Source organism: Phodopus roborovskii, unplaced genomic scaffold, assembly GCF_943737965.1.
Source record: "Phodopus roborovskii unplaced genomic scaffold, PHOROB, whole genome shotgun sequence".
NCBI classification, from domain to species: domain Eukaryota; kingdom Metazoa; phylum Chordata; class Mammalia; order Rodentia; family Cricetidae; genus Phodopus; species Phodopus roborovskii.
In genome coordinates this window covers 1,318,815-1,462,993 of record NW_026126665.1, presented here as the reverse complement: position 1 = coordinate 1,462,993, position 144,179 = coordinate 1,318,815, and the positions used below count along the sequence as shown (strand labels likewise).

Sequence of the window (144,179 nt, the reverse complement as noted above, 5' to 3'; positions counted from 1 at the left end):
CCTTCCACGTAACTCTGGTCATAACCTCTTCCAGGCATCTTGTCTGGTCTGAAGTCTCTGCAGCATTTTTCTTCTTCTAGTCCTTGTAGCTCAGCTTATCTGAGAGTCTTCTTGGAGACTCGGCTGCCATCAGAGAGGAACTCCCAGATTTCAAAGTTTACTCTGGCATGGAGGGACCTAGTGAGTCTGGTCAATCCCAGGGACTTCCTGAAGCTATTTTTAGTTGTTTGCCTACTTGCTCAAGGAACTTCCCAACAGGATAAAATGTTTCAGTCTTAGGGGAAACTATTTTACAACAGTGTGACAGAAATTCGTCTGTAAAGTACCTGCTGCACAAACATGAAGACTCTAGTTCAGATCCCCAGCACTCATTAAAAAGAAGCAGTCAATCTTCATATACATCTGTAACTTCAGCACAAAGAGTCAGAGACAGGTGGATACCCAAAGCTGACTGGTCAGCCAGTCTAGCCAATCTGGAAGCACTGGATTCTTCAAGAGACCCAGTCTTTAAAGATAAAGTACAAAATAATCAGTGAAGACACTTGGCATCCACCTAGGTTTCGATATATACACATACATATGTACACACACACACACACACACACACACACACAAATATTTGACTAGCCTAGGGTGAGTAGGTGGGTACACTGAGTGCTTTCCAGGCTCATAGCAGCCCTTACAACAAAGGAGGCAGACAGTAGTGACAGAGAGAACTTCCCTAACACTGGAGGGCCTCCTTCCTTCCCCAGCACATGAATTGTGGCTTCCAGAGCCACACCACTGTCTAGAATCAGTCCTCCCTCTCTTGTTCCTGCCACTCCCTCTGACACTTTAGCAAAAGAGAGCAAGAGACCCCATGGCCCTTCCCAGAGCATCCCTACTGGATTGTCTTGAGCTCCTACAGGAATCAGGGATTCCATCAGGAGTGTGACCTTGATTCTCTCTGCATGATGAGTGAACTGAAGGGGACACTTGGAGTAGAACAGGAAACCAGCTGGACTCTTCCTGCCACGAAGCAGTCTGTGGTCTTCCAATGTGCCTTGGATACACAGATTTTCCCTTCTCTGGGGTCTGTCACATTGCAAAGTCTTAGCTACTTTTGTTTTTAAATGGAAAGAATGAAAACCTTAAGACATCTGCAGGAGGAAGATCCTGTTGTTGGCATTGTATCAAATTCTTTGCACTGGGGGAGGATGGCTGTGGAGACAGGGTGGGGTGAGTTCTAAACGTTTCTAACATGTTCTGGCTCTGGGCCCAACATTGTTGAAAACTACTCAGAGGAGAGACACAGAGCACTTTGATTTGGGGCTTCAAAACTATCTTTGTTTAGATGTTCAAATTTGTTTAAATAGTTTCTTAAACGGAAACAAAGAAAGAACTTGAAGAAAAATATTCCCCACAAAACAAAACCTTCCCCAACATGGTATTCTCATCTTTATCAAGTGTTTATCCAAAGAAGTTAAAGATGCAGGATTCAGCTGATATTGTATCCTCAGGTTTTTATTAATAACTAACAATTATTATTTTATTTGCTGTTACATTAAGTGTTTCATATATCTCATTCCTTTATCTTTTTGGTGACCCTTTTTGGGGAAGGAAGCAAGGCTCAGTATAAAGCCCAGGCTAGCTTCAGTCTTACTATCTTCCGAGTGCCTAGACTCCCATGCCTTCCTTGTGACTATCCTTACCTTATATATGTGTCCCAAATATGGGCAAGAAGCTGGAGGCCCAGCTGGCTAAGGGAGCTGATGTAGCACAGGGATTATTAAACTTTCCTACTTACCACTCTTTTCTTTGAAAAACTTTTATGTTGAAAGACCCCCACTATGCTTATTGCTTGTTTGAATTGTTCTTGCTAATTTGCCAAGGTCAAGAAAAGTACAGGAGGGAACCAGGTGCTGCTCTCATCCAACGCCAACCAGATATCTGTGGTCTGCAGCTTGGACTAAAGCAAGGTCAGCAGGACAGTGTCCAGTATGCTGAGATAGTCATAACTGAATTCTTTGTATTCTTTGTGCCCAACCGGAATAACCAACTGTCCTTGGTTAACTACAACTGCTACATTTAGATGAAACAATGAAGTTCCTGTAACCATGCTTCTGCTTCTGTAAGCTTGCTTCTTGCTACACCAACCTTATATAAACTGCATATGCTTTAACCAGGCACGCTCTCTCAGTCTCTCGAAAGACTAGGGCGTCCATAGGTACCTGTGTGTAAACAATAAATAACCTCTTGCACTTGCATCCAGTGGTCCGGTCTCGTCTCTTGGGGGCAAGGGCCTTCCCCCTGACAGGCTCCAAACTCTTGGGGTCTTTCATTGGAGGTTCCACCGAGATTGGAGACCCTTCCCCCTGGAGACTGACACTGACACCCACCGGGAGGTAAGCTGGCCAGTGCTTAATTTTTGTTCTTTGTTGTCTTGTTCATACATCTTTTACTTGTTGCTTGTTGTGCAGCGATCGGTAATCGGCTAGGCTAGTCAAGTCTATAGGCGGCTTGAGAAGGAGCTGATGAGCTTGGACTTCTACCCGCCACCCTGGGAGACGTCTCAGAGATCTGGGGCACCCGATTTTTCGGGGCCCACAACAAGTCCCAGGGATTCGTGGTTTTGGAGGGGCCAGGGGGCTTAAGACCCTCTGTGCCTCCAACTCAGTTTCTGGTTTCGGTTTTACGCCGAAGTCGCGCAGCGCGTCTCTGTGCCGGCTGTCTGTGTGTTCTGTTTGCCTTGTCTATTTACTTGCTTTTTTATTTTGAAAAAGACATGGGACAATCTGTAACTACCCCTTTGAGTCTGACCCTAGGTCACTGGAGCGAAGTCCAGGGCTGAGTGCACAACCAGTCAATGGACGTAAAGAAAAAGAGATGGCAAAACCTGTGTGCTTCCGAGTGGCCGACATTTAACGTCGGCTGGCCCCATGATGGGACTTTCGACCTTGGTATTATCTTGCAGGTGAAGGAACGAGTCTTCCATGCCGGGCCCCACGGATGTCCTGACCAGATGGCCTATATTGTCACCTGGGAAAATCTGGCCTCTGACCCACCCTCTTGGGTGGCTCCCTTTGTCACCCCCAAACCTCCTTCTAAATCTCTCCCCAAGACTGATGTGGCCCCACTTTCACAGGGACCCACTGCTCCTCCTTTGCCTTCTTCTCTACCACTCATTCCCTCTCAGGCACCTGCCAAATCTCAATTATATCCTGTCCTCAAGAAAGAGAAAACCCCTCACTCCAAATCTATTCTTCCTGCTGATGAGCCTGATCTTATAGATTTACTTTCAGAAAACGGAACCCCCCCTTATCAGCCCCCTACCCAGGGCACTGTAGGTGGCGGCGATGCCCGGCAAAGGGGTCCGGACAAACCAGACAGTACCAGTACCACTCCTGCCCTGGACTACAGACAAGAAGAGACTACTGCAGACTCCCCAGTAGCTGGCAGACTCCGCGGTCGAAGGGAGACAGCCACAGAAGGAACCTCCCGAGACTTTCCCCTGCGCCAGACTGCCAGACCAGGAGGCCAATTTCAATACTGGCCTTTCTCGGCGTCCGACCTCTATAATTGGAAATCTAACAACCCCTCCTTCTCCAAAGACCCTGTAGCTCTCTCTAATCTAATTGAATCCATCCTAATAACCGATCAACCCACTTGGGATGACTGCCAACAGCTTTTGCAGGTCCTTCTAACCTCAGAAGAAAAACAACGTGTCTTCCTGGAGGCTCAAAAGAATGTCTTAGGAGATGATGGGAGACCCACTCAGTTGCCTAATGAAATTGAGGAAGCTTTTCCCCTAAATCGTCCTGATTGGGACTTCAATACTGCTGCAGGTAGGGGACACCTGCGCCTTTATCGCCAGTTACTCATAGCGGGCCTCTGCGGCGCTGGACGCCGTCCCACGAATTTGGCTCAGGTAAGACAGATAACCCAGGGACCGGAGGAAACTCCGACTGCATTTTTGGAGAGGCTAAAAGAAGCCTACCGTATGTATACACCCTTTGATCCTGATAGTAACGAGCAAAGGGGCAATGTTTCTATGGCTTTCATTTGGCAGTCGGCTCCAGATATTAGGACTAAGTTGTAGAGACTAGATAATTTACAAGATTATAGCCTGCAGGATCTCGTAAAGGAAGCAGAAAAGATCTTTAATAAGAGAGAAACACCTGAGGAAAAAAAAATACTTAAAAAGTTGCAGGAAGAGAGGACAAGTTAAAAAAGGAGCTAAAAGAAAGAAAAAAAGAGAGGGATCGTAGAAACCAGAAAGAATTAAGCAAAATCCTGGCCACTGTAGCTCAGAATAATCATAGTGCAGGAAGTCAGGAAAGAAAAAAAAGGAGGCCCAGGGTAGATCAAGACCAGTGTGCCTACTGCAAAGAAAAAGGCCATTGGGTCAAAGATTGCCCTAAGAGACCTAAAACTCAGAGGCATGGAGACGGACCCCCAAGACCAACTCAGCTTCTAGCCCTAGATGAAGACTAGGGCAGTCGAGGCCAGGAGTCCCCCCCAGCCCAGGCTAACCTTAAGAGTCGGGGGGCAGCCAGTCACCTTCCTGGTGGACACTGGAGCCCAACATTCAATTCTCACTGAAACGAACGGGCCATTGAGTACCAAAACAGCTTGGGTACAAGGAGCCACCAGAGGAAAACAATATCGATGGACCATGGAGAGAAAAGTTCATCTCGCATCAGGTAAAGTCTCACATTCCTTTTTGCATGTACCGGACTGTCCATATCCATTACTGGATCGAGATCTACTGACTAAATTAAAAGCCCAGATCCATTTTGAAGGATCAGGAGCTAAAGTCTCTGGCCCACAAGGGGCTCCACTTCAAATATTGACTTTACAATTGGAAAATGAATATAGACTTTTTGAAAAGCCTCCTGAACAGCAGGAAGTAATGGACTTATGGTTAAAACAACACCCCCTGGCCTGGGCAGAAACAGGGGGCCTGGGCAGAAACAGGGGGCATGGGGCTGGCCATACAACAGTCACCCCTAATAATTCTCCTAAAGGCAACAGCCACCTCTGTCTCAATTAAACAGTATCCTATGTCAAATGAGACATATCAAGGAATCAAGCCTCACATTAAGAGACTATTAGACCAAGGGATCTTGATCCCCTGCCGATCCCCATGGAATACTCCACTTCTGCCTGTAAAGAAGCCAGGAACCGGGGATTACAAGCCAGTCCAAGATCTTAGGGAAGTCAATAAGCGAGTGGAGGACATTCACCCCACGGTGCCAAATCTTATAACCTACTAAGCACCCTGCCTCCTACTCATCCCTGGTACACTGTCCTGGACCTGAAAGATGCTTTCTTCTGCCTGAGGCTGAGCCCCCAGAGCCAGCCTTTATTTGCTTTTGAATGGAAGGATCCAGAACTGGGCATTTCAGGGCAATTGACCTGGACATGCCTACCCCAGGGGTTCAAGAATAGCCCCACTCTCTTTGATGAGGCCCTTCACCAAGACCTAGCAGATTTCCAGATCAGGCATCCATCTCTGATCCTGCTGCAATACGTGGATGACCTCCTCCTTGCAGCCACCACTGAACAGGACTGCAAAACAGGTACTGGGGTCCTATTACGAACACTGGGGAACCTGGGGTATCAAGCCTCTGACAAAAAGGCTCAAATATGTAGACAGGAAGTCACCTATTTGGGATACAAGCTAATGGATGGGCAAAGATGGTTGACACCTGCCCGCAAAGAAACTATATCTCGTATACCCATCCCCCAAACCCAACGTCAACTTAGGGAATTTTTGGGGACTGCAGGCTTCTGTAGACTCTGGATTCTGGGGTTCACAGATATAGCAGCCCCCCTTTACCCGCTAACCAAGCAAGACACACCTTTTAAATGGACTAAGGAACAACAGTAGGCTTTTGATGCTATCAAGCAGGCCCTGCTGTCCTCACCAGCCCTGGGCTTGCCAGATGTCACCAAGCCTTTTGAACTCTTTGTTGATGAAAAACAGGGCTATGCAAAAGGAGTCTTAACCCAAAAGTTAGGACCCTGGAGACGGCCCATTGCCTACTTGTCTAAGAAATTAGACCCAGTTGCATCAGGATGGCCTCCATGTCTCCGGATGGTGGCAGCGATTGCAGTCCTAATCAAGGACGCCACCAAATTGACTCTGGGACAGCCAATGACCATACTGGCACCACACGCAGTTGAGTCCCTCATCCATCAGCGACCAGATAGATGGCTTATCTAATGCCCGTCTAACTCACTATCAATCCCTGCTCCTGGATGTAGACAGGGTTCAGTTTGGGACAATAGTAACCCTGAACCCAGCCACCTTGTTACCGCTGCCAGAGGTAGCATGACTGTCAGCAGATCCTTGCAGAGATGCATGGAACACTGGAATACGGCCCTTGAAAGATGCAGACTACACCTGCACCTGGTTCATGGACAGCAGCAGCTACTTGCTAAATGGTGAGAGACGGGCAGGGGCTGCAGTGATGAATGCCTCAGAGGTCATATGGGCCACTGCACTCCCCGGAGGCACCTCTGCTCAGCAAGCTGAACTCATTGTTCTGACTCAGGCTCTCCAGATGGCAGCAGGTAAGAAACTTAATGTGTACACTGATAGCCGGTATGCCTTTGCCACTGCCCATGTCCATGGAGAAATTTATCAGAGAAGGGGCCTTTTAACATCAGAAAGCAAAGAAATCAAAAATAAAAATAAAATAAAATCTTGACATTATTAAAGGCCCTGTTCCTTCCTAAGAAATTGAGCATAATGCATTGCCCTGGACATCAAAAGGGGGAAAGCCTGGAGGCAAAAGGAAATCGCCTGGCTGATGAAGCAGCCAAACAAGCAGCCTTAGGCCCCCAATTATTGACTATAAGCATATTGACTGAAAAGGAAACAGCTAAGACTCCAGATTGGGACTATGATGAAACGGATTTGGACATTGTTCAGAAACTAGGTGCAGATTATGACCCCAATCGGCAATGCTGGGTCTACCAAGGAAAGACTATACTGCCTATAAAAATGGCAAAAATGTTAATAGACCACCTCCATAAACTGACTCATCTGAGCGCCAAAAAGATGAAAACTTCGCTAGATAGACAAGAAATTGGAACTTACCTTCCCAATCGGAATTTATTACTGGAACAAGTAACTGCTAACTGTCTGGCCTGTGCCCAGATCAACCAAGGAAAAACCAAACTGGATCCTGGGACCCGGCTTCGTGGCCATAGGCCTGGTGTCCATTGGGAAATAGATTTTACTGAAGTCAAACCTGGAATGTATGGTTATAAATATTTACTGGTTTTTATAGACATCTTTTCAGGATGGGTGGAAGTGTTTCCTACCAAACATGAGACTGCAAAAATGGTCACCAAGAAACTATTGGAAGAAATCTTTCCCAGATATGGGATGCCACAGGTAATAGGATCAGACAATGGGCCTGCCTTCGTCTCCCAGGTAAGACAGCTGGTGGCCAGGTTGCTGGGGATACATTGGAAATTACATTGTGCTTACATACCCCAGAGTTCAGGACAGGTAGAAAGAATGAATAGAACCATTAAGGAGGCTTTATCCAAATTAACACTTAAAACTGGCTCTAAGGACTGGGTACAACTCCTACCTCTGGCCCTCTATCAGGCCAGAAACACTCCAGGCCCTCATGGCCTAACTCCCTTTGAAATCCTATATGGCAGTCCACCACCAGCTGTATCATTCTTTGATGCTGACATTTCTGATTTAGCAAACACCCCCTCCATGCAGGCACATCTATGAGCCTTACAGATAGTCCAAAAAGAGGTCTGGAAACCTCTGGTGGCCGCATACTGGGAGGAACAAAGAACCTCTTGTCAGTCCCACTCTTTCCAGATTGGCGATTCTGTCTGGGTTCAGAGGCATCAGACTAAAAACTTAGAGCCCCGCTGGAAGGGCCCCTACACTGTGCTCCTGACAACTCCCACCGCCCTGAAAGTGGACGGGATTGCTGCCTGGATCCACGCATCCCACGTGAAGGCCACACAACCAGAACATCGGACCCAGGAACAATAAATAACCTCTTGCACTTGCATCCAGTGGTCCGGTCTCGTCTCTTGGGGGGCAATGACCTTCCCCCTGACAGGCTCCAAACTCTTGGGGTCTTTCAATGTGAGTCTGGACATTCAAGTATAAGACACTTATGCATATCAAACATTTACTGAGAATGAATCATAATTTATTTTAAAGCAATGCTTTGGTTTTATATATATATATTCACCATTTATTAAAGAAAAACAAATTTGCATGCTAATGAGATAATGTGCTTGTTTATTTTTACATAGAGAATTAAATGTTGGGTGAATATTTAATATTGTGGTGAAAGACCCCCACTATGCTTATTGCCTGTTTGAGCTGCTCTCACTAATTGCCAAGGTCAAGTTATGAGAAAAGTACAGGAGAGAACCAGGTGCTGCTCTCATCCAACGCCAACCAGATATCTGTGGTCTGCAGCTTGGACTAAAGCAAAGTCAGCAGGACGGTATCTGGGATGCTGAGTCGTAACTGAATTCTTTGTATTCTTTGTGCCCAACCCGAATAACCAGCTGTCCTTGGTTAACTACAACTGCTACATTTAGATGAAACAATGAAATCCCTGTAACCATGCTTCTGCTTCTGTAAGCCTGCTTCTTGCCACCACAACCCTATATAAACTGCCTGAGTTTTAACCTCGGCATGCTCAGTCCCCCGAAAGACTGAAGTGTCCACAGGTACCTGTGTAAACAATAAATAACCTCTTGCACTTGCATCCAGTGGTCTGGTCTCGTCTCTTGGGGGCAAAGGCATTCCCCCCTGACAGGCTCCAAACTCTTGGGGTCTGCTGGGGTCTTTCAGTGGAACATAGTATTTTTCATTATTTCTGCATTGTTCAGAATTGATGGGGTTTGACTTTATGATGTTAAGAATACTGAATTAAATACCTAGCTGACAATGACAAAAGTATATTTATAGCGGTTTCAGAAACTGTTGGAAACTCATTGAGTTGCCAAAACTCATTGCATGATTTTTCTTAAGAAAGTTAAGTCAACAATTTTTTGAAACCAAACATTTCAACATAATGAAACCCAGAGCTGTATGGATTTGACATTTACATGCTGAAGCACACAGTGATCGTATAATATTAAGTCTTTGTTTTCTGTAATGAGACCACTGTGTTTCCATGAGAACTATGGGGAAAGCTGTGCAGTTCCTAACACATAGTAGTCTTAGCTCTGAACCCAAGTGCTTTGCTGGGTGCTCTTTAGTCTTGCCAGCATGACACAATGTGCTATGCAAAGTACTCAAATCTTTTATTGTTGCTAGGTGACCTCCAGCTTAAGAAGCCTGAGTTTAGATTTAAGAGCTGGGGGAGGGGGGAGCAGTGCTGAGATGCAAATCTGTCTGCTTCCAGCCTTGGTTCTATCAGTGAGTTCTGATGAGTGTTTACCACTTGTGGCTCTGGTAGGAAAGATACTCATAGTGTTTGTGGTACCCATGATAAAAGTATCCCCACCATCGCTGATCTCAAGCTATTAACATAATTATACTAAACAGACTTTGTGAAGAAATACAGCAAATTTACTCTTCCTGACTCCAACTGTGGTCAGCACAGCAAGCTCACCTTGTGTGTTCTCATGTTATCAAATACCCCCAAGGAACCTGGCACAACTCCCATACACTCATTCCCACAGAGGTCCTTCCCAGAGCAATGCTAGTGAGAACTTCACCCAGCCAGGCACTATTTCCAGCTTGACTTGCCCATAATCATTTCAAGGAGACACTACAGAGGTCTAGAGAGTTTAAATGATTTGGTTAAGGTCACAGCACGTGCAAGAGAAGTGTGTCTAGACTAAGGATAGACAAGATTCTTGAACCTCGTACATGATGAACTTTAGAGAAGGCATTGAGAATACACGAAGGACTGGAGAGAAGCAATTTCAGTCAAATTTTATGGGCTAGATGTTGTTTTCCCTATATAATACCAACAAAAAGCACTAGTTACCTGTATTGGTCATAGCAAACATCAGGATATTTGGCTGTGCTTACATTTTTAAAAATCTGGACTGTGATCTACAATAGTGGTGTGGGGGGGTGCATTTAGCTTGAGAGGCTAAAGAAGGAAGATTAAGAGTTTGAGGCTAGGGTAGGCTATATATCAGGACCTTATTTGTTTGTTTAAAAACAAAAACAAAAGAACAAGGGGGGTTATACCAATTAGTTGTTCCCATGTCACTGAGAGGTCATGAGGTACAGAAGGGCCTGGCACTCCTGCCCTGCCACAGAGCTTGATCTAGTTGTTTCTACTTTTTCTTAGGCTTTTCTGACTTTTGTTGATTTTAAGATTTCAACAGATGAACTAAGGGGCTCAGGGGCTCAGGCCCCTTTGTGGGGTCCTTATGTAGCATGGATTTGGGTGCACCAGAAGCAGGCCTAGGGAAGTTTTTCTCCTTCATAGCTACACAGAAACCACAAGCACTCTTAGGTTAAGAACTGCTCTTCAAGAAATCAAATCCTCCTCATTCTCCTCTGACCAGAAGGAATGTTGAAAATGAAGAGCCTGGTTCTGCCTCCCTGTGGATGTGATAAAGTCTGAGACTTGCAAAAGAGCTTAAGTAGTACAACTTGTGTAAGAAGAATTCCTTGGGTGCATTACTATAAACAAAGGGTCCTTGGCACAAACAGAGAATTGAACAGCTGCAGCTGCAAGAGATTTGCTTAGACAACCAAAACGTTAAACATTAAATGCTCTTGAGACAGGAGGGAGAGAGAAAGAGGGAGGGAGGGGATGGAGGGAGAGAGAGAGAGAGAGAGAGAGAGAGAGAGAATGCTGCCAAGTCTGATATGTCCACCTTTTTTCCTTAGGCTTGTGTAGCCTTCTAGGATTAACTGTACCTATCTATGGCTAAAAGGACCTCTTTAAGTATGACTGGATTTTTCCTTTATTTCTTTCAAGTTAAGCAAACACAGGGGTCTAAGGTTAACCTACTAGACATAAATCAAAAAGAGGACACTGGTGAGACTTCAGCTCCCCTGGGAATATTATAGAAGTTGGTGGGAGTGACTGAAGCAAAAAGAATTGCCTTTAGATGAGGTTATTGTAGTTCTAAATTGGAATCAACTTGCTTAATGTGGAAATCCCAGGGAAGCAGTAACACAGTGTTATGATTTCTTGGTCATTTTTCTAACCCTCACGGTACTGCCACTATCCTGATCCTTCAGGGTCTTGAGACATCACCATGCAATCAAGTGGAACTTGCTTCATGTCGATGTAGAGTTCAGCTAATTGTGTTACTAAAATAAATGCCATATGTGCTCAAAACTTAAAATGTATAATTTCATCACTTAGTAGAACAACTCCCAGTTTTAATTAGAACATACTAGAAGTTACAGTTGCCATTCTTTTGAACCATGGAATTGTCAAAATGTGACTTTTCAACTTAAAAATAATAAATTTATGTTCTACCAGACAATACAATAAATAGATGACTGAATAAAACATGGGATTATCACAAAGTCACAGAAACACACACACACACACACACACACACACACACACACACATCATGTTATCATTGAGTTATTGTCTTGGTTTTTTGTTTGTTTTTTTATTTTGTTTGTTTATTTTTTCAGACAGAATTTCTCTGTGAAGCCCTGGCTGGCCTGGAACTCACTCTGTACACCAGGCTAGCCTTGAACTCACAGAGATCCACCTGCCTCTGTCTCCCAAACGATGAGATTAAAGGCATGCACTGCCCAGCTTTTATGTGCTTATTTAAGAAAGTGTCCCCAGAGCCAACAGGGAACTCACTGTGTAGCCCATGATGGACTCAAACTCCTAATCCTTGGACCTCAGCCTTCTGATTGCTAGTATTAAAGGCATGGATCCTGGCAATGCACTATCTTTTTTATTTTTAATAACAAGCATGTATCATCTTTGAAAAAAATCACTATTTTAAACATCTGGATATAGAGATAGCAAGTAGTCATAAGATAGAGTCTCAACACCAACTAATGATTAATTATTACAATTAGAATAATACAAGTTAAAATCATAATTCAACACTGCTGTCAATAATCATGACAGGAAGACAAACTAGTAAACACACTAAATGCTGGAGCAGATACAGCAAGAGCAAACCACTTGTACATTACTGGAAGCTGCAAAGGGGTACAGCCCCTCAGGGTTTTGACAAGTTTTGTTAATAAGTTAAACATACAGTTAGTAAATGACCCAACAATTCCATTTCTAGGAAAAGGGAGATATTTAGTTTTCATGAAAAAGCATATACAAATAGTTGTAGCTCATTTATTCACAAATATTGCCATCTGGAACCAGCTCATGCCCTTCAACTGGTGAACAGATAGCTGAGACAGACTCATGTAAAGTAAAATGAGTCACCCATATTTGCAACTCTGTGAATGAAGGCCAAAGGCATCATGCTAAGTGAAAGAAGCCAAATGTCAAAGACATCAATATATGATATTCTGGGGGGGAAGCACTGCTGACAGGTTGGAGAAGAACATCAGGATGGTGGGGTAAGAGGAAAGTGGACGCCTAGAGAAGGCTGTAGGGATAGAACAGCTAGTTGTGTATCTTGATTGTGGTGTTGCTCACACCTCTCCAACATCTGCTGTGCTCAGAGATCTGCACATCAAAATGAGCAGGGGAAAGGGGAAGGTGAGACCCCCCCCCCAGGTAACAATACAGAAGCAAGGAAAAGGGGGAAAGGGAAGGAGTACCTCTAGGTAACAATACAGAGGGATCTGCTGAGCCTGAGGCTGAAAGGCTAAACTTTTCTTTGTCACATCCATTTTTTCAGACCCTCTGTAGAAGAACCCTAGTCTGTTCACATGACTTATTAAAGATTCATGCCTTGTTTTATCTCATTCACATGTGCTACCTTGCATTTCAACTTGTCACCATGAGTTAAAGCAGCACAAAGCCATCACCAGAAGATAGGCAAGCACCTGCACCATATTCTACTTCCTAGCATCCAAAACTATGAGCTAAAACAAAATAAACTTCTTTTCTTTAAAAAATAAATACATAAATAAATAAAGATTCATACCTAAGAAATTAGACATTGCAAATAAAAGAGGCAGAGTCTAGCTGTTCCATGTAAATAAGTCTTCAAAACTAGATGTGATTATGGTATACCAGGTTTTCTTAATGAACTGGCCATTTCAAACAGTCACACACTCAAGGTTAAATTAATGGGGCTATGGTTCCCAAGTGCCTCCTACCATCATCTCCCCTTGTAATAGACCACCTCTACCTGCCAGAGGTGGAAGTTCATGTTCTGTGTTCCTTTGAGTCTGTAATTGCTTACCATGGTTGCCAAATGCTTCAAGGATCTGTTAAAAAGGAGGTATTTGTGATCTCAAAAAGAGCGTGGCTCCTAAGCATCAACTGCAGCCACTGACTAACCGGGTGACTCTGATTATATCACCAGACTTTCCACTAGGTTACTGATGTATATCTCTCTGCAATGCTGGGGTGAGTTATATGAAACAAAAAACATAAAAAAAAATCACTAAATCAGTGCTGAAAGATAATTCAGTAGTTAAGATCACGTACTGCTCTTGCAGAGGACTGGGGTTTGTTTCCCAGTACCTGCATGCATGGAAGCTCATGATTGTCTATTGTTATAGTTCCAGGAGATCCAATACTGTTGTCTGGCCTCTGTGGGCACCAGCAGTGCATGTGGTGCTCACACATATAGGCTAAACACTCATGCACATAAAATAAAAAGTAAATAAATTATAAACCACCAACTCCTCTGCCAATACAAGGATTGTCATAATTTCATAAGATCTCGAACCAAAATCTTTAGCAGGAATATTTCTAAAGTGAGAGTTTATTGCTGAATATTTGTTTACACAGCATCTTTGCCAAGGAACCTTCTGATTGGGTTAATAAAGAGATGGATGGCCAATAGTTACGCTAAAAGAGGTAAGGTAGGACTTCTGGAGACAGAGAAGACTCTGGAAAGAAAAAACAGAGTTGACAACCAGACATGGAGAGATGCAAGATGGATGAGAGGTAATGCCACATGGCAGAACATAGATTTAAAAATATGGGTTAATTTAAGTTATAAGAGCTTGTTGAGAAAAGCCTAAACTAAAGGCTAAGCTTTCATAATTAATAATAAGTCTCCTTCAACAGCAGCTGCCATGACATTCTGAAACATTTTGCCTCTTAGAAAATGACTTGTTGTCTTCATGAATATCTATTAAGTGTGCCCATCTGTGACATTTTGCCATTTTAACTTGCTTTCATGTACATAACCTACACTTCTTCATATACTCTTAAAAAAAAAAAAAAAAAAAAAAAAAAAAGCATAGGCCATCTGCCCCAACACTGCCCCTGCCCTTTGTTCTTAATAGCTGTCACAGGCTGGCCTCTGCCTTCTCTTCTCTCAGGCTGTGTAGTTATTATTCAAAACAGACACAAGGATGACATCAAACACTCATCCTAAATGCTCGAGCAAGGGCTCCCTTGAGCAAGGCAGAGGCTGAAGATCTGTAGAATAAGCCATTAAAAACACATGAACTTACCAAGACTGGGCCATGTGGACTTCATGAAGAGGGAAGGATTGGAATGAGGTACATAGACATTGTGCCTCTATGAAAGGAAAGGTGCTGAGGACTAACAGGTGTACAATGACAGTGAGATGGAGAGAGGTGAGAAACCCTGCAGGAAGTAAGTATCTGACCATCATTCATTCAACGTTTAGTGAGAGTTTTTGTGTTAGAACTGGGGATGCCTCAGTGAATAAAATAGGAAAAATCTGGGTCACTGTGTATTTAGGATCTGGAGCCCTTGCAAAGTTACTGGGCATCAATGAAATGGAAAATGGGAAGTCATAACACCATTTTTGGTGGGTGTTTGGGGGCATAGTGTTGCATCAGGGAAGGGCTGAAAAAGTAGCATGAACACATCAGTTTTCAACACAGTCAATGTGAAGTGTTAATATCCAGTCCAAGCTCTGTTCTCAAATGAAACAAGCTCTATAGTAAATACCTGGGTTTTGTGTTTTATGTAGTAGTCCAGTTTCTCAAAGCCTAACTGAAGGGACACCCATTTGATTGAAATGTTTACCTATTGTAATCCTTAATGTTTGTGAGATTTTTTTCAATTTACATTAATATGGGAAAATTCATCAAAATAATAATGTACTTGAATATATCTTTCCAAAAAGATTTGTAAAATCAGTTTTCCTCATGAAGACCAATTATAACAATTGAGAGCCAGTAAGAGGCCTCAGCAAATAAAGACATTTGCCACCAAGCCTGACAACTTAAGTTCAATGCCTGGACCGCACATGGTAGAAAGAGCCAACTCTTACAAGTTGTCCTCTCACCTCTGCATCCACACACACCCACACATAACATGAATAATGAATGTAATGAAAATATAAAATTGAAAGCCTAAAAAAATTAATCTTGACTCAGCCAAGCTATATTTCTGGAGGTGAAAAAATAGAGCAATCCAAGTGACTTACCTTTCACTGACCTACCAATACAGATGTAAATGGAAAGAAATGATGTGTTGTTTTGACTGTGTCTCATTAAGAATGCCAAGGAAACTAGGACTACTAGTTAGATTTTACTTAATTCCTAACCAAATTCTCCATTTGCTGCCTATACAGCCATGTTCAGTGTGGTGCTTGACATAGCAGGATAAAGTGTGGCACATCAGAGGTCACTCTGTAGGTCACAGATGTGTGCTAACAGAGTTGACATATTATTAGCAACATGGAGAAACTTTCCTTTTTTCTTGTTTTTTTTTTTTTTCAGTAATATTTTGGCTTGCTAGGGTTTATTTATTTATTTATTTATTTGTGAGTGTGTGTGTGTGTGTGTGTGTGTGTGTGTGTGTGTGTGTGTGTATGTGTGTGTGTTTACCTAGTAAGCATTGCTCAGAGAGCTGGAGGAGAAACTTTTCTTTGACTTCTACAGAATCAGGCCCAAATTGAAGATCATGACATTTTCCCACAGAAGTGATAAGATCATATTTTCTTTGATCATAAAAGTTCATCGTTCTGCTCAGATTCTTAAAAGAATTGATTTAAATCTTACTGCTTTGTGTCATAAACTTTTTTAAAGGGATATTTTATCTTGAAAAAGTGTTGAAATTATATTCTATCAATTAATACTTTGACCAAAGAAATCCTGTATATCAGGCATCAGTGGAACAGTGGCACTCAGGTTTGGCTGAATTTTAAATCAACTGATGTCTGAGGTTCTGATTGAAACAATTTGAGTTGTGGTCTTGGCTTTAGGATAAAAAGTTTCCTAAATGGTACTGATATACAACTCTTGTCCAAATGCAGCTGTTTCTGTTGCAGTGTCTTGGTGATGAGGTCATAAGGGAGCACCAACAACATGAGGCAGGGGAGATTCTTTCCCCTTCATATTGGCAGTGGGAAGTGCACCTTCTGTAATTCATAGTCTTTTTCAAGTGCGTAACTCTACTAGCTTCATTTCCCACCTCAATAACAACCAAAATAATTCCCTACAGATACAGACACAGGCCAACTTAATCTAGATAGTTCTTCATTAAGATTCCCCTTTGCAGCTGGATGGTGGTAGCGCACGCCTTTAGTCCCAGGACTCGGGAGGCAGAGGCAGGCAGATCTCTGTGAGTTCGAGACCAGCCTGGTCCAAGAGCTAATTCCAAGACAGACTCCAAAGCCACAGAGAAACCCTGTCTTGGAAAACCAAAAGAAAAAAAGATCCTAGTGGTAGTACATACCTTTAATCCCAGCAGGTGGATCTCTATGAGTTTGAGGCCAGCTTGATCTACAAAGAGAGTTCCAGGACAACAAGAACTATTACACAAAGAAACCCTGTCTCAAAACAAAAACTAAACAGCACAAGTTGGGTATGGGGGTGCATACCTTTAATCTCAGCACTCAGGAGGCAAGATAGGTAGATCTCTGTGAGTTCAAGGCCAGTCTTGTCTACAGAATGAGTTCCAGGTCAGCGCTGCTACACAGAGAAACTCTGTCTTGAAGTACAAACAAAACAAAACAAAACCCCCAAAACATAAGCAGTACTATCTACTCCTTGTCAACTTGACACATAAACATATCACCATAACTTTCCTAAATGTGTGTGTGTGTGTCCCAATTTCTAGTACCAATTTATTTTCTAGTTTCATTTATATTACTGTGTTAAAATATCCTTAAAGAAATCAACTTAGGGAAGAAGGGATTGTGACTGAGAAGGAGAAACTCACTACTGTCCAGGCTAATCTTGACAGTAGTGTTTCAGTAGGAAGAGACATAAAGAGTGTATGATGTGAATATTCCAATACTGTGGAATCCATCTGAATCAAAGGAATCAAGCACTGGGGAGTTTTTGAAGCCATATACACTTTTCATTTCTTTGGTGTAATGTCTGATGCTCATGCTTGGAAGAATTGTAAGAATTTTTAACTATTTACTCTGGGTGGCTTACAAATCAGATTTGGGCTTCCAAACTAATGAAGCATAGCTATGTTTATGTGTGATGTGGCTCTTTTGGGTCATTCAGATCCTCTTTCAGCTACTGCTATGTAGAGAGCTGCGAAGTGCAGCGCCTTAAAGATGGCGCTGGCTTCCGCCTTCCACCTTCCCAATGGTGAGCGCTCTCTGTCATAAACAAGTCCTTATTTGGCTAAGCATGTTCAGCTTGCTTGCTTCCATATAAGAGCAGCCTATCTGCAGGATCCACATGGCTCACTAGGGTTGGTCAGCGCAAGGGGATTTAAGCCTGTGCTGGCGTTTCCCAGGAATTAGAAGAAGCTCGTTCAAGGATCCTGATTAAACTGCTAGAAGAAGATCTCCCCGAGTTGCATCTTCCTTGCTGGTCGAGGTTGGGCGAGACACTGCTAGCTGTTGGAGCCTCAGAAAAACACTTAAAATTTTAGTCAAGATGTAGAGACTTGAGAGAGAAGATGTCTGGACCCTCTCTCCAGTAAGATAAGACCCAGTGGAAACACTTAGATTAATAGAAATGGGTTAATGTTTAAGACAGACCTAACTAATAAGAAACTAGTAAAAGGCCAACAGGTTTATATCTAATACAGTGTCTCTGTGTTATTTGCGGGCTGACACGGCTGTGGGATCAGGCTGGCAGGAAACTGCTCGTAACATTTTAGAATTTCAATTTCATTATCTCATAGGTTGTGGTAAGGATTGCAAATGCATTGCAGTGTCTATTGTATAATAAATTTTCAATAAATTATGATATCAACAAATCTAATCTTTTAGATTTTTAGGCTTTTAAAGGGCACAGTGTTACACTTCCTCAGTCTATCGAAACTTTAACTTAAATTGTAACTTTAGATAGTTACAGTTCTCTAATATTTATGAGATATATCCAGTCATGAGAGCACAATTTTAACTTCATGAGTCATAAGAAACACAAGAACATTCCTTTACAGGCTGGCAAAATGACAGGTTTTGCTGATAGCCATGTTTTTGAGGAAGGTCACTGGCTGATCACAATATCAGAGCAAGTTTTAAGAAGCTTAAAAGTCTGGATCCTAGATGCAGATAGCTTGGGCTTGAATTTCACTTTTCACTCTTGCTTTTCTTGGTAAAGCCACTTAATCCCTCTCCACTCCATTTCTTTATCCGAAAATTGGGCATGTCCACTGAATGAATAAAACTGAAGAGCCCTCAGACCAAGCCCTGGATTTTACTGAAACTTCAGTTAGGACTTGTTATTGTTATTGTTGGCTTCAGGAGCATTGTTCTGACTCAGGCACCAACTTCTAAAGGAAGTGCTGGTGGTCTTCAGGTCACATGTAACAGAAATGAGATGATCTGATTTAGTGAGAAGTGCATATCTAGGAAAGCAGCATAGAGGAAGCCAAAGGCAATGGAAAATATGGCTGCTCTCTCACTACCCAATGCAGACAGCTCACACTGACATCACTTTTGGGCCATCAACCAACTCATCAGAAGTTGACCAGTCCTTATTTACAAAAAGGTTCACAACACAAGGCAGCTGTGAAGGTCTTAAAGGAAGTGAAAAGTAGAACCTCTGAGGAACATAGAGTCTGGGACTGGACATGAAATTTGCATGAAGGACATAGAGGCTGAGGTGATATGACTAAGTATAACTTGTGTGGATTTGCCTGTTTCTCATTTTTTTTCTCTTTTCCTCAAGTCCTACTTTTTCCCCTAGTAACAAGCAAGAATGCAACAAGAATGCAAAGAATCAGGGAGTGGATTATCCAGGAAAAACTGTGGGAGTTAGGAAAGCCTTCTTAGTAGTATTTTTCCTATTCATTCCAGCAGGGTTTACTGAACAGGTTCTGTGCTAAGTCTGTGAAACATAAGACAAAAAGATAACTATGTGTCTTTGACTGTATTCTAATGACTAAGCGGACCATCAAGGAATACATTTGTAAGGCTCTTGTTCTATGATCAAAGGAAGAGGCTTTCTGAAGTGAAGGTACAAGGTAGATAAGAGCATGGGGGGGCATTGTGTGAAAACTATAAGAGAGAGAGAGAAGGGGGAGCATGGGTGATCTGGAGGTGGGAATGGAAAGGAGTATCATTCACAGGCACACAAAGACCCAGCTGTTTTTGTGGAAAGGGTACTAGATATAGCTCAGTGTTCTGAAGATGTAAGGCTGGAAAGAACAGGATATGACAGATAAGATAAATCTCTTCCTAGGACATCAGCTTTCCCTAAAGATGAGGAAGCTCTACCCAGCATGTAAGACAAAGATACATGGTAGTCAGAGTGTTTAAAATTCATGGAGAACACAGCTTTAGGGGTAGAATGTGTTAGTAAGTAGTGGGAATTGTTACATGTAAGACAGGAATGTGTTTTCTCACATAGCAAAGGGATGGTGACATGTAGTCAGTGCCTGGTTCAGATACTCTGCTTTTTCCATTTTGACTTTGTCATGCTTTATTCTCATAGTGCCCATTTCACCATTGGAAGATGGTTGGTTGAGCTCAACACATTATGCTTTGTTTGAGGCTACAAGAATAGGGAAAGAGCCAATGGTTCCTTCATTATCAATTACAAAGGCCCTTCTGGAGACCAACAGACTCTCAGCAGATTTTTGGCAGTTAGGTAGATGCAATCCTAGATGACCTCTTCTGTATGTAAGAGAAGCTAAGCAAGCAATAATTCTCCTTCTATGAAAGGTGTAGTCTCTGATCTCCTGCCTATGCATGGAGTGTGCTCATCTGACTATGCATGGAGCATGTTCTTGAGTACTTGATTCTATACACTAAGAAGCAAATGTGCTTTTATTTTCCTGATCAAAATAACAAGAAGTATCATCATTCTTGAAGTCTTGGTATTCATAACAGAAATGTAACCAAATAAATAAATATAGATAAATAGAGAGATAGACAGACAGACCGAATTGTGAAGAGTCACTAGAGATGTATTGGGAAAGCATGTTGTTTTGTACCATCCCTAACTTGAGGTGGATAAAATAATCTCCATTCTCAAACAGTGTTCAGTCTACTATAAGAACCCAACACAAGAGGGCTAAACACTTGGACAGGAGTCCTTTATAACTTCAGCTTGAAGAGGCTTCTGCCTCTTTAGTCAGCTGGGCAGGTCATGGAAATTCTACCCTTGCAGAGGGAGCTGTGGGCACAAGAGAAGCATTTCTTTCCCATTCACTCTGATTAGCCAAAAAGCTATGACAGTTTTTCTTTTCCCTGTAAGAGTATGGTTTTTTCAGCCCGCTGCCCGGTCTTGTCCCGCCGCCGTGCCAGCCCCAAATAACGCACTGAGACTCTGTATTAGATATTATACTGTTGGCCGGGTTACTTGTTTCTTATCGGCTAGCTCTGCCTTAATTATTAACCCATTTCTGCTGATCTATGTATTTCTCTTACCGGGGAGCTGGCCAGCATACTGCTTTCTCCCGTCTCTCCATCTTGGTTCTTCCTATTTCCTCCTTGTCTCCTAGTCCCTCCTATCTTCCTTTCCTATTGGCCAACAGTGCTTTATTATTAACCAGTATGAGAAACATATACAGAATGTTATCTCCCATCATTTCCCCAAGACACAAAGTGACTTTTTTTTTTTTTTTTTAAGAGAAGCATCTCTTTTGGTACCAGACTTATTTAAAAATAAAGTAGAAGCTCTAAGGAATGTCTGTTTAAGCACAGCTGCCCAAAGCCTCATATTTGGATAATTTAGGAAATCAGGGCTGCTTGTTTCAGCCATTTCTGTCCTGGACTCACTTCTTGGTACTAAGATTGCACCAGGCTCAAATCTAGTGCTATCTTTCGTTTCCAAGGCCAGCTTTGCCCATTTTACTGGTGAATGCATAGAATGTTACAACCTTGTATTTATGCTGTTTTCTGAACCTGATCATGATCATGAACTTCTAGGGTCAAGGGCCAGGTCCTGAGAGCCTTCATTAGTAGAAAAGGTGGCAAAGAGGAAAGAAAGTTCTAAGTCAGCAGACCTAGGTCCTAGTCCCAGGATGCCTTGCTTGGCTTCACTCACTCAACAAACACTTCTTGAATTTCTAGGCATCTGTGACAAGCTCTGACAAAATTCCTGTTCCCAAAACACACTGATAGGGATTATAAGAGATGTATGGGAGGAGATATGACCATGGTTAAGTCCAGGGCAGGTGCTAAGCAAGACAGGGCTTCTAATCAGGCTGTGTTCTCCAGGAACTCTTCTTGAAGGATGCAAAGTGTTATTTGATGACTAATTAGGAAAACTCACCATAGGGAAGGAGCCTAGCATGTGATTATTCTGCACCATGAAATATAGGAGGCGACACTTGAGAGGTGGTGGCAATAGCCAGAGGTAAAAGAAATAACTTAAGCTACTTTGCAAAGTAAAAATGCCATTGCATCCATATGATTGGAGGTTGAGGGTAGACGTTTATAGAGTAGATAAAACTGGGTTCAAATCTAAGCTCTGATACACACCAATCACAACACAATAATTACTTAAAAAAAAATATTTACTATGTATACAGTGTTGTACCTGCACACCAGAAGAGGGCACCAGATCTCATTACAGATGGTTGTGAGCTACCATGTGGTTGTTGGGAACTGAACTCAGGCCCTCTGGAAAAGCAGCCAGTGCTTTTAACCTCTTAGCCATTTCTCCAGCCCCAATAATCACTGTTGTTCTTTTGCTGCAGCTAATGCCTAAGAAACACAAACACGAGACTCAGTGCCCACATGGAGTTTATTGAGAGAGGGGAGAGAAAAGGGGGAGGTAGCTGGTGGCCAACTGAAAGCAGGAGAGAGAGAAAGAGCAAGAGAGAGGGAGCAAGAGAAAGAGCAAGAAAGAGAAGCCAGAGAGAGAGAGACCAGAGAGGGTGGTGCGCTTGGCGCGCTTGCTTTAAAAGGGGGGCTTGTGCATGCATAACTGAGTCCTCTGGCAGCCAGAGGTAGCTGGTGGCCAACCGAAAGCAGGAGAGAGAGAGAAAGAGCAAGGGGGGGGGGCAAGAGAGAGAAGCCAGAGAGAGAGAGTGAGAGGGAGCAAGAGAGAACAAGAGAGAGAGGCATGCTTGGCATGCTTTCTTTAAAAGGGGGGCTTGTGCATGCATAACTGAGTCCTCTGGCAGCCAGGTAAAGCTTGAGCCACCAGGTAAGGCTGACATAGAGATGACATGGCCATGAGCGTCCGGCCCATCGTCGGGGGTGGGGGTCAGCTGGCTGCTAGTTCCTAACATTCCCACCTCTTATTGTTATTAAAAAGGTGGGGTTGGGCGTGGCAGGTTAGGGAATAAGGACGTTGAGTTCTAGAGAGACTACTTCCTGCAGACTTGGGGGTATAGATTGTCTTTGGGTGATCCGGGAAAGCTAGGGTGCTGCCACATCCTGGTAGCTGGTTGTTTCATAGCAGTCCTGACAGTATGGAGCTCTGGCATCTCTTTGAGACCTGGCAAGATGTCAGCAGAGCAGAGGACGTTAGGTTTTTGTCTCTTAGGTCGAAGTACTTAATGGGAGAAGTGTGAGGTGGGGAAGGGGCTCCCGAGAGGGTCCCAGGACAAGGTTAGGAAGTCCCAAGGCCAGGGAAAACAATAAGAGGTGGGAATGTTAGGAACTAGCAGCCAGCTGACCCCCACCCCCGACGATGGGCCGGACGCTCATGGCCATGTCATCTCTATGTCAGCCTTACCTGGTGGCTCAAGCTTTACCTGGCTGCCAGAGGACTCAGTTATGCATGCACAAGCCCCCCTTTTAAAGAAAGCATGCCAAGCATGCCTCTCTCTCTTGTTCTCTCTTGCTCCCTCTCACTCCCCTCTCTCTGGCTTCTCTCTCTTGCCCCCCCCTCTTGCTCTTTCTCTCTCTCTCCTGCTTTCGGTTGGCCACCAGCTACCTCCCCCTTTCTCTCCCCTCTCTCAATAAACTCCACGTGGGCGCTGAGTCTCATGTTTGTATTTTATAGGCATTAGCTGCATCAAAAGAACAACAATCACCGTTTAAAACAACTCTCCAAGCTTAGTTTCCTTAGCACAGTGCACAGTGTCCATTTAATTCTGTTATCCATTGCTGTGCAGCAACCCTTCTTAAATGTAATGGTTAAGACAGCATATATCTAGTAAGTTTCAGGATTCTTATGGATCAGGAATCTAGATCAGCTTAATTGAGGTCTCTGCTTCAGGGTCTCTCCAAGGCTGCACCCAAAGTCAGCCAGGACTGTGGTTCTTGGCAGAATTTAGTTTCTTGCTGGCTGGTGGCCAGAGGCTGCCAGCAGTTCTTTGCTATACATTGCCTTCTGAATATAATATCTGGCTTCCTCATAATCAGTGAAGACATTGGTGTTGATTGGTAGGACAGTAGGGTCGCTGAAGTGAATTCTCATCACTTTGGCAGTGTTTTGTTGATTAGAATACACTGTTCCAAAGGCTTATACAAAGAAGTGAACACTACAAAATCAGCATGTGTGGATTCCTTCTTTGAGTTTGCCTTACCACTAATTTGTAGGACAGACCACCAGTCAGTGTTAGCTTTTATTATGCTGAATGGAAAGATCACCTGGCCAGTGGAGGAATCTATGTATGTGTGTGTGTGTGTGTGTGTGTGTGTGTGTGTGTGTGTTGGGGGGGAATGGGAGAGTAACTGAAGGTGACTTTGAACAAGTAAAATCACCTCAAGTCCATCATTTTGTCCTCAGCAAAATGTAACCATTTGGTGTCCCCCCCAAAAGAGAGAAACTTGTGCAAGCATAAGTTTTTTTTTGTTTGTTTGTTTTGTTTTGTTTTATTTTATAAGAGCAACATACCCCTCTCCAGCTTGGGGAAGCAAACTGCTTTTGGGCCTTTTTTGTTGTGTTGATTCTGAGTCCTACAGTCCACTGTCTTAAAGGATTTTTGTATTTGGCCCCTTGGGTTTTAAAGAATTACATTGCTGGGGTAAACACAAAGAGCTATTTTTAAAGAGTTCCTTAAAGTATTTCTACGCCTTTTCTCTTTTAAATTACCTTTGCTTCTAAGCGGGGGGGGGGGGGCTGAAAGAGAAAACAGACTATTTGGGAAATTTCAAGCTCCTGATAATAAAATGGTAATAAAATCTCATCCTGCTCCCGAGGCTTCAAGGAGATATTTATGGTGGAGGGGGTTCCACCACACCAGCGCAGCTGCTTTCCAGGTTGTGAGGTTTCCAGTCCTGCAGGGCAGCTCAGGTTACCTACTCTTCAGGCCTCCTGCTAGGGCAATTCCTATACTCACAGGCTTGGATGGGGGTGGGGTAGGCACTTGACCCGCCCTGGCGCCTGGCCGCTTTACTCAGGAACCAATTCGAGGAGATTCGTGGGTTTCACTGTCTGCCTGGGGCAGTTTTCCCCAGGGAAGGCAGATAAACAGGGAGGACATTTCAAAGTGTGGCAGAGTCATCCCAGCGTAAGCCAACGCTTGGATGGAATTTAGGAGTCAGCCTTTTACAAGCTGCGCTTCTCAGCAGGAAGTTTGGGTGGAGCGGAACAGTCCCGGGATAAAGACAAAGCTCCTTTGAATCTTTATCTAAGAGCCTGGCTTCTAGCTAGAGGGGTATCCCGGGCCCTGGGGCGGAGCACGAACCCCTGAGTGTAACCCCATCACCCTCGTTCTGCCAGCCCAGCGCTCACAGTCGCTCCAGCTTGCAGATGCACAGATGTCGGGACCCCCACCAGGGCGTGAGATCACCTCCTCCAGCCTGGTAGCCCATATAAGGGGAGGGGTGTTAGCCTAGGAGCAAAGGGCCAGCAGCCTCACCTCCCCAACATCGCTGCTCCAGCGAACTACCGCAGTCTTACAAAACTTAATGAGAATCAGATGTAGTGGCTGATGGCGAACTTTTCTCAGAGTTTCTGATTGGTCAATGTCCAAGAGCCGTAGCCAATCGGCGAACTGGGCGGGCACGCAGTACAGACAAGAGGTCCAGGTTGGATATTAGGCAGTGCAGCAGGCCGAGACGCGCTGAGTGAAGGGTTGAGCCAGGGAGAGGCAATCATGTCGCGGGACCCGACAGCAGGGAGGCTAGCACCGCCATCGTCGCTGTCGCTGCTGCTGCTACTGCTATTGTCGATGTCGGGAGTCGGGGCTCTGCGTCCTGATGAGCTCTTCCCTTACGGAGAGTCGCGGGGAGACCAGCTTCTGCCGGAGGGCGACGACGAAAGCTCAGCCGCCGTGAAGCTGGCAATACCCTTACGCTTCTACGATGCCCAGTACAGCGACCTCTATGTAAGTTTAGGACCCGGAGGTGCGTGGCTGGGTGAGGGTCTCATAGTTTCTCCCCAGGGTGTTCATGGAGTAGAACAACTAACTCCTTTGCCCAGCTGTTGTCCCTCTGGGGACTATGGTGCTGCAGCTTCGTATCCCCTGCTGTGCAGGAATAAGGATCATCTCTTTAAGGGTGTGCAAAGACTATACCTTCTACTTTGGAATCCTAGGCAGGAAGGAAAATGGGCCATGATGAGGCTGCCAGGGGCGGTTGCGTTTAGGGCGGTGGGAGGCTGTGCACATCGATGGAGCTGTCTTCTCATGGACCCGGCGCCCAGGGCTCGTAGTAGTGGACGGATGCGTGCAGATGGACGGGTTCCAGGGCGGCCGCACCTGCGGGTCACATTACGCTGGAGAGGTGGGGTAGGAACACGACCGCCGCTGAGCTGGTTGTCCTAGATGTGTCTCCAAATCATCAAGGAGAGGCTCGAGCCGAGGGACGGTAGGCGTGTACGACTGGAGCATGGTGGCTGCCCTTTGGGCTTGCTTGGGCGACAGCCACTGTTTCTTTTCTTTTTTAAAAAAATATGTTTTATTTTGGGGGGCACGTGCCACCTCCTGCGTGTGAAGGTTAGAGAACAACCATTTTTCCCCCCTTTCACCATGTGGATCCTGGTCCTGGAGGTAAGTGCCCTTACCCGCAGAACCATCTCACCCTTCTCTTGGTCCTTGCAGGTGGGCACCAATGGCATCATCTCCACCCAGGATTTCCCTAGGGAGACTCAATATGTGGATGATGATTTTCCTACTGACTTCCCAGCCATCGCCCCCTTCCTGGCTGATATCGACACTAGTCACGGCAGGGGCCGGATCCTGTACCGTGAGGACACCTCCCTGGCTGTGCTGGATCTGACGGCTCACTACGTGCGCATAGGCTTCCCAAGGTCAAGCTCCAGCTTCACTCCCACCCACGCTTTCCTGGCCACCTGGGAACACGTGGGCGCCTATGAGGAGGTTAGGACCGGGGCTGAGCCTTCAGGAGAGGTAAGTGAGGGATGCCCTGCAGCTGAGCAAATTGAAGAAGGGTAAGTTTGAATTTTGAGTGGGAACTAAAGGTTGGCTTGGAGTTTCTTCCCCAGCCCACCCTTTGAACCGGATGAAACCAGTGCTTAGGGGAGCTTGGGAGTGAAGTCTGTTGTGTCTGGGCGTGTTCTAATGTAACTAAATCGGCAAAGAAAGCTGCTTTAGTGAAATGAAGGACTGAGGTGCAGATGTCAAAGATCCTGGGGACCTAAGACACTTTACAGTTTATTTCTGGAGTCATCAGTAAGTACACAAGTACTTCAAAAGATATGTTCATTGAAGGGAACATTGGAAAATTCACGAAATTAAAAAAGTAACAACCACCGTTAAACATTTTTTTTTTAATGTAGAGATCCAGCTTTTTACAGCTTTTTTTTTTTTTTTTTTTTTTTTTTTTTTTGTGGTGTGTGTGTGTGTGTGTGTGTGTGTGTGTGTGTGTTTGTTTTTTTCTTTGTTTTTTCCAAACAGGTTTTCTCTGTAGCTCTGGCTACCCTGGAACTTGTTCTGTAAACCAAGTTGACCTTGAACTCAGGAGATCTGCCTGCCTCTGCCACCTAAGTACTGAGATTAAAGGTGTGCGCCACCACCACTCAGCTAGATGTCCAGCTATTTCATAGGAGTAGCATTGTTGCCATTGACTATAGTGGGTTCACAGTAGGCATATTGCTGTTTCAGTGCTTTTTGTGCCAGATGGTACATCCTCAGTCACCGTATTTACCTAACATAATGACTGTATAAGCTCTCATCCAGTGCATTTATGACAGTCCCCTGTTTTGTTTCTGTGTTTTTTATTATAATTAATACTATGGAGTGCTTTTTAAAATTTTTATTTTATTTTTCATGTGTATGTCTCTGTGTCTGCTGGGGTCAGTAGGGCCAGAAGACTGCATGGACTCCCTGAACCTGGAGCTAACAGCCAGTTGTGAGCTGCTTAACTATAGGCACAGGGACTTGAACTAGCACCCTGAAAGGACAGGTGCTCTGTTGCCACCTGAAACACTGTTTTAAGAGTCAAATCACTTCGCAGATTTAGTTGAAATCCCAAGAACAGCAGAAAGGTTACACTTTTTAATAAGCTCTTTGTAGACTTTGCCACGTTGCCCTTGAGGTAACAGTGAGCATACTTCCACTCTGCAGGAGACTGTGTTATGTAGTCTAGCTGGAGAAAGCACCAACAGCTCTACCCCTAGGCTTGGGTCTTGGCAATATGTGAAATTGGCATGGGGTGAGGTCGGGGTAGGTTGTCTCATTCCTGGTGTAGGTAGACACAGATTCCTGTGAAATTCCACCTGGGTGTAAAATAGCAAAGACCAGGAGCAAAGCAATGTTTACTTTAACTCTTAGTGTTTCTTAGCTATAGAAATAGCCCTGTCTTCTGAGGAGGAGGTTGCCCACTATTGCCCATTATCCTCACCAATGGTGCCTGTGTTTGTTCCATGCTCTATAAAGGAAGAGACCTGTTTCCTAAAGTTCAGCAAAGGTCTAGAAATAAGCATCATTTGAAATTATGGTTTCTCACTTTACAGGTGACATCTCGTTTTTGTTTACTGACTAACCTTGTAATTTATGGCTTTGACATCTTAATTACAATTCAACAGAGTACAGCGGAATTCAACTCAACTCAAACACTGCTTTCTTTGTGCCTACTGTGCCCTGAACCAGCTAGAGGGCTAGAGAAGATAGGCTCTACCTAAAATCATGTATAACAAGCTTATAATAGAAAACAAAATAAACACTTTTAATACAAGTAACTAGGTCACCAATTCTTACATTTCATTACATTTTCTTGCAGTTTTTAAAAATTTCATTTTGAGTGAGGTGTGCGTGCATATGTAGAGGCCAGAGATCATCTCAAGATGTCCTTGCTGTGGAGCTGCCACCTTGTTTTGTAACTCAGGTCTCTTTCAGGGACCTGGGGCTCTCCAATTAGGATAGGCTTACTGGCTAGTGAGCCCTAAGGATCTACTTGTTTCTCTCTCTACATCTGAGATTACGAGTGTTCTGCTATGCCATGTTCTTTATGAGGATACTGTGGATTAAAGTCAGGTCCTCATGCTTGTATAGCAAGCACTTCAGTGATTCTATTTAGATTTCCCAGCTTCTCTTGTAACCTTGAAAAAAAAAAGCAATGTGTCACATAGTCATATATGTATATGTATATATGTATATATGTATGTATATATGTGTGTATGTATGTATATGGGTATATATATAGAGAGAGAGACTTATCTATTTATGTGTACATACATACATGTATATACATAATTTCTATTTAAACATAGTTGATATTTATTAATTCAGATTTATATAATCTCCTTATGTCAGCACTGAGGTAAACGCTGAGTAGACTGCTTTTATCCCAAAGAGCCTTACACTTAATATGGACATCACTGATAACCTTTTATTATGGTAAATGTAGTAGGCCTTAGAGAGCTTCTTCCAAAACATTCCTGTTTCAGGGGACCATCTGGGTAGGTTTCAGTGAGCAAGCAAGGTTAATTCCTTCAGGATAGAAGGCAGAATATGTGTTCTGGTTTAATGCATTGGGGGCATGGCAGGCACCCTGTCTTTCAGAAGAGAAAGGGTGATAGGACTTAAGGCTAGAGGGCCCAGGTAAAGAGAGATTGTCCCCTCTGAAGAGTGTAGATTTGGTTCCTGGACAGAAGGCAGCCTTTGAAAGATTTTTTTAAGTGGAGGATTATTCCTTTTGTTGTTTGTTTTGCTTTTGGCAAGCTCCTCCTTTTCCCTGTCTCTTCCTTTTAAGTTATGATCTCATGCATATTGGGAGTGGGGGGGCAGTGAGTGGAGAGGGAGCTAGGAGAAAGAGGAGAGGAGAGGAAAGCATGTGGGACAAGGATGATTGAGGCAGGGGAGGAATAGATGAGAGGGGAAAAAAAGAGAGAGATGCCATAAAAGAGGGAGCCATTGTAGGTTTGAAGAGAAAACTAACTCTAGAGAAATGTCCAGAGACCTACCTACAAGGATGACTGACCCCAACTAACAATCTGAGCAACAGTGGAAAGGCTACCTGGAATGACCTTCCCTGATAACGAGATTGATGGCCAACTTATCTACCATCATGGAGCCCTCATCTAGTAGCTGATAGAAACAGAAGCAGATACCCACAGCTAAACACTGAGCCGAACACCTGGAATTCATTTGCAGAGAGGGAGGAATGATAAGAAAATGGGGTCAAGGCCTGGCTGCAAAAACCCACAGGGACAGCTGACCTGAACAAGGAGGAGCTAATGGACTCCCAGACTGATAGCTGGGAATCCAGCATTGGACTGACTCAGACCCCCTGAACATGGGTCTTAGTTAGAAGGCTTGGACAGTCCAAGGGACCTCTGACAGTGGAAATAGGCTGTATCCCTGGTGCACAAAAGGACTTTGGGAGCACATTCCCCTTGGAGGAATACTCCCTTAACCTAGAGGCAGGAGGGAGGGCCTAGTCCCTACTTCAAATGACTTGACAGATTTTGATAATCCCTCCTGGAAGGATTCACACACACACACACACACACACACACACACACACACACACACCCCGGAGTGTGGGGGGGGGAGGAGAATGGGAGGGTAGTCAGGGGACATGGGAGGGAGGGAGGGAAAGAGAGGGAGGGAGAGGGAGGGAGGGAATTGGGATCGATGTAAAATAAGAAAAAAAAAGTTATGGTCTCATGTATCCCAGGTTAGCCATAATGGAGGATGACCTTGAATTTCTGATCCTTTTGTCTTCACCTCTGACTGTGTGTTGAGATAATAGGTGTGCTGTATCATACCTTACCCAGTGAATGCTGTGCTGGGAATTGAATCCAGAGTTCTGTGCATGCTGGGTAGGCACTGTACCAGCTGAGGCAGGACCCCAGCCTGAGAGCTCTTTCTGGTGACATTAGTTAGTAAGGGCCAAAGGGTAAACTCTTTAGACACTTGTTCAGTAGTCTGTTTATCTAATCTATTATGTTTTCTCTCTTTATTTAGTTTTTTGAAATTTTTATTTTACATGTATAGGTCTTACGTCTACATGTATGTCTATGCACCATGTACATAAGTGCCCTTGGAGTTCAGAAGAGGGCATCAGATCTCCCTGAAACTGGAATTGCAGTTGGTTATGAGCTACCATGTGGGTGCTACTGGGAATTGAACACGGGTCCTCTGGAATAAGAGCCAGGGAACCATCTTTCTGCCCCCTCTAATTACCTTTTTGCAGCAGTGTTTTATACTGTCTTCTAGATACAGTCCTACAGGATAACAGAAGAGAAAATGATTTCCAAATTTGCCTTAGGTGAGAGAAAGGCAAGCTTTTGGACTCTTGGTGTTTTCCCTTTCTTCAACTTTTCATATGAGACCTATTATCTGTGCATGAATCTCGTAAGAATCATGTTAAGTAGTTAGAATACCAGTTGTGCTTTTTTTTTCCCCTGAAGCCTGCCAGTAAGTAAGGTTTGCATTTTATTGTTCTTTATGGCTTTAGGACTTGAGCAGTTCTTTGAGCCTTATTTCCTTCAAAGGAAGTGTGAACTGGGGTGAAGTTGCTGGGACACTTGTGATGGCACTGTCACTTTTTTTTTTACTATTAATCTGTTGGCCAGTGACTAGCGCTTCTTATTGGCTAGCTCTGTCTAAATTATTAACCCATAATTACTAATATATGTATTTCTACATGGTCTTATCTTACCAAGAATGCCAGACTCAGGCATCATCTCTTCCCGAGAGCACATCACAACTCTCTCCTACGTTTCCCAGAATCCTCCACCTCTCCTAGTCCTACCTATCTTGTTTCCCTGTTGGTCAACAGGCACTGTCACTTTCAATTAGGATTTTGCTGCTCCTGCAGAGAGTAAAGCTGATTTGGCCTTTTTCAACAAGGGGGAAAAAAAGATGAAGAAGAATTAATAGCAAGAAGCATTTGCACAAGGCTCTGGAGTCTTGAGACAGCTGTGGGTCCCAGGTGTATTAGAGCTTACTTGACATTAGAGTTGCCGCACCTGGGGATGGATTTAGTTTGTTAATTTTCTCATTTCATCAACTGCTTTCTTTGACTATTTCTCCGTGTGTGTGTGTGTGTGTGTGTGTGTGTGTGTGTGTGTGTGTGTGTGTGTAGGATCTGGGAGTTGAACTCAGGTTATCAGGCTTGCATGGTAAGTGCCTTTAATCTGGTGAGCAATCTAGGATAGCTGGCTGGTGAGCTCCCCAGGGCTATCTTTCGGGCTGTGGGATTACAGACCTGTGACAACATGACTTGTTTTTTAGTGTGTGTTCTAGGGATCCAACTCAGGTCCTCATGCTTGTCCAGCAAGCACTCGGCACCATTTCCCTACTCCTTCAGTTTTCAGTTCTGGGGCTAATGCAGGGTTAGATGAATCCTTTATGACTGAGCCACATGCAAAGGTCCAATACTTCTTATCTCATTATGCCTTCCAGGTGGTTGTGAAATCAGTGACAAGGTAGGAAACACTTCTAGAAGTGGTCTTGGAAGAAGTGGCCCCTCAGTCTTCATTTTCTAAGCTATAGAATGAGGTGACAGTACTGACTTTATAGGATTGCCATAAGAATGAACTGAGGTGAATTTTTAAGTAGGCGCTGTCACTTATGAAATCTGAGATGTTCAGGTGCTCAGCCAGGTACTTGCCCATGTGGGCTTGATAAAATAGGTGCTGGTTCTTTTACTCCTGCCATGTAACAGTGCCTTGGTGTCCTTTATGTAAAGATTGGTTGTTTTATTTCTCTGTCTCTGTGTGTGTGTGTATGTGTGTGTATTATACATGTGTCTGTGTGTGATTTGATGTGTGTCTGCATGATGTTTGTGGTCTGTATTTGTGTGTACATGGTGTGTATATGATGTATGCCTGTTTATGATGTGTGTGAATGATGTGTGTGTGTATCTGTGAGTGTGCATTATGTATGTTTGTATGTATGAATATGTATATCTATGTGATGTGTGTGTATATGTGTGTCTGTATGGTATGTAAATGATGTATGTATATGTGAATACGGTGTGTGTATGATCTGTATGTGTATCTATATGTTTGGTGTATATGTATGGTATGTGGATGGTGTGTTTATTCACTGCATGATGTATGTGGATGGTGTGTGTGTGTTAATGTATGTCTGTGTACAGTGTTTTTGCATGGTATGTATGTGTGATGTGTGTGTAGTATATGTGCATGGTATGTATGTGGATGGGTGTATGTGATATGTATGGTACATATGTTAGTATGATGTGTACGGTATGTGTGTTTGTATGCTATATATGGTGTGTGTATTTGTATGATATGTGTGTACAGACAACGTGGTACACATGAAGAACTTGGGAGAAGAATCTCCTGGTCCCAGTTCTCCTCTTCTACATGGGTTGCTGGAATTGAACTCAGATTTCTAGGCAAGGGCTTAACACCACCCTGTGGCCTTCTGTAAGGACTCCTCTACTTGGAGGGTTTTCTGAATCACTGTTTTTTTTTTTTTTTTTTTTTTTTTTTTTTGCCCTGGGCTGAGTGAACTTTGGGATTTATTCTTTTTGATGGGGGCTGTGTGGCTGTGTGCACAGGATGTGTTTTCAATTACTCCTGTGGAAAGCACTTTTGAATACTTGAAAGCCCTGGGGTTGAGCTCTTGGTTTGATAGTTTTTTTTCATTAGGTAGATTTTGGCACACACAAATCTCCTTTGCCTGGAGGAGCCTGTGATTTCTACATAGTTTTCTTACATCTGGTATAGTAATCTTAATGTTATAGTTATTGGAAACTTGACATCAGAGGAATGCTATCTTCACAGTATAAAGTGATTTTGTTCATGTTCATTCTCTGCATAGATGTTCACATTGAGTGTGATGGAATGTTCTACCTGGCATGCAGGAATGTCATGGTATAATTGCATAAAATACATGAACAAATAAAAAGTGTTTTATCTACTCAGTTAATTTGAGATTTCTTGAACCTCCATAGAGCAAAGAAGTTATGGCTTCAAGAGCTGAGTACTGATGTGGACTCATTTGTTCTGTTTGTTTTTGCTTTCAAGAGAGGGTTATTATATTCTCATTTGGGGGAGGGTGTTGTTGAGAACTGAGTTATGCGGTATGTGGAATGTTTTTGTTCCATAGGGATTTTGTTTGGGTTGGAAGGACCACAAGAATGGGAATTGAGGACAAGGTGCTGAAGAGTTTATATACTGAGCTAGGCTGTGTCCTGGGAGAAAGATGGGGGTGCTGACACTTGGGAAGAGGATGATGGGGTACAAGACAGTAACTTGGAGATGAGTGGAAGGATGCTGCTGTGTTAGTCATTTTCCTCTTACTGTGATACCTGGAAAAGCAGATTAAGCATAGAAGGGTTCACTTGGCTGTAGTTGGAGTCATGGTGGCCAGAGCTTGGGGCTTCTGGTCATGTTGTAGCTGCAGGAAGCAGAGAAAGGTGAATGCTCATCCTAGGCTTTTCCCTTTGTATGCAGTTTTGGGTTCAGGGAAATGGTGCTATCTATATTTAGGGTGGGTCTTCCCACCATAATTAACCAAGATGATTTCTCAGAGACATGTCCAGTGGCTGTTTCCTTGACAATTCTAGATACTGTTAGATTGACAATCAGTGGTACCTATCACAGTTGGCCAATGGAGGCTTTAATAGGGGGATGGTTCGTGTTTCATTGGTGCAAAGATAACAATCATTGATCAAGAACTTTGGATTTAGTTGGAACTTTTTAACTTCTAGAGCTCTGGGCTAGGAAAAGTAAGTGTGTGTGTGTGTGTTGTGTGTGTGTGTGTGTGTGTGTGTGTGTGTGTGTAAACAGAGAATAGAGAATGGCTAGATATATGAAAATGGGATAAGAAGCTGAAAATGTCATCCTGAAGCTTACCTACGAGGGAAGACATGCTATTGGGAACTTGAAAGTCTTGGGCATTTTTCTTAACTCTGCAATACAGAGATGAATAGGGAACACCCTGAGAATGCCAGTATGCCTCAGGAACGGGGAAAGAAGAGCTCAGTGAGTGGAGCTTGGTGTTCACACCAAGTATGGAAGGCTAGAATATAGTGGTCTGACAACTCAGAGAACACGTGCCATTACAAAGACAGAACTGTGAACTTTGTCCCCACGAAGGGACCATTTCATTTCTAATTTTGTTATCATTTTGATAAGGTGGGAGAAGAACCTCCCTTGTGGGAAAGGTGACACTCTGCTGGCAGATGCTTTATCTCCATCAGCCTGACTCTGCCAGTGTCAGATCAACATTGAAAGGCCATATTCTGTATCGGGAAAGGACATGCCAGCTCCTGCATGGTTTCTGTCTCAACAGGAAATTGGAGACACTGCAGCTAGGCAGCCTTCTCTCTCTGCTGACTCTCACCCTGTGGAGAGAGAGAGCCCCTCTCCTCTCTGGGATTCCAGGGAAGTTGAGAGCCAGTGACCCTCGTGTAGCTTTTGGCAGTCCATCTGAGGGTTTCCCTTCAGAGCCTTAGAGCCCCTTGGGGCTCTTAGAAAGCTTGTCTCTGAGAAGTCAAGGACCTTGCCCTTTGGAAACCACTCAAAGGTTATCTATGAGGAGGAACCAGCCCTTCAGGGCCTGTGAAATGGCCTCTTAATGGTTCTGTGTGGAAGTCTGTAGCCTGACAAGGGGACTGTTCATGTGTGGGTATTTTTCAAGCAACTCAACTCCTTTGGAGTGTACTTTGGGATCATAAATTATATTAAAAGGAAGTTCTGTTGCTTTTTTCCTATGGTATTTGCCTATTTTAGTGGCAACAAGAAAATTAAGCACTTGTTGAAGTGCTTGTTGAAAAGGTGACATAGAAAAGACACTGAAGCCATTTTAGTTGACACGAATAAACAAAGCACTAGATGTACAGATTCTTTAGTTAAAAGCCAGACTGTCCTCCCATCACAGCCCTCCTTACTTCTCCCAGGGCCACCTCTCTCCCCCTTCAGTTCTCCAAATGTAGACAGCCCTTATCTTATAGAATTTCTCTAAATTTAGAACCTGGGTTCTCACTTATCTTGCAATGTTGACTGTAGCCACCATGCTAGGAACCTCCACAGTTGGTTATTTAAGGCTGGGGTTCTCAGCCCCACTTCTTTTATCTCCCTAGTTGAACTTTGTTGTGATGGAAATAAAACTCTTGCCATAACTGGCCCCACCCTGACTGGTGATGTGTGTGAGGCATGTACCTGAGATGGAAATTTTGAGAGATTCTGACCTTTTGAGGAAGAGTCAAACTTTGCTGATGAGATAATGACAACTACAACTGTTAATATAGTAGGTGGGAACTGAGTAAATGAACCTTTTCTTTTTAAACAGGAGGGCAAGCAGACTCTTCCAGTTAGAGAACACAGGAATGTATAGATTCTTCTTGAAAACCACGCTAATATCTGCATTTCTTTGTCCAATCAGTCCAACTTCAGTCTAATCAATAGTATTAGATGGTGGAAAGGTAAAATTAATTTGAGAAGTTCTAGAATAAGACAGAAAAACCAAAAGGACACATTCCATCCTTGAATTCAAATTTGAGGTCCTTACCTGTTCCCAGTTTTGTCTTGTTTAGCAAAATGGGGAGGTATGGTACCAATAAATGGTTTTCCCTGTCATTCATCTTCTTTCTTTATTTATTTTGCTTATTTTACATATTGATCCCAGTTCCCTCTCCCTTCCTCTCTCCCACCCTCCCATGTCCCCGACCACCCTCCCATCCCACCGCCCACCCCCTACTCCACTGTTAGGGTGATGCCTTCCAGGAAGGGTCAACAAAATCTGTCAAGTCATTTGGAGTAAGAACTGGCTCCTGTCTCTAGGTTAAGGGACTATCCCTCCATGGGGAATGTGCTCCCTAAGTCCTTTTGTGCACCAGGGATACAGCCTGTTTCCACTGTCAGAGATCCCTTAGACTGTCCAGGCCTTCTAACTGAGACCCATGTTCAGGGGGTCTGAGTCAGTCCAATGCTGGATTCCCAGCTATCATTCTGGGGGCCCATTAGCTCCTCCTTGCTCAGGTCAGCGCTGTCTCTGTGGGTTTCTGTAGCCTGATCTCTGCGTGTGTTTTTTAAAAAAATCCCTGCCCAGTTTCCCTATTGTAAAACAAATAGGATCTATGAGAGAAGAAGACTGTAGCACCTAAGACAACCAAGTATCCCTTAACTAATTCTTTGGTGAAAGAAGGTGCTAAAGGCAGGGAGGTCCTGTTGAAACTGAGTAAATGAAATATCCAGGAGTGATTTCAGAGTCACCTGGGTGTTAATTCAACTCCATCACTCCTGGCTCCTGCAGTGTTTATCTACATTCACTGGCTGCCACTGTGTCCCCACTAAACCCCACTCTGATGTCCTGAACACCCTCTTTTCTCTTGTGGCCTCTGCCACCATCCCTGTCCCAAGTAACACTCAATTCTGGCTGTTGCCCTCTTCACCAAGCCTTTCAGGGAGGGAACAGTGCTGAAAGGTTAGGATTTTCTAGGTGCAGGGAAATAAGAACACAGCATCAAAACACATAGTAGGAGTGAGAACTGTTAAACACTGTTTTGAGGGTGTAGTGAAGCCAAACCTGGGAGGTGAGTTTGGATCAGAGCACATGCCCTTGAATGGCTTAGTAGAGTTATGATGGCTGACTGTTGCAGGCTGCCACCACTACTCGTTGCCCAACCTTAAGCACATTTACAAGTTCTGAGGTCTGTTTCCTCATCTACAGTTTGACAAGTTAAAAAGAGAATTTGGTGTGAGAGCAGTAAGGAGGACTTTTGTTTACTCAGTTTCTGACTGAGGCTTGGCCTGCAGTGGGCATTGAGTGGATGGATGGATAGATGGTGGGTGGGTGTATGGGATGGATGGTGAATGGAAGATGGATAGATGAATGATCCAATTGAGAGATGCTGAGACACAGGATTACAAACTAGGTCTCAGGTTATGGGAATGAATAAGTTAATTTTGCTCCTTGTTCAGCCAAAAGAGTTTGGATTGGAGAAGCTTGAAACCTTAAAAATTTTTAAATATACTATTTCCAAGTTATTTATTGAGAATTCATACATTCATACAGTATATTTCACCTCCCTCTTCCTCTCTTTCTGTCCACTCACAACTTTGTGTCCTTTTGTTCTAATAACCCACTGAGTACAAGGTAGTGCAGCCCATTTGGGCATGGGTGAGGGGCCACCCACCAGGGACCACACCCTACAGTATACCAACTCTTCCTCCCCTGGCAGTCATCAACTGTCTGTACCTGCTCAGCTACAGGTGGGGACTTCCCTACATCCATGCTGAAATTTTGAGCGGTTTGATTTTATATGGATCACAACAGCTGCTGTGTATTCATGAGTACTATAGTACTGTCATGACCACGAGACTTTGTTTTGACCCTGATTCTTAAACTCCTTCTACCTCTTTTTCTATGATGTTCTCTGAGCTTTGAGGGAAATAGATGTAGCTGGGACCAGGCCCACCTGTGACTGAGCACCTCCACAGATAGTGTGTTTTCTGTGCTTTGACTAGTTGTGAGCCTATACATACCGTACACTAAACAAGGCGCTTCCCCTCTTAGGGCTGAGAGCTGCACTAATCAATGGGTTTAAAGGCCTAGGTATTTAGAGGCAGTTTGATATTATATCCATTTAACAAAACAATAGCTGTAGGTTCACTCCAAGGGCTTATGAGCTCCCCAGCATGACTTCTTGCCCTGATTTACAATACTAGGCAGAAGTTTCATCTTGTCTAGCAGGCCTTAAATCCACCCAGAAAGTGGTTGATTATCCTCATAACATTCATGCCACTGTAAGGTGTACTGTTTTTCCGTCTGCCGCCGCTGGTCTTGTCCTTCTGCCACACCAGCCCCAAATAATACACAGAGACTCTGTATTTGATATTATACTGTTGGCCCGGTTACTTGTTTCTTATTGGCTAGCTCTGCCTTTAATTATTAACCCATTTCTGCTGATCTATGTATTTTCACATGGCCTTCTCTTACCGGGGAGGCGGCTGGCGTCCAGCTCTCTCCAGACTCTCCATCTTGACTCCTCCTTCCTACTTCCTATTTCCTCCTTGTCTCCTAGTCCCTCCTATCTTCCTTTCCTATTGGCCAACAGTGCTTTATTATTAACCAGTATGAGAAACATGCAGAATGACATTTCCCATCATCTCCTCTTTTCTGTCTAAATAAAAAGAAGGGTTTTAACCTTAACATAGCAAAATATATTATACAACAGTTATCAAGTAAGAATCACAGTTAACAATATTTAGTCCATTAACATTTAGCAAGATTTGAAGAAAATATTTCATCATCTATTTTATCTTTGTGTGTCTAAAGTCTAAGTAACTTATCTTTAATCCTAACTAATGAAAACTATAACCATAACTACCTGTCTTCAACTCCTTCAAAGACCACAGAAGGATAATATATAAGCTCTAGAAATGACAGAGACAACTCACTGCCTGGTCACCCGAAGTTCTTTTATAATCTTCCATCTTCAGCCCATAGGCCATAGTGTGTCTGGCAGACTCTTCAGCAAAGCAGAAAACTTTAACCTGTCTTCTTGTATTGGCAATTTGTCAGTCACTTTTCTCTCTGTCCTGCAGACTGTCTGGCAGACTCTTCCATGAAGCAGAACTCTGTAGCAATGTCCATCTTGAATCAGCAGTCACTTTTCTGTGGGTCCTGCATGTCCAGTTTATATAGCACAAAGTCAAACAGTCCAGACAAGAGCAGTATCTTGTCTAAATGGCTAGTCTTGCCATATTGGAAGCAAACTCCATAACGAGTTTCTTCAATGTCCATCTTCCTTTCTGGTGCAGGTGGTATTGCCAAGAGCAATTATGTCTCACTGTCACGAAAACCCTAAACCATTTTAAATGCCATATTCTGTAGGTCTTTGAAAGGTTTGAAGAATGCCTATCCATCTCAAATACATGTCTGTATATCTAGAAATCCTAACTAACTTAACTATAAGTTCTGACTATCATAGGTAACTATCTATAATCTGTATATTCTCCCTGAATAAACATCTATTCGGCCTATTTGTTTATCCTGATCCTTATTTACCGCGATATGCCACTTATTGCAATCATGTGTATATCCCTCCCCGGGACAGAGTTTCATTGTGTAACAGTCTTGGCTGTCCTGAAACTCACTCTGTAGACCAGGTTGGCCTCAAACTCACTGCAATCCACTTGCCTCTGCCTCCGTAGTGCTGGGACCATGAGTACATTCTTGCCAGAGCTTTTGTTTGTAGCTCTCTCAGCCATCTCACTATGGTGAGATTGTTGGTGACTTATCCCTCAGCTCCTGTCAGAGCTGGGAGCTTCCAGTTAGCACCTGGTTGATTTCTCCAAATCCTTTGATCTACATATGTAGTGTTAACAGCTCTAGGAGTAGAGCCAGCATTGATATGGGTGGCTCTGTGACACCCTTGACCAACAACTTGTGTGGGAGGTATCCTACACCTGGCACTGAGCTCTTTTTGTGTGTGTTTATTTTGTTTTGTCTTTGTATTTGGAGACAGGGTTTCTCTGTATATCCCTGGCTGTCCTAGAACTAGCTTTGTAGACTGATTTGGCCTTGAACTCAGAGCTCAGCTTGCCTCTGCCTCCTGAGTGCTGGGATTAAAGGTTTATGCCTCCATTGCCCAGACTGCACTGGGCTTTTTAGTTGGACAGCTGAAAGCTGTGCATTATGACAGGTAGGGTTCCATATGGCTTTTTTAGTCATCCTTAGTGTTTGTTATCTTCCTCATCCCCTCTTCCCTACAATCCTGAGATTTCTTAACCAGTGTTTTACTTGTGCATAATCCAACTGTTGATCTCAATTGGTAGAAGAGGTTTAGAATAAATAGTAACTGGTGTAGCTTCAATAGTTTTATTTGTAATTTGGAGAGAAAATTCTAAAAGTGACTGTACTTAAAAGCAATGTGGAGAAATCCTAAAAAGGATTTTGGACTCTGGCACCTTGCCTACATTCTGCTTTTTCTCCTTTTGTTTATTTGTTTATTTAAGGATGTTTGCAATTCCTATTTGTCCACAGCGGAACACTTTCCAGGCAGTTTTGGCATCTGACGGATCTGATACCTACGCCCTCTTTCTCTATCCTGGCAACGGCCTTCAGTTCTTTGGAACCCGCCCCAAAGAATCCTATAATGTTCAGCTGCAGCTTCCTGCTAGGGTGGGCTTCTGCCGAGGGGAGGTGGATGACTTGAAGAGAGAAGTGCCATATTTCAGCCTGACTAACACTGAGCAGTCTGTGAAAAATCTCTACCAGTAAGTTATATGGAGTGTGTGCCTGTGCTATTTCATTGGAAGGACATTTAGGAGGGACATGATCTTAAATGGCCAGAGACCATTTAATAATAAGCTTGGAGCAAATCCAGTAGCTAAGCTTGACCTTGGAGCTTCAGGCTCTCCAAGATATAAAAGATTCTTTATTTTCCCTGTGCTGTTAGGCATAGGAACCAGAACCAACAGTGATTATGTGTGTGTTTGCAGAACCACTGGGGCTTGCTAGGAAAAACATTATTCTTGGAGCCACATAACAATATCCAGTAATAACTGTCTCAATACAGGCTTTTCAGGTTAATTATTACTCAGGAGGAGGCATTGTGACTTAGTGTTTCAAACAGGTATTATTGAAGATTAGATGACAAGTAATAATAATTTGCAGAGAGAATGGATGGGGCTTTTAGAAATCTCATGATTTCTCCTCAGGCTTCATCACTTGAAGTCATGCTGATAGTTTTGCCCACAGCAATGCCAGAGACAATGGCTTTTTCTGCTAGTGCAGCACTAGGCCATTCTGCATTTTTCTGTCCAATTAGTGCTCGTACAAGATTTATTGACTTCTGGTTGCACTGAATAATCATTTACAAAAAAACCTTACCCTTGTACATTCATCTACCCTTGTGCTTAGCAGCTAGATGGTAGGCATATGGGGTAACTCAGCAGAAATTCATTGGTCATTTATTATCTGCTAAGCATTGTGACAGAACATTTGCAGATGTTATCTTAATTAAAACTCATTCCACTTATAGAGTAATCCTTGTTATTGTCTCAACTTTTTAATCACCTCATGGAAATTCAGTAAGATGCCTGTGTCAGAGTTAAATGGCCAAGCCATAGTCCAGCACAGATCTGAATGAAGCACTGAATCATGAACTATATTTTATACGGAGCCTCTGTGCCCTTTCTTGTTGTTTAATCCATGTGGGGTATCTTCAGGTCTCCTCGCCTACTGTGTAGTCGAGACTTTCATTTTAGCTACTCACCTTTTGTCCTCTCTCATCTCCTACCCAGGAGCTTAAAGACTCTCACTCCCAGGGTTGCATATAGAGCCCTTGGAAAGAGGGCTTCATACTTGAAATAACTACAATTCTTAAGGCACAGGCCCTGCACAACAACACTTGGGAAGGAGGGCCAGGAATCACAAAATCCTAGAAAGAGAGTTGGCATCTGCATGGCAACAGGAAGTGGGTGCATGTTTGTGTTGTAAGTGCATGTGTGCAAAGAGCCTGTGAAGAACAGTTGTGTTTACCTACCAGAGCCATAAAGATCCTCACAGGCATCCACCCACATCCATTCTTTCATTTCTTTCCTTGATGCTTTCTAAAAATAATCAGAATTGCCAGAGAACAGTTTTGAGATACGACCAGAATGATTTGCTGTACTCCATGCTTAATAAAATGAAACAAAATACAAACAACAGAATAGCATGAAATTAAAATGAGAATTGCCTATGACTTCTTTGAGTGACAACAGTGCTACCTGCCCTTCCAGAATGGGGTTTGCCTCCTCTTCAGCATTTTTGTGCTGGACACTGCCTTCTAGACCTCTTTCCTCCAGAGTCTGTCAATATTATCAGTGTGTGGGTTTAAACATTGTAACATATGCCCAACATTGTGGGGACAACATTTGTGATCTAAAGAAGGTCACAACCATGGTCCTGGTTCTCTCTGGGGACTCTGCTATGAATCTCAAAGAGGAGACCCTTGTCTCTTCTGGAATCTCCTTCTCAATGAATAATGCCATACATTATTGATGTTTTCAGTGCTTCTCTGAATATTCAAATATGCACATTCAGGAAGGGAAGAGAGTGGTTATTAAGTGTTGCCCACAGGGTCTGTGCTAGACCTTTAATGTGGGTTTTCTCACATGTTCCTAAGAACTTGGGCAGGAAGGCAAGGCCATCTATTTTACGATCCAGTTTTTCTTTCTAGGAGACAAGTTCTTTCTATCAGGAAGCATTCCAAATGACCTCAGAGTGTAAGATCAAGCACTGGGAAACTAACTTATGTCTCATTAGAAGGCATTTATTTAGCTTTCCTCTTCCATATTTTGTACTCCTTGAAGCTTTTATAGCTTTCCATTTCCAAATTTAATAGGCTTCCCAGCTGTAGCACCCCTGTTGTGTGGATAAACAAAGGTTCTTAGGATTTTTTTAAAATTACACTTTGTGTGTGTGGAGGGGCAGGGATTGGGTGAGTCTAGGTGAGTGGGTAGTTTGTGGGAGTTTTGCTGCCCTTCCACCATGTGGAGTCTGGGTATGGCTCTCAGCTCTTGTTGATAAGCAAGTTTCCCAGCTGAGCCATTTTTCGAGCCTGGACTTTTGTCTTCTTTAGTGTTGTTTATTTACAACATTGATTACCATTAGCCTACCAAGTGAGGGCAGGAGGAAGCCTTGCTGGTAGAGTGCTTGCCTTGTGGGCATAAAGCCCTGGTTTGATCCTCAGTACCACATAAACTGGCACAGTGGCTCCCACCTAGTATCCCAGTATTTGGGAGGTGTACGCAGAAAGAAGAGAAGCTCAGGGTTATCCTCTGCTACATGATGGTTTGAAGGCCAGCCTGAGCCACATGAGACCATGAAAGAGAAGCTGTAGCAAGTAAATATAGCAAAGCACAGAAAGGATGGCAGTTTGCTTTCTGTATTTAAGTGAACTATAGCAGCTGCTGCTGTCTGCTTTCTGTTGCTGTGATAAAACCCTGACCAAAAGCAACTTGGGGAGGAAAGGGTATATTTGGCTTATATATCCTGGGTCACAGTGCATTGAGGGAAGCCAAGCCAGGAACTCAGGCAGGTCAGGAACCTGCAGGGAGACAGAACTGAAGCAGAAACTATGGAGAAACATCACTATTGGCTTGGATCCCATGTCTTGTTCAGCATGCTTTCTTATATGGCCCAAGTGAACTGCCCTTCCCCCATCAGTCACTAACCAAGGAAATGTCCCACAAACCTCCCTACAAGCCAGTGTGCTTGAGGGAATTCCTTAATCTAAGTCCCCTCTTCCCAGATGTGTCTAAATTTGCATCAAGTTGGCAATGAACAACCTGTACAGCAACAACAATGCATGTGCACTTGAGCACAGGTTGAGAAGACACAGAAATACAGAGAATTTCAAGATGTACTAAACATTACTGCTATAGAAATCTAGACTAGAATGATGAATGCCTGCACAAAAGAACAAAGATGTCTTGAATGGTTCAGTGAATTTTTAATTTTCCTATAAGCCATTCACTCTTACTCCTCATTCTTTAAGGACATTCAGTAGAACGGGAGGATTTGCACATAGTATTTAGTGCAAACATTGGATTGGTATAATTGGCTAGTTCAAGCTTCCCAGAGCCTTATTAACTCCAGCTTTCTCTTAGGGTTAGGAGTCTCACACATAGCTGTCCTCTTTGCCATGTCTCCATGAGCTGGCAAGGATACCAAAAAATAAATGAGAGGGTTTCATGGTCCTCTATACTGGAGAAAATGAGTATCTGTTTCCAGATACTGTGACTCATTTTGATTAATACATTTGTATTTTACCTGTGTTGAGCATTAGACTCAGACATTAAAAAATACTCATGTATCATTTTCCTCTATAGATTAGTCCTTGTGAATAACAGTGTAGTGTTTTTAACTTCTTGTCCATTATGTGTTGGTTTTGCAGTGTAATTTAATGCAGATGTTTGAAACAAAGGCACTGCTCTGGCTCTGCCAGCTATTAGATGTTTGATTTAAGATTAGTTATCCTCTCTAAAGCTACTATTTCCTCAGTAAAATTGAGCATAGCTACCACCCCTACCTTGCAGAATACAGGGAAGACTTACACAGTACAGTGTTAAGTACTTGGCACAGGCTGGGCCAGACCAAAACATATAGGAATTGATTTGTTTATGTGGTTGAAGAAGTTTAGGCTTAAGTGGTTTGGGGTATGTTTTAAATTTTCACTCAAGAAGAGAAAGCATAAAAGATTCTTGCTTTTCCTGTTTGTGTTCAGATAGCCTGGCTTTAGATAAAATATTTGGTTTTGGGTTATAGAGCAGATTTATGACATGGTTTAGAGTTGTATGCATGATGCTAAACAAAAGGCAGTTTATATTTAAAATTCCAGTATGATATTTTAGTTACTTGCCTAGGTTTGCTTCTGTTTGACGTACATCAGGGAAAATCTGACTTTGTCTTGGTTCAAAATGAATTGTGGAGGAGGGTGAGCAGATATGTCATAATCTCCTTTGTTCTTAGATGGAGCAACCTGGGGATTCCTGGAGCATGGGCTTTTCATATCGGCAGCAGGGTTCCCCTGGACAATGTCAGGCCAGCGACAGTTGGAGGCCACCTTTCCACTGCCCGGCACTCTTCAGCTGCTCTCAACCCCTCCTTCAGCCATGACGCAGCCCTGGAGAGCTATTCTGAGGACAATTTGGATTACTATGATGAGAATGAAGAGGACCTTGAATACCCACCAGTTGGACCAGGGAAGGCCTTGGAAGGCCACAGCAGAATTGATGTATCATTCAATTCAAAGGCCAATCCAGGTCCTGTGGAAAGTAGGACCTTGTCTCCATATCCTGATCAGGCTTCTCCTTTGCCACACCCTGGTGACTGGCGACCCTATCGGGCAACAGAATTGGTTTCCTTGAACCCTCAGAACAAACAGGGGACATCTGTGGGAGAGGTAGAGGTCCTAGATTTCAAGGACGCAGTGAAGACTTTGGCCCTGGCCCCTCCAGAGGCAAATGCAGCTTTCCTGACTCTAGGCAAGGAAGACCTTGGGAACAGAAGCACCCAGCCCTACCCTAATGCAGGGCCAGAGCTCTCAGAACCCAATGTTCCTGTCCCTCCTCTGGCAGCAGCAGTCCTTCCAGATTACCCAGTGCCTGGTCATGTGCCCCTTCCGAGTGGAGGGAGGTATGTGATAGGAGTGGGGGACCGTGTCAGTTCTAATGATCAAGGTAAGTACATTGGAAAACCAGGTGTTTGAGGTTCAATTTTTAAAATGTGGTACAATTGTCAAGCGAGGTGCCACACCTGCACAGCGGGGGACCAAAATGCTGCGCAGGGTATAGAGATTAGTAACACAGGACTCTTGCTTGATGTTAAGAAGGTTCTCCCTTATTTTACTCTGGATACTGGCTTATATACTCCAGCACCAGATGGGGGAGGGGACAGCAGAGGGGGGCGGTTAGTCATCTCAGGTTCCAAGGACCAGGTTCCAAGGCACTTTCAGGGTTGCTTTCAGGGTTGTGGAAACCAAAGGAGCATTTTGCATTAGAAAACATGTCTTTTGTTTTCCTGAGGGTAGCAGGGGGAAGTGAATTCTTAGCCAAGGTCTTAATTCCTACAATTCCCCCTTTTTTATTTTCTATGAGAGAACACTGGCTTAGGTCATGTAGGGTGCCACCCCTTACCCGTCCTCAGGGGACCTTAGGCAGGAGGTTTCCCTACAACAAGTTGCCTGTCATGGGGGAACCCTCATTTCTGCAGCATCTGTAACCAGACCTCATGACTGTTGGGAGAGCCATGGGCCAGACTGAGTTCCTTTTTGTGAAAAGGACTGTCCGATCTTGCATAACACAAGAATCCCTGCCCAGGCTGCTACCGGCCACAAGTCCCCTAGAGACAATGTGCCACCTCAAAGCTGTATCCAACCTCCAATCTGGGCCATGGCATTCCACCAGCCCTCTGCTGAAATAGGAGTAATTTAGGTCTTATTGACCTCTACTATCTGGTGAGCCAAAACATTGGTAAAGTTCACAAAAGACAAGGCCCCACCAAGTACTCATTGAAGTGGTTGACCACTACAGAGACATTTGCATTTTAAACAAGGTGATATAAGAGGAATGACAAAGTGTGAGCAGGAGGCCTGCTACACCAACCATAATACCCCAACGTGTTCCTGAAGTAAGGCAGTTTGCTGCTTTAAGGAGTCCATACTGAATATGAGCATTCAGGCAGGGCATTCTGCTTAGCTAGAGCTTCACTGATTCTGTCTGCTAGCTGGTTAACAGTTTCTGCATTGGTGGCAGACTGAGCGACAGCAATCCCTGCAACAGCGGCACCAGTCGCCGACACAGCATTGGCAGAAGTGATGGCAGCAATAATATCAAAGACCTTCTTGGTGGTTGTAAGGAGTATAATTTTTCCGCCTGCCACTGGTTTTGTCCCACCGCCGCCACAGCCCCAAATAATGCACTGAGACTCTGTATTTGATATAATGTTGTTGGTCAGTTACTTGTTTCTTATCGACTAGCTCTGTCTTAATTAGTAACCCATTTCTATGTATTTCCACGTGGTCTTACCAGAGAGTGGGGGCCGGCGGTTCTGTTCTCTCCCTTCTCCCCATCCTGACTCCTCCTTACTACTTCCTCTTTCCTCCTTGTCTCCTAGTCCCACATGTCTTGCTTTCCTATTGGCCAACAATACTTTATTCATTAACCAGTATAAGAAACATATATACAGAATGACATCTCCCAGCATCTCCTCTTTTCTGTCTAAATAAAAAGAAGGGTTTTAACCTTAACATAGCAAAATATATAACACAACAGTTATCAAGTAAGAAGCACAGTTAACAATTAGTCCATTAACATTTAACAAGATTAAAAGAAATATTCTATCATCTATCTTTTATGTGTGAGTCTAAAGTCCTATATGTAACTTATCTTTAATCCTAACCAAGGAAAACTATAACCATAACTATCTGTCTTCAACTCCTTCAAAGACCACAGAAGGATAGTATATAAACTCTAGAAATGGCAGAGACATCTTGCCTTGTCAGTCACCTGAAGTTCTTCTGTAATCTTCCATCTTCAGCCCATAGGCCATAGTGTGTCTGGCAGACTCTTCAGCAAAGCAGGAAACTTTAACCTGTCTTCTTGTATTGGCAATTTGTCAGTCACTTTTCTCTCTGTCCTGCAGACTGTCTGGCAGACTCTTCCATGAAGCAGAACTCTGTAGCAATGTCCATCTTGAATCAGCAGTCACTTTTCTGTGAGTCCTGCATTTCCAGTTTATACAGCATAAAGTCAAACAGTCCAGACAAGAGCAGTATCTTGTCCAAATGGTTAGTCTTGCCATATTGGAAGTAAACTTCATAATGTGCTTCTTCGATGTCCATCTTCCTTTCTGACATAGGTGGTGTTGCCGGAGCATCTGTGTCTCACTGTCAAGAAAAACCCTAAACCATTTTAAATGTCATATATTGTAGGTCTTTGAAAGGTTTGAAGAATTCCTATCCATCTCAAATACATCTCTATATATCTAGAAAACCTAACACTATAAATTTGGGACTATTATAGGGCTATAATCTATAATCTGTACTAAATTATACATTACATTTCTAAATGAGCTATATAAACACAATACCTAAACAAGAGAAATATACATATCACAAAATTGACCTTAAATTGTATCAGTAAATGAAAATCCATTCCAAAACAAAGTATTCATATCTATACCATAATTTCCTTTTTACCTTTAAAAAGAGATTGGTTGTTGTCATTAACCATTTATAACCAACCCCATTTAAATGAAAACAAATATTTATAAACAATATTTGGGAATTTTGGCGTCGTTCTTTCCAAACTACTTCCTGCTGATAGAGGGCACTGTCATGGGGATCCTAAGAAGATGCAGAATTCCTGGCTGTTGTCTGCAAGGCTGCTATGTCCCAACTGTTTTGAATGTTGGGTCACCTGCGACTCTGTTTCATGGGGTCTGGCTTGATCAAACCACATCATTTTCTGTGGAAACAAAAATAGAATCCTTTTCCTCAGTAACTTGTCCTTAGACTTAAATTTTGGAGTCAACGCATTTTTTATATATATAAATTGAATTGACCCAACAGCATTTGTTTTAATAGTTGTTGTTTCCTCAGCAGTGAAACAATACAAAGACAATATAATACAGTATATACAGAATGACTTCTCCCATCATGTGGTAGAGGTTAATTTCTTCTCCCCCATGGCCTTCTTCCATCACCATGGGGGGCAGGGCAGGAACTTGAATTACCAGGGCACTGGTGTCCGTTAGGGACCAGCAGTTGCTCAGGAAGCAGGTTCTGGAAGAACAATTGAGATTCTCCCTCCCCCAAGGACCCATTAAAGGTGGAGCACAGTGTCCCCAAGGCAAGGCCTATGCAAGTCATAATTTTTTGGGAAGCTTCCAGCATAAGGGCCTGGATCTAGGGGGCCATATAGTAGCATTTTCCTGATCCCACTGGAAGTTTATGGTATAGGACCTCTCTAAGTCCCAAGCAATTGCTCATACTAGCATTGGAATGAAAATCAGCACAGGAAGCATTACTCAAAACTATGCATGACACCGAGAATGACCCATTGGGCAATTGAGAAACATTAAGCACTCTCTGGAAGCAAAGGCTCCCCTGTGTCAGGAAGGCCAAATTTCTTAGTAATGAAGTTTCCAGCAGCACATTGGCAGCCAGTAGTCCCAGGGAATGATTGGTGGAAAAGAGAGAGGGAAACTCTCCTGACTAACTGGTATTAAGACTGGGGGTGGGGAGTTGGGGGTAGGAAAGGTGTGTGTGTGGGGGGGGGGGGGTGTTTTCCTCACCAAGGCCCAAACCATCTGTGGGTCAGAGGTTCTAGTAAAGAAGGACTAGATTCCTGATCAGGATCCACAGGGCGAACATGTCCAAATAGGTTTCTCTGTTCCTGGGGGAAAAACACAAACAGCCCCTCAGACCCTAGCTAATAAGGGGGTGGGCAGTTGCCATTGTCTTTCCATCTGACCCATCCCAATGTTTGAGAGGGTTTATTCCAATGTCTCTCCATGGCAGACAAGTTATTTTTATCTAGTCAAAAAATTTTAAATATAAAGTATGGTAGATGGTTGAAAATTGGGGGAGGTCCTATATTCCCCCTTTTTTATTTTATTAAAATATTGTTTAAGGGTGGCATGAGTGTGTTCCACAATGGCTTGTCCCATAGAGTTGTGCGGGATGTCAAATGAGTGATTAATAGTGATGTTCCTTGCAGAAGGCCACAAGTAATGACTAGCATATGCAGGGCCATTATCTGTTTTTTTTTGTTTTTGTTTTTGTTTTTTTATTTAATTTATTATTTTACATGTCGATCCCAGTTCCCTCTTCCTCCCTTTTACCCTCTCTGCCCCCTCACATGCACCTTGACCACCTTCCCCTCCCATCCCCCACCCCAATTCCACATGTAGGACAATGCCATCCAGGTGGGGTCATCTAGATCTGTCAGGTCATTTGAAGTAGGGACTAGGACTTCTCTCCTGTCTCTAGGTTAAGGAAGTATCCCTCCATGGGGGATGTGTTCGCAAGGTTCTTTTGTGTACCAGGGATACACCCTGGCTCCACTGTCTGAGGTCCCTTAGACTGCTCAGTCCTTCTGGCTGAGACCCATGTTCAGGGGGGCCTGAGTCAGTCCCATGCTGGATTCCCAGCTATCAGTCTGAGGGCCCGTCAGCTCCTCCTTGTTCAGGTCAGCTGTCTCTATGTCTTTGTGCAACCTGTTTTTTCTTGGCTTTCTGTACTTTCTTTACTTTCCTTAAGAGATTTATTCATTTCTTCCACTTTTTTGTTTTTTCTTCTATTTCTTTAAGGGATTTCCTCACATCTTCTTTGAGGGCCTCTATCATTTTTATGACAATAAGTTTTAAGTCGTTCCCTTCTGCTTCATCTGCTTTTTTGTTGTGTTCCGGTCTAGTTGGTGTAGATTCCCTAGATTCTGGTGGTGTCAAGCTTGTCTTTCTGTTGTTAGGTGTTTTCTTGTATTTTCATCTTCCCATAGCTTCTTCCAGTAGGTGTTGGTGGGGTCTCTCCCTCTCTCTATGGTACTTCCCCGGTGGGCTTATGTGGGTCAGAGTTTTGATATCTGTAGCTCCAAGAGCACTCTCGATGGGGACAGGACACAGGAGCAGGGGGATCCAGGGCCAACCCAGGGAGTTCCCGGGGGAGGGTGTAGGGGAGAGGCCACCCGAATTGGGCCCAGATTTACCTCTAGCCAAGGGCTGGCGGAAGAGCACCATTATCTGTTTTTAAGATATCAGGAACACCCATATAGGCAAAGGCCTGTAAACAATGAGAGATGACATCTTTATTTTTTTTCCAGAGTATAAAGACACAAAAACCACCTTAGAATATGTATCCGCAGAAACATGCATATATTTTAATTTTTCTGCTTGAGGCAGGTGGGTGGCATCCATTTGCCAAAGATTGTTAGCCCTTAGTGCCCGGGGATACACCCCCTCATTGGGGGAATTATGATAAGGGGCACAATCAGGGCACAATCGAGAAGTAATCTGAGTGGCAACAGGTAAGGAGCAGTTAGTATGAAACTAACTGCATTTAGGTGATACCGCTCACGAAGCTGGCGAGTGTGTTGCTTCTCTGTGAACATGACTATTGGGGGCCGAGTTAAAGAATCTGCAAGTTGATTACCCTGGGCAAGAGGTCCTGGGAGGCCTATATGGTCATGTATGTACCCCACAAATGCAGGGTGTATTGGCTGCCAGATAAGATGTTGAAGCTTAACTAGAAGAGAATGAACTTGAAAGGTGGGAAGGACATATGGAGAAGTTTCTAATGGCTTTACAATATTAGCAACATAAATGCTATCAGTATATAGATTAAAAGGTTCTTTATAAAACAACTGAAAAGCCATTATGTAAACAGCCAATTCGGCAGCCTGGGTGGACATTTGCCCTGTAGGTGTCCTCTTTTACATTTGACTAGAAACTACTACAGTAAAACCCTTAGAGGAGCTATCTGTAAACACTGAGCATGCTGCTTGAAGGGGGGGGGGTTCCTTTATAATCTTAGGAAAAATTACAGGGTGCTGCCTAAAGAAAGACAGCAAGGGGCTATGTGGGTAGTGGTTATCAAATTTAGCTCCTGTAGATGTGATAAAGAGTGTCCATCCATCATGAGAGGCCTGTAAATGCTCAACCTCTTCCTTGTCATAGGGGAGAATGATCTTATCAGGGGGCTTTCCAAAGGTTTGGATGCTAAATTTATGCGCTTTCCATTAACAACTGTAATATCAAATCATAATAAGGGGACAACCTACTTAGGGGAGGCTGATAAATGAATCCAATATATAGGACCATTTTGCCAAAAAACAGCGGTGGGTGAAAAACTGGGGGAAAGTTCAACCACAACAAGGGGTTGTTCATAATCTAGGCAGCAAAGATGGGCTTTTCCAATCCTTTTTAATAACAATTGGGTGGCCTCCGTGGCCTCTGGTGTAATTTGTCTGGGAGAGGTCGGAACTGGATCCCCCAGAAGAATATCATAAAGTGGTCTAAGCTCTCCTGTTTTAATGGAAAGAGAGGGGTGGATCCATTGAACATCTCCCAAAAACTTTTGCCAATCATGAAGAGTTTTTAAAGTTGAACAATCAATTTGGAGCCTTTGAGGCCGAAGGCTTGTCTGTTGTATTTGATGGCCTAGATAGTTATAAGGAAGTTTCTTTTGAACCTTCTCTGGGGCCAAAATAAATCCACGAGCCTCCAGGAGCTCCTGCAATTTAGCAAACGTTCAAGACATCTCTCCTCAGCCGGTGCTGCCAGCTTCTGCTGGCATCCATATAATCCATATAATGGTTAATGTAAAGACCAGAAAACTTATGCCTGATAGGATCCAGGCAGGCAGCCACATAAGTCTGGCATATTGTAGCCATCACCTGGGGGAGCACCATCTATTGAAACCGAAGGGTCAATTCCCAAAAATTAATGGAAGGAAAGCTAAATGCAAACCTGGGGCTATCTTGGGAGTGCAGCGGAATGAAAAAGAAACAATCCTTTAAAATCAATAACAATTAGATGCCAATCTTTAGGAATAGCCACAAGTGAGGGCAAGCTGGGCTGAAGGGTTCCCATAGGCTGCATTGTTGCTTTAATGGCCCTCAAATCCTGGAGCGTTCTCCATTTTCCTGAAGTCTTTTTAATTACAAATAAAGGGGAATTCCAGGGGGAGATGGAGGGGATCACATGTCCTGCCTCCAATTGTTCTTGAACTAGCTGGGAAGCCGCCAGAAGTTTTTCTGCAGTTAAGGGCCACTGTCCCGGATTGTCAGAAATCCATGTAATGGGTATGGGGGGCTGGCAGCTCAACAGTGACCCTCATTAAAAATGGCCAAATCCTGGAGCCCGGGTGTCTAATGGGAGAGTGGCCATAGACTACTTCTCCTTGCTCCAGCTTACCTAGCCCTCGTCCGTTGTCCCAGCCCATTTTACACATCATCCAGAGAGCTTTGTTTCTTGGCAGAGTGCCTTGGGTGAGGGTTTGGGTAGTAAGGACAACTCCCATCTCTTGTAAGAAATCTCATCCCCACAAATTAGTGGGGAGGCCAGCCAGGATATAGGGCTGGAAGTAACCTGAATGGCCCTCAGCGTCTCTCTAGTTAAATCAAACTGTTTTATTAAACTATTAATTATTTTGATGATGAAAGCTGTGTGACTGCTGAACTAATTTTACCTGAGATAAAGCGACCATTTTTGTCAGTCTATCAGCTAACTCATTACCTTCAGTCAGTGGTCCGAGGTTTGAATGACCCCGAAAGCACTGTGCCTTTCTTTGATGAATGGCACTTTGAATTTGTTCAAACAGTAATTTAACCTGATTATTTCTAGTTCCGATGTATAAAACCGTCTCTATAACTTGAAGAGTTCTGAAAACATAATGACCATCAGTTAAATGAATCATTCATTAGAAGCTGTAAAACTATTGCAACAGCTCGTAATTTAACTATCTGAGCTGAAGCTGGATCTATCTGTACTACATATTCCTTTTCATCAATAACATAAGCTGCTTTTCCATTAAAAGAACCATCACTAAAAACTAACATAGCATTTTTAACAGGATTACGCCTTACAATTTTGGGAATACAAAAGGGGCATTAACACAAATTGCAACTGTCTATGAGCTAGAAACTGATTACCAATTTTTCCCAAAAACTGAGTAAAAGCAATTGTCCATGAATCACTGTTTTGGAATAACCAATCAACTTGCTGCTTGGTATAGGGAACATGAGTTACATTTGGTTTCCTGCCAAAACATTTCCTAGACTCCATATGGCATTTTTGTACCACATAAGCTACTGCTTCAAGATAAGGATTTAACAATTTTGCTGGGGAAACAAGTAAGTGCAACCATAACTATGGTCCCCTTTGCCTTAAGACAGAAGTCAGACTATTCTGTGTGGGAAGCACATAAGCCTTCCATGGTTTTGCATAGTCAGTATAGCATATCTGTTGATTTTGGATTGCATTCTCCTATTGTAGGAGAACTTGTCTGCTCTCTTCAGTTAGCTGTCTAGGTGAATTGGGATCACTATCTCCTTTTAGGATATCGCTTAAAGTTTTCAAATCACTAGTAGGTGCTTTTAAAACAGGACATAACCATTGGAATATTTCTTAATAACTCCTGAAAATCATTCAATGATCATAAGCTATTTTTTCTAATTTCTAATTTTTGAGGCCTAATTTCTTTAGGATGAAGTCCCAAATAGTTTTGAAAACTTTTTCTACTCTGACTTCTAAAGCATTCATTAGCTGACATGGTTTCATTTGCATCTTCACTGACACCTTTTTTAGGTGGGACCTAACAGGGCTGCAGTTCCCTGAGGCTTTTTCTCAATAGCTTTTCTCAAATATTAACCCCCATTCTTTTAATTTCTTTTTTAACCACAAAAATGTAGGGAGATTTCTGTATTCTCTCCTCTGCTAAACTCCTTTGAAGCATCCATATAGATTTCTCTGGCTCTCAGGCCATTCTGGCTTTGACCATTTCTTGCTGTTTCACTCTGCAAGACAGCCAGGGGAGATGCAGATCTCCAACCCTTTTAATTAAGACAGTGACCTGATGTCTCTCTCTCTCTCTCTCTCTCTCTCTCTCTCTCTCTCTCTCTCTCTCTCTATCCCAAGCAATTCAAGTAGTACCTATTGTTGGGATTCACATATTCACAATCACACTTCAGACACTCAAACACTCACATGTGTGGCCACACCATACGTACAGAACATACATACATCTTTCAGCTCTCCTTTTCTTTAGACCAAGATTAGTTTGTTGGAATAGAACATCTTTAATTGAAATCTCTTGTAATGCAGCTGTTAGCTAAACCTTGAATTATGAACATCCAAAATCTGAACAAATCCCAATATGTGTCACCTCTCTCTCTCTCTCTGTCTGTCTGTCTGTCTGTCTGTCTGTCTCTCTTTATGAGGCCTTAAAACACTTTCTGACAGGCTGCATTAATTTTTTCATACTCTTGGCTGGGTGTTAGCCATGGCAGCAGCTCCTAAAGCTGCAGGCATCTAGGTCCCATCCTGCCTTTCCTCTCTAGGCCTGGTCTGGCCCACTGCAACTCATCTGTGACTGCAGCTGTTTGAAAAGCAAGCAATCACCATTGTAGCAACTCTTGAGTTCCTGCTGATCTAGTACGGAAGCAGGGCCACATCTTTGCTTCCCCAAGCCCTGGTGCAGCTCTGAGACAGCTATGGTGGCAGCTTTAGGGAGGGCGCCTTTCCTTGGGCCATGCTCCAGGGTCCTTATGAAAGACCTGTCTTTGTAAGGATGGAAAAATTTAGCCTAACTCTCCCTAGACTCTGCCTCCTAGCAGTGAGTAGGCAAAAGAACACATTCTTGACTGTTTACGACAGCACCTGTGAGTGAATGAACAGGAAATGAGCCTTGTCACACTACCCAGAAGCCCTAGCGAAAGCAGACTTCCTGGGCTAAGCTCGGGCTTGGATAGTTCAAATTAATTGGTCTACACTGGATGCTATGAGATGATTGGTTTATGATGCGCTGGCTTTGTTGTAACCCTATAAATGCTGTCTGAACCCTGTACCTAGGGTTCCCAGTCCTCTACCCCACGTGGAGTATGGCTGTGGACCCCACTGCACTGGAATATCAAAGACCTCATGCTTTTTCATCAAGACAGCTTCTCGTGAGTGATTTGGGGGAGGCCACCTTTCCTGAGTTGGGGCATGAGGTTTCCAAGCAAGCCCTCTGCAGGTCTTTCATCTTTACCTGAAGATATGGTCTATCTCTGATCTGCAGGGGCATCCAGTGGCTTCTTGGATAGCCTCTTAAGCTCATCTTTCTCACTTTTATTACCCTGTTACATGGATTTTAAAAAGCCTTCGAGAGGTTTTGTCTTTACTGCAATTTCCTGTTCTTCTTAGAAGTTCCTTTAATTGAAATTCTAATTAAACCTTTCCAGGTGAATTCCCCATCTCTCTTTTTTCTTTCTCATTTATTTACCTATTTACCCTAATACGTTCTGGCCGGCACAAGGGACAACCCCATCCACTTACCTCCCTTTCAGAATCTTTGTGGGGATCTTCAATTGCTGAGCCTGCACAGTGGGGAGCCAAAATTCTGGGGAAGATGTCTATATTAATAACACAGGACTCTTGCTTGATGTTAAGAAGGCTCTTTCTTTATTTTACTCGGGGTGGGGGGTGGGGGAAGGACTGGCTTATATACCCAGCACCAGATGAGGGAGGGGGAAGCGGAGGGGGGTGGTTAGTCATCTCAGCTTCCAAGGACCAGTTAGGGTGCTTTCAGGGTTGCAGAAGCCAAAGGAGCATTTTGCATTAGAAAACATGTCTTTTGTTTTCCTGTGGTTATAGCTGCCTGCCCTGAGGGTAGCAGGGGTAAGTGAATTTTTAGCCAAGGTCTTAATTCCTACACTGGACTTGTCACTCACATATGGTAATCCCAGAGGTTGAAGCCCTGCCTAGGCTATATAGGGAATTGTAGGCCACTCTGGATTATAGAGTGAGACCTTTTCCAAAACAAAATGAAGAATTGTGATTGATTTCTCCTAAGTGAGTGGGTGAAAAGTTTAGAGTAGCATTGTGATTTTCTTCTATGTGAATAGGTGAAAAGTTTAGCAAAAAGACTTGAACTGATTTTTTTTTTTCCTCCTTGTGTTTAAGGAGATAAATTTCCTTTGCCAAGGAAATCTTGGCAGGAGAGTTTTTGGAGTGTTCTAATGTGTTCTAAAAATTGAGTGGGGAAAGAACCGAGCCACTTTAGCCAGCTCTCCTCTCAAGTGTAATGAAATATTTCAGTTTGCAAGTTCAGAGAGGGTGAGCCATTTGGAGGCTTCATAGGCATTACAGGGTGGAGGGCTAAGCTGTCTGGCTTTGACTATGGTGAGTTGTGCAGGCTTAGGCAAACATGCTGAAAAGCTCAGGGAAAGGACATGGTAGACACCTGTGTTTGCTATTTTTTTCTGGTTCCGGTCCCCCTGCAGCTGTGGCCTTCACCTCCTAGAGCCTTATCCTCATTGTATGACTCACTGACCAGAGCTGGAAGGATGTGGGAAATGTCCAGAGGGAACAGCATTTCATCCACACTGATGGATAGGGAAACTGGCCCTAGGTCAACCCCCTACCCCCCCTTATTCCAGGGCCTGCTCACTGATCTCTGCCAGGAGGAAAGGGTCAGAGGTGACAGCCTTCTCCATTATATTTCACCTTTTCAGTTTTTCCAGCCATGTCTTGATAAAAACATACTAACCTAACAGAGAGGACCTTCTAGGGGCTGCTGTGACAATTTTATTTATTTATTTATTTATTTATTTATTTATTTATTTATTTATTTGCAGGATGTTGTTTGGAGAAATATTTCAGCAGGAAAGATTTGTGTAAGAGCATTAAGTAATAATTAGTGAAGGAGCATTGATGTCAAATTTGACTATATCAAGGCAACTTATTTCACCTCCAAGTCTCTTGAGTTCTCATAGATGTATTGGCAGATTTTTATGTGAATATATGTGACGTTCTCAGCACCTACACCAGTCTTTAAAAGAAAATAGTGACAGTCATTACTGATTTTTTTTTAGAGGGTTTAAGCATTGGAAGTTTGGTGGAGGATATATGGAGAATGAACAACCAAGATGGAAAACAGAAAAAAAATAAAAACAAAAGAACTCATTAAAAAGATTTTTCCCTGATCCCTTCTGCCTGATTTAGTCAGATGAGCAGTGGTTTCTGTAAATGCAAAGGCATGGACCTCTCTTTGTTCTAATACTTTCAGATTCTTCTAACGGTTTCCAAAAGTTTCAGTGTGACTTCTTTCTATGTAAGAGATTTACAAGTGTTAATGAATCAAAGGGTTTCTCAAAGGGATTTTGTTGCACAGGTGTGTCTCTGAATGGCCTTTTGTTGGGGGCTGTGTTCTCCTGGACCAAGAAGAACCCACAGTTATAGAAAAGCAGATTTGTATGGGGTTGCCTGCACCTGACTTTGCTGTGGATATTGCCCAGTACAAAACTGTAAACTTAAAACATGAGATTTTTTTTTCTTTTGTAACTCAGTTGTGGTTCTCAAATAGAGATCTGGGTACAGTTTTGAAGGTTGAACATGGCTGTTTAAGAGCCTAGAAGGGACTTCAACGGAAATGTCTGTTGTGAACTAAGGTAATGGCATAACCCGGGAGGGGCATGAATCATGATATTCATCAGCTGCCAAATGTAACCAACTATTGATATATTAAATGGCAGAATGCTTATGAAAAATACATTCAGGGGGAGAATGTCTAATTAGAAGTTTTTAAGTCTTAGAGAAAAATATTTTAAATTTTATTTTGAAAATATTGTGGATGTGTGCAGAAGCCTAGCACTTAAAAAAAATGCTGTGAGCTGTCTGAAGCATAGCAGCATGTAATTTGTTATTGTTTATGTTAAAGGAAACAGTGGCATCCCAGAGGTTTATCTGGCAACTGTGGGACTCATTCTGGGTGGCTGGTGACATGAGTGTCACTGAGACCTGGCAAGAACCAGCTGTATAGTGGAAAGTCTATGGCTTCGGGTGGTGGATGAACTCCCCCAAAGCTTTGTTACGTAGTTGAAGGAAAGACACTGTTTGAACCTTGTTTTATGAGTAGAAAATACCATTCCAAATAAACTTTAGCTTTCTGTTTAAGTGTATAGCATTTAGTTTGCTAATCCAAGGAATTAGGATTTTGTTAAAAGGCCCAGAAAATCTTTCTTAGTATTGCTTTCATTAGGACACGTGCATGTGTGCAAGTGCACATATTTGTAATTGTGTGGAGGGTGGAGGACAACTGTAAATGAGTGTCTTTCTTGTGAGTGCCATCGAAACTGTCTCTTACTGGCCTAGAACTTGCCACTTGTCTGGACTGATGGCCGGGAAGCCTAGGGAACTGTCTCTCTGTTTTGTTTTTCTTAAACATGGGTTCTGGGAATCAACCTTGAGTCTTAATGCTTGCAAGGTAAGTACTGTCCTGATGGAGCCATCTTCCCAGTCCTATAGATGATCTATCTATCTATCTATCTATCTATCTATCTATCTATCTATCTATCTATCCATTTATTTATTTGATTTTTTTTGTTTGTTGTTGTTGTTGTTTTGTTTTTTGAGACAGGGTCTCTCTGTATAATAGCCTAACTGTCCTGAAACTCTGTAGACCAAGCTGGCCTGGAACTCACAGAGATCCACCTGCCTTTATCTCCTGAGTTCTGGGATGTTGGTATGCACCAACATGCTTGACTACCTACAGACTTTTTTTTTTTTCAAATTCAGAATTCTAGATTCTTAACATATTATGTCTGCATCAGGCATGTCTGGGTTCTGGCCTTGTATCATTTGCTTTACTCTACTTTCATAGCTCATAAAACCAGCAATACTGGGGATGTGTGAGCATCCCTTCTCTAAGAAAACAGTAGTTTGCTGTCAAGCCAACTTTTCTTTGAGGGAACTATGGAGGGAGGTTTCTTGAGGTGCATCAAGTCTGCCACTTCTCTAAGAACAGACTTTACTTTAGATTGTTAGCCTTCTTGTTTTGAAGACTGGAAATGGGTAGTGTCTCACTGAGTAAGAAGCAGACATAGCAGCAGGGTTAGGGGCTATGCTTGTGGTTTCAGTCAGAAAAGTTTTACTGGAGGAGGGGATGCTTGAAGGAGGCCTTGGGGATCCAAGTCTGAGGCAAGAGAAGGGGAGAGTGTGGGGACATTCTGGAGAAGTGGGTACAGAGGTTGAAATGGAGTTCAGGGTTGAGGTAAGCTGAGGAGTTGCCAGAGAAGCTTCAGCTGGTGGGGACCAGAGATTGCCTGTATTGTGAAGGACTGGCAGTGAGGATGACTAAGGGATTTGGTGCTGAGGCTCTTCTGTAAGAACCCTAATATGATTTCAGTCAATGATATGAACTAGAAGGAAGGGCACCTGTGTGTACTGCCCTGTAGAGGGATCCTGTTCTTTGTTTGAAGTCATTCATCTTGACAAAGCCTGAATTCCTCTCCTCCTGGCTTTCATGGGGTTATGTAAGTGTTCTGCTCACTGGACGCCTGTCAACTTTTAGAGTAATTCTAGCAGGCTCTGCACTCAGAGGGTTCTCTAGGCCCCAAAGCCTCACACTTGTGGCAACCTCCAGGTTGCCAAGACAGTCTGTGAATAGAAGCTCCCATGCCTGTGAGGACACCTGTGTGCAGAGATTCTTTGATGGGTACTGTCCCTTGTTCAGAAGGTGATAGATAGGAAGGGAGCTTCTTAGTGTCCTGACAGCTGACATAAGCTGCCACAATAAAGTCTGATAGTTTGCCACCAGCATCATCACACACCCTGTTGATACACAAAAAATGGCTATGGAAACTGAAAGGGAAGGCATGTCACTGCTGTTAACAAAAGAGGATGTGGTATTCCTATGTAGTCTGTTATTCTGGGCGGTGAGGAAATTAGGGGAGGAGGATCTGCTATGCAATGAAAGCATTGATTCTTATTCTTTTTGGTTTGTTTGTTTTTTGTTTGTTTGGTTGGTTGGTTTGGTTTGGTTTTTCGAGACAGGGTTTCTCTGTGTAGTTTTTGGAGCCTGTCCTGTAACTCACTCTGTAGATCAGGCTGGTCTCAACTCAGAAAGAACTTCCTGCCTCTGCGTTTCAAGTGCTGAGATTAAAGGCTTTCACCACCACCACCCAACTGATTCTTATTGTTAAAGGCATAAGTCTGCCCATCTGCTATGGGATAGCTTCAGAAAACCTGTGTCCTCTGTGATGTGCGCTATGGGACCTTCTCTCCTGAGGCTGCCCTCTATGAGGATTGGGTAATCCACTGGCTGAAGACAAGTGCTTAGGCCTTTCTGGAAAAACAAACAAAACAAAACAAAAAACAAAACTAAGATTGAAGGATAGGTCAAAACAAGTACAGAGGAGAATTTTCTATTTTCATTAAAACCCCTAATTAGGATAAGACTCAAATACTCTGCCAGTGTCCTTTTCGTTTTCATATATATACCCACCCCCATTTTTCCTTCAATAAAGGATACAAGAAAGCTTTAAAAAAATTATATGGAAAATAAAAGAAGTGAGATTTTTAAAACTCTAACACTGAGATACCCTGTGCAGTTATCCAAACTGAAATGACAATTTGAGCTCATTTAAACCTGGCACTCTCTGCCTACAGCCCGCCCAAACTCAGCTGTGTAGCATTCTGACCATGTATAGTTTGAAGAGGCTGAAGCACCAATTCCTGGTATTCTCATAGAGTTGGGAAGGAATTGGTGGGGTTAAGGTAGGCCTTGGAATTAGTCTTTTTAACAATTATCTCAGTGTTCCTAATGTACTAACCCTCCCTGTGAAGGGTGGATGGTGCCATGCTGAGGGTGGGTGTTGCTGTCAAGATGGGAAGTGCAGCTCCTCCTGGTTTCCCACATTGTCTGGTGTTACACTCTTCCCTTTCTCACACTCAGCATCCAGGGGCAAAACCCTCTTTGCCTCCTGAATCTCCTAGACGACTTCTTCTCATGCTCTTTATTAGCAAGTTTTTACTACCAAGGCCCCAGCTCACTGAAGTCAGCCATATTTGCTTATTGGCTGCTGCCCAGGAGAATGCAAGCTTCAGAGCAGCTGTTTGCCTGACTCCTGGACCCATGGCTCAGAGAGAATGTTTAGTAAATGGTGAATGAATGAAAGAAAGAAAATGCATGAAATGTTTGCTTTTACTAACACATTTCCATTTTAGGTGTTTAAGTGTGCAAATGTATGTGCAGGTGGGTGTGGAAGAGGGTATAAGGGAAGTAAACCTCCCTGAGTTTGGGGGCTGCCACGTGACTGAAAAGGGTGTGTACTTGGTTCAAGTTCTGTTCTTAAAATAACAAATTTCCTGAGAAGGGTGTCAGGTTAGCTTACTAATAAGTATTTGATTCATCATAGTTATGGTTCAAGTCTTAAAGTTTTTACAAGGAAACCTTTTATCATCTTTCATTCTGATTTCTTATTAACTTTAGAACCCTTTTCTGGAACCTAAGAGATGGTCACCACACATGATGACCTGAGTGTGACCTCTAGGACCCGTATGATAGAAAGTTGATTTCCATGGGTTGTCTTCTGACCTACCTACACACACACACACACACACACACACACACACACACACACACACACACACAGAGAGAGAGAGAGAGAGAGAGAGAGAGAGAGAGAGAGAGAGAATCTCTCAATAAACAAACAAATATTGAAAACAACCCTTTTGTATGTGTAGTTTCCTATGAGTTACTGGGCAGGCTTCGTGACTCACACTATGGTCACGTCTAGTGTTTTAGTTGAATTAACCTAACTCTCCCATCTCTATTCCCCTCTTCATCCCACTCTTCATTTCCTGATGAGGCTTAGAGTAACTGGGGCAGTAAGTGAGTTTTCACAAAATAACAAACAGCAGAAATACAGCACAAACCTATCCACCACTCCCTTAATTTGCAAGCCAAACCGTGTGTGGAAGCTTTTCTTTTGATCAGAACGGAAAATGACTCCCCAGTCTATCTGTACTGGATTGCCTTTGCCCCTTAGTGCCAGAGGAGGATAAGGAAGCTGATCTTCAGTTGCATATGTATGTTGGGGAATTCTGGGGTGAGGGAGTACTGGTGGTGTTTGCTTGTGGGTCTCCCAGAGGGACTGAAGATGGTACAGCTTGTGACCCTCCAAAGCTCTATCCAGTGCTGACTGAGCTGGGGAAACCTTATACTTTAACACACTCAAGGTACACTCACATCTTTTTGTTCACCTTATTTAATGTTGAGATAAGGGATACAACATAGTAAGAAAGTTCATGCTCACTGTATGCGTGAGGCCCTGGGACCCATTCCCCAAACCACACACACACACACACACACTCACACTCCCCATCCCTATACCAGTGATAACAACAAGTAGTTTTCTACATAGAAAAGGATAGAAAAGGCCATGCTATTCTTGTCATGATCCATTCTGCCTTTTTGTTTCCTGCAACAAATTTTGTAACTTTCTATTTTTTTTTAAGTTATGCTTGTCACTTTCTTGATTTTTTAGAAGTTGAGTTATGCCTAATTTTCTGTTTTTATCAAGCTGGAATTTCTCGGGCAAGTCACACTGACTCCTTACCAGCTTTTCTGACCCACTTGCTTCTTTTCAGTGATGCTGTAACTGTGAAAACTGTGAAAAGAATGCTTGTGGTGCTCTCAGTACTTCTCAAAAAGTATTTAAGTGTTAATGCCTGTCTACACTTGGGAGAATGTGCACATGGGTGTAGATGCCCAAAGAGTTCAGAAGAGGGCATTAGATTCCATGGGGCTGGAGTTACTGGTGATTATGATGCCACCCATATGAGTGCTGGGAACTGAACTGGGATCCTTACTATTCTTTACTGCTGAGCCATCTGCAGTCCCTTTCTCAACATGCTGCAACACCTGATCCCATCCTTAGCTTTAGTGGGTACCACTGGGGAATAGTAAGGATCCAGAGCCTTCAGAGTTCAATCCCAGCTGTCCATAGCCCTCATGACTCCAGGTGAGTCATCTTAATCGTCTTTGCTTCCCTTTATCTGGAAAACAGATTAAAAGTGGCACTTGCTACCCAGGGCTCTAGTGCAAATGGAGGATTAATGTTAAAGCTGGAGAAAGAGTGCCTGCTCTATGTCAAGCAAACTTAAATGCTATCTCAATTATACTTGTGTTTGCTGATGCAAGTGTTTGTGCCAGGTACATTGTTACATGCAGGAAGTACATCTTCTCATTGTCTTGGTTTTTGTTCTCACCTTGAATACTCTAAATAAATAATGAATTTTTTACTTCTTCCACCCACTTCTGTTTCCTTGTTTTCAGACTTGGCCCTGGAAGGTCACCACAACTGGTAGTCATGTGAGCACCAGTGGTTAGAATGTACTAAAACTCTTTGCCCCTTCCTGCTTGATCCAATACTCTTGGTGTTTCTAGGCTACTCTGGCTCCTGGGGGCTGGGAGGCAGAAGCACAAACAGCCTCCCTGTCTCCTGGTGGATGTGTTGGGATGTATTGCTCAGCATCCTGGTATAAAGCACGACACACTTTGGCCATCTCTTTTATAGACAATGACACGATGGCATTGACTCCAGGCTCCTCTCCCTTTCTTTATCTTCTTTCCTCCCTCCCTTCTCTCTGTTGCACAAATACCTCTCTTTACTGAACAGTAATCCCTGGGGCATCAAGTTTACTCTGGTTCACTGTAGCTTCGTAGAACATCTGTGACTATAGCCTAGGTTGTTTCTATTGCATAGAAATCATACTTGCACTGGAAAAGACAAAGCTTACAAGGACTGAGAGCCCCTTAACTCTGTTATTTATTTTCTCTTTCCTCCCCAACCTTTCTGGATTTGAAGGCAATATGTATGCATCCTTAAGTTTGGGTTCCTTAAGAGTTAGCTGTGGTCCCTGGATCTTAGCTCCCTCCTTTGCCTTGCTCTCTGAAGGTCAATGCTCCTGTGTTGAATCATACAAAATTGCTAGTGTTTGACCATTTTTTTTTTAACACCAAATGGTGATTTCATAAAGCACACTCTAATCTGCAAGAATGGTTTGCCTTCGAGACTGCTCTCAGACCACAGTGGTGCGGCTGCAGCCCAGCTCACTAGTGTTGTAATAAGATCCAGTTGACAGCAGTGATCTGAGCTCTTACCAGAAAATATAAAGCAAGTTAATCCCCCAGGCTGAATTTTATTCCTATCTCTTCAGCATCAAAACCTATTTGTTTATTACAGTTCACGCTGACTGTGGAGCAGATGGGGGTCTGATGAAGTTTAGAAGTGATAATGCTGGGATCCTTTGGCCTTTCTAATGTTTGCTTTATCTTGCAGTCTTCTCCTATAATGATGCCAACGGGGAAACCTGTGGACACAGCCATGACCAGTGCTCCCAGCATGCCTTCTGCACCAATTACACCACCGGCTTCTGCTGCCACTGCCAGACAAGGTTTTATGGAAATGGGAAGCACTGTCTGCCAGAAGGTGATTGACAGGCTGGGCCTGCTGTGCATATAGGGTCATGGCTTGCCTGTTTCTGGTTACAATGTAGCTTCTGATAGGTGGTCCTTACATCTCTGCTGTGTGACTCACAGCACTAGTGACTGGATGCCTGAGTAATAAATAGGTTTGTGCTGATTTCCCATTTGAGAATTAACTAAAAATGTTTCCACTTTGCCTATTCCTAACTCTGTAGAACCAAAGGGTAGGGAAAAGAAGGAGGATGGGAGAGATTACAGATAGGGCTGAGTCATAAGTGAGCAGTTGGTTGGCTGGAGCATCATCGAAGTGACTTAAGCTACATGTGGTGGTACATGTGTACAATCCTAACAGTCAAGAGTGAGGCTGAGGCAGGAGGGTTGAGAGTTGAAGGCTAACCTAGATTTCATAGTGAGTTTTTTTTTTTTTTTTTTTTAGATTTATTAATTTGCTATGTATACAGGATTCTGTATGTATGTTTGAAGAGGGCATCAGCTCTCATTAGACATGGTTATGAGCCACCATGTAGTTGCTGGGAACTGAACTCAGGACTCTGGAAGAGCAGCCAGTGCTCTTTATATCTGAGTCATCTCTCCAGCCCTCATAGTGAGCTTTAAGCTGGCATCCATAGAGATCTTATTTCAAGAAAACCCAACAGCAATAATGATAATAATATTAAAGTGATTTTTCCAAAGAGTGATCATTAGGAGTAGTTAGGGGCATCTTTCATTTGTGTACACCTATTCCCAGCCTGCTGGGGACCAAAACTGAGAGGATTGTTTTTATCTTTCAGGGGTACCTCACCGAGTTAATGGGAAAGTGAGTGGCCGACTCCAAGTGGGTCACACTCCTGTGCACTTCAGTGATGTGGATCTTCACGCTTACATTGTGGGCAATGATGGCAGAGCCTATACTGCTATCAGCCACATCCCACAGCCAGCAGCCCAGGCCCTTCTCCCTGTCATCCCAATTGGAGGCCTGTTTGGCTGGCTCTTTGCTTTGGAGAAGCCAGGATCTGAGAATGGCTTCAGCCTCACAGGTAGGTAGAGCTCAGATTTGACAAACAGGGATTCAAAAGTAGTAGCTTCAGAGCACTTAAGAGCGGATTTTTTTCTGGAGAAGAAGGTATCTCTCCCCTCACTCTATCTGCACATCTTTGACATACATAGGTCTTAGCTTTTTAAGCTGAGTCATGGCTATAGAAGAGGTCATGGAACTTAATTCAGGGTTTGATAAAAAGGTTTCTAGCTTCTCAAAAAAAAATTATGAGCATACATTGAATATGTGTGATTCTGGGAGCACTTGTTTGTGCTGTACCGTGTGACTCCAATGCTGCCTTGGCTGTGAGCATGCTTTGTAAAACATTGCTTGGGACACCTGTGCTCAGATTTCAGTCTATTATAGGTTTCCAATTGCAGTGTTCTTGCTGTCCATACAAATCTCTGGGCTCTTACAGAAACATGTCATTACTCAGCACACAGGTATCAAGTTAGCTTTGGATTATTGTCTGTTAACGTTAGAGTTTAAAAACTATTTTCTGAGTTTTAGACTTTAATTTCTTGAAAATTGTTCAGTGAATTGTAGGTTGGGATTAGGGCATATTTTCCAGTAATTTCTCCCATTAAGAGATCAGGGCAGGGGAAATTGAGCTCTTTGAGAACTTCAGGAGAGCAGGGCTAGGACTGAGCCTGGACATGGCAAACTCTCCTTAGGAACCATCTCTAACAGAGACTGGGAGGAGGACATACACACTGGTGACAAGCTACTTGAAGCCATGCCTCCTATGACAGGCAAGCAGTCTACCACTCGAGCCCCAGCCTCAAAATGATTTAAGCAAAACTTCTTGTCACACACTTGCTGAGTTTTGCTTCTTGCAGGTGCCACTTTTGTCCATGATGTGGAAGTTACTTTTTACCCTGGAGAAGGGAGGGTTCGTATCACTCAAACTGCTGAGGGGCTTGACCCAGAGAACTACCTGAGCATTAAGACCAACATTGAGGGCCAGGTGCCCTTCATCCCGGCAAATTTCACAGCCCACATTGCTCCGTACAAGGAGCTTTATCGTCATGCGGACTCAGGTATGTGTGAGTTTCCACAACTATAAAATGGATATGGTGTCTGCCTCACAGCATAGTGACAAGGCTTAAATCATGGAATATCCTGGAACACAAAATGAAGCTGTTATAATTTTTTTCTTGTTTTTTTAGGAAGAATACACTGTAGGTGAGTGGAGTAATAACTCCTATACACAAGAATGTCTATCTTTGCACATTATTTTCTGGTAGTAATAACAGATAAGATGCTACTCCCTTGGGCATGGGCTGTATTGACGATTAGGATGTATGATTCTGCTGTAACTGTTTCAGCTGATGACTTCAGTTTACTTTGAAAGTCATACAAAGGTGCTTTGTGGTGTTGTGAAACAAATCTGGATTTGGAGACAATGTATAAATTCATTCATATCCTGGATTTTCCATTTAAAGTCTATGGAGGCAAAATCACTTAAACCTATTTTCTCATCTTTTAACATGAGAATAAAATCATCTTTTTCTGACTGCCTAATATAGTTGATAAATTTCATAAGGTATGGTAAGTTGTATAGTATATCCAGCCTGCAGCCTGGGGCTGCATCCATCCCAGGGTAACTATAAATACAGCCCAACACATTTGTAGAAGATAGTGTCATGTCACAATGTCAAAAAGCTGGACTCAGTACTAGCCACTTGCAAGATACTCCAATGGCCACGGTTGTCATTTTACAGTTGGTGGGTCTAGCTTGAGTGGCACCTGTTCTGTGGCTGTAGCTTCCAGTACGAGAGCTGGATACAGGGAAAAAACTGAAACACAGACTATAACTGTGACTGGAATATACCATAGCCAATCCTAGCACAACTTCCAGCCAGAGAGGAACAACCATTTCCTCTGCTGGTGCCTTGCCAGCTTACCAAAGTGCAGAGCATTGGGGGGCATTCCCTTTTTGGAATGTGTCTCAGATCTTGAGATACAATAAGTTCCAGTCACAACTCCATCATATCCCATTCCTTCGACTTGGGCTATTCACCTCTGCACACATAGTCAGTGCCTGTCTTACAGGGCTATGAGGAGCAAACCAGATAGTGTGTAGACAGCTCTCAGCATGCCAGTAACTCATGGCACATCACACTGCTTGTTTTTAGTGTGTGATGACAGTAGCAGTTTGTTCGTAATGCTTGTTCTTAGGGTAGCAGTTACAGTTCCTCCTTCTTAGCAGTATGGCTTTGTACATACTCGGGTTCTAGATCTTTCCTTGCAAGCCTCCTGTAGAATCTCAGGGAGTTATTAAGGGAAACTACTCTAGGAATGGGGTGAAAAACTGTGGGGAAAAAATCTAACATTAACATTTTTTATTTTGGTATTTTAAAATTTACCTGTTTGCCTGTATTCATTACAGCTGTAACCTCCTCCAGTTTCAGAAGTTTCTCTCTCACTTCTGGTTCTATCAACCAAACATGGTTCTACCACATAGACCAGAACATCACTTACAAGGTGTGCAGGCATGCCCTTAGACACTTGGATTTTCCTGCCACCCAGCAGCTGACTGTGGACCGGGCTTTTGCTTTGTATAGTGAGGATGAGGGTGTGCTGAGGTTTGCTGTGACCAATCAGATTGGCCCAGTTGAAGGTATGTATGTATGTTATTTTGTTGGGCAAAATCACATCATTTCTTAGAATCTGCCAAACAATTCTGGTATGAGTAAAGTTCGGTGAGTGCCAGATATGAAAGTCAATAAAGTTGGGCCCCAGGCAGATGTAGAACTTCAAGAACATAGTCTCTGCCAAAGGTTAGAAACTAGAGAATGGCACTTGGGGGGTTGGGTTCTGCTGTGGGCAGAAGCCCACATGTGCAGACTTGATACCTCAGGTTCCAACCATGGATCTCAATGTAGCAGGAGAGATCCCACTCTCGTGTTTTCCTCTGAGCTCTACATGTGCAGGTGGCATGCACATGCCTGTCATGGCATGTTTGTGTCTGTATATATACACATAGTAAATTTTTGAAAATTAAGGTAGATATTAACAATCGAGAAAGATACCTGGTGTTGACCTTTGGCCTCCACATGCATGTGTGTGACATACATACACACACACACACACACACACACACACACACACACACACACACCACACCCATTGAGTGAGAATATGTTCCAGGTTCATTAAAAGATATAATATTGATTTGGTAATACTTCCTAAATTGTCCTATTGATTCAACCTAATCTCTATCAGAATCAAGCTGGCCCATTTGCAGAAACAGGCAAATTGATTCTAAAACATAGTCATTCAAGGAACTCATAGTAGCTAAGATCATCTTGGAGAAATAGACATATTTTTTGGTTTCAAAACTTAATCAAGACCCAAGACCGTATAATCCTGATATGTGAATCAGTGAAATTCAAGTGAGAATCTAAAAGTCACATGCCCATTTTTATAGTCAGTTTAACACAAATTGTAGTTACTGCTATGTATGATGGATTGGTATATATGTGTTGTGTCATGTATGCATGTGCAGCCCAGAGAACAACTTTGTGGAATCAGTTCTTTCCTGGTCTTACATTAGTTCTTGGGGTTGAATTCCGGTTGCCAGGCTTTCTCAGCACAGATTTTACCCACTGAGCTAATCTCTCAGATTGCTTTTTTAGAACAAAGTTATCAAAATAGTTCAACAGAAAAGTAAGTCTTTTAAACAGGTGATGTTGGGACATCTGTCCAAATTCAAAAGGATGACATTGGACCCCTATCTCCCCTCACACATAAATAAAACCCAACTGCAAGTGGGCAAAAGACCTAAATGTAAAGGCTAAACTTAAATGTACTAAATACTTTGTCTTCAGATGGCTGTGGCATTGTAGGAGGTTCCATGAACTTTAGCACTAGCTGGAGAAAATAATGATGGAGTCATAACCTCATGAGTTATATCTTATCCTGCCTTCCCCACTCACAAGCGGCTTCTGCCACATGTTACTGCTGTCAAGGTCTGCTTTACCCACATCAAAAGCAACAGAGTCAGACTATAAACTGAAACCTGAGCTAGAATAAATCTGTTCCTTCTGTATCTTGTGACAGTGATGATAGTACTAACACAGCAGCAATATTCAAAATAGGCAACAGATAGAAGCAACCTAGATGACCATCAACTGATAAGCACATACAGAATAATATTAAAGCCACACAATAGAATATTATTCAGTCATTGAAAGGAATAAAGTAATCATCTATTCTACAGGATGGTTGACATTGGACAGCATCATGCTAAGAGAAAGAAACCAGTGACCAAGAACACCACAATGTATGATGTATAAAGAGTGTCCAAATAGGCAATCTAGAGAGTTACTAAGTAGAATAATGGTTGCTTATAGACAAGAGGGGATAGACAAAGGGATAGTCACTTAAGGGTGCAGTGTTTCTTCTAGAAGTGACAAATGTTCTAGTAATCATCATGATAGTTGTGCAGCTCTGGCTTTTGCGTAGTGTGCTTAGTTTTAACCTTTAAGTGGGTGGATTGGGTGTCACAGGCATTGCATCTCAGCTGAAGAAAATTAGTGTTTTACATTTCACTGAGCCTTAATAGCCTTAACCTGTGTGATAGGAACGTTCTATACCCATCAAAGCAGTAGAACACAGCAGAACCTTATATGTCTCAATGGCAGCAGATTGGATGATTCCAACTCTGATATACTGGAGAAGGTAGAATTGTAGAGACAGCAAAAAGAGCAGTGATTGCCAGGCATTCAGGTGGAGAGAAAAGTGGATGGACCTTTTTAGGATGGCGAAGCCCTGTTGCACCAAGCTCTGATGGTGGGTTATATGTTCTTATGCATGTGCTCTTGCAAGCAGAGTGAGCCCTGGTATGTGTGTATGTGTGCTTCTGTGTGTGTGCTCTCTCTCCAGTCTAAGTCCTATTATTTTAAAATTTTACTCATTTTTATTTGTTTTTAAAAATAATATACAAAGTAGTAGGTTTCATTATGAAATTTTCATACAGATTTTTGTTTTTGTTGATCTTTTTTCCTTTTTCCTTTTACTGTCTCCATACTTTGCCATCCTTCACTTAACCTCTCCTCCACCCCCAAGAGTGGAGCCAATTTTTCCATGAATATGTATTGTTACTCTCCCCTCCTGTTTTTATGTCCTATATCCGCAACCATTTACACACCTACTCAATGTGGTGATCTATTTTTCTGCATATATAACAATTTCTGTTTTCTTGATGACTAAACAAAAGTCCATGTGTATATGAACCACATATTCTTTATTCACTCATCTGTTAATCTAGGCAGATTCCATTTTCTTGATGTTCCGAATAGTGCAGAACTGAATGTGGTACGCAAGCCGTCTGTAGTGGGACTTTCTCTGTTCTTTGGAGTGAGTCCCATGAAATCCAGGGACATTAGTTAGTGGCTACTGCTACAGTAGTGCACGTTAATTATAGGGCATCTGTGTGACTGAGGTAGGAGAGAGATATGGATATGGAAACCATTCTTAGCAATTTCTCTGTAAACTTGCCTGTTCCTCAAAAGCTGTCTATCTTCAAACATGTCCTGAGCAAGCTGGGATGGGCCTGCAGAGTCAAGGAAGTTGACCAAAAAAAATCAAGGTGACTTTGAATTCTCTAAACCCTCTAGGGAAAGAGGCATGTGACAAGAAAGGGACTGGCTTCCACATTCTATTGCTGTTAACAGTGTAAGCCCAGAGTCAGCATCTTTGAGAGGTGACTGAACAAATCTGTGCTCTATTGCTAGAGCTAGATGCCTCCGTAGATACAGTATGGGCATTGGCTCACCCACATATTAGCAATGAAGGAAGTTGACAGGACCTTGCTTGAAAAGAGAAACCTGAGTTTGTTAGTTTGGTTGCTTTTGATACAGGAAACTGGTTTAAATATAAAGGTTGATATAGGATGCAGACCTAAGCATTTGGCAGCCAAAGATGACATTACAATGTAGTAAGTTAAGATGCCACTTAATTTTATTTGTGGAATATTACTTTAACTATATAAAGATGTGTTAAATTTGTTTATGCTGCATTTGTTAGATTATGAAAAGATGTTTTGCTGTTTCACCTTGCCTGTCTAAGGCACTTGATTGATCTAATAAAAGCTGAACAACTGCAGGGAGTCCTCGTGGTGGTGGCATATACCTTTAATCTTAGTACTCAGGAGACAAAGGCAGCTGGATCTCTGAGTTTGAGGCCAGCCTGATCAACAGAGTGAGTTTTAAGAAAGCTAGAAATCCTGTATCAAAAATTAAAACAACAATAAAAGCTGAACAGCCAGTAGCTAGGCAATAAAAGAATAGGCGGGTCTGGAAGGCAGAGAGAATAAGTAGAAGGAATCTAGGATTGAGAGAGGAGAAGGAGAGAACAAAGGAGAAAGAGGGAGATGCCCAGGGCCAGCCAGTCAAATAAGAAGTAAGACTTACTGAATAAAAGAAAGTTAAAAAGACCCAAGAAAACGTAGATGAAGAGAAACAGGTTAATATAAGTTATAAGAGCTAGCAAGAAATGAGCATAAGACCAACTATTCATAACTAATAATAAGTCTCCACATCATGATTTGGCAGCTGGTTGGTGGCCTGAAAGAAAGCCTGCTTCGATTTTTAGGGCAGCATGTAAATCAAGAAGGAAGAGTCCAATTTTATTTCATAAAGAGAGAGAGAGAAGCCACCATGGAATACACTCCCTCCAAATGTCCAGTTCTACCTTTAGCAGATGGAGGCATCAGATTTGTAAGAAGAGCCATTAGAGTAACATCTCTCTATCTGTGGGTCACGACCCCACAGGGATCACATAACAAATATCCTGAATATCAGGTATTTACAGTATGATTCATAACAGTAGCAAAATTATAACTATAATTATAACTATAATTCATAACTATGAAGTGATAACATAATAATTTTATGGTTGGAGATCACCATGCCATAAGGAACTTTAACAGCTTTAGCAAGGTTGAGAGCCACTGTATTAGAGGATGAACCACAGTGCCATAGAGCCCCATGGAAGAAAACAGTTTATCTTTGGGTCTCTTCTTCCCAAATGAGAGCAAGTAGCAAAAAGTACCAGTTGCTAATTAGTTTTATGAGCTTCATTCCCACTCAAATAATATTTAATAAATAGCAAGGCATATTACAAGCCTGAGTACCTTACATGAATTAACTCATCTAATCCCTGTAGCAACATGTATTCAACAGGGTTGTATCGTTATCCCTTTATAGATGAAAAACTTGAGATGTTGAGGTAAAACTGTCAAAAATACAGCTGGTAAGTGGCAGGCTGGTACTCAAACCCTAGCACTGGGAACAGAGCCCACATTTGTCCCACATAGTACAACTGCACCACATGGGCTCTGTCAGCTTCAAAACAACCTCTTAGTATAGACCCAGATTTCATGTGAGTATAAATTTTAACCTTTTGTGATTGAACCAAGCTTCACCCACAGAGGTACTATTCATTGTTCTTGAATCAGAACAGTAGATAAACATACACAAGACACCAGAAGTAAATGCTTTGTCACTGCACAGGAGCATGAGAAGTCTTAGGCTTTTCCAGAGGGTCATGCTAAGCTACATAACCTTGCAGCAATGTGAGCACTGTGCAGATACAGTTAGTGTGATTTCCCAGCGAGAAAGAGAAGCCTGTGGCCTTTGCTGTCCTCCAGCCACAGTCGTCTGTCCCTTGTATGTTTGTGGTGGTGTCACAGTATAGGCCCCAGGCATGCTGCCACCCTTCCTCTCCAGGGCCCCTTAGGGAGATGTGTGGGCAAAGGGCCATTGAATCTGCATCATTGAATAGCTATTCATTCTTCTCTTCCTGAGCAGAGCCAATGGGTTCCAACTCCTCTGTCACTAGTGTTTAAGTGGGTGAAATATGAAATGGCTTAAGAATATTGGCATCCTTGACTTACTAAAAGAGGAGAGAGCTAGTAGGCTTAGAATTTAGGAATAGTGAAGAGGTTTTTAGGAATGTTTTCTCAAGATGTTACTAGAAGATACATTTAGTGGTGGTGTGCAAAATGGCTCACTGAAATAGCTGATTATTAAGTTGTCTAAATTTTTGTCATTTTTCTTAACGGTGGGCTCTGCATTTTCCCCTTGCACTGGATTCTGAATTATATTACTAGCTATAGCTACATTGCTTGTTAAGTCAGTATCATGTAATTATGGAAGTATTTATGTAGTGAAAGAGCAGGTCTCCTCTGGTCTGCTTCAAAAATTCTTTTATTTTAATGTCTAGCAGGGAGATAAGCTCTGATATACATGCACACTTATTAATCTTTCCTGGAATGTACTGTAGTGAAAGTTTGATGTTGGAAAGGGCTACATAAGAATGTTAAAATTATTATTTATAAATTAAGCATTTTAAAGATGAGTATTCCCTTTGGAAATTATTCTAAAATGAGGAGTAAATAATTTTAGGGAGAGTGGGGTCCTTGTCTTACATGGGGCCTTTAGTGAGGATGTGACCCTGTGCTTAGTTAAAATCTGGCTGGAAACTGTTTTCAGGGGCTCTGTCTACATGCCCAAGTTAACTGAGTGCCACTTCCCCGAGCTTGGATTTTCCTCCCTCGGCTAAGAGGTCCAGAAGGAAGCATTCTCAGAATGACTGTCCCAATATTTTGTTTTGCAGAGATTCCCTTACCTCTGTCAACATTGAGGTAAACTGAGGACAAACCCATAGGCGGCTTCATATTCAGACCCTGGTGGGGGAAATGATAATGAATGTTCTGCCATAGAAATGCATAGTGCTATTTGTTATAGAGTGGATGGGGAAGAGTTTACCAGAGAGTGGAGATATCTCAGTCAATGCACCTCAGTTTACAACAGACTGTTCCAGAAAATAAGAGGAATCTAACTTGGGCAGCAGGAAAGTGAAACTGCTGGGAAGACAATCTCAAAGACCTACCAGGAGGAAGTTCAGCCCTGAAATAGGTAGCAAAAACAAGTACTCAGGTGTAACTGGCAACAAGTCCCAGCTACAAAAGATGGCTGGGGAGTCATGAGTGAGATAGAAGTGACAAGAAATCCTGGTGCTAAGTGCCAGGGTATGTCTGCAGATCCTAGAATTCTGGCTTCTGCGAGAACTGACGAGCAGGTTACACTTAGTGTATGATGGGGAATACCAACCTGCCTACCAAGAAGGATTCTGACATAGACTTAAGAGGCAGAGGCCCCAGTTGCTATGTTTTGCATGGAGTATTGTGATAGCCAAAGTGGCTCAGTGTAACCAGACAGGTGTAGATGGGGCTCTTGAAGTCATCTGTGTCTAAGATTACAATTCCACAGACTGAGGCAAAGTAAACACTTCAAATGAGGACAAAGAGCTGTCCCATTGAGGGGGAAACTGTTCCTTGGGACAACTAATCCTACCATTGGGAGCACCAACCTTGAAATATATGTTGTATTTTAAAAAGCAAATCCACAGATATCAAACCATTTTATTTGTATTTTGCACTGAAGAATCAAAAAGGAATCATTGGGCATCTGAACTTCATCCCTGGTACCTATGCTTTTGGCTTAGAAAGGTAATTTATGAGGTTCCTCTAGCTGGGCCCCTAATGGGGCTGTTCGAAATTGTATCATATTCTGAGTCTACTTACTTCTCCTAGCTGTAAATGTGAGCAAGTTGTTTGGCTTTCATAGGCTGCAGTCAGCATGTGTAATCTAGTGGATGCAAACAGTTGGATATAAAGGGTTCAGAGCACTTCCTGGGAGGGGATGCTCAAAGAGTGTCAACCACAAACTGTAGGACACATTCTACAAGTCATTTAGAAGTACATCCAAGAGATTAAGATATGTCAAGAAAATGCTTCACAGACTTCCCTACAGGCCAGTCTGATGGAAGCATTTTCTCAATTGAGGTTCCCTTTTCCTAGATGACCTTGGAATGTGTCAATCTCCAGTGAAATAATGAAGTAGCAATGGTAGTGTGTGTTGTTGTTGTTGTGGGGGGGTGCATGCAATAATCTGGGCCACTAAAAGCTTTTTCCGAGGTCCGTTTGGATGACTTGCTGTCTTGCCTAATATTTTTAAGCACCAACACACGACCATTTCTCAAATATGACACACATATGAACCCTTGAGCAAGGAATCATGGTAAAATTGAGATTGACAGAGACTGAGACCCTGTAAGGCCTTAAGATTTAACCCACAGAAATGGTGAGTTTGAAGTGGGAGGTTGAGTCTTTGCCAACACACTTGCTGACTCTGGATTCAAGTAATTTATCCCATGTCTCTCCCTTACCTTTCTTATGGGAACAGCAGTGTGGCTCAGAGTTATCTTGAGAGTCCTAGGAGATGCTAGACGATTTCTTACCCTGGAGGCAAACCTACTGAAAGCCAGAACCCTGTTCTACAGAGTAGGCACAGGAAGCTGTTGAAATTAACCTTGGGGTGGATGTAGTCCACCTTAGCTTTGCATTGGTAACAAAGACTCCTGTCTCCTTTCCTTTTCCTCATATTCTCCTGTGGCAGTCACTCTGTGCCCTCTTCTGTTTCCCATACATGCACAGTGGACTCAGCCCCCGCACCAGTGAACCCTTGCTATGATGGGAGCCATACCTGTGACACAACAGCAAGGTGCCGCCCGGGTACAGGTGTAAACTACACCTGTGAGTGCACCCCTGGGTTCCAGGAAGATGGACGAAGCTGTGAGGGTAAGAGACATGCTGTCTGTTTCTGTCATGTAGCCCTTGTTTTCACCTTGCTGTCTCTGCACTACAGTCTATGGGAGATAACTACTTGTGGTGTTTGTGGTTTAGCCTCTGGATATCTGGACTCAGTTATATGAAAACTGAGGCAAAGTTTGGCTAGGTTTGAGAAAACAGATTGGAGATGGGTATTTGGGGTTAGGGCTACAGAAAGAAACTGTCTTTGAAAAATCAAATTGTTTACTTTTTAAAGAATTCCTGAAGTATTCAAAGTATCTTCCTATGGCTTAACGAAAGATTTGAAAATGTTTTTCCTTATTTCTGATGAACTGCAACTTGGTATTTTGCCCAGTGTTCAAGACTCTCTTATTTCCACTAGCCAGCCATTAGTCGCACCGAAGCATCTTAATGCTGGGAAAATTGAGTTGTTAGATCTTCGGTTTCCCGAACCCAGTTTCATCAGTACTTTTCTGTTCTCATTTTTTGCTTAGATGTCAATGAATGTGCCACAGGCTTCCATCACTGTGGCCCCAATTCTGTGTGCATCAATGTGCCAGGAAGTTACAGATGTGGATGCCGCCATGGCTATGAATTTGCAGATGACCAGCACACTTGTATCTGTGAGCATTAAAATCTTTTTTCCCTTCAGCTAGAAGGATGCTGAATCCTACCTTGGAATTCATTTTTTATCTCTATACCTGCTATATAGAAAGCTCTAACATGTGTCTGGCGTCCTTCCTGTTTTGTTTTTTGAGACAGGGTTTCTCTGTAGCTTTGGATCCTGTTCTGGAACTAGCTTTGTAGGCCAGGCTGCCTTCGAACTCAGAGATCTTCCCGTCTCTGCCTTCCTAGCACTGGGATCAAAGGTGTGTGCCACTACCGCCAACTGTGTGCCTTTCTTAAAGTATACTGATGTAACTCTCTGCTGTAGTTCAGTTCAGTCCTGTCCTGATAGTTTTTCCCACCTAGATGTTGAGTTACTGGGGGTTGGGGGGTGTTCTCAACTGAGATTCCTGGCCTTGTCTTATAACCAGACAGTAACTTGTAATACCCCAGCTCTGTAAGGAATTCATATTGAAAGGTGCCTGTCTCATTCCAGGATCCATAGACCCATCCATAATAAATAAATCCTTTAGGGTTCTAAAACACACTAACTTCAGACTGAAGAATGGTTCCAAAAGACCTAGAATTCCAAATTTATCTCACTGATGGAGCTAGCTCATAATAGAGAATTACACATTTCAATCTCCAGTAAGATGACAAAGTAGCAATGGTAGTAAGAACTGTGTGTGTGTGTGTGTGTGTGTGTGTGTGTGTGTGTGTGTGTGTGTGTGCTTATTGTCTGTCTGTAGTGTGTACACAGTACTCTGGGGAATTACAAGCTGCAACCAGGATCTGTTGTAATGACTTAATGTCATGCCTAATATTTTAAGCATACACACACACACACACACACACCCCTACCTCAACTCTAATATGGGTATGAATCCTGAGCTACGAATCTTGCTAAAATTGAGATTCTAACTAGGACAAGGCCTGAGACCCCCCCAAGACCCTGCATTCCTTAAGTTCCAAAGGATGATATTAGTCTGTGGATGGGGCTCTGAAGAGAAAGGCTCACCCATACACTGACACTGAAGAGGTGTCAACTCTTCAGACACTTTTCCCTTTTTTTTCAGTGATCGGCCCGCCTTCCAACCCTTGCCTTGATGGCAGTCACACCTGTGCTCCTGAGGAGCAGGCCCAGTGTTTTCACCATGGAGGCAGCTCATTCAGCTGTGCTTGCCTGCCAGGCTTTGTTGGCACAGGGCATCATTGTTCTGGTGAGTACCTCTCTTGGGGAATCCGCCTGGCCCCTTTTGGTATATATCCTCATAGAGACACAGCCTTTTGGTTGCCAAAAGAGAGTGGGCATCTTTAGAGTCAGAAAGAGCCCAAGGGTGATTCCCTGGTACTGGACTGCTGAACACCCATGGTTGTCCTGGAGTGTTGGTGTCAGCTTGAGACCTTGTGTTCCTTGGTTCTAGTATAGGCTAGAGGGACTCAGAGCTATGTTTTTTGTTTTTTCTAAATTCAATCCTCATCAAACACCTGGTGAGACAGGATCTGGTCTCCCTGTGTATCCCTGGCTGGCCTTGAACTCAGAGACCCACCTGCCTCTGCCTCAGGGATCTAGGGTGTCACCATATGTGACAGTTTTTTGTTTTTTGTTTTTTTATTATTTTATTTTATATAACAAAGTCCAATTAAATGAAAACAAACATTTATACACAACATTTGGGAATTTGGGCGTCGTTCTTTCCAAACTACTTCCTGCTGGTAAGGGGCGCTGTCATGGAGGATTCGAAGAGAATTCAGATATCTGGCTGTAGTCTGTAGGGCTGTTTTGTCCAGCTGTTTTGAATGTAGGATCAGCTTGTACTCAGTTTCAGGCGGTCTGGTGTGATCAAACCACATTAGTCTGGAAGGAATCCACATCTTTTCATTTTCTGTGGAAACAAAAATAGAAATCCTTTTCCCCAGTAACTTGTCCTTGAACTTAAATTTTGGAGTCAAAGCATTTTTTTTAAATTTAATTTATTATTTTACATGTCGATCCCAGTTCCCTCTCCCTCCCTCCATCCCTCCCTCCCTTCTTCCCTCCCTTTTACCCTCTCTGCCCTCTCACATGCACTCTAAACCACGCTCTCCTCCCATCCCCCACCCTCCCCTCCCATCCCCCCCACCCCAATTCCATATGTAGAGGAATGCCATCCAGTTGGGGTCATGTAGATCTGACAGGTCATGTGAAATAGGGACAAGGACTTCTCTCCTGTCTCTAGATTAAGGCAGTTATCCCTCCATGGGGGATATGTTCGCAAAGTCCTTTTGTGCACCAGGGATACATCCTGGCTCCACTGTCTGAGGTCTCTTAGACTGCTCAGTCCTTCTGGCTGAGACCCATATTCAGGGGGGCCCGAGTCAGTCCCATGCTGGCTTCCCAGGTATCAGTCTAGTGGCCGATAGCTCCTCCTTGTTCAGGTAAGCTGTCTCTATGTGTTTCTGCCGCATGGTCTTTTCCTCTCCATCTGCATCTGGGTTCTAGTTCAACTCAGTGTTTATGTATGGGTGTTTGATCCTGTTTTCAACAGGCATTAGTTGAGGGCTCCATGGAGAAGTTAGTTGTTGATCTCACTCTCCAGGAAGGGCATTTATGATAGCCTTTTCATGGAAGCTGAGATTGTTAGTTGGGAGCAGTCTTGTAGTTCGCTAGACCTTTCTTTGTGTTCAACTTTATCTTCAAACCAATATTGGCTCCCTCTTTTATGTTCTATCTCTCTGTCTCTGTCTGTGTGTCTCTCTCTCTCTTTCTGTCCTATCTTCTATTCCTAACCAGGCTCAGTCCTCCTGGTCGCACATGTTTTCCTTTCCTCCCCCTCATTTTCTCCTACTTCTCTCTCCATTCGTTGCCCCCCCCCCCACTTCACCTGAGCTCTGGGGGACTTGTCCCTTCCCAGTTCTGTGAGGGACTTTATATGAATCTCTTAGAATACACCTTGTATTCTAGTTAGTCTGGTGATGTGAATTATAGGCTGGTGATCATTTGATCTAGATCTAAAATCCATATATGAGTGAGTACATACTGTGTTCCTCTTTTTGTGACTGGGTTACCTCATTCAGGATGGTTTCTTCAAGTGCCATCCACTTGCCTGCGAATTTCAAGATACCATTATTTTTTTCTGCAGAGTAGTATTCCATTGTGTAGATATGCCACATCTTCATTAACCATTCTTCAATTGAGGGGCATCTAGGTTGCTTCCAGGATCTTGCTATTACAAATAGTGCTGCTATGAGCATAGTTGAACAGATGTCTTTGTTGCATGGATGTGAATCCTTTGGGTATATGCCTAAGAGGGGGATTGCCAGGTCCTGTGGTAAACTAATTCCCATTTTCCTGAGGAACTACCGTACTGATCTCCAAAATGGCTGTATGAGTTTCCACTCTCACCAGCAGTGGAGGAGTGTTCCACTTTCTCCACATCCTCTCCAACATAAGTCATCACTGGTGTTTCTAATTTTAGCCATTCTGGCAGGGGTAAGATGGTATCTCAAAGTTGTTTTGATTTGCATTTCCCTGATAGCTAAGGATGTGGAGCATTTTCTTAAGTGTCTTTCAGCATTTTTGATTTCCTCTATTGAGAATTCTTTCTTCAGTTCTGTACCCCATTTTTTCATAGGGTTATTTGGTGTTTTGTTGACTAGTTTCTTGAGTTCTTTGTATATTTTGGAGATCAGCCCTTTGTCGGATATAGGATTGGTGAAAATCTTTTCCCAGTCTGTGGGCTGCCGTTTGGTCTTGTAGAGGTTTGAAGGGGTCCCATTTATTAATTGTTTCTTTCAGTGTCTGTGCCCTTGGAGTTATGTTCAAGAAGCGGTCTCCTATATCAATTTGTTCAAGGGTACCTCCTACTTTCTCTTCTAAGAGGTTCAATGTGGCTGGATTGATGTTGAGATCTTTGATCCATTTGAACTTAAGTTTTGTGCATGGCGACAGACATGGGTCTATCTGCAGTCTTCTACACACCCTCATCCAATTGTGCCAGCACCATTTGTTGAAGATGCTGTCCTTGCCCCATTGTATACTTTTAGCTATTTTGTCGAAAATCAGGTGTTCATAGGTGCGTGGCTTAATATCAGGATTTTCAATTCGATTCCATTGGTCTACCTGTCTATTTTTATGCCAATACCAGGCTGTTTTCAGAACTATAGCTCTGTAGTAGAGCTTAAAGTCAGGAATGGTGATGCCTCCTGAAGTTCTTTTATTGTATAGGGTTGTTTTGGCTATCCTGGGTCTTTTGTTTTGCCATATAAAGTTGATTATTATCCTTTCAAGGTCGGTGAAGAATTGTGGTGGGATTTTAATGGGGATTGCATTGAATCTGTAGATTGCTTTTGGTAAGATTGCCATTTTTACTATGTTAATCCTACCTAACCAAGAGCATGGGAGATCTTTCCATTTTCTGGTATCTTCTTTAATTTCTTTCTTTAGAGCCTCAAAGTTCTTATTATATAGGTCTTTTACTTGTTTGGTAAGCATTACCCCAAGATACTTTATGTTGCTTGTGGCTATTGTAAAGGGTGATGTTTCTCTGATTTCTTTCTCTGTCTCTTTGTCGTCTGAAAAAAGTAGGGCTACTGATTTTTTTGAGTTTATCTTGTATCCTGCTAGTTTGCTGAAGGTGTTTATCAGCTGTAGGAGTTCCCTGGTAGAGTTTATTGGGTCACTTATGTAAACTATCATATCATCTGCAAATAGAGACAGTTTGACTTCTTCCTTTCCAATTTGGATCCCCTTGATCTCCTTTTGTTGTCTTATAGCATTAGCTAGAACTTCTAGTATGATATTGAAGAGATATGGAGAGAGAGGACAGCCTTGTCTTGTTCCTGATTTTAGAGGAATTGGCTTAAGTTTCTCTCCATTCAGTTTGATGTGGCAGTTGGTTTGCTGTATATTGCTCTTATTATGTTTAGGTATGTTCCTGTTATCCCTGACCTCTCCAAGACCTTTATCATGAAAGGGTGTTGAATTTTGTCGAAGGTTTTTTCCGCATCTAGGGAGATAATCATATGGTTTTTCTTTTTCTGTTTGTTTATATGGTGGATCACATTGATAGATTTTCGTATGTTAAACCATCCCTGCATTCAAGGTATGAAGCCTACTTGTCGTGGTGGATGATTTCTGTGATGTATTCTTGAATTCGGTTTGCCAGTATTTTATTGAGTATTTTTGCATCGATGTTCATCAGGGATATTGGTCTGTAGTTTTCTTTCTTAGTTGTGTCTTTGTGAAGTTTGGGTACCAAAGTTATTGTGGCCTCATAAAAAGAGTTTGTCAATGAACCTTCTGTTTCTATCTTGTGGAACAGTTTGAGGAGTAGTGGTATTAGTTCTTCCTTGAATGTCTGGTAGAATTCTGCGCTGAATCCATCTGGCCCTGGACTTTTTTTGGTTGGAAGGGTTTTTATGACTGTTTCTATTTCATTGCAGGTTATAGGTCTATTTAAGTTGTTTGTCTGTTCTTGATTTAATTTTGGTAAGTGATAGTTATCCAGAAACTTGTCCATTTCCTTTGAATTTTCAATTTTTGTGGAATACAGATTTTCAAAGTATGACCTGAAGATTGTCTGGATTTCTCTGTGTCTGTTGTTATGTTCCCCGTTTCGTTTCTGATTTTGTTAATTTGCATGTTCTGTCTCTGTTTTTTCATTAATTTGGATAAAGGTTTGTCTATCTTGTTGATTTTCTCAAAAAATCAACTCTTTGCCGCATTGATTTTTTTTTTTTTTTTTTTTTTTTTTTTGTATTGTTTTCCTGGTTTCTATTTTGTTGATTTCAGCCCTCAAGTTGATTATTTCCTGGCGTCTACTCCTGTGGGCTGAATTCGCTTCTCTCTGTTCTAAGGCTTTCAGTTGCGCTGTTAATTCTCTTATGTGACTATCCTGTTTTCTTCATATGGGCACTTAGTGCAATGAACTTCCCTCGTAGCACTGCTTTCAAGGTGTTCCATAAGTTCGGGTATGTTGTATCCTCATTCTCGTTGAATATTAGAAAGTCTTTAATTTCTTTTTTTATTTCTTCTTTGACCCAGGAGTGGTGCAATTGCACATTGTTCAGTTTCCATGAGTTTGCAGGTTTTCTGCTATTTGTGTTGTTGTTGAATTCCAATTTTAAAGCATGGTGGTCCAATAAGATACAGGGGACTATTCCTATTCTCTTGTATCTGTTGAGGTTTGTTATGTCACCTAGTATGTGGTCTATTTTAGAGAAGGTTCCATGAGGAGCAGAGAAGAAGGTATATTCTTTTGTGTTTGGATGGAATGTTCTATAGATGTCTGTTAACCCCAGTTGAGACATAACTTCTGTTAATTCTTTTGTTTCTTTGTTGAGTTTCTGATTTGTGGTCCTGTCTAGTGTTGAGAGTGGTGTATTGAAGTCTCCCACTATAAGTGTGTGAGGTTTTATATGAGCTTTGAGTTTTAGTAGTATTTCTTTTACGAATATGGGTGCCTTTGTATTAGGGGCATAGATGTTCAGAACTGAGACTTTGTGTTGATGGATTTCTCCTGATATGAATATGAAATGACCGTCTTCATCTCCTTTGACTAATTTTGGTTTGAAGTCTAACTTGTTAGATATTAGGATAGCTACGCCTGCTTGCTTCTTATTCCCATTTGATTGGAAAATCTTTTCCCAACCCTTTACCCTGAGGTAATGTCTATCTTTGAAGCTAAGATGTGTTTCTTGTATGCAGCAGAAGGATGGATTCTGTCTTCGTATCCATTCTGTTAGCCTGTTATAGGTGAGTTAAGACCATTAATGTTGAGGGTGAGTAAGGACCATTGATTGTTGATGCTTGTTTGATTTAGGTTTGATGTTGGCAGTGGTATTGTGAATATATTAGTTCTGCTTCACCCTTGGTTTCTGGTGTAGTTGTATTATCTGTTGCCTACATTTTTGTGGGTGTAATTACCTTCGTTGGGTTGGAGTTTTCCTTCCAATACTTTCTGTAGGGCTGGATTTGTAGATACGTATTGGGAAAATCTGGTTTTGTCATTAAATATCTTGTTCTCTCCGTCTATATTGATTGAGAGTTTTGCTGGATATAGTAGCCTAGGCTGGCATCCGTGTTCTCTTAATACTTTTAGAACATCTATCTAGGACCTTCTGGCCTTGAGGGTTTCCATGGAGAAGTCAGGTGTAATTTTGATAAGTCTGCCTTTATATGTTACCTGACCTTTTTCCTTCGCTGCTCTTAATATTCTTTCTTTATTCTGTATGCTAGGTGTTTTGATTATTATATGTCGAGGGGTCTTTTTTCTTTGGTCCAGCCTATTTGGCGTTCGGTATGCTTCTTGTACTTTCATGGGCATGTTCCTCTTCAGATTTGGAAAGTTTTCCTCGATGATTTTGTTGAATATGTTTTCGGCACCTTTGATCTGGGCTTCCTCACCTTCGTCTATGCCTATTATTCTTAGGTTTGGCCTTTTCATGGTCCCACATTTCCTGGATGTTTTGTGTTAAGGATTTGTTGGATTTATGATTTTCTTTGGTTGATGAATCTATTTCTTGTAGTTTATCTTCTGCGCCTGAGATTCTCTCTTCCATCTCTTGAATTCTATTGGTTATGCTTGTGTCCGTAGTTGCCGATTTTTTGCCCAGCTTTTCAATTTCCAGCATTCCTTCCGTTTGTGTTGCCTTTATTTTTTCAATTTCAGTTTTCAAGTCTTGAACCGTTTCCTTCACCTGGTTAATTTTTTTTCCTTGGCTTTCTGTACTTTCCTTAAGGAATTTGTTCATTTCTTCCACTTTTTTGTTTGTTTTTTCCTCCATTTCTTTAAGGGATTTCCTCACATCTTCTTTGAGGGCCTCTATCATTTTTATGATGGTAATTTTTAAGTCGTACCCTTCTGCTTCCTCTGCTTTGTTGTTGTGTTCCATTCTAGTTGGTGTAGATTCCCTAGATTCTGGTAGTGTCATGTTTGTCTTTCTGTTGTTAGGTGTTCTCTTGTACTGCCTTCTTCCCATAGCTTCTTCCAGTAGGTGTTGGTGGTGTCTCCCTTCTCTCTCTATGGTACTTCCCCGATGGGCTTATGTGGGTCTGACATTCAATATCTGTAGCTCTGTGTGGTCCAAGCTCTCTAGGATGTTTCTCCGCAGACAGGGATCCAGGGATGGGGTCAAGGATGAGGATCCAGAAGAAGATGCCAGCAGGTACTCACAGTGGACCTCTGGCCAATAGCTCTGGCCAATAGCTGGCGGAAGAGGACGAGGGCTGAGCTGGAACTTAAGAAGGTTTTGCAGGGTAGTGGGATCTCACTGGAAACTGGTGCTCTCCAGCTGAGACCTTGTTCTTTGGCAGAGGCCAGGATTTGGGGGTCAAGGATCTTGCCTGCGGGAACTCCAAGTGGACCCGCAGAGATAGGGGGATCTCTGGGAGGGGCCCAGGACTCCAGCAGAGGATTGGAGGTGGGGTCAGAGACCAAGCTGGTGGAAATTACGGGTGGTCCCGTGTGGATAGTCAGGTCTCCTTTGTTCAGAGTTGCTCTGAGAAGTCTCCGAAGTAGGGTGGACTGTTGGCTCCACCCTCTGTCCCAGTGCTCAACCAGAGTGGCAGGACCGTGGCTGGAGTAGGGCACAGGGTGGGGGGGGGGTAGGCTGGCAGTGGGGATGGGTGGGGGTGTATCAGAGCTCCAAGGGTGCTCTCGATGGGGACCGGAGACAGGAGCAGCAGGATCAGGGGCCAACCCAGGGAGTTCAGGCGGGGGAGGGGGGCGAGGATTTGGTTCTTAAAGAGTGAAATCTTGTCCACGTTCCCTCCATATGGAATGATTTCTTTCCTGTGTTAGTGTGAGTTGGCTATTTCCCAGGAGTTTCAAATGTGAGTTGAGGAAAACAGGGTAGAGAAGGTCTGTTCTGTCTTTGCTCAGAAGTCAGATGAGTGGTGCATATGTAGTCAGAATGTCTGTGCTCAGAGATGCTGGGTAAATCATGGACAAGAGGGTGTGAACATGGAAGCAACAATGTTTATTATTTTATTTGTATGTTCCAAGGAAGATCACCATATGCTACGCAGACACAAACAGCAGACATTTATGTATGATTGGACAGTTAGGGACCAGAGGGACAGCAAGGGCATACTGGCCAAAGCATAGTGTTCTGGGTAGTACAGAGGTTAATCGGCACCAGAGAATTAAAACACTGAGTCAGAAAGCAAGTCAATCATTCAGTGGTTGAATTTGCTTCCAGCCCTTCCTGTTCAAAATGAGGACAGGAAGGGATTTCAAAGCCCAAAGCATGAGCTCTAAATGGAGGGTTCCAGACACTGTCCTAACAGGTTCTTTTGTTAACTGGGTGAATGGTGGAAGTGTTGGCTATGCTGGAGTCGAGTTGCCTTGTTTTTTGCTGCCTTCGTGACAAAGCTGTCCTGCTGTCTCATCCTTTTGTATGGACCCATCGCCCATGAACATATCTCCCACTGGTCAGTTGTTACTGGCAGCTTCCTAACAGTGGAGATTAAAAAGAGAGCTCTTGCCTTGAGAAGAGGCCAAAGTCCTTCCCCATCTTGTGTCTGGACACTTCCTGTCCCAGGAAATGAGCTCTGGCTTCTACAAACCCTGTGGTATTCATGCTCCTAAGGAATTACTGAAGCCAGCTTTGCACTCAGGCCTTGGAGCTGCTGACTGGCTTCAATCTGTCAGTCATTGAGGCCCTCCAAGGAGGAGTTGGTTGCAATTCTTGGAGCCTACAATTCTCCAGTTTGGGGGTCAGGGATTCCTCAGATGTGATGTTAACTTTTCAAAGGCATTTTTCCTGACAGCTGCTGTCTGACATAATCATGGTGTCCACAAAGAAGGCAACGAAATGACTGTTTCAGGTTTTGTCAGGGTTTTAATAATGCAGGTTTGGCACCATGGGTTAAAGAATAGCCATAAGAAGGAGCTCCTGGGGTCCAGCAATAGGTTGTGTGGATCAGGAATGTTTGTTTCCTGCAATTGCTTGGGGTTCCTGTCCCCACAGGAAGTACTTCTGGGGTATGTTCTGTCATAGTTTGAATTTCCTGAGTTTGGCTGAATGTTCATTTTTATAGCTTTGTCTCTGCAATCAGTTTTATAGCCCTTCTAGGCCCAGCCAGCTCCCCACTCACCTGTGCCCTGGAGCTGGCTACCAGGATAAGGATGACTGACCATTCTTTAGTAACTGAGTTGCTATCTAGGATGCTGTTTAAATAAATCTCTTCTTAATCTTGGGAGGTGAAAGTAACCAGAAAAGCCAGCTGCTTGCCTAGGGAGAGCAATCTGGGTGGAATTAATCTTGATCTCGTTGAGCATTCAAGGGTTTTGGACTCAAAGGCACTGTGTTCTCCAAAGGCAAAGGACAGGCATATTGCCCACTAGGTGAGTATAAGGATTCCTGTCTGGGGAACAGAATGCCTGTGTGTGAGGTAAAGTGGGCTGCCAACCAAGAAAACAGCTGAGCTATGAGAGGAGCTCCTGGAGGATGTGGGCTGCCTGGCGGCTCATGGAGTCTTTCCGGGATCCCCGCCCATTCAAATCTAACCCCTAGTTACAAACTTCCACTTTCCAAGCTGCCATAGGCTGCACCAAGTGGACGCAGTGCCGCCTTTTCTAGGCGACTTGCCATTGCAGGTCACATACTTTTTTCTACTCACACATCAAAAACAGTTCTAGTTGTTATTGTGGATGTGACTCAGGCTTTCTTTTGTTTTTCGTCAAGCCCAGCTCTGACCTGTACCTTTTGTTTCCCCCTTTTTCCTCTGGAAGATTTCCTGTCCTCTCAGACCTCACCTCATACCCTGGCATTGGCTTTAACAGTCCCACCCCCAAGAGTTTCTTGAGGGTCTTTTGAGTGAGGGTGTGGGAAGAGGCTGATGGTGTGGACCAACTTTAATAAGTAAAATGAAAAGGCATATTAATTGGCTTTTGTTTAAGCTGTGGGATTTTGGAGTTTTTGAATATAAACTCCCAGGGAAGCATTGCAGAGTGAAGGGGCCTAGGCATGATAACATTCTTCTGTCTGTCGAGTGAAAAGGTAACGCAGAGTCTCTAATTAGAGAATTTAGACAGCAATCTGATCAGGCAAGGCTGAAGGTCCTTCCAAACTGAAGATGTGTTTGCGACTTCATCTGACTCTTGTATCTACAAGGGTATAAAGGGAGCTAGTGCCAAAGGACAAACTATTGTTACCTATATTTATCTTTGTAACATCATTGACAGGAAATTAATGATTTACAGTCTAAAGGTTAGTAGTTGGAAGGAAATAACTTCTAAAGATGCTCAGAAGTACACAGCAGGTTATTCTCTGAATACCCACCCACAAGTTAGATTTCTACTCTGAGTATTTATCTCATTTTTTTATTGTTTTGTTTTTGTTTGGTTTGTTGGGGTTTTTTGTTTTTGTTTTTTTGTTTTGTTTTGTTTTGTTTTTGTTTTGTTTTGTTTTGTTTTTGCTTTTTGAGACAGGGTTTCTCTGTGGCTTTGGAGGCTATCCTAGAACTAGTTCTTGTAGACCAGGCTGGCATCGAACTCTCAGCCTCCCAAGTGCTGAGATTATAGGTAGGCCAGGCTCATCTCATTTGTTAACACACATGTTCCTTGGTTTATTTTTGTCTTAGTTAAGGTTACTATTAACTGTGATGAAACACTATGACCAAAAGCAACTTGGGGAGTGAAGGGTTTCCACTCACAGTTCCACTTATCAGTTCATCATTAAAAGCAGTGGGAACAGGAACTCAAGCAGGGAAGGAACCTGGAGGCAGGAGCTAATGCAGAGCCCATGGAGGATGCTGCTCCTCATGGCTTACTCAGCCTGCTTTCCTATAGAACCCAGAACCACCAGCCCACCATAATGGGCAACACCCCCCCACATTGATCACTAGTTAAGAAAATGCCCCACAGCATAATCTTATGGAAAACTTTTTTCAAGAAACTCCCTTCTCTCTGATGACTCTTGCTTGCATAAAATTGACATAAAACTAGCTAGAGTGTGTGTATATATATATATATATATATATATATATATATATATATATACATATATATATATATATATATATTCTGTTTTCCTGTTATACTTGCTCTTCGATATTAGCATCTCTCAGTTCAGACCCAGGGATGTTCTAAGTTGCTAACTTGTTGAGCCATGTGTGCCGAGACCATTTATTTGCACAGCTGTTTGTGGTGAAGTCATGGTCTTCCTTTCTTTCCTCACCTCTTTGTGGCTGTCCCTGACCTCTGCAGATGTTGATGAATGTGCAGAAAATAGATGTCATGAGGCAGCTACCTGCTCCAATACCCCTGGGTCCTTCTCCTGTCAGTGCCAGCCTGGGTATCATGGGGATGGGTTTCACTGCACATCTGGTAAGTGATGGACGACCTGCTTAAGTGTAAGGATCTCCCAGTTCCTGCCCTGTTATTGTCCTCCATGCCTACTTTTGATGGAAGCTGGTCTGAGAGCCTGGGGGAGGGAGGGTTACAAGCTCTGGATTCCTCTCAATAGCCTCCTGATGTCTACTTACTGCTTGCTGATATGTGAGCTTCTCGGAGTCTGTCTTCTACACTGTGGTTTCTCTAGTTCACCCTAAGTGGTGATGCCCACCCTAGTGGGCAAATGCCATTGGTTATTCTTCATTTTTCTCAGATGGCAGTTGGCTCCTAAGGGCTGAGGAACAGACTGAGCTAGCTTACATTTATATTCATCTGGTGATGTACAGGGCAAATGGAGGGAATTATGGACAACTATGCAGATGATAGCAAAGCTAAAATAAGAAATAGGGCTCTAAAATGTTAGTGTCTTGCTATTTCTCCATGTCATGGTAACTTTACGTTGTAGGGAAGAAATTCTTAGTACAGAAGACTTAATGGGAACTGGTTATTATGAATGGGTTGTGAAATAAGAAATTTATTTCTTATATTTCCTTTGTCTCTCTTCTCAATAACTGTTCCAGAAGATTCTGTCTCAGGACTGAAGTCCTGTGAACACCAACAGCACTATGCCCAGGCACAGCATGCCTATCCCGGGTCACGGATCCACATCCCCCAATGTGATGACCAGGGAAACTTCGTGCCACTGCAGTGCCATGGCAATACTGGCTTCTGTTGGTGTGTGGACCAGAATGGCCATGAAGTCCCTGGCACCCAGACTCCACCTGGCTCCACCCCGCCTCACTGTGGACCACCTTCAGGTGAGCCCACTTGCCCTGAAGAAAGACCTTATGCCAGCTCAGGCCTGGAGTCAATGGCTCTGGCAGTGGGGTAATTTTTGTCATTGTTTGGTTTTGGTTTCTCAAGACAGTGTTTCTCTGTATAGCCTTGGCTGTCCTGGATCTCACTCTGTAGACTAGGCTGGCCTGGAACTCACAGAGATCCATCTGCCTCTGCCTCCTGACTGCTGGGATTAAAGGTATATACCACTACCACCTGGCTAGTGGGGTGATTTATAACACAGCTCTGACTTTGTAGACATAGGTCTGACTGGCTGCTATATTTTCATAACTCTTTTCCTCCAAAGAACACTTTGCTGTGTAAGACCCTAATTCGTGGTCATGATGGGAGAGCCCCGAGACACAAACACCAAAACCAATAGATGCAACAAGCAAGAGGTGTTTATTGAACGAGTGCACTCTGGTGTCAGCAATCTCAGGGGAAGCTGCACACCCCTCAAAGGGTTCAGGCTCTTTTTATAAAGAAAGACCGCAAATCACCATACATGCATGGGGCACAAGGTGATTGATTACAAAGTATGATTTCATGTTTGAGAGATCACCCAGGTGTGACCTATTCTTCTTTAAAGGAAAAAGGAAACACCATAGAATGTACTTTAGAAAGTCCCCAGACTGTCCATTGGCCAGAAGTGACCCAGATAGGGCTGGTCATCTGGAACCATTTGTTCCAGGGCTGGGGCCTATTTCCTTGTTGTGGGCCAAGACCTGTGAGAAACTTCTTATCCTTTTTTTTCTTTGAAAACTAAAGTCTTTCATACTCTGGCTCTCTCTTGGCTGTACATTTAGAGCCTTCAAGTTATTCCACAAAGGTTTGATAATTCAGTAACTACTCTATTTAACAAGATCAGCCTAGCCCCATCACCATAGTAACCTTTCTTGTTCTCATAATTCCTGATCTTTCCACCCATGTCAACGTCCATTCTTTGTGATTTTCTATATTATGCTTGCAAGAACTACTCTTCTGCCCCTTTCCTACATCCTTGCTCTGCAAACTAAAGTCTTTCAGCTGACATAGGCACACCCATGTGCATGTTAATGTCATAGGACATCTAGACACATGTGACAGGTAGGAAGGATCTGTATGCATTGGATTTTAGGTGCATAGATGCTTGTTGAATGGAAACTGAAAATTGAGTGGCTACATCAGGCTGTGACCCACTGTGTGAGAGGCTTGAGAGAGCTAAAGAACTTTGCCAGTGTAATGTATTATCTACCTCTTTCTAGGTAACCATGTTACTTCCCTGTAAAAAGCAGTTTGAAGGCTGTGCTAATATTAGCAGGAAAAATAGGTATGAAACTCAGAATGGATCCATTGAGTTTACTTTTAACCCTCTCTAGCCAATCCAACATGGTGATGAGAAGCCCTTTGCACAGCTGCCTTCTTAGGAAGCATAGGAATCTATCCATCTGATCTGAGGTGTTCATGACAAACATAGCCATTGTCAACTTTCTTCTTCCTGCCAAGGTTTTGGAACATGGTGGGCAGAGTCTCACTGGCAATGTGAGCAGCAGGCAGCTTACACCAGGCAGCTTTCCAGTCCCTTGCTGAATTATTCACAAATGGGCAACATGCTGCTGCTTTAGCTGGAATACTTCCTGATCTGGAAGTTAGTATCCAAAAAGACACTTCTAAAATTATAAAATAAAATTTTAAAAACGATTTAAAACATAATTACAGAATCACTTATCTTGGCCTTTAATGTGTAAGGGAAATAAAGCTGAGCAATTTCCAACAGTTTTGATTCTATAACATTCATAAAGTGACCATGGACTTAAGTAGCTTTGGAGACTGTCCTGGAACTCAGTCTATAGACCAGGCTGGCTTTGAACTCACAGAGATCCACCTGCCTCTGACTCTTGGGTGCTAGGATTAAAGGTACCACCAACTCCCTGTGAGGACTTCAGTGTTTCTAAGATTATATACATAAATAGGGCATGGATCTGGGAAGAGTTGGAGGAAGGAGGATGAATATGATCAAACTATATTGTACAAAATTCTCAATAAACAAATTGAAAGATTCACACAGGTAAACTGGTAATAGATTGATCTTCTTTGTCATGTGTCTGTGTCATCCTGTCATGTCCTCTCACCCCCATTATTCATGAACAAGACTCTGCAGGCCTTAAAACGTGGTGCCTAGAGAAATCCTGTTTCTGCTCTGGTTTCTCTCAAAAGCCTCAGCTCTCTGTCAGAGGTCTGCAATTCAGTGGTTAGTTGGAGCCTTGGAGGGAAGGCTTGGCATTCTTTTAAGTTGATTAAAACAAACATGTGTTAAGGATAGTGCCTCAGGCTGAGATGTTAATGACTAAAATAAGGGCACATTCTTTTGTACAGACTTCTCTGGCACTGCATGGCCTTGCCTGCCATCTCTGACTATTCTCATTTTCATAACCAGGTCATTGGGAGGGAGACTATTTGAAACCTTATTAACCCAAAGCAGGAAAAAGGTAAGCCCATGATAGGATGACATTGCTTAAAGTAGTAGGGGAGGAAAGGAGTGCCCACTTGAGTGATCTGAGACTTAGTTGACTTGCTATGTGCTTGCATCCATCCAGACACATAGGCACGATGGGTGGTCCCCAGAAACAAGAGTGGCTTTCTGGGGAGTTCATTGTGGAGTGGGCATGTTGGTGGCTTCCCCCAGCACATACTACTGTGAAATAGATGACTAGTGTTTGAGGCAGTAGCAGCCCCTTCTCCTGGTCCTGGAACACTTTGGGCTGAGCAGATCAGAGTCCTGCCTTTGTCTCCTTTGCTTCCTATGGGTCATGAGCTATACAGCACCCTGAGGGAGCAGAAACTTCTTGAAAAGGGTTTGCTGATCTTGAGATTGGGAACTCTATTGATGTCTTCCCACCTTCTCAGAGGACTGGTCCCTCTGAAGCCCTGCTGTGATACTTCCAGCTTTGTTCTTTGAAGTAAGTCTCTGGAGGGTTTTCAGCAGAAGAATAGACTAAGATGTCCTGGGTTTTAAATGTACCATTGTGGCTGCTGGCTGAGTGTACACTGGTTTGGTGGTGTGAAGGCATGGGAAGATGGGAACAGGAAAGCCAGTCAGAAGGCTCTTGCCATGAGCCCAGTGTGAAATGTATGTGAGCAGGGGAACACACGCAGAAGTGGCAAGAAATGAAGATAATCTGAATGGGTTTTTGTTGTTGTTTGAGATTTTTTGAGATAGGACTCACTACAAGCTCTGGCTGTCTGGAACTCACTCTGTAGAACAGGCTAGCCTTCGACTCACAGAGATCCACCTGCCTCTGTATCCTGGGTGCTGGGATTAAAGACATGCTCCACTGTGTTCACCTCTAGTTAGAATGTATTTGGAGGTAAAACTAATAAGACTTTTTGTGAGGTGTGAGAGAAAGAGGTGTCCAGGTGATTGTGTCTAAGCAATTGGAAGTGCAGGTGCTATTTAATGGAACTAGAGGCAGAAGGAGCCATTTTGGGAAAAATCGGGAGCCCAACGATTACTTTTGTGCAGTTCAATTGTGCATGCAAATGGTAGTGGCAAGGAGGTAATGACTGTGTGGTTCTGCAGACCATAGACTTTTGAGTTGCAGGGATTAAGACAGAACCAGAAATTCCTCTAGTTATGCCCTGAGGGTAATCCAGTCTCTGTGAGCAAGTGATCTCAGTCAATTGGAGCTTTGTAGATAAAAGCACAATGCAGGGCAGAGCCCCAGTGCCCTGGGGCAGCAGCCTGGCAGGGAACTCTCATAAGTCAGAAGGCAGCAGGCTTTCTTTAATCATGGTGTGACTCTGCAGATAAGAGGAAGATTGGAGGGTATGTGGAGTATAGGAGAAAACAGGACAGCACTATGGCAGAAAGCTAGAATTCTGAGATAGTTCCAGCATTGTGATGGCTGTGGTTTTCTTGAAATTGGATAGTTCAAGAATCAGTTTCACTTGCTCAGTACCACCTCTGATGTGCTGTATACAATACCCTGTCACTCTTGTTCCATGTAACTTCGAAGTGAAACTGAGGGCTACATGTAGCATAGCATGCTCTTCAGCCCCCCCTTTTTTTTCTAAGACACATAGACCAGCCCGGAGATGGATCTTATAGCAACGGGTCCAAGCATTTGAAACAAGTGGGAAAGAATAATTGTTTTTAAGTGTCACATGCATCAGTGAGTCTGTACAGTGTTCTGGCATTAGTCATGAGAGGATCCCTAGGCTTAGGCCAGAGTGAGGTATACTGATGAGCTTGTCACCTTGTTCTTTCCTGATGTTGCTGGGCCCCTGTGGCAGGTCCTCCTGCCCTTGGAGGATTTCTTTTCTGCATTTCCACACAACTTCTGAGAACACATGTCCAAGAAGACCAAGGATCAGGGATTAGGACCTGAAGCTGTACTGATCTTGCTTGGTTGGCCATCTAAGGAGGGTTTGTTTCCCCATCTTAGAGCCCACCCAGAGGCCACGGACTGTCTGTGAGCGCTGGAGGGAAAGTTTGCTGGAACACTATGGGGGCACACCCAAGGATGACCAGTATGTACCCCAGTGTGACGACCTGGGCCACTTCATACCCCTGCAGTGCCATGGGAAGAGTGACTTCTGTTGGTGTGTGGACAAGGATGGCAGAGAACTGCAGGGCACACGATCACAGCCAGGCACAAAGCCTGCATGTAAGCATGGGACTGTCTAGCCTCCCTTCTGTGTCACTGAGGACTTCTGTAGGGTTTTTGCTTCCTGAGGTAAACTGGGGAGGAAAAGGGTTACCAAGTCTAAATAAAGTCACTTTAATAATATGCTGGATTGATGTATCATCAGAATGTCTCAGGAACACAATTTGCATTTAATGTTGGCTTTGCCACTAGCTATAGGAAAGCTGATCTCAGGCTAGGGTGTGATCATTCTGCTTCCCCAGCCCTGAGAGCAAAAGGGGACAATGCCACCCTGGGTCCCCAGTAAGCCTTTGGCCTTCCAAAAATGACAACAAAAACCCTCCACTTTGGAGGCTAGTGTTTTGTTGTCTTTATGTCCTAGTACTGTCAGCAATTTAAATATTTGTAAAAACTTAAAAACCAAAATTTCTTTTTTTCAGTGAAAAAACTGTATAGTTTTGGAGGTCCTCTCCCCACATGTCCTTGTTTCCACAAACAGGTATCCCCACCATCGCTCCACCCATGGTCCGGCCCACACACCGCCCTGATGTGACTCCTCCCTCTGTGGGCACCTTCCTGCTCTATGCCCAGGGCCAGCAAATTGGCCACTTGCCTCTCAATGGCAGCAGGCTTCAGAAGGATGCAGCCAAGACTCTGCTGTCACTGCATGTAAACTGGATTTCCAGAGGGCTGGGCTGCATGAGAAGAGTGGGGCTTGGGAGGGGCTTGGGAAGGGTGGATCTACATGCTAGGTTGATGGGATTGCCTGCATAGAGGGGCTGTGCTTTGTAGTTTTCAGAAGGCCTCAGCCTGGTGTCTCAGGGTAGGGGGTGCAGTGCAGGGAATTCTGGCATGCTTCTGAGCTACAGTCAGCTTAATGGGGTTCAGTTGCTGGAAGTCAAGCCACTCGTATGAAATTCAGATGGACCGAGTTGTTGGGTGTTTATGGGAAGACCATTGTTAACTCAAGTTTCTGAGGGTTCTGTTCAGGTTATCAACATCTTGGAAGTCCAGAAAACAGGTGATTTCTGTGGTCATTTGAAATAGTGGAATGGAAATCCATCCAGACCGCTTGTCAACCTGTCCCCTTTCATTTTGGTTATGTCACTTTGGTGCTCTTTTTCCTAGCCTTCTTCCTTGTCCATAGTGGCTTTGGGGAGTGTGTGCTGCTGTTGCAGCCCCCTGAGGGTGAGCTTATCTCGTGAGCTAGCAAGATACAGCCTCCATGTGGAAGGGGGGATTTCCTCTCCAAAGTGCAGAGAAGAGAGGCATTGGCAACTGTCTACCATGGAAGCTGGTCTGACCCTCTTTTCACTGTTCACTGAGCAGACTTTTCACACAGGACAGGGTTCTCTATATTTACTTCTGTTAATGAACTACTGTTTGATTTTTAAAAAGCTTTAAAGCAGCCAGTGTTTGATAAAAGATTGTCTTTTTCTTTTTTAAGATCCAAGGCACTGTCCCCACTCCTGCTCTTTAAGAGTGTACTGCTTTAGAAGTTTTTTTTCATGCTAACCATCTTATTCTAGCCACACCAGATGTGGCTAGAATTGCATTTCTGAACATGTCTGATGGGCAGGGTGAAGAAGGCTATAATGGAACTGAAGGAGAAAGGGGACGTGAATTGCAAGCACACTTTAGGGCAATTTACCTAAAATGTGACCCTCACACCAAGGAGCTTAGTTTATGAAGCCCATGAGTCTCTGGGCTCATTGCTGCCTACATGAATATGTACTCTGCCTTGGATAGAGAAACTTTTAATTTTGATTTTCAAATAAAAGTACTGAGACTTTAGATTCCCCCCCCCCACCTCCCGCCATAAATGCCAGCTTTTCTGCAAGAGCCAAATTCTGTTTCATATAATGTCTCCTGGTGACTGCTGCTTCAGGCACAAAGCAAGCCAAGCCCCCAGGAGGCTTTGCTAGGCAAGGACTGGTGTGGCCTGTGTTGATTCTCATGTCTGCTGGGAGTTCTCACAGCAGGAATTTGTGTTAGAAATGGAAAGAAGTCAGTCCTGTGTGGAGCTCAATCAAAAACATTACAGGTTTGGAGTTTTCAGTAAGACTCAGTAGAAAGGAAGGAAACTACACTAGTCAAAGGCCGAGTAACCAGTTCCTCAAACTGTTAAATTACAGGCTCTCTTCTATAGCACAGGGCTTAATGTTTGCTTATGTTAAAAGTCAGGGGTAACTGCACCTCAAGTCAGAGAGGATTTTAATCTATTAACTCAGGAGGGGAAGCTTTGTTGGCAAGTGTCGTCAGATTTTAGAAAGGCTCTTTGAGAAAATGCATTTATTTAACACTTGGAAGCATTCATCTCTTGAGCCATTAAGTATTAAGGACTTACTTTGAGGAGATGATCCTGTCATCAAAGGGCAGATTTTCCTCATGAAATGACTGTTTTTACAGCCAGTACTGGAGGAGCTTGCTGTATGGTAGTTGCTATCAGGACTCTTATAAACATTTTACTGTTTGAAGTGTTGTATAGAGGTTAAATGGCTGAGCCTGGCTTTGATGTTTGGAAGAAGTTATTGCCTGTCTAACCACTGGACTCCACTGCCCTGCACCACCACAGTACAGATTGCTCACAGTAGTGCAGTGTAGCTATGGACTTAGTGTTGGGGATTCAACACTAATCTTCTGATTTTATGACTGGTTCTCAAAGGGTTCCATAGTGGTGGGGATTGACTATGACTGCCGGGAGAGGATGGTCTACTGGACAGATGTTGCTGGTCGGACCATCAGCCGTGCCAGCTTGGAAGCAGGAGCAGAACCCGAGACCATTGTTGTGTCAGGTCAGCAGCTTCATTCTGTGGACACTTGGCAATGTGTTTTATTCTACTGTCATTGGCCTGTTTCATCCCGGTTTCTCCTGGGTTTTGTTTTATTTTTAGGTATCAGTACTTTGTCTGCATGTATGCCTAAATGCCAGAAGAGAGTATCAGATCTTATTACAAATGGTTGTGAACCACCATGTGGTTACTGGGAATTGAACTTAGGGTCTCCAGCCCATAGTTTCTCCTGTTTTTATCTCAAGGGGAAGGTCAAGTTCTTTGCAAACTACTTTGAGCTATATGGGTCTTGCCTCCCTGTTAGCAGAAGCATTTATATAGGAAAAGCAGAAAGATGATTCTAGGACGAGATGAACTGTTCTTGAAAGTGGGCCACAGTAAGAATTCAGGGTCTGGCCATTTATATTGCCTGTCCCCAGCACCATGGATTCAAGGAACCACCAGAGCAGTAAGGTCTAGTACAGAAGAGACCAAATATGATTGGAAAGGTCAATTCCTGTTAGCATTGGTTCTGGGAATTTAGACTTTTATGCTTTGGATTCTATAAGCTGTTTAGATATTGTCCTGAAGTTCACTTCTTACACCCTGCTGATGCTGTCTCCGGCCATTACTTCCAGGTCTGATAAGCCCAGAAGGTCTTGCCATCGACCACTTCCGTCGAACAATGTACTGGACAGATAGTGGCCTGGATAAGATAGAGCGAGCAGGGCTGGATGGCTCTGAGCGGAAGGTCCTCTTTCACACAGATCTGGTGAACCCACGAGCCATCACTGTGGATCCAATCCGAGGGTTAGCTGGCTTCCTTTGTTTTCTCTCACTTCACCTGTAGGTCTGTCATGGGAAGATGCAGATCAGAATAAAAATTCAAATACACTACTTTACTGGATATATGTTGAGGCACTGCTGGTTATCAGGCATCCTTGTAGGTGAAAAATCCTTTTTTTTTTTTTTGGTGATTTTTCTGAGACAGGATTTCTCTGTGCTGGCTGTCTTGGAACTCACTCTGTAGATCAGGCTGGCCTCATACCCACAGAGATCCCTCTGCCTCCTGAGTGCCTAGATTAAAGGTGTACACCACGACTGCCCAGAGAGGGGCTTTTTTTTTTTTTTTTTTTTTTTTTAAGGACCTTGCAGTGTATGAGGCTGGAAGTAGGATGACATGCTCTAGCTTAGGATGTAATGTGTAGCCCGGGATGTGATATGTTTTGCAGTATCTGGGGGCTACCTAAATCAGATGATCATGAGGCAGGTCCTTGGAAAATGGTGGGTACACAAAAGGGGATGTGGCTTCCTTCAGCAGTACCTTGAGCGAGCCTTGTTACAGCCAGCATTTTTGTTCCTGGATGGGGATGTACAAAATACAGATAAAATATTCCCCGTGACAGCTTCTAAGGCTGTGACTTGTGGTGTACAGGCCTGGACAGGGATTGCTAACATGACACTTCCACCACACAAAATCATAGAGAAGCCCTTTAAGGCAGTGAAGAAAGCCTCAAGGGTGGTTTGGACTTTACACATGAAGGAACCTTATCTGCAGGACTGACTCCTAGGGCCCCTCTTGATAGTCCTTGGGGCTCAAGTCTGAAAGGGCAGGAACTGAACAATGCACCTTGTTCAGTCATTATGCTCCAGCATTCAGATTCTAGAGGAAAATGTCAAAAATGGTCAGCTGGACACCAGGCTAAGTGCAATATGTGTAACATCACAGCTTCTCAGAGACTTAGCTACTCAACTCCACCAGTGCCACTGACTGTTTGGATCTCAGCCTTCCCACTCTGGCTCTTATTGCCACCCATAAGGACTAATGTCCACAGCAGAGGAGACTCCCACTTCCCTTTTGCTGTGGTTCTCTGGGTTTAGCTGACAAGTAACTATAGCTTTTGTGGAAATCTTAGTATTTCTTTTTGTAGGTTTTAACAAGATACTGTTTTCTAAGTGTTTTGCATGTTAGGTCAGAGTCTCTTTCCTGGCAGCCAGGTATAGGACAACTAAGGGTCCCCTTTAACACTTGGGTATTAGTCCAAGAAACTCTCCCTCTGTTCCTCGAATTCCACCCAGTTCTTCATAGCAGGCCCCATAGTTTCTACCAGGAGAGTTTCAGTAGCAAATATATTTCTTTAGATTCTAGGCCCAAGATCCAGTTCAAGATTTTAACAAAGTAAGGGTTTCTGGGTAACTGTATCAAGTATCTGAGAGGCAAGGATCTGGACAGTTGATAATGATGCCCCACACAGCTGTAGTTGTCAGAAAGCCTTGGCAGCCCAAGACAACATTTACTAACTATGAATAAGTTATCTGGGTGAGGCTACACAAGTGCTGTTGGCAATGTCAGGAAGCCACAACCAAGATACTGACCATGATCAAGGTTTGGCTGAGAAGGTCTCTCTCCCAAGTTCTCACATGGACTGCTGGTAGGCTCATGGGGTAGATTGCAGTATAGAATCTAGCTTCCCTTATAGAGCAAGAAAAGGCACCTGACAACAGCCAAGTGATATTCTGACTTCTACCATACTGCTCACCAGGAGCAAGACACTCAGCTCAGATAACACAAAGAGGTTAAGGCTGTAGATACCAAGAGGTAGCAATTAGTAGTGGCTAGTATAGCTATTGCATACCCTAAACTGCATGGCTATACTTTTAGGATGTTAGGGGGAGCAGGTACTGGAGATTTAGTCTAAGGGCTTGTACAAACTAAGGTATATCCCCAAACCCTACACAACTGTTCATAATAATGTACATTTATCCACAGCAACTTGTACTGGACAGACTGGAATAGAGAAGCTCCTAAAATTGAAACATCATCTTTAGATGGAGAAAACAGAAGAATTCTGATCAACAAAGATATTGGATTACCCAATGGGTTAACCTTTGACCCCTTCTCCAAACTGCTGTGCTGGGCAGATGCAGGTAATACTGGTGACATGGAGAATGGTGCCTTCCTTACAGCACTGGGAGGGATCTGTCCATCTTTTAGATATCAGAGCATACTTACTAGATCTGTAAGCTTTAAAAGAACAGTTTGCAGTGACTCTTACTCTAAATTATCTGGGGTTCAAAGGGGAGCCTGACTGTAGCATGTCTGTCCTGCCCCCTAACCCTACTGTGAACACCTAGAAGTATTAGCTGCTGCTGACATGTAAATGAACTGAGATTGGTCTGCCTTCTGAGCCATTATCACAGTTTAACTGTAAGATTTTATCACTTTGTGTGCTGTGGTCCTTTGACAAGTGAGGTGAGAATGGCCTCCTTCAGGAATGCATTAATACCAGGATAATCTATTTTGTGGTATGCTATGCATTACTAGAAAAACTCAGACATTATGCAGTTCATTCTACTAAAGAAAGTAAGAAAGTTATTGAATTTCCTGAATATGGAATTTAGACTTAATAAAATATCTAGGAACAGCCAGGCAGTTGAGCGCTTGGAAGGCAGAGGCAGACGGATATGTGAGTTCCAGTCCAGCCTGGTCTACAGAGTGAGTTCCAGGACAAGCTCCAAAGCTATAGAGAAATTCCTGTCTCGGAAAACAATAACAAAAAAAGTAATCTGGAACATGAAAATTCTTGAATTCTTTTTTTAAAAAATCAAATGTGTTTCCATATAAAAAAATTCCCACTGTTTTCATTTTCTTATATGTAAAATTTATAAATATGTAAGCATTTTGGTCAGTCTGGATGTTGTTTTCAACTTATAAATGCAGGCTTAAAATTGTAAAAATGCTTATCTTTGATGCCCCCCACCTGGGAAGAAAGGGCAAGATTTCAACAGATTACATTGTTTCTTCCATAAAAGGATTTAAGTTTGAATCTCTACTCAAAACTAGAGTTCTCCTGCACCAGGTAGGTGGGGGTAAGTCACAGGGTAAGATTTTTACAGTTTCTAAAGTGGACTGCAGTAGGAGGAAAATACCACCATTTAAAATTCTGCCTGTTCCCCTTGAGGACTTTAACTGGCCCATCATTTTCCCCCTTGGATATCTTATAAAAGGAACCAAGAAACTGGAGTGTACACTACCTGATGGAACTGGACGGCGTGTAATCCAAAATCACCTCAATTACCCCTTCAGCATCGTCAGCTACACGGATCACTTCTACCATACAGACTGGCGGAGGTGAGCCCCTCTCTGGAGAAGCTTGGAGGGGCAGCTGGTTCTGGAGAGCATGCTATGTTTTACCAGTCAGTAACTTTAGTTAGGAAGCCCTGTTCAGCTGTCTTGTCTGCCTGTCCTTCAGTAGATACCACTCTTGAGGATATTTTTTAAGTCATTTCACCCTGAGGTTTACTGGTGTTGCATATAAGTTGAAGCATTTATTTAAATCTGTTTAGAGAATGAGCACTTTTGAGTGGTCATCAACAAGTTGGGAACGTTGATTGATGCACACCTTTAATCCCGGCACTAGGGGTATGCTTGGTCTACTGAGTTCCAGGACAGCCAGGGCTACACAGAGAAACCCTGTCTTGAAGAACGAAGGAAAAAAAAAAGAGAGAGAGAGAACATCAACTGTCTACCTTAGTGACTGAAAAATTCTGTTTGGCTCTGAGCTTAGAAGACTTTAAAAACAAAATAGTCGTGTATCTGAGTTTTCCCTCCATTCCCTACAATGTTCACATGAGATTCAAGTGCAGACTTTAGACCCCGCCCCCAGGACATAGCCATTATTATAGCTCTTATGGCTACAAAATGTTAAATACATTCTACATCTGTTCTAGGGGTTTGACTTAGAAGGGCCAGGGAGGGGAAGCAGTATTTTCATGGCTACAAAATATTAAATACATTTTGCATGCTATTCCAGGGTCTTGACTTAGAAGAGCCAGGGAGGGGACAAAGTATTTGCATTTCCTATAAGTTCCCAGGTGATACTGGGGTAGGAGCTATGTCCAGAATCACTGGTGTTAGACAAGTTGAGTCAAATGAGTATTTAGCTGAATTGATTTTATGTATATAGAAAACTGCCAAATTGTTGTCTTCTGAAACTTTATCTCATGACTGACCAGCCATGGCTGCCTCTCCTTTTTTTCCTAGGGATGGTGTTATATCAGTGAATAAAGACAGTGGCCAGTTTACTGATGAGTATCTCCCCGAGCAGCGGTCTCACCTCTATGGGATCACTGCAGTCTACCCTTACTGTCCAACAGGTAAGTCCATCATCATACACTGAGATGCTTCCTTGGTCTAGTGGGTGAAGAAGGGGTGGGGAAGGGCTGTGGTAATTCTGCCAACTCTGCCTTCCATACTAATTTGGCTTAACTAATGAAACATTCACTGCTGTCTACTCCCTTAGGAAGAAAATGAATATAAAATGTATAGGAGGATTTCAAGTTTACAAGAATCTTAACCTAAGAACATTGACTACAAAGACAAAGGCAGTGAAAAAAGGAATTGGCCATTATGAGCTGGGCACAAAAGATGAGCATTTTCAGTGCTGTGAGACTAAGTATATTTGTGAAGTGTATACCTCAATCATTACTACTGTATTTTTAAAAACAAAGGTTATCAGAAGTTTAAAAAAGAATTTTAATCACTGCTAATTAAAGCAACGTTTTGTAAACACTTATTTAAAAGACCAAATTCACTTACCAGAGAACCAACTAGAGCTTTACACATTAAATCTGATTTTTGCCATGGAGTCTACCTGGCTAAGAAAAGTAAAACACATGACTGGTTATGAAAATTGGTTCCTAAAGCCCACCGAGTCCTGTGACAGAAGATTATGCAGTTCACCGGGATGATCCAGCCTATTTATATTTCGCAGCAAAAGTCCTCAGACTTTATATTAAAGGAAGCATCCACAAGTATCCCATGTTAAACACCAAAGATGTAGCAGTCCTTAAATTTCCTATGTATCTTCAGTAAAATATTTTAAAGTTTTCTTGTGGTCTAAAGATCTATGTCTTCATGACAAAGTTATGGGTTGGGGTGGATCTCTAACCATAAAGGAGGATGCACAATAGTTACAGGATATATTACTTCGCAACAAAGCAAAACAAAAAAACCCTTTTAATTTCCCCAACTTTATTAAAAGAAAGAAAGCAGTGGTGGTAAAACACGGTCATTTTCAAGGATTCCTCTCTTGAAAATGTGACATTTGATTTCCAAACATGCCGGTGTACACGGTTCCTATCACACTAAGCAGGGGAGAAGCTGAATCCTGATGTGCTCATCTTCCAACTTTCCCCAGTCTGTGGTCTGTCTTTGGATCAGCAATGATTGCCTGAACGGCTACTATGGCTTCATTAATTTTCGTCTGTAGCTCTCTGAGCTCTTCTATGTGCAGCAACCGCAAGATCTGAGCAGCTTCGTTAAGAACCGCATCTGTCACAAGACAAGAACTGCATATCTCTCTGTCTCTGTTTGTGTGCACACACAGCTGTTTGTGGTTTCTAAGCTTCCAGCCACTCAGCTTACATCTCAGCACATGACCAAATCCCTCAAATAGCTTTACTTAAAGCAAAATAACTTACCTCCTGTGTCAAAGCCAAGAATATGTTTGTCTAAAGCAACAGGTAAGCCCTTTAAAAAAATGACAAAACGACTATTTAGTTAAGAGTCACTTTTCTCATTTGAAACTAAAGAACAGCTGGCTATTCAGTTTGAGGACTGCTACAAGTTACCCTGTAAAGAAATGGCTTTCCCTGTTAACAGCCACCAAGGGAAGAGTGCTCTTCAAATGCACCAGAGGCATCAAAGCCCACCCAACCTCTTAAACCAGGACTGTAAGAGTCCTTAATTGCAAAGGCACTTAATACTGCTAAGGAAGGAGAACTGAAAGCTAGGTAAGTACCATGCAAATTAGATTACAAATGATACTATAAAAGTAGACAAACCTGTCTAAAACCATCAGTCAGTGATTGGAGATTATATATTTAATAGGAAGTTACTTTGATATGATCTTATTCAAATGGCTTAATATTCCACCTCATTAGCACCTACACCTAGATACTTCAGGATGATGACACCAATTTCCAGTGTCTTTACAATAGCTACCTAATACAAAAAGGAGGGCAGGAAGTCTAGGCTTTCTGCTGATAAAAATTAGCAGTAATTACCTACTACCTAGGCTCTGTCTACTTTAATAGAGCTAATAACAAAGAGTAGACTTGTATGTCACCTGACACCACAGACGGGTCCTTTTCCCTGCCAACAGACCACCAAGGAAACACAACCCTCGAGTATTAGTCAGGAATGGCTACCAAGACCAGTAATCTGAAGTTACAAACTAACACTGAAGATGAAGCTAGATGCTACTTTGAAATAGGGGTAGAGTTCTGGCACAGCACTGTTTCGCATTGCCTCCAAACCAAAGACATCATTTTAGTGAATGAATGACTATTATGTCAGAACAATTTGTTGTTTGTTCTATAGTGTGGGTGAAATAAGCTGATCTTTGCTCCAATTTCCAGTGGCTAATTCATACACAATCAAGCTAGTAAGAACCTTTAGTAGAAAGCGGAGTGTCTTTCAGAGGCACCTACACTGCACTTCCCTGGAACCAGCAGCCCTTCACTACTGCTGGACTTGGCTAAAGGGGTCAGAGGACAAAGGGTATTGGAGAACTTGAGAGAAAGAATCTCGGTGGGGGCAGGCACAGAGCATTCATTTCAACATCTATAATAAGAAGGGACCATTATTGGCAACTGCAGCTGCTACTCCTTACCCAAGAACATTCTCTGCATTGTGGCTTTGGGGAGATTTCATTTTTCTTTTTCTTTGAGAAAGGGTCTTACTATATAGTCCAGACTGGCCTTGAAGTCACAAAGATCTGTCTCCCTAGTACTAGGATTAAATGCTTATACTTCTACACCTGGCATTATCAGGAGTATCTGAACTGGTGGCATGGTTAAAAATATTACAGTAGCATTCTGCAAGGGGGAGGTAGTCATGGCACACTGAACAAAATGAGATACTTAACAAGATAGTAGTATGCCCTGCCTTTCCTATCATGCATCAAAATAATCCAATACATTTCACAAGGCTAAATATTTTTTTAGTGGGCACATGCCTCAGTTTGCAGACTGAATGGATAACTGTGATTTTCTAGAATGTGAAATGTGGACAGACATGCAATTCACTGCTCACCCATCAGTCTGAACCTCAGTCACTGAATCTGCTTAAGAATCAAATGAATTCACACATAAGTCCGCTATCCTTTCTCCTGTTCCAAGAGAATGAGTATCTTTTTTTTTTTTTTTTTTTTTTTTTTTTTTCATTTGTTTTTTTCAAGACAAGGTTTCTCTGTGTCCTGGAACTCACTCTGTAGACCAGGCTGGCCTCGAACTCAGATCTGCCTGACTCTGTCTCCCACGTGCTAGGATTAAAGGTGTGTCCCACCATGCCTGGCCCAGAATTTACCTTAAGAAAACGCTAAGTTTGAATGCACCAGAGGTAATTTCCATTAGCTGGCTTAGAATCTTAGAAACATACATACCTCTTTTGTTTGATTTGCTTTAGCAACTGCATCCTGTGTTAGACGCTCCTGAACCAAAATTCGAATTGCCTAGGAGACCAAAACACCATGCTTACTATTCTCCCCAGGCGACTAATACACAAATGTCCACCCCTACCCCAATGCTGGCAGTGGACCCAAACTCTAATGCACACCAAGCAAACACTCTACTAATGAGCTAAATCAGCCCTTAATATGCTGACTTGTGCTTGGCAAACCTAAGATACCTTTTATAATATCAGGACCATTTGAATGCCTAACAAGATAAATATGTAGCTAGACCTAGGAATTCATAAAACTTTTGTTTAGCAACTACATGTACTCCTGGATTTTCAAAGTTTGGCAAAAGTACTTCAAACACTTGCATTACCTATTTCTCTTTTCCCTTAGTTTATGACTAAAGATTATGTGATCACTGGGGGACTGACCAAAGGAAATGGCATACTGGATTAAGCAAAGAATAAAACTTTAAAACAGCTAAATTTAACTAACGACAACTTGATGTCTTAGCATCCAACCTGGGCTGAGAAAATCCATTCAGACTCAACATGAATATTCCATTAAGCTAAGAACATTACCTTCCTTGTTGAAACTGCCCACATAACCCATATAATTCTAATAAGTAGGATAAATTATAAAGCTTCTGGGTAGATGAAAGTTTATTCAATTCACTATGAAGTGGTTTACAGTGACTTTCACTCTCGAGGTCTTAGAGCTTTTCGTCTCCTACAATAACAACAGCCTCTAAATCAACCATTTGCATACTACTGTCCCATTCCACTGCATATTCACAGCAGAATTGTATGGAATGTTTTTCCTCTCTCAAAAACAACACTCTTAATTAGCTGTGTTTCTTGATGTGGGGTATAAGTTGCAAGGTTTATCTAGAAAGTAAAGAGGTTGAAGACAAGAGCATTTGTATCCTAAAGAGATTTTGCTGTGTGTCTGGCATTTAGTGATTGGCATTTCCTCAACAATAATCTCACTTGGCTGAACAGAGGTGGCTCTATGACTGTCTATATCTTGAATGTTTGTTATCCTCTTCTAGGTCTTAGTTTCTTAATAAAACTTGTTCTTTTTGTGAGGTATATGGGTGTGCCTATAAATTCATGTGTACCTATACATATACGTGTGCATGCACATACGTGGAAATTAAAGACTGGCGAAAGGTGACTGCCAGTTGCTCTTGACCTTTTTTTCAGACTATCCTTTCTCTACTAAACTGTCTTTAAATTTTGCCAAAATTAAATTAGGGCAATGATCAGTGTGAGACGGCTAACACTGATTTGGCTTGATTGGCTGGCCAGCATGCCCCAGTGGTCCACCTGTTTCTGTCTTCCCAGAAGAGTTCTATGTGCTGTATTTTTTTTACTTGTATTGACTTCTGAACTCAGTCCTTAAGCTTATGTGGTGAGCACTCTACCAGCCAAGCTAGCTCCCTGGGCCCCAGTTGTTTTTTGTTTTCTTGATTTTTTAAAGTATTTTCTCAGTACGATTATTAATAGGATTGAAAAAAAATTTATTTCTGCAGAGACAAAACTGTGTGCTTGGATACCAGCTTACTGCTGGATAATGTGAAACATAATGATGCATGCTCTGAATTTCCATTTACCCACCCATCATAAACAGGTAAAAAGAAGTATATAGAAAAGTGAATATTCTTCTACATATGCAGTTTCTATCAAGAATAAAGTGGGTAGCTTACCTTAAGCATTACCAAGTAATCGTCATGACGCTGAATCTGAAGGAGGTTAGCCAGAGCCATGACACCAGCCTTAAAATCTGGATTATTTACTATAAAAGATTAAAAGTGAGTAAGCAAATTCTCATAGCTCTGAAAACATAATTACTTTTCTGGACATAAAAGAATACCAACTTTGTGGTATCTCCAGTCTTTGTGCTGCTTTTGAGGAAAGCCATAAGCTGCGCACCACACAGTCAGGACAAAGGGCAAGACCTCCTTACCAACCTCATTACCCATTTTTGAAGCAAGTTCACAAATGACTGATTTAACACTGAATCTGTCCTGGAGTGGTCTGCAAGTCCTATTTACAGACACTTTTAATTAATGCTTCTTCCCAAAGCTATTAATTTTAATATAGATGCCCTCAATGAGTAGTTTTCCCAATGCTTTTCTGTGCACAGTGGCTCTGAGTGTGCACAAAGCCCATTTAGTCTCAAGAATAATTCATGCCAAAGATCACTTGACTCAGTCAATGAAAGTGTATTTAACACACCATACTCTAGGTAATTTTTATAATCTCTATACTTTAAAAGTGCACCTGGGACTTGAAATAATGAAATATTTTATTATTTGTCACTGCATTAAAAAAATAAATTATATAGCCAGGAAGGTGGCCAGTGACTGGCATAATGAATAAGAAATCAAAATTCAAATTACTTGGAGCAAAAAACCACCAGCATTTTTAACATTCAAATATTCAATGATGAGGGGGTGAAGCATACTGCAACTGGCAATAAAATACAGGCGAGAACAGTTAGTGCCATTCATGTCAAGCATTCACCAAGTCACACCAGCCTTCAGTCTACAAGTAGAAAGCATTTATAAAACAAGACTGTTGCCTGTGGACACATACTCACCATCCAGGTTGATCAAGGGCTCTGCATTTTTAGCTGCATTGTCAGTATTTTTCTTGTTATCAGGAACTAAGTCCTTATATTTTTCAGCTACAGAAAAACCACACAACTTAAGGTTAAACATTATTTACTGAATTTAGCTGAGCCATTACGACAGCCATTCAAAATTATACTTTTCTACACAAAAACTAAAAAAAAAAAAAAAAAAGGTAAGTAACTTTTTTGATTAAGTTGAAATGCTTGCTTACTGCACACTTGACACAAGTTTCTTCTCATTAATGTTTGTGAGCTAAGGCTGGCCCTGAAGCCTGACTCTCCTGCTTCTACCTCCCAGGTGCTTAGATTACAGGTAAAAACTTCCCTAAATATATTTCAACATCTAAAGTTTAGGAAATAAAGGCTTTTATACCTTGCTCTTAAATTTGGGACAGAAGAATGGATATGGACATAAGGACACGGACACGGGGACACACACACACACACACACACACACACACAGAGTCACCTAAAAAACAGAAGCAGGGCAAGGTAGCAATATACCCATGACCCCAGTTACAGAGGCCAAACAGGAGGGTCACAAGTTGTAGGCCTTCCTGAACTACAAATCAAATTCACTGGACAACCTGGCAAAAATCTGTCTCAAGGTTTAAAAAAGAACATTAGGTAGAAAGTAAAACAGTTTTCCCCCAAAATTTTTCATTGCCTAAAATACTACTTTCAACTCAAAAATAAAAACCACTTAAAATAAAGTATTTTAAATTTAAATTTAAGTTGTATCGTGGAAATTCAAAATTGGAAGGCATTTTGTTTTCACTTCAAAAACTATTTAAAAGAAGTAACAAACTTACTACTAAAAATGCTTCTCAGATCTTAGTATAAGAAAACTCTTGTACTATTATAATTTTCCCATAAACCTAAATTTTAAAAAATAGTAAAATTTAAATCATATCAGTCCCATGGCATGTGATTGAAAAGGTTTTAAGTAATGGCAGGGCACACAAAAAATCTGCAACAATTTTACAAATTAAGAACACCAGCACCTCCTACTGATGAAGGCCAGCATTGCTGCCTTAGTCATCTTGGGAGTCTCTGCTCCTACAATGCTGAAACTAAAAATTAAACAAAGCCTGTTGTGTAGTTTACATGTTGGATACACTTTTGATACTGTCTTTCAGCTCTTTCTTTTTTCCAATACAAAAGTACCACACTTCATACAAAAGTTTTTATTGAGACCACACTATTTTAGAAATGAATGCATATGCTAATCAATACAACACAAGCCACCAACACTGAAGGCAAACATAAACAGAACAAATGCAATGAGAAAAGGCAAGGAGGATGGATAAGAATCCACCTGGGAGCAGCTGAGGATCAGCTTTGATAAGGCCCAGGACACTTGATTGCAAATGACCTCCCATACAGTTGCTACCAACCAGAGAAGGAAACAAAATCTCTGAAGGCTCTAAATATTAGCAAGATAGAAGTCACAAGGCTTACAGTCCCATTTATTCCACAATGGAAAGAAACCACAGGGTTGTTTTGTATTTTCAAATAAAACTGAAAGGCTTTTGTGTGTGTGTGAAAATGGGAAACTAACTAGAGCTGTTCTTTAGAACAGAAGGCAGAGCCACTGGGACACTAGTTAACAAGATCAAAATCAGAACTTGACAAGAAGCTGAAGCAGGGTAATAGCAGCAAGAACGGGGTGATAAAATAGACATGAAAAAAGATGAATGGTAACAGGACGGGAGGGAAAGACAGAAACTAAGCATCAGATAGATTTCATAGCAAACCAAACTACCAAGGAACTGAAGCAAGATGTTCAGCCTAAAAAGCTGAGATGTCTAATGAAAGGCAGCAAGTATAATGAAAAGTTGTGTTTTACTCTTGGCACTAAAAGTCAAAAGCTTCTAATAATAGAAGAATGTGGATACAGCAAGACTAACATAATCCACACACACACTGCCCCATGCTGTCTTAATGTGCACTGGCATTAGACACACTAGTATGTTTTTTACTCCCGTGAAATAGCTGCTGCAATCAATACTACAACCCCATGGGTTCTGAGGCTGGCAGCTGCATCAAAGGCTAAGGTGCAGACCGTGGAAGCTGGCAAATTAACCAAAATAATGTTTCTTTTTTAAGGTGTTCAATTAAACTTTCTCAAAAATCAATTTCCAAATTCTAAAAGAAAAATGTAAGCATCAAAGACAAAATAAAGCACATTCCACTTATGATAAAAATAAAACCAAAAATAAAATACAAGACAATGAAGTGTTCCACGACCTACTTTCTCATTTTAAACAATCCACACAGCAACGAACTAAACATGAGCTAGCAAGGTGGCTCAACAGTTAATAGCACTGGCCGAGGACCTGGGTTTGATCTGTGGCACCCACATGGCAGCTCACAGCTGCTTGGGAAACTCTAGTTCCAAGAGCTCTGATGTCTTCTGGCCTCCACAGACACCAGGAATGTATATGATACATATACAATTAAAAAAAAATTTTTTTTAAAGCCCCACAAGCCCACTCCCACACTCACATTCCTCACAAAACATACCATTATCTCCATATTCAAGTCTAACAGCTAAACCAAGAAGCCAGTCAATTGCTTCTTGCCGCTCCTGAATCTTGAAAGGACAGTTAACATCTTTGAGATACTGTAAAGGGAAAAGCAAAAATCATCTTTCATTATCACATAGCCACAGAACTAGAGATAGCAGATTTGACATGGGTTTGGATCTTTAAGAATTTCTTACCACATTTTATTAACTTTTTGAGATAGTGTCTTATGCTGTCTAGACAGGCCTTGAAGTCCAGATATACAAGACTGGCTTGGAACTCCTGATTCTTTCCTCCATCTCGAAGGTACTAGGACTACAGTGTACATCACCACATCTATTATTATTGAACCTCTGATGTTATACAGCTCAGCAGAAGAAAACATTTAAGATTATCATTTTAAGGAATAATGAAATATTTCCTTTTAAGAATGTTTGTATTGGGAGAGCCCAGGAAGGACAGCTGGACTCAAGAATAACCTCATTTAAAGGAAGAATCTGCAGTCTAGAGAAATCTGATACTCAACAACTTAGATCTGGGACCAGAACCTTAGCTTTAATTCCAGATCCCAGTGCAAAGGGCAATTAGATAAAATGATAAAGTCCTTTAAAGGGGAAGAACTTTAACTTTCATATATAAATCTCAGATACAAATGTGGAACAGAGTGAGCACAGAACATGTGTGCTGGCTATATATAGCCAAGTACTTTAGGCACACTAGAGGATTCTTCAGTCTCCCAAGAGCTAAAAGTCCATTCTAGCAACAAAGTTTTCAGTCAAAACTTCAGGAATAATTTATGAATTGATACTTTTTGTCACAATTCATGTTCTAATCAAAGATTTTATTCCTTTAATAAAATAAATCTCATTCATAAGATTTGGCCATGATCAAAAAATACTTGTCAGGACTGGATGTGGTTGTGACAAATGCCCAGCACTAAGGAGGCAGAGGCAGGCAGATCTCTGAATTTGAGGCCAACCTGGTCTACAAAGAGTAACAGCAGGGGCTGTTACATAGAGAAAACACTGTCTTGAAAAATAAAAAAACAAACAAAAGATGAAAAAAACTTCTCAGTACTAAAATATTTTAAAAATATAATTTACAACTTAAAATCTAGAGCTTATCACCAGGTAGATATTTTCAGACATGTCTTAAACAATGACATCCTGATAGTATTTGGGTGAATTATGGTTTATCTTTATTTTACTATTAGTTTGGATCTTTTATACAAGCAATTATCTTTAATCTCTGCATACTTTCCATTTGTACCTTTTACATGAAAGACAGCAGCAGTGGTCAAGTGAACAAATAGAAAACACTAGTATTGCATTTAAAAATTTTAAAAAGCCCATTGAAAATTGAAAAAAAGTTTAAGTGTAAACAAAAATAAACCAGGAGAAGCAGTGACAGTGGCAATAAGCATGTTGGCCTTGCTATCGATGAACACTGTGGGCACAGGCAGATCAGGTACACTGCTCATCAACAATACAAGGACACAGGGGCCACTCCCATTCACTGACAACTCCTTCTGAAAAACATTACTAAAATTAAATCAATAGGAAAGTTAATACACACAGAGCTTTCCAGAACCATTTCTATCAAATACAGAGACATTTGCACATAACTATAAGAATAAACATGACAGTTTCAGATGTCCAGGCATGTCAATTATGTCTTTTAATAAGAGTACTCTGGCTGTTTGAATGAGAATAACCTTCATAGGCTCATACATTTGATGCTCGGCCCACCATTGGTGGAACCTGCTTGGGAAAGATTAGACCACACCTTGCTGGAGGAGGTGTGTCACTGGGGGTGGGTGGGCTTTAAGGTTTCAAAAGCCACCTTACTTCAATTCCCAGGTTGCTCTGTCTCCTACTTGAGGATAAGGACATGAGCTCTCAGCTTCTGCTCCAGTGCCTGCCTGCCTGCCTAACATCATGTTCCCATCATGGACTCATCCTCTGAAACTGTAGGCAAGCCCCCAAATAAATGCTTTCTTTTATGAGTTTTCTCAGTCATGGTGTCTCTTTACAGCAATAGCAAAGTAACTAAGACAAGTACTCAAAAGTATATTCTTGCATTTTGTATGTCTTAATAATGTAACTCCAGCTCCAGGAGCTCTGATGTACTCTTCTGGTCTCTGTGGACACTCAACAAACACAAACACATGCATAAAAATTAGAATAGGCAGCCCTGTTAAGGAATGTCATGCCATTTAGAAAATGATGTTTAACCTAAATACTGAAGGCTTGGTGGGAGGAGACAAAATAACTTGCTTCAAAAATCAAAAGAGCAAAAACTTGAAATCCATGAAATTAGCCTACTTATACCAATTACTATTATATCTTGAAAGAACACAGGAATGTTCAACTCAACTTCATGTTTCCTTTTACTTCCTAATTCATTACCTTCTCGAAGAACTTGGGCCAGTCACTGCTGTGGATATTTCTCAAGTTACCTCTGTCTTCAATCTTGTAGTGTCTGATTTTCTGGTCTTCAAGCCAAACAATAAAGTTTCTAAATTCGGTTTCATCTGCAACAAAAACATTCACATATCAAGTCACTAGATCTGGTGATCCTCTGTGTCTTTCCCACCTGCAAACACTAACTTAAACTGACCTCCCCACCACCACCACCACCAAGAGAAGTAAGCAAGAGTTCAAAGTTCAGACTCTGGCCACTGAGTCACTGCAATATACTCAAATTTTGGGTGGACCTCAGAAAACGGGGTACACTTTCTAAGCTACGGATTCTTCATATAAAAGATGAAGATATAATAGAACTTACTGCATGGGGTTGTTTTGGGTATTAAATGAACTAAACATGCATGAAACGGTGCTTTGATTGCTTGAGAGTATAAGGGGCATGTGGACAGGTAAAAGCTTAGATGCCAGAGTAGTAAAATAAACAAGAAATAAACTATTAGAACACCCTCAACGCAAATATTTCAAATTGAAAGCTAGGAGAGTGTACTGTTACCAGGATGCATTTGCTTCCTTAGATTTCTCCCAAAATACTCAGGAAAGATCCTCATTTTACACGTCAGAGAATTGAGACTCGAACCCCAATTTCGGATCTACCACTGCCCATGAAGCCTTGAGTCAAACATCAAGTACAAAACCAGCACAGCCCCTCAGACTCTTCCAGAGTCCAAACGCCGCTGACCCGCTTAGAAACCGCCTTCTATTGTATGTCTGAACAGCAGCATGAGGCCCTGGTCATCGCCACACTCCCAGTCCCGGCAGGACTTTAAAACCAAGTGTCTTTTGCTGGACCATTCCAGTCCCCTGGCAGCCGCCCACTTTCTGCGCGCCCCTAAGGCCTCCGTGCCCCTGTCCCGCTGCCCCAGCAGGTGCCAGCCGAGCCACCCAGGGCCGGGAAGCGTGCGGCGGGCAGAGAGGTAGCAGCCGCTGGGGTCGCCCGGTCTAGGTCGGGGAGGGCTGGGGAGGAACCGTCGTCAGGCCCCGCGGACGCCGCCCACCTTTGCAGTTAAAGCCTGCGGGATTGTGGTAGTCCAGGGCCGTGAGCTTGCGTCGGAACATGATGCCCGTTGCTCGTGCTGGCCGCCCCCGGGCCTCCGCCGGGACAAGAGGTGAGGCAGGAGGCGCAGGCACCGGCGACGCGGCGAGGGGGCGGGGCGGCGCCTGACGCTCCGGAAGGACAGCGGCCGGCGCCAATAGTGGCTCAGAAACTCCAGAGGGCGGCAAGAACTCACCAATCAGCGCTTGCTGCTGAGGAGGCGGGGACACGTCGGGACACGTCAACGCTCAAATAAACTTTATTGTCAGCTTTCTAGTTGTACAATGGAGCAAAAGCAAGACGGGAGTGGCGCTTCTTGGTCTAACTCCTTGTTCGTGGAGGCAAAATCAAAACTTGAAAGAAAAACAAGAAATAGTGTCTTTAGGCTTTCTGCTTAATATTGTAGGTGCTTAATATTTTGAGAGTATTAATTAATTGCTCCTCTTTGAACGCTGATAAGGCAAAAAGCGAAAAAAAAAAAAAAAAAAAGGTCCCTGCAGGAGATCTTTCGGACTCGTTGGAGTGAAACACAAATAGCACATAACCCCAATGCCGCACTTCGTTTTGTGCCCAACCAGAGTAAAGTTAGAAATCAGGAACCGGCCATTCCTTACCCTAAACTCTCAGTCACTGCCTCCAGTAGGCTATTTACTCCTACCATCTCTTCTATGTGACATCCTTTGTATCCTTTTTAGTCTCATGGCTATGGCCTCAAATAAGGCCCACATCACTTTTACTGATTTTAATTATTTCACTAATTGCCAGAGTTGGTTTTGCCTTTTCTTTTAATTTGTTTTATGTGCATTGGTGTTTTGCCTGAATGAATTTGAGGGTGTCCGATTCCCTATCTCTGGAGTCACAGACAGCCTTTTTAATTAATCTATTTTCTCATTCTGCAATGGAACTGATTGTCTAAAATGCTCATTTAAAACTTCTATTTTAGCAGAGCTGTCAGTTGTGGTCTGAGCTGTGTGTTTCCAGGTTCTTGGCCTCTTATCCAATGAATTGGAAATAGGGCTCACACAAATTTGCAAAAGCAGAATACTTTTATTTGTAGCAAAGCTATAGTGCAGCTTACAGAGGGACAGAGTGAGAACACCACGGATCTCAGGCTACAGCCTAGGTCTCTCTGATTTCACAGGGTCCAAAGGAGGGAGGGGCTGGTTATTAGTGTGGGTAATTGAGTCTTTATTTTAATTGATAGGTTATATAATCATTTCTCTACAGCTCATGTCCCTTTCCACAATACATCTGGTTTTAATTATATGCACAAGCGTGAGATAATAAATAGGAGAGTTTCCTTAAAGGGTTATTAGAGGACATAGTTTTCACTTAACTGTGCCTGCACCCCAAACCAGTTCAGGCTGGCTTGGTCCTTCTAATCTTTATACCCCATATATTGGGAATATACTTGAATAGAAATGGTTTAAGTGTGATTGTTACAAAGGGTGAAAAACCATTATTATTTATAGATGGAAGTACATATAGCTTGATGTAAGCTGGGGGTGTTGAAGGGGTTCTGGGATGCTAGGTAATTGTTTGGAGAGAGATTATATGTGTGTGGTGTGTATGTGAGTGTGTGTGCAAATATGTGTTGTGTTTATGACTGTGTGTTACATGTGTGAAGGATCAAGGCTGCCAAGTACATTATTGTAAGAGGGGATAGGTGCATAACCTCAAACCAAATTGGGATTCTTTTTTTTTAAGGGGGGGTGGAATCCTGCAAGCTTTGGGTTATTCTTTCTTTTTTAAAGACCTATTTATTTATTTTGTATACAGGCCAGAAGAGAGCATCAGATTTCATTACAAATGGCTGTGAGCCACCATATGGTTGCTGGGGATTGAACTCAGGACCTCTAGAAGAGCAGTAAGTGAGTGCTCTTAACCTCTGAGCCACCTCTCCAGACTCCCCAAATTGGGATTCTAAAATAAACTGTCTTATGCTTCCTGCCTCAGTAGTCACCCATTATGTTCTAGAGATAATTAAGTGTTCTTACTAAATTTAAGATCCTTCTAATCCTAATTGCAAATTGTTTTTCCAACACTGGAGAGCAGTGATGAGCAAGATAGACTGGCTGTCTAATTTGATTCAGTTTAAAAGGAGGGGGAGGGATTTTTAACTTCAGCTTGAAAATAGTGAAGAGTTCATTTGCAGTCTTATTTTGCTGGAAAAGGATGTACAAAGGCATAAAATGAGTAACAATGGGGTTGAAAGGGGAAGATATTTATGGAAGCTGGAGGAAGACAGTGACAGCTGGTGAGACTGTGGACAAAGGCAGGGGCTTGATCAAGAAAGGCCTTTCATGGCAAGCTGAGGGGTGCCATTGAAGCTTTTGGATCTTTAATTCAGGAGTGGATAACTTAACACTGCTGCATCTGTGGGGCATACAAATGAGGAAGCTGTAGTTTCTAATTTTGAGAAGTTTAAATATAAGAATGAACACAGATAAGTAAATAAATTCCTCTTATCTAGAGTCAGGAAGTGATAAGTGAATAATGAGAAGTATCAGGTATGCCATAAAGCCAGAGTTCAGTTTTAGTGGTGCTTAGCAAGACAATTCATAGTTTCCCAATTAAGTTGCATACAAAGAAAATCAAGAAAGGCAGTACAAGGAGTTTTGCAGCTGACACATACTGTGGTTTATTGAATAATTCATGAAATTTTAGGAAAAAAGTAAACCTTATAGGGAAAAATAAACATTTTCACACAGCTGTAGATAGTGTATTACTCTTTAAAAAGATTTATTCACTTTTCATGCTGTGTGTGTGAGATGGTGTGAATTTAAATGTGTTTCATGCATTCAAGAATCTGCAAAGACCAGAAAAGAGCATCAGATCCTTTAGAACTGAAGTTACAGACATTTGTGAACTACCATGTGGGTGCTGTGAACCAAATGCAAGTGCTCTCAACTGCTGAACCATCTCTCCCGCCCTACTGTGCGTTTCTTAAGGGGGACAAAGTTTGTACCATTTGTTTTCTGAAATTGACACTTTAGAACAAAACTCTAAATTATTTGCTTCTGGTCTATTTCTGTTTCAAGTTGCCAAGTTGAAACAGACACTAGCTTGTCATCAGTCCTGGCCACTGAAGTAGAGAGGAGACTGGAGAAAGTCAGAGAATACCAAAGGAGCCCACCCACTTGAGAATGAAGCTAATTATAGAAAAGACCATGGCCTTTTTATGTAATATTTTATATTTAAAATATTATTTATCTCTTTATGTTTTCTAAATTTGAAGGGACATGTCTTAGTTAATGTTCTAATGCTGTGAGGAGACACCATAACCAAGACAACTCTTATAAAAGAAAGCATTTAATTGGGGGTTTGCTTACAGTTTCAGAGGCAGCAGGCAGAAAAACACTGGGCCTGACTCAGGCTTTTGAAACCTCAAAGCTCACCTCCAGCAACACACTCTTCTAACAAGAATAGACACCTAATTTTTCCAATCAGTTAGTCAAATGGGGACTAAACATACAAATATATGAGCTTTTTGGGGGCAGGAGGTACAGGGCATTCTCATTCAAACCATCACTGGGCCTTTGAAATAGAAGGTGCACAGCCTCATTTCTGAAGACTAAGCTCTCTAAATACTTCAACATAAACATAATACTTCATTCATAAGTACTTCATTATCAAATGACCTAAACCCCCGATTCAGTAGTCGTTAAGAGTTTCATAAACCACTAACCCATCTGTTGAATTATTCAACTAAGTTTTTACATATCAGCTGTGTGCCAGGAAGTCTTCTGGGCCCTTTGGAGACCTCTGTGAAGTTGTAAGCAACGAACTCTGTAATTGAGAAGTTTGCTATCTAGCAAGGGAAGACAAACAGTACAAAAATACATATGTAAATGATACATTATTTTAGAAGGCCCTAAGTGCTATGGGCAAATCATAAGATGATAAGGAAGGTTAAAGTAGGTAAGAACAAGGAGTTGGGGTAGTATGTTTCACTTGCTGTTTTAGGCAGGATGGTCTGTTTGGGTATGGCCTTACTGAGAAGGTGAAATGTAGAGAAAGGCTTGAAGGAGCTAAGGGGTTAGCCATATGAGAGTCTCAGAAGATAGTAACTATGACAAATGAAATGTGTGTAATTCAAATGTCAATGTTTCTAAAGTTGTATTTAAACACAGCCTTGTCCATTTACTTACTGGCTGCCTTGATTGCTTCAGTGAACAAGTTGGATAGATTCAATGTATATAATTTACAAAATCTAAAGTATTTTCAAGGACATATAAGGGTTCAGTCTCATGGGTATGGCAATATCAGCATCATTAGAGACAACTGTATTGCAGTTAAATAAGGATCAGGGTAAACAAATAGGCTGAATAAATGTTTATTCAGGGAGAAATAACTTACGACCTAGACAGATGAACACCAGGGAATTCCACCCAATGCTCTCCTGTCCATGTCCCGCCAGCAAGAGAGCTTTTTCCAGCTCTTCCTCCGACCTCCTTCCACAGGTCATTTCTGGCCATGGCTCCACCCCCCAATGGGCGAGGTCAGTGCCACAAAAGGACTATCTCACTACAATTCCCCTTTTAGTCATTCCCCTTTTAATCTAAAGAAAAGATTTAGGCTTAATACAAAACTATATACAAAACAGTGAATAACAAGTGTGCTCTAAGAAAAGGAAAATCGAGAACAAAATGACCTACATATCTAGTCCTAGGGTGAAGGCATAATGGAGTTTACAATAGTGTTGCCCTAAGCTGGAAAATGTAAGTCTAGTACCTAATATATCTAACTAGGGAGAGAGAATAATAGTTGTGATAGTTTAATCTTCAAACTCATCAAGACCTGAGAAGGAAAATAACGATACTAGAGTAGACAGGGAGTGAGGATGGACAACTTCCAAAAGGTGCAGCAAGGACAGAAACAGCAAGCCACCTGGACAGTCACCCTAGGTCTCACAGCAACGTTGGTACACCCAGTTTTGGCTAAGGCCAAGAGAACCTGACAGACCACAACAACAGCAGGGAGGTAGAATGGCTGTCTTACCCTGACTTGGCAAGGTCCAGCAGTCTTCTATATTTGTCTCCTGTAAGCACATAGGACTGCATGTCCAAATCAGTGGTCAAGGTGGGGGCAATTCTTTGCCCAACAGGCCATTAGCTGAGGCGAGAATGAACTCCAGCAGGAGCAACAACAGTGTCCAACATATTTTCGGGAAAGTGCACGGTGCTATCAGGAGCAACAGTGTCTCATGTCAATGGAGTACTAATATTAAAACATTTAAATGCCATGTTTTGCATGTCTATGAAGTGATTGAAGATTAAGTATCTATATCTGACTAATCTCATAGGTACAGGAAACATGCGTGAAGATAATCTGTAATACTCAGGAACTTAGCTAAAAAACTGATTAAAACTTCCTTGAGTAAAGCAGGAACAAATACTTAAACAATATAACTATATACATATACATACATGTAAATCCCTAAAATAGAGGTAGAGTATAAGTGTCAAGACAAGAGGTAGAACTATAAAGGGCAGCAAGATAAATATCCAAAATTGTATCAATATACAAAATGTCTTGAATACAAGAAAAGTATACATACATAGAATATGGTAAAAAATAATGTGCATAAAACATTGTAAGTGGAAATATTTAACACAATATAACAAAATATAAACTTATTTTACCTAGCTAACCACATAAGAATACACAACAATGTAAGCTGTAAAATACTATCTCATTCTTACTCAAGTTCTCAAGAAAATAGGCTAATCTACCTATATCCCATCTAAACCATACCTTTCCCAACCATTCCCTATTCCTGTCTAAAAGATAAACCCGAGTGTAAGCATCACCTGCCATACCCAACCCTAAATAACTAAAACCAACCCAAAGACGATGACTATTATCCCAAAATCCCAAGGGTGGGGAAAAGGGGCGTCGTTATCTTAAGGTTACTTCCTGATGAAATGGGACGATGATTGCTCCAATGGATCCTGTAGGAAGAAAATTTTTAGCAACCAAATTTCTCAACAGAACTGGCTGTGACTTATGTAGCTAGTCACTGTGTGGCAGAAAATTCTTGACTGTAGTTCTATTTGAAACTCTGGCCAGGGTGTAATAAGAAGGTGCACCATTACAGCTAGCTAGTCATGAGTTGTCTCGAGCAAAACAGTCTCAAACTGGTTTTAAGGTGATGTTTGTAGTTCAGATGCATCAGGTTGAGTCAAGTGGAAATGATGATGTGGGGCCCCATCTTCTTTCCGGAGAGTTCAAAGACTGCTGTTAGGAATCGTTATTATTCCTTGTGAAAAAGTTACACATCAATATTAAAGTAAAATTTTCAAGTTTTAAGGTATGCATTAGGGAATGACAACAATAAGCATTAAAAGTATGTGAGAAAATTAGGATTTCAGAGAGAAAACTGCATGTAAGAAATGAGTCCCCAGATTTTGTTTTCTTCTGCCTTACACCAATTGGCTTCTTGATTTAAGGCAGAAAACATGAATTTAATCTTAACAAAATGCTTGAATTTAGAGAAGGAAAGCCAAATCCAACTCCAAAGCCAGCATTGTTTACATGAATTGGGACTTCAGGAATACTAGATAGTAGAGAGAAATAGATTTCTGTATAGAAATAGTTTACTACAATTAAATATTTTTACCATATATCAGATTCCGCTTCATAAAGTGATTGTTTCTGAAGAGCTGTCTTCTCTTCTGTAGGTACCTACATGTTCAGTGTCTTTTGGCTGTTTGATGATAGTTTTTCTCTGTTTTCCTGTAAGAACAAGAACAGACCACTTCCCCTACATTTGAGAGGTCTCCCCCACACTTCATGGGACCTAATTTGTTGGATGACTTGTCATTTCTCTTCATTAAGATGTTTCTCTTGTTCAACTTGGATCTTGATGAACTTAGATGGTACCCATAGTTTTTCTTCTCCTGTAGATACAAATGCAAAACCCCTACCCCCAACGTAACACATATCCTGCTTTCCATTCTGAGGTCAGCACATCCTTGAAGTACACTGGCTGATTTAGTTCAGAAGTTTTTTCTATTGTCCAGTGTCTTTCTGCAGCTGTTTTTCCTTTTTCATCAGCATTGAGAAAGTTTAATGTTAATAAAGCATTATGTAATCTTGGATCCTCCTGCCTGTTTATGGAGCATTTCTTTTAAAGTATGATTGGATCTCTCAACCATTGCTTGTCCTGTAGGATTGTGTGGTATACCAGTTATGTGCTTTATGTTATAATACTCAAAAAACTGTTTCAATTTGCTGGAGACATATGCTGGAGCATTGTCAGTTTTTATTTGTGCAGGTATGCCCATAATGGCCATTACCTCTAATAGGTGTGTGATAACAGAGCTTTTCAGAGCTCAGAGCAGTAGCCCATTGAAACCCTGAAAATGTATCTATATTGTGAAGTACATATTTTAACTTTCCAAATTCTGCAAAATGAAACACATCCATTTGCCATATTTCATTCCTATTTATACCTTTAGGGTTACTGCCTGGTGGTAAAGGAGTTTGGTTATAGAATGAGCAACTAGGACATTTCCTTACTATTTCCTTGGCTTGTTCCCATGTGATAGAAAAATCCTTTTTTAAACCTTTGCTGTTCACGTGGTGTTTATGAAACTCTGAGGCTTCTAGCACGCTTCCTATCAATAAACGATCAATTTCAACATTGCCTTGTGCTAGAGGACCTGGCAGACCCGTATGGGATCTGATGTGTGTTATATATATAGGATGAGTCCTCTTTCTGATAGTATCTTGTAACTGTATAAACAATGAAGTTAATTCTGTATTGTCAGGAGTAAATTCTGCAGTCTCAATGTGTAAAACGGCTCTCTCTGCGTATTGAGAGTCAGTAACTATATTGAGGGGTCCTTTAAAATCCATAAGTACCATGAGAATGGCATACAATTCTGCCTTTTGTACAGAATTGTAAGGGCTTTGAACCACTTTGCTAATTTTTCCTGATTTATATCCTGCCTTACCTGATTTGTTTGCATCAGTGTAGAATGTATGAACTCCAGAAATAGGTGTTTTTCTTACAATGCGTGGAAGGATCCAAATCGTTTTCTTTATGAATTTGATTCTCTCAGTTTTGGGATAGTTGTTGCTAATCATTCCCAAAAAGTTACTGCAAGCTCTCTGCCAATATTCGTTATGTTTCCATAAGGAGGAAATTTCCTCATTAGTTAAAGGTACTATAATTTCTGTTGGGTCCCTTCATATTAGCTGACAAAGTCTTAATTTACCTTTTATAATCAAGTCAGAGATCTTTTCTATATATGTTTTTAGTTTTTTTTATTCTGTATATGTGGTAGGAATATCCATTCTAATATGATATCTTCTCTCTGCATCAAAATCCCTGAAGGATATTCTCTAGATGGTAATACAACCAGAATAAAGTCTAGGTTTGGATCCACACGGTCCACGTATGCTTCTAGTATCCTCTTTTCTACCCATTCTAATTCCTTCTCAGCTTCAGCTGATAGTATTCGTGGACTATCCAAGTCCTTACCTCCTTTTAGGGCCATTTTCAGGTTTTTCAAATCATGTCCTTCTATTCCAATAATGGTTTGCAGTTGAGAAATCTCTCCTAGTAATTTTTGAAGATCATTAAGAGTCTGGTAGCAATCTCTTCTGATCTGTACTTTTTGTGGTCTAATTTTCTGTAGACCTATTTTATATCCTAAGTAGTTGATAGACTCTCCTTTTTGTATTTCTTCAGGTGCAATTTGTAATCCCCAGCGAGGTAAAACTTCCTTTACTTTCTCAAACATTTTTTTCCTAATATTTCTCCTTTAGAGTCAGCTAACAATATATCATCCATGTAATGATAGATTATGGATTGTGGAAACCGTTTACAAATTATTTCTAACAGTTTTTGTACAAAATATTGGCACAGGGTGGGGCTATTTAGCATTCCCTGTGGCAAAACCTTCCATTGATATCTCTTCACTGGTTGAGAATTATTGTAATTAGGTACCGTGAAGGCAAATTTCTCTTTATCTTGTTCTTGTAAAGGTATAATGAAGAAGCAGTCCTTTAAATCAATAACTATAATAGGCCATTCTTTGGGTGTCAAAGAAGGCAAGGGCATTCCAGGCTGTAGAAAGCCCATTGGCTGGATAACTTTATTGATGGCTCTCAGGTCTGTAAGCATTCTCCATTTAACAGATTTCTTTTTTATCACAAACACAGGAGAATTCCCAGGGCTGGTTGATTCCTCGATATGTCCAGCATTTAGCTGTTCCCGAACCAGGCTTTCTAAAGCTTCTAATTTCTCAGACAGGTTCCTCTGTTAGCCATTTTAAAGGTAGGGCTTTTGGTTCCTCTGTTTGTTCAGCACTTGTATTCTGTTTTTGTACAGCCTGGATATTTGGTATCTGTCTTGTATAGTACTTTATAATATTTTTTTCCACAATCATGAGGTCGTTTATGGTTCCTATCTAATCCTGGAGGAATGTTAATCTGTGTATTCCATTGCTGTAATAGATCATGACCCCATAAATTTATCACTACATCAGCCACATATGGTCTCAACCTTCCTCTTTGTCCTTCTGGTCCTATACATTCAATCCATCTAGTGCTCTGTTTTACCTGAGACAGGGTTCCAATCCCTAAGAATTGAACATTTATCTCATGCAGGGGCCATCTTCGAGGCCAAGATTTATTAGATATGATAGTTACATCCGCCCCTGTGTCCAGGAGATCTTCAAACAGTCTATTATTCATCTTAACTATCAATCTAGGCCTATGACTATTTATAGCGGTTTGCCAAAATATACGTTTTTTTATTTCCTTCTGTCATGTTTGATTCAATGTCCGTCACTAGTTTGTCATACAGAGCGGTATGAGTTTTTATAATAGGCACAGAATTTTCTAATTGTCCTGTGGAAGATTGTCTTCCACTGTGACTGGGAATGTTAGGACCACCTGTGACGTGGGGGCCTTAGAGTGACCCCCCCAAGGAGTTTCCCGATGGTAAAGGGTTTCCTTGCTTGTCTCTGGTCGATCTACATTCATTTGTCTAGTGTCTGCCTTTGCCACACCTTCTACATAACCAAGGAGGCTGAGGCCTTCTGTTTGATTCATTTCTGGGAGTGTTATTTCTAGGGAAGCTTTGTCTACAATTTCTTTTTAGATGTCCTATCTTACCACAGTTATAACATCTGACATGTTGATATCTCTTCAAACCTTTGGGGATGGCTTCTCCTACCCAAGCTTCTAAGTCACCATAGTAAGGAACTCTGTTATCTTGATGTCTTCTCTGACCTTTAGATATGGCTTCTCCTACCCATGCTTCAGTCTTATTGTCATTATACTCAATGTTGCCTGTATATAGGACCCATTCATCCAAGGGTGCTGATCGCATTTTTAAAGGCCAAAGCACCTGTTTGCATTGAGGATTCGCATTCTCATAAGCTAAAGATTCTATGAGTATTCACCTAGAATCTATGTCTGCTACCTCTAATTGTACTGCCCTAGATAATCTTTCTAGAAAGACACTAAAACATTCTCTAGGTCCTTGCCTTATCTTGGTATAGGGTTCTATCCTCTCTCCTAATTCATGAACCTTATCCCAAGCATTCAGCGCTGCTGTACTGCATAGAGACAAGATATGTTCATCATAGGCAGCTTGGGTTTCTGGGTCAGCATAAAGACCCTCACCAAGCATTTTATCTTGGGGAGCTTTATAACCTTTCTTTAAGCCCTGAAGTTCAAGAGCTCTCTCCATAAAGCCCTCCATTCTAATTGAGAGGAGTTTTCAAGGACAGCTGATATTAATTGATCCCAATCCTTAGGTGTTACCTTGTTATTCCTTGCCCATGATTCTACTAATTGCTTCACATAAGGTGAGTGCACGCCATAAGAGACTACTGCTTCCTTTATACCTTTTAAATATTTCATACGTATTGGTTCCCACTGATATGCAACGACACCTTTTGGGTGTTTTTTCGTTGCTGGTTTTTCATTAATAGATACAGGGAAAGCTCCCTTGATCCTAAATGGTGTGGAAAATTTTAAGTCTTTTTTATGCCCTGTTACCTGTAGTTCTTCTTCTGATGTATCAGACTGAAGGTCTTCTAAAGCCTGAAATCTATTCACCATTGTTTCTTTGAGTGTCTGAACTTCTTGAATCAAATAACTTTCTAGAGACTTCATTGCATCAGTCTCTTACTTTCTCCAACTACAAATGATTCCATGTTTTTAATCTTATCATCCTTAGATATTATTTGAATGACATGTAAACTGCCTTCCAGAAACAATGTTCTATCTGCTAGCTTGCCATTATCCTCAGACATGGAAGAGATTCTATCATCTAGTCTTTCCATCTGATGTTCCAGTTTTTTAAATTTATTAGTAGCTTCCTCAGACCAGGAATGAGCTGTTTCTGCTAGCGTATTAATGCATTGCATTGTTTCTGTTCTGGTTGTTGACGTATCTGACATGAAACAAATTCTGTTTTTTACTTGGTCATTTTCATGTTCCACGGTTTGTATTCTACCTGTCAGCTCTCCAGCACCATCTTCAATATTCTGAACCTTTCTTTCTATACTTTCTATGCTTTGAATTCTATCATTTTCAATGTTTCGAATCCTTGTTACTAAGTCTCCTATGGTTTGTACAAGTTCCTTATTGTTTGCTGTAATCTCAAACCATTTCTTTAAGAATATGATGAAACCCATTGCTATTACAAAATAAAAGTACATATTGGTCCAGTCATAAGTTTCTTCTGCTAAAATCCCTTCTATATATGAAGTAAAATAATTCCTAAAGTTCTGCATTGTAAAATTATCTGCCAAAGTTATGGAACAATTGATCTCAGATATTGTATCAGCTTAAATTGCAAAGAATGTTACAATTACCTTAGGTGTAATTCTGCTGTCCTGGAACTTTGATGCTTTTAGTTGTAGATCTTAGCTCGTGGTAGTTATGCCTAGCGGCCGAGGCCCATCTGATCCCGGTTCTGCCCGAAAGTGTACCACCAAATATCGTCCGGCAGCAGACGATCCTTCTGATTCTGGTCCCTATAGAATAGCTCTTAACAAACTATGGCAAGTGAAATTTTGTTAAAAGGAGACTTGTGGAATTGCTGGGACCATAAGATTAGTTGCGGGAAAATGCGCAAGCAGGGCGGGTGCCGAGCGGCTCTGCGCCAATGCAAAGTGCAGTGCGGAAATGGGCAAAAAATGAGAAGCGGTGAGTGCCTTCTCAGGTCTGCTTTGGCGGCAAAGGTCTCCTTTGCTGTAAGGAAGAGGCAAATGTCTCAAAGCTGTGGTGAGTCCACCTGGTTAGGCAAGGGACCCTGCCTGTTGGGGAAGGTGGGGGAGGGGAGCGGCGTCTGCCACCTGGGTGAAACCCAGGTCCCCTGAAAATCCTAATCCCGCTTCTGACACCAGATATTGCAGTTAAATAAGGATCAGGATAAACAAATAGGCCGAATAGATGTTTATTCAGGGAGAAATAACTTACAACCTAGACAGATGAACACCAGGCAATTCCACCCACTGCTCTCCTGTCCGAGTCCCGCCAGCAAGAGAGCTTTTTCCGGCTCTTCCTCTGACTTCCTTCCACAGGTCACTTCCGCCCATGGCTCCACCCCCCAATGGGCATGGTCAGTGCCACAAAAGGACTATCTCACTACACATAATGAGTGAGACAACCATCAGAGGCACAAATTGCACTTTGAAGCTTGTCTAAAAATTAACTTTCCTTCCTTCCTTCCTTTTTTGAGACAGTTCTCTCTATTATGTAGTTCTGGTTGTCCTGGAACTCACTATGTAAATCAGGCTGGGCTTAAACTCACAAAGATCACCTGCCCCTGCCTCCAAAGTGCTGGTTTAATTTGTCAAATATTTAAAGTAAGAAAGTTCACTAAATCTTTATACAGCTATTCTTCCAAAGAGTGAACAAATGAATTGGTAACATTTAGAGACATCCACATCAGTCTTTATGTTGCATACAACAATGTGTTAGATTCTGATGTTTCCAGTAACAGTAATCAGGTTTTTCTTAATTTGTGTACTGCAGAGAGGTTCTTCTCCTTCTGAGACTCATTTTGTTATATATGAAAGAACTTCGAGAAGCAGAAGAACATCTCAGTAGATCTACATTTTGTTTGTGCAAATGGAATATGAATGAGTAAGAATTCTAGTCACACATTCATCTCCCACATTTTAGTGTGCAAAGGAAAACAGATGCAAGATAGAGACTGGCCATTCCAAAAAGTGTCTGTGTGGAGCTACCAGCTTTACAGATATGTGAGCCAATAATTCCCTTCAGTGACTGAGCCATTTGGGGTGTGGATTTGTCACAGTGCAAATGGTCCTAACCCAAAGACAGACCCCAGAGAGATTTCAAACACATGATCCACAGGATCAGTGGGACTCCACATAGAGTGAGGGGAAACAGTAAAGATACCCAAGGGAATACCCAAGAGTGAAACTCTGAATAGTGACAACAATGATGGTGGAAGGGAACCCAGGTGTGGCAGATGAGGGACCAGGCATGGTATCTGTGATTTTGAGGTGATGGTAGCTGTACTCCAACGTCACTGCTGAGATGTTAGGGATTAACATGAGTAAAGGGACAACACTAGAAATGCCCCCTAACTACCAGTAAAAAAAAAAACTGTAGTAGTACCTGTTTGGATGTGCTCCCCAAAAAGAACAGAAAAAGAGGGCTGAGGATATGTCTTAGGAGAAGACAATGTTCAAGTGAAGCAAGAGAAGAGTTGTGGAGAGTAGAAGAAATATGACTGGAAGTACAAAGAGAACAAGGAATATATAACAAAAATGGAGATCAATGTCTCATGGATAGATTCCTATGAAGTCTTCCAAATATCAGGAAGACACTTCTGGAGATGCAATGGAGAATGTAGAGATGATGTCATCCCATAACACTGACAGCTTACAGCCAGCTTCTCCAGTCTGCTCTGCTCACTTCCTGTGCACATTCCTGCTCTCTCTCTTCTCTTTCCCCAGTGCTGGGATGAGCTCCTTAAGTAAGTTCTGTAGCTCTGAACCTTCAAAGGCTTGGTTGACTCTCTTTGTTTTGAATTCTAAGAATGGGCCTTCCTCCTAGAGACTAGCAGTTAGGTAGGGTAGGCTACTGGTAATTGACTGTGTTCCACAGGGACTAACTTGCAATAGGCAGGGTACATGCAGGCTTTACTTTGGAAGCAGGCTTCCTGGGGATGCTCCTCACGAACCCACAGCTGCAAGCTATCAGAAGTTGTGGGATAATAAACCCCTGCAGTTCTGCCCTGGTACCACACTGCCTCCTAGACCTGTGGACATTTAATGCTTGTGTTCATGTGAGTATGGCTATATGCCTGTATGGATATATGAAGGTCAGAGGTCGATGTCCTGTAACTTTCTCAGTCATTTTCCATCCTAGTTTTTGAGACAGAGTCTTTCACTGGCCAGAGCTCTTTAGACTTCAGATCTTTGGGAAGTTTTAAATATTTGATTTTCAAAAGATGTACCTTGGGATGGAATCAAGCCTAAACATGCAATTCACTAGTATTTCAATACATGTCTTGTACTCACAGCCTGAATGTAATGTTATACAATGTATTTAGAACATCTGTATTTTTATTGCAACCTGTTCTGTGAGGTGAGGTCAGCTATGTAATTCCCCAGTAGTGCAATGTCAAGTTAGTGAGCCCAAAGTTTCAGATGTTTGAACATTTCCAGCTTTATCTGTTTGCTTTTGGATTCAGGATTCCCACCCACAGTGAAAGGAAAGATGAGGGAGGCCCAGAAAACCACCAAAAGTTTTAGGGTTGGCAAATTGTGACTTGAGTCCTCCTTATGGAGGAGGATGGAGCTGGTGGAGGTTTAGGTTGCTGTCATAGGTGAGAGTCAGGGAGGATGAGCTTTGAGCACCAAGCAGAACAAGTTAATGCATGGTGTGTGTGTGTGTGTGTGTGTGTGTGTGTGTGTGTGGTATGTGTGTGTGCACACCCATGTGTGTGTGGTGTGTGTATATGGTATGTGTGCACACCTATGTATGTGTGTGTGGGGGTGTATGTGTCTGTGTGCGTGTATCTGTGTATGTGGTGTGTGTGATGTGTGTGTAATGTGTGTGTGTGTATGGCATGTATGCTTGTGTTGTGTGTGTGTGGTATGTATATGTGTGTGTGGTATGTGGTATGTGTGTGTGTGCGGTGTGGTGTGTGTGTTTCTCCTCTACATTCTCTCTTCTCAGCATTCTTAGCGACATGGACAGCTACCAGGGTAATATTTCTGTTTTGGTTTTTCAGGACAGAGTTTCTCTTGTAGCCCTGTACATCCTAGAGCTCACTGTAGACCAGGTTGGCCTTGAACTCATAGAGGTCCACCTGCCTCTGCCTCACAAGTGCTGGGATAAAAGGCACCTGCTACTACCATCTAACTTGGACAATTTTTCAGTATAGAAAAATAAAGTATAAGGCTGAAAAGGTACATCAGAAAGAAAGGAATAAGTGTGATAGCTACTATCACAGCTTTCCCAGGGGAACCATCAGATAGGCTCATTGCAATTCAGATAAATTTTTTTCTTGGCTGTTGTGGTAGCTCACATCTGTAATCCCAGCACTCAGGACACAGAGCCAGGAGGATTGGCACAGGTTTGAGATCAGCAGGGAATTCCAAGCAAGAATAGCTACAGAGTAAGAACCTGTCTTGAAACAGTAAAACACAGAACAATAGTAATAAACAGATTTTTCAATTGTTCAGTCAAACATTGATCCAGATTTCTCTCCTTGACTCAGAAAAATATGTATGTCTTTTCTTCTAAAGTGGAAAAGTGTAAGTGTGCTCTTATGTTGGGATTTAATCAAAAGACAAAGTATTGTTCTTTAGACTCCTAGCCACCAAGATGTTATGCTTTTTTTTATTCTTGTCATGTTTGCTGGGTCATCCTATTTTTCATCAGCAAATAAGACCAGTTTCCTTCCACTTCAATTATCAGTGCCTAGAATTCCATGCTGCACCAAGGTATCAGCAAATGCAGAGGACCAAGTGGCTTCCACCGCCCTCTTCCTTTACCTCTTTTTAAAAAAGATTTATTTATTTTATGTATATGAGTGCTCTATTGACTTTATGCCAGAAGAGGACACCATATCCCACTATAGATAGTTGTGAGCCACCATGTGGTTGCTGGGCATTGAACTCAGGACCTCTAAAAGAGCAAACAGCGCTCTTAACCACTGAGCCACCTATCTAGCCCCCTTCCTTTACCACCTTAATCACAATGTTTTTCAGATGGTATTGGGAGATCCTAAAACCTAAACTGTGTAGGAATAAGTAATTCAGAGTGCTAATGAGGGTTTGAGCAATTTCCCAACCAAGCCCATGGCAGCTGTAGTTTTAACAGCTCAGCAGAATGGAACATGCATTTCCAGAGCTCCTGCTTTTGCTACTATTTCTTCACAGCTGAGAAACTGTGGGAGTTAGTTTTCCAAAGAGTATAAAAATATCATTGGCTATATGGTGAGTTGTGGTCAGCCTGGGCCACACAAGGTCCTGTCTCAGTGAAAAAGCAAAACCTCCACCAAAAAGCCCAAACAGAAGGGTAAATTTGATATTGGGCCATCTTGAATGGTGTCCTAGGGGAATGTAGGTCTTGCCAGCTTGTTTGCTCAAACCATGGCTATAGAGCATGATGGAAACAGTCCATGGTGCTAAGTCTGATTTCTGTGCTGGACCTTCTCTGTATCCATAGCCACTGCCTAAATCACAGATGTGAGATAATGTTCTTGTTCACTGTAAAGATTTGTTTAATAAAATGCTGATTTGCTAGTAGCAAGGCAGGTACTTGGAGAATTCTGGGACGAGAAAAGACAGAGACAGAATCACCAGTCAGATGCAGAAGAAGCAAGATGAGAATGCCTTATTGAGAATGGGTACCAAGCCACATGGTTAAATATAGATGAGAATTATGGGTTAAGTTATAAGAGTTTATTAGTAATAAGCCTGAGCAATAGGCCAAACAGCTTGTAATTAATATAAGCCTCTTTGTGTTTATTTGGGACTGAATGGCTGCAAGACCAGGAGGGACAGAAACTTCTATCAACACCTTAGTGTTATGATGCTCAATTCATGATCTATTTTTCTGGGAATTGCAAGTAAATTTGGGGGAACTTCTGAAATGCCAAGGAGTCAGAGGAAGGTAGTAGAATCTGAAGAGTTGAGAGTGTGCACACATATAACCTGGGGCATTTTTCCTTTTGTGTAGTCCATGGTTGTAGGTGCACAGGTCACTGCCATCAATCTTACAGGAACATAGCACTGCTCCTATACCATCCAGGTAACAGGAATTCAATAACTATAGTCTCCAGGGCCAGGGGACATTGACCTCTATGACACTGAGGATCTCAGCCCTAGCTGATTGCTTTAAAGATTGTAAGTGGGTGGCCCACATGTGTTTTATGTTTGATCTGTGCGGGTAGGGATAAAAACTAAAACTGAGAATCTGTATTCATAACTCAGATTCCACATAGTTTTCACCCTCCCATTGCTCCCCTGATTTCTCGGAAACCATAACAGACTTATATCACTTTCATCTTTAGCCCCATGACACACAATCTGTTTCAATCTACCATTTCAAATGTGTTCCAGCTCTGCATAACTTACAACATTGAATGGAGCAAGCGTCCGTATTCCCATGGTGTTTCTCAGACCTTTGGGGATGAAGGACCAGTTTTAAACTTGTCAGTCTGTCACAGATCAATATTTTGTAAAACACAGAAGTCCCTCTTTATCTATGGAGGACACATTCCAATCCCACCACCACCCCAGGAAACCTCTGAACACACACACATGCACACACACATGTACACTTTATTATTTATTTTATTATTATGTTTGTATGTATGTGATGATGGGGGCACTTACATGCTAGGGTTGATGTGGGGAGGCCATTTCTCTCATTCTTCCTTTCAATGAATCATGAGTTGGATTCTGGTTATCAGGCTTATACCAGCTGAACCATGTTGCTGGCCCTATATGTTTTCCTATCTGCACTGCTTCATCGTTACATGGCACCAAAATCAATCTGTCTAAGTTCCATGCCCTGATGTCTCCTTTGCTCATTACTCTTGCTCTGTGGGGACTTTGTTAAGTAAAATTAGTGTTACTTGAATATGAGCACTGTGATAGCCAATTATTGATCTAATAATCAAGGCAGCTACTAATTAAGGTTTGGTAGTGTATTTAGAGCATGAATACACTGGGTAAAGGAATGAGGGATGAGTCATGTACTATGTAGGACAGAGGACAACATGAGATAATTGGACTACTTAGAAACACAATTTAAAAGTTATAAATTGCTTACTTCTGGAATTTTCTATTTAATATTGCCAAACCACATTTGTATGTAATTGAAACTTCAGAAAGTAAAATTATAGATAAAGGCAGTAGTTAGGCAGAATGAGATGGGGGAAGTGACACTGCAAAACAAAAATAAAACACATACAAATACAAGCTCAACTTTATATCAGTTTCAAAAGAAATAAAATGACTCTATGAAATCACCATATGATTCTTTTTAGTGCTTCCAGTTTCTGCATTGGTCTCATTGTCCATCAGTAATGACCATGAACATGGCCCAAAATTACTCCCAGACCACTTTTGTGTCTTTGTTTGTGCCATTCCCATTACTGTCCACTCCTTCTTCCCCTTCCCACTTGTTATTATGCATATCTTCCATAGACCTCTGGAACCTGCAAGACTCTTTCAAATGCTGCTTTTATTAGGAGGCATCCTTCTTTATCCTTTTACTGGCTATGTTGGAACCCATGGTTGACCATCATCCTTTTGGCATTCTGTTACAATAACTCTTTACTTGGGGTTATTATACCCCTTCCTGATACTACCTGAGTGTGGAGATGCTTTGCCATGGTATATCCACTCAATGCCTTATATGGGTAGTGTGATGATGAGGTTTAACTGATAACTTGATATAGTCTAAAATCTCCTAGGAAGAGGATCTCAGTGAGGGACTGTCTAGATGAGGTTGCCCTTGACTATATTATCTTAGTATAGGCAACAGCATTTCAGGGGCTGGGCCTCAGACTGTACAGTAGAGAAAGGGAGATGAGCACAAGGATACACACACTTATCTCCTCTCTGCTCTTGACAGTGGATGCAATGAGACCAGCTGTTTCAAGTTTTTGATGCCTCGACTTCCCTGAAATGATGGGCTGTAATCTGGAATAGTGAGACAAGTGGCACTTTCCCCTTTTAAGCTGATTTGGACCGGATATTTTATCACAGTAACAGTAACAGGGAATAACACTAAGTCATGCAGCAAACGTCCAAACACAAAGCTGCTCAGTTGAAAATTTTTTTTTTGTTCAATGTAGAAGCTCAAGGATGCCCCTGGGCTCAGTTCTGAGTTCCACTCTACAAATCCTCACTAATTTAGCCATAAAATTTGAACTGTATACTAGAAGGAATCTCATACACTCCACTTTGTTTACTGCTGTCAAATGAAAACATCTGGACATCTTACCCAAATCCTGGTGGGCAGCTCAAATGCATCTTGAGCAAGCACACAAAAATGTTCTAGGATTAGAATCCATGCTTCTGCATGGTTTTCCTTCATCCCAAACTTGAAAATTCCTGGATGTTGTCTTACTTTAAAAGTGTGTGGGGGGGGCACTTCTCAAAGATCCCAAAGGGTGTTGTTCCTAAGGTAATACTAGAGACATTTCACCCCAACGACCATCCTTGGAGAAGTATGACTTCAAAAACTCCAACATGCCCATCCCAGCCAACTTAGCAGGGACATCGAGGGCACATGTAAAACCTTGCCTACACATTCAGTTCCTCTCTGAAGTTGGAAGTCAAACTATTACTTTTTTCACTTTTTAAGATTTTGGGTTAGTTTTTGAAATGAAGGAACATTAAACTGCGTGAAAAAGGCTGAGGGGGGCGGGGGAGGTGTAGCTCAGTTGGTCAGAGAGATTTGGTTAGCATGCCCAAAGCTCAGGTCTTGATCCCATCTTTCCATCTCCAGCTGATCCCTAGTATCTCATAAACTAAATGTGGTGGCACAAATTCATAGTCCTAATACTCAGAAAGTGATGGCAGAAAGATCCACAGTTCAAGGCCATCTGCTACATAGCAAATTCAAAGTCAGCTTGGGATGCATAAGACATAATCTCAAAATAAGTGGTATATATTAAATATTTAAAAGCAAATGAACACTTTTATCACAAGGATACACAGATACCATACAAGTGCACACATGCTTGGTGCATGCACTGGAAATTACACACACATGCATACATACAATCCACTCCCTTCCATTGAAGTCAACAGTCTATGCACAAAGGCTCTTTGTAAGTGAGAACTAGGATTCAGCCAGGAACAGGAGTATCCCACAATTGACAGTTTGTGGCTGGTATTTCCTGTTCTGCTCCAAAGATTTCAAATCTCTGTCTCCTTGCTTTAATATCTGGGAACTGTATGCAGCTGTTTTCCCTCTGCCATCAGATACTCCTGCTGACCTCAGACATTGTGGTTTGAGATGCTCTGTGTGTGCGCTGATGATTTTCACAGCTTAAGTCTAGATCTTTGTATTCAGCTGTAAACTCCACTGCCCATGGAATGCCACCCTTTGTGCCCTGCTGATACCTTGAACTGGACAACTGAATCAAGTCCACTCCTTTTATTTCCTCTTCCTGGACGTCTTCTTTGAAATCTGTCCCTCTAATGTGAGCTACTATGGCATCCTCAGTTCTATCTGCCTGAAACACCCCCTGAAGTCTCCCTTCTCACCTCCCATTATCTAGTGCCTACACACCCTCTTATTCAGAATAGGCTAGCACCCATCAAACACTCTTATCAGACCCTCATCTGCCCACCACACACAAATTTTGAATATTATTGTATTAGTTAATTGGGTACTTTTATTTTCAAGGCCAACCCCACTGTCAGGAAAGGAGCTCCTGGAATGAAAGGGTTATTTCTTCCTGGATCATTGCTGTCTGGCCAGGTACTAATGAATTCAACACAGTTGGTAAATATCTGCTGACAGGCTGAGTCACTGAATCATGTTTCCTCTGGCTTGAAAAACTTATGCCGGCCCATCCCTCAGTATGGTGTCTGTGCTGGTTGGGTTTTGTCAATTTGACACAAACCTAGTCTCATCTGGGAAGAGGAAACTCAATTGAGAAAATGCCTCTAACAAATTGGACTGTACAAAAATCTGTGGGGGAATTTTCTTGATTCATGAATGATGTGGGAGATCCCAACTATTGTAGGTGGTGCCACCTCTGGGCAGGTGGTCCTGAGTGGCATAAAAATGGTGGCTGGGGTGCAGTCAGTGCTCTTCCATGACTTTTGCATCAGTTCTTGCTTCCAGGTTCCTACTTTGGCTTCTTGCAATGGACTGTGCCCTGGGATATGTAAGCCAAATAAACCATGTCCTTCCCAAGTTGCTTTAGGTAATAGCTTTATCACAGCCATAGAAACGGTAACTAAGACAATGTCTGAGGCCCTCCAGGTCTGAAGCTATCTAAACTCTTCATGTTCTTGTTTTGTATTGTCTCATCTCATCTCAATTTAAGTAATAGATAAAAGGTTAAGTTCTGCAATGGGATGGCCTGAATTCAAATATCTTCCCTGCTACTTACTAATAATTTTTCTTTGAAGAATTAAAGCATTCTTTGTGCCAATTTTTGCATTTTTTAAATGTAAATAAAAATAGCACCTGCCTCAGAGCTTGTGAAAGTTTAAGATTAAATCCATACATGTGTTACTGTGAATTGTGTGTGCATATACTCTATAAGTACATTTATTGGTGCATATGTATATGAAACTGCACTTATGAATTCAATGAATTATTGCACACTGTGTGTGCATGTGTTACATGCATTCCATGTATTGTGTTTGTGTCTATCACTGAGCTGGGAGCCTTGTGGCCCAAGTGTTGGCACAGTTCCTGATTCCAATCCTCTCTGGCTGTTAATTTCAGAATCCACGTATGCCCTAACTATTTTGGTGATAGAGGCATCCTTGTTACTCTTTTGTGGCATGTTTTGGTGCTAGTTATGAACTGGGTCTCATGGATTCTAACCCATTGAGCTATTCTTCTCATTCTCATTTTATTTTCATATTTAACTAAATGTTAGTAACTTGTATAGCTAGGTATTTCCTTTATTCACCTTTTTGTTTTGTTTTGTTTCCTTTGTTTTTGAGACTTCCTCTATATATCCCTGGATAGCCCAAAGTAGATCAGGCTGGCCTTGAACTTACAGAGATTTCCCTGCCTCTGTATCCCAAGTATTTTGGCTTAAAAGCATGCATTACCATATCCAGCTATGTCCACATTTTATCTACATGAAGGCTTAATATTTTTGTTAAAATTAGACTCTCTTTTATTTATACTTAGTTCATATCCCAAATGGTAGTCTCAAAACTATAATTTTTATGCAACTAATAATTTACACAGACTCTGAAGATACATGCACAACTGATATATAAGATTCAGCTGTGTCACAGTGGTTCTATGGGTGTGACCTCTTTGCCAACACTCTATCTCCAAAAAAATATTTACACTATGATTCATAATGGGAGCAAAATTACAGTTATGAAGTAGCAACAAAAATAACTTTGGGGGTCACTGCTGTTCTTTTGATACAACTATTGCCTAAGAAACACAAACACAAGACTCATCGCCCACGTAGAGTTTATTGAGGGAAGGGAGAGAAAGGGGAGTAGCTGGTGACCAACCAAAGAGAGAGAGACAGAAAGGAGAGCAGAGAGAAAGAGCAAGAGACGGAAAGAGAGCAAGAGAGAGGCCCGCTTGGCGCTCTTGCTTTAAAAGGGGGGCTTGCACATGCACCATAACTAAGTTCTCTGGCAGCCAGGTAAAGCTTGAGCAGCCAGGTAAATAAAGCCTGATGTAGTGATTACATGGCCATGTGCATCCCCCCCATTGTTGGGGGCGAGGTCAGCAGGCTGCTAGTTCCTAACAGTCACCACAACACAAGGAACTGTATTAAAGGGATGAAGGGTTAGGAAGGTTGAGAACACTGGCTTAGACAGTTCTTAACCCTTTTAACCAGCTCTCCACAATAGTCACCGACTGCTTTAGTAACATGTTTGAGATTTCCAAGGCTTTAACTATGGTCCAGATATTAACAAAATAGCTCCATGTTCTTCTAGGAACAAGGTTACTATGACCCTCATCTAACTTTGATGTATATTGTGGGGTTTTTGTTTGTTTGTTTTTGTATTCTTTCTTTTTTTTTTTTTTTTTTTTTTTTTTTTTGACTTTTAAAATGCTATATCCCTGAATTTAGGCACCAAGAGACTTTTTATTTTTTTTATTATTATTTTATTTTACTTAATGTAATTTTATATAACAAAGTCCAATTAAATGAAAACAAACATTTATACACAATATTTGGGAATTTGGGCGTCGTTCTTTCCAAACTACTTCCTGCTGGTAAGGGGGGCTGTCATGGGGGATTCGAAGAAGATTCAGATATCCTGGCTGTAGTCTATAGGGCTGTTTTGTCCAGCTGTTTTGAATGTAGGATCAGCTTGTACTCTGTTTCAGGCGGTCTGGCGTGATCAAACCACATTAGTCTGGAAGGAATCCACATCTTTTCATTTTCTATGGAAACAAAAATAGAAATCTTTTCCCCAGTAACTTGTCCTTGAACTTAAATTTTGGAGTCAAAGCATTTTTTTTAATTTAATTTATTATTTTACATGTCAATCCCAATTCCCTCTCCCTCCCTCCCCCCCAGCCCTCCTTCCCTCCTTCCCTCCCTTTTACCCTCTCTGCCCTCTCACATGCACTCTAAACACCCTCCCCTCCCATCCCCCCATCCCAATTCCATATGTAAGGGAATGCCATCCAGTTGGGGTCATGTAGATCTGACAGGTCATGTGAAGTAGGGACAAGGGCTTCTCTCCTGTCTCTAGATTAAGGCAGTTATCCCTCCATGGGGGATATGTTTGCAAAGTCCTTTTGTGCACCAGGGATACATCCTGGCTCACTGTCTGAGGTCTCTTAGACTGCTCAGTCCTTCTGGCTGAGACCCATATTCAGGGGGGCCCGAGTCAGTCCCATGCTGGCTTCCCAGCTATTAGTCTAGTGGCTGATAGCTCCTCCTTGTTCAGGTAAGCTGTCTCTATGTGTTTCTGCCGCATGGTCTTGTCCTCTCCATCTGCATCTGGGTTCTAGTTCAACTCAGTGTTTATGTATGGGTGTTTGCTCCTGTTTTCAACAGGCATTAGTTGAGGGCTCCATGGAGAAGTGAGTTGTTGATCTCACTCTCCGGGAAGGGCATTTATGATAGCCTTTTCACGGAAGCTGAGATTGTTAGTTGGGAGCAGTCTTGTAGTTCTCTAGACCTTTCTTTGTGTTCAACTTCATCTTCAAACCAATATTGGCTCCCTCTTTTATGTTCTATCTCTCTGTCTCTGTCTGTGTGTCTCTCTTCTCTCTTTCTGTCCTATCTTCTATTCCTAATCAGGCTCAATCTTCCTGGTCGCACATGTTTTCCTTTCGTCCCCCTCATTTTCTCCTACTTCTCTCTCCATTCGCTGCCCCCTCCACTTCACCTGAGCTCTGGGGGACTTGTCCCTTCCCAGTTCTGTGAGGGACTTTACATGAATCTCTTAGAATACACCTTGTATCCTAGTTCGTCTGGTGATGTGAATTATAGGCTGGTGATCATTTAATCTAGGTCTAAAATCCATATATGAGTGAGTACATACTGTGTTCCTCTTTTTGTGACTGGGTTACCTCATTCAGGATGGTTTCTTCAAGTGCCATCCACTTGCCTGCGAATTTCAAGATACCATTATTTTTTTCTGCAGAGTAGTATTCCATTGTGTAGATGTGCCACATCTTCATTAACCACTCTTCAATAGAGGGGCATCTAGGTTGCTTCCAGGTTCTTGCTATTACAAATAGTGCTGCTATGAACATAGTTGAACAGATGTCTTTGTTGCATGGATGTGAATCCTTTGGGTATATGCCTAAGAGGGGGATTGCCGGGTCCTGTGGTAAACTAATTCCCATTTTCCTGAGGAACCACCATACTGATCTCCTAAATGTCTGTATGAGTTTGCACTCCCACCAGCAGTGGAGGAGTGTTCCACTTTCTCCACATCCTCTCCAACATAAGCCATCACTGGTGTTTCTAATTTTAGCCATTCTGGCAGGGGTAAGATGGTATCTCAAAGTTGTTTTGATTTGCATTTCCCTGATAGCTAAGGATGTGGAGCATTTTCTTAAGTGTCTTTTAGCATTTTTGATTTCCTCTATTGAGAATTCTTTCTTCAGTTCTGTACCCCATTTTTTAATAGGGTTATTTGGTGTTTTGTTGACTAGTTTCTTGAGTTCTTTGTATATTTTGGAGATCAGCCCTTTGTCGGATATAGGATTGGTGAAAATCTTTTCCCAGTCTGTGGGCTGCCTTTTGGTCTTGTCCACTGTGTCTTTTGCCTTACAGAAGCTTCTAAGTTTGAAGAGGTCCCATTTATTAATTGTTTCTTTCAGTGTCTATGCCCCTGGAGTTATGTTCAAGAAGCGGTCTCCTATACCAATTTGTTCAAGGGTACCTCTTACTTTCTCTTCCAAGACGTTCAATGTGGCTGGATTGATGTCGAGGTCTTTGATCCATGTGGACTTGAGTTTTGTGCATTGCACCAGACATGGGTCTATCTGCAGTCTTTTACACACCCTCATCCAGTTGTGCCAGGACCATTTGTTGAAGATGCTGTCCTCGCCCCATTGTATAATTTTAGCTGTTTTGGCAAAAATCAGGTGTTCATAGGTGTGTGGGTTAAAATCAAGATTTTCAATTCAATTCCATTGGTCTACCTGTCTATTTTTTGTGCCAATACCAGGCTGCTTTCAGAACTATAGCTCTGTAGTAGAGCTTAAAGTCAGGAATGGTGATGCCTCCTGAAGTTCTTTTATTGTATAGGGTTGTTTTGGCTATCCTGGGTCTTTTGTTTTGCCATATAAAGTTGATTATTATCCTTTCAAGGTCGGTGAAGAATTGTGGTGGGATTTTAATGGGGATTGCATTGAATCTGTAGATTGCTTTTGGTAAGATTGCCATTTTTACTATGTTAATCCTACCTAACCAAGAGCATGGGAGATCTTTCCATTTTCTGGTATCTTCTTTAATTTCTTTCTTTAGAGTCACAAAGTTCTTATTATATAGGTCGTTTACTTGTTTGGTAAACATTACCCCAAGATAGTTTATGTTGCTTGTGGCTATTGTAAAGGGTGATGTTTCTCTGATTTCTTTCTCTGTCTCTTTGTCGTCTGAAAAAAGTAGGGCTACTGATTTTTTTGAGTTTATCTTGTATCCTGCTAGTTTGCTGAAGGTGTTTATCAGCTGTAGGAGTTCCCTGGTAGAGTTTATTGGGTCACTTATGTAAACTATCATATCATCTGCAAATAGAGACAGTTTGACTTCTTCCTTTCCAATTTGGATCCCCTTGATCTCCTTTTGTTGTCTTATAGCATTAGCTAGAACTTCTAGTATGATATTGAAGAGATATGAAGAGAGAGGACAGCCTTGTCTTGTTCCTGATTTTAGAGGAATTGGCTTAAGTTTCTCTCCATTCAGTTTGATGTGGCAGTTGATTTGCTGTATATTGCTCTTATTATGTTTAGGTATGTTCCTGTTATCCCTGACCTCTCCAAGACCTTTATCATGAAAGGGTGTTGAATTTTGTCGAAGGTTTTTTCCGCATCTAGGGAGATAATCATATGGTTTTTCGTTTTCTGTTTGTTTATATGGTGGATCACATTGATAGATTTTCATATGTTAAACCATCCCTGCATTCCAGGGATGAAGCCTACTTGGTCATGGTTGATGATTTCTCCAATGTATTCTTGAATTCGGTTTGCCAGTATTTTATTGAGTATTTTTGCATCGATGTTCATCAGGGATATTGGTCTGTAGTTTTCTTTCTTAGTTGTGTCTTTGTGACCAAAGTTATTGTGTACCAAAGTTATTGTGGCCTCATAAAAAGAGTTTGTCAATGAACCTTCTGTTTCCATCATGTGGAACAGTTTGAGGAGTAGTAGTATTAGTTCTTCCTTGAATGTCTGGTAGAATTCTGTGCTGAATCCATTTGGCCCTGGACTTTTTTTGGTTGGAAGGCTTTCGATGACTGTTTCTATTTCATTGCAGGTTATAGGTCTATTTAAGTTGTTTGTCTGTTCTTGATTTAATTTTGGTAAGTGATAGTTATCCAGAAACTTGTCCATTTCCTTTGAATTTTCAATTTTTGTGGAATACAGATTTTCAAAGTATGACCTGAAAATTGTCTGGATTTCTTCTGTGTCCGTTGTTATGTTCCCCGTTTCATTTCTGATTTTGTTAATTTGCATGTTCTCTCTCTGCTTTTTCGTTAATTTGGATAAAGGTTTGTCTATCTTGTTGATTTTCTCAAAAAACCAACTCTTTGTTGCATTGATTTTTTGTATTGTTTTCCTGGTTTCTATTTTGTTGATTTCAACCCTCAAGTTGATTATTTCCTGGCGTCTACTCCTGCGGGGTGAATTCGCTTCTCTCTGTTCTAAGGCTTTCAGTTGCGCTGTTAATTCTCTTATGTGACTATCCTGTTTTCTTCATATGGGTACTTAGTGCAATGAACTTCCCTCGTAGCACTGCTTTCAAGGTGTCCCATAAGTTCAGGTATGTTGTATCCTCATTCTCGTTGAATATTAGAAAGTCCTTAATTTCTTTTTTTATTTCTTCTTTGACCCAGGAGTGGTGCAATTGCACATTGTTCAGTTTCCATGAGTTTACAGGTTTTCTGCTATTTGTGTTGTTGTTGAATTCCAATTTTAAAGCATGGTGGTCCAATAAGATACAGGGAACTATTCCTATTCTCTTGTATCTGTTGAGGTTTGTTATGTCACCTAGTATGTGGTCGATTTTAGAGAAGGTTTCATGTGGAGCAGAGAAGAAGGTATATTCTTTTGTGTTTGGATGGAATGTTCTATAGATGTCTGTTAACCCCAGTTGAGACATAACTTCTGTTAATTCTTTTGTTTCTTTGTTGAGTTTCTGATTTGTGGTCCTGTCTAGTGTTGAGAGTGGTGTATTGAAGTCTCCCACTATAAGTGTGTGAGGTTTTATATGAGCTTTGAGTTTTAGTAGTGTTTCTTTTACGAATGTGGGTGCCTTTGTATTAGGAGCATAGATGTTCAGAACTGAGACTTTGTGTTGATGGATTTCTCCTGCGATGAATATGAAATGACCGTCTTCATCTCTTTTGACTAATTTTGGTTTGAAGTCTAACTTGTTAGATATTAGGATAGCTACGCCTGCTTGCTTCTTATTTCCATTTGATTGTAAGATCTTTTCCCAACCCTTTACCCTGAGGTAATGTCTATCTTTGAAGCTAAGATGTGTTTCTTGTATGCAGCAGAAGGATGGATTCTGTCTTCGTATCCATTCTGTTAGCCTGTGTCTTTTTATAGGCGAGTTAAGACCATTAATGTTGAGGGTGAGTAAGGACCATTGATTGTTGATGCTTGTTTGATTTAGGTTTGTTGTTGGCAGTGGTATTGTGAATATATTTGTTCTCCTTCACCCTTGGTTTCTGGTGTAGTTGTATTATCTGTTGCCTACATTTTTGTGGGCGTAGTTACCTTCGTTGGGTTGAAGTTTTCCTTCCAATACTTTCTGTAGGCCTGGATTTGTAGATACATATTGGGAAAATCTGGTTTTGTCATTAAATATCTTGTTCTCTCCGTCTATATTGATTGAGAGTTTGGCTGGATATAGTAGCTTAGTCTGGCATCTGTGTTCTCTTAATACTTTTAGAACATCTATCCAGGACCTTCTGCTGTAGTGAGATAGTCCTTCTGTGGCACTGACCACACCCATTGGGGGGTGGAGCCATGGGCGTAAGTGTCCTGTGGAAGGAGGTCGGAGGGGCCCAGGAAAGGCGCTGTCTTTCTGGCATGACTCGGACAGGAGAGGATCGGGTTGAATTTCCTGGTGTTCATCTGTCTAGGTTGTAAGTTATTTCTCCCTGAATAAATATTCGGCCTATTTGTTTATC

At 42.1% G+C, this 144,179-nt stretch overlaps 3 protein-coding genes across 4 annotated transcripts; 2 read left to right on the top strand and 1 right to left on the bottom strand.

The window, feature by feature from the left end:
- Window positions 1-2,845: 2,845 nt before the first annotated feature.
- Window positions 2,846-4,078, top strand: LOC127214132 (uncharacterized). The gene has a single exon (XM_051174480.1). The coding sequence runs from the start codon at window positions 2,846-2,848 to the stop codon at window positions 4,076-4,078; it is 1,233 nt and encodes a 410-aa protein (XP_051030437.1).
- A 21,312-nt stretch (window positions 4,079-25,390) lies between these two features.
- Window positions 25,391-103,894, top strand: Nid2 (nidogen 2). 2 transcript variants are annotated; one of them, XM_051174516.1, is made up of 21 exons: window positions 25,391-25,646; window positions 26,361-26,669; window positions 40,692-40,924; window positions 45,168-45,877; window positions 65,021-65,170; window positions 65,958-66,203; window positions 67,042-67,242; window positions 68,595-68,825; window positions 76,710-76,853; window positions 77,339-77,467; window positions 78,527-78,670; window positions 89,645-89,764; window positions 90,355-90,588; window positions 95,032-95,253; window positions 95,732-95,901; window positions 97,898-98,027; window positions 98,642-98,813; window positions 100,774-100,931; window positions 102,012-102,135; window positions 103,048-103,160; window positions 103,307-103,894. In XM_051174516.1, the coding sequence occupies exons 1-21, from the start codon at window positions 25,416-25,418 to the stop codon at window positions 103,315-103,317; spliced, it is 4,182 nt and encodes a 1,393-aa protein (XP_051030473.1). In that variant the 5' UTR covers window positions 25,391-25,415; the 3' UTR covers window positions 103,318-103,894. The 2 variants fall into 2 exon arrangements, with proteins under 2 accessions (XP_051030473.1, XP_051030472.1); XM_051174515.1 differs by having other exon boundaries at window positions 90,352-90,588.
- Window positions 103,895-104,018: 124 nt separating this feature from the next.
- Window positions 104,019-115,216, bottom strand: Rtraf (RNA transcription, translation and transport factor). Its single transcript, XM_051174517.1, has 8 exons — window positions 115,112-115,216; window positions 114,039-114,163; window positions 111,629-111,728; window positions 109,070-109,156; window positions 108,174-108,262; window positions 106,451-106,519; window positions 104,487-104,535; window positions 104,019-104,337 (listed from the first exon to the last, which is right to left on the bottom strand). Exons 1-8 carry the CDS (start codon window positions 115,170-115,172, stop codon window positions 104,183-104,185), a joined length of 735 nt encoding a protein of 244 aa, XP_051030474.1. The 5' UTR covers window positions 115,173-115,216; the 3' UTR covers window positions 104,019-104,182.
- Between the last annotated feature and the right edge of the window lie 28,963 nt (window positions 115,217-144,179).

What these genes read in the sequence shown, in the direction of transcription:
- LOC127214132 (XM_051174480.1), top strand. Translation starts at nt 2,846, where the DNA reads ATGGACGTAAAGAAAAAGAGATGGCAAAACCTGTGTGCTTCCGAGTGG.
- Nid2 (XM_051174515.1), top strand. Translation starts at nt 25,416, where the DNA reads ATGTCGCGGGACCCGACAGCAGGGAGGCTAGCACCGCCATCGTCGCTG. An exon ending in GGGCTGAGCCTTCAGGAGAG is followed by an intron (nt 26,670 to 40,691) that starts GTAAGTGAGGGA and finishes ATTTGTCCACAG; the next exon opens with CGGAACACTTTCCAGGCAGT. An exon ending in ACTGTGGATCCAATCCGAGG is followed by an intron (nt 98,814 to 100,773) that starts GTTAGCTGGCTT and finishes ATTTATCCACAG; the next exon opens with CAACTTGTACTGGACAGACT.
- Rtraf (XM_051174517.1), bottom strand. Translation starts at nt 115,172, where the DNA reads ATGTTCCGACGCAAGCTCACGGCCCTGGACTACCACAATCCCGCAGGC. An exon ending in GGCCCAAGTTCTTCGAGAAG is followed by an intron (nt 111,729 to 114,038) that starts GTAATGAATTAG and finishes TTCCCTTTACAG; the next exon opens with TATCTCAAAGATGTTAACTG. An exon ending in AAGCAAATCAAACAAAAGAG is followed by an intron (nt 104,536 to 106,450) that starts GTATGTATGTTT and finishes ATTTTTTTAAAG; the next exon opens with GGCTTACCTGTTGCTTTAGA.